At 27.8% G+C, this 111924-nt stretch overlaps 3 protein-coding genes across 4 annotated transcripts; 2 read left to right on the top strand and 1 right to left on the bottom strand.

Annotated features, from left to right (window-relative positions):
• The first annotated feature begins 19760 nt into the window (after positions 1-19760).
• Positions 19761-36672, top strand: LOC100206861 (uncharacterized). 2 transcript variants are annotated; one of them, XM_065792532.1, is made up of 3 exons: positions 19761-19916; positions 35886-36174; positions 36280-36672. In XM_065792532.1, the coding sequence occupies exons 1-3, from the start codon at positions 19896-19898 to the stop codon at positions 36444-36446; spliced, it is 477 nt and encodes a 158-aa protein (XP_065648604.1). In that variant the 5' UTR covers positions 19761-19895; the 3' UTR covers positions 36447-36672. The 2 variants fall into 2 exon arrangements, with proteins under 2 accessions (XP_065648604.1, XP_065648605.1); XM_065792533.1 differs by lacking the exon at positions 19761-19916 and adding an exon at positions 27078-27230.
• On the bottom strand, positions 36527-102126 carry LOC100212477 (unconventional myosin-VI). Its single transcript, XM_065792530.1, has 34 exons — positions 101867-102126; positions 101492-101637; positions 91000-91069; positions 90513-90586; positions 85433-85562; positions 85214-85273; positions 85092-85137; positions 82160-82215; positions 78858-78955; positions 75270-75434; positions 74955-75138; positions 74714-74858; positions 68297-68454; positions 67583-67674; positions 63925-63997; positions 63481-63608; positions 58948-59043; positions 57586-57747; positions 57376-57414; positions 56516-56682; positions 56182-56317; positions 53342-53471; positions 50743-50833; positions 50156-50217; positions 49648-49736; positions 45553-45761; positions 44081-44171; positions 43913-43953; positions 43723-43780; positions 42410-42453; positions 42191-42282; positions 39186-39323; positions 38308-38443; positions 36527-36949 (listed from the first exon to the last, which is right to left on the bottom strand). Exons 2-34 carry the CDS (start codon positions 101624-101626, stop codon positions 36718-36720), a joined length of 3627 nt encoding a protein of 1208 aa, XP_065648602.1. The 5' UTR covers positions 101627-101637; positions 101867-102126; the 3' UTR covers positions 36527-36717.
• LOC105843494 (muscarinic acetylcholine receptor M3) lies at positions 37204-38308 on the top strand. Its single transcript, XM_065792531.1, has one exon. It carries the CDS (start codon positions 37283-37285, stop codon positions 38261-38263), a length of 981 nt encoding a protein of 326 aa, XP_065648603.1. The 5' UTR covers positions 37204-37282; the 3' UTR covers positions 38264-38308.
• Positions 102127-111924: the final 9798 nt, after the last annotated feature.

Genomic DNA, 111924 nt, shown 5'->3' with positions numbered 1-111924 from the left:
GTGTTCACAAGGGTGTTCCTCGCAAGGTTAAAATGGTCTAGTCTTTCTGTTGCTCCTTTTGCTCCAGGATCCAAGAAATGAAACATAGTGTACTCCATCTGTACACTTCCACAATGTGGGAACCTTCTATCGATCTCCAGCATAAAGTAGTTTTTAACTTCTTGAATTAAGGGTTCATTGATCAATTTTTGAGTTGTCTTAAGTCCTAACTTTATTGTAACAAGCATTGGTACAACCTTGTGGATGGTCACTGTCTTGTCGGCAGAAACAGAGTTCGAAAATGCTTAAAACAACTTCAAAATTCTAATGATGGTTTTGACTTTGCTAATCTCAGATTCGTCTGGCATCAATTTTTTCAATTTTGAGCCAGATGTGTCACCATCAAGCCCAAAAGTCTGAATTCTAGCGCGTCGGACAGTTCTGTACCAACTTAGTAGTTATCATTTTAAGGGCCTTTGCTTTGCTGACATGACCAATTGTCCTCTTCCCTGAAGACATTTGGTCATATCAGCATTTTTTTCATCTCTTCTACCACCGGTGGGTGGTAGAAGAGATGAAACCATTTTCAGTAGTGGAAGCTAAAGCATTCATTCGCATGCTTAAAAGTGCTTACCTTAAGTACCTTATGTTTATGAAAAAAATAAATATTGACTTATTAAATGCAGAAAAAGATGGACTTGAAAGAATTGCCTTAACATCAGATATCTGGAGTACCAAAACAAATTATTCCTAGTAATGTCTGTGATCAGCCTTACTTGATGAGTATTATCCTCATCCCAGACCTTTTTAATCTAGGCTTTCTTCTTCTCCGGTTGTTCTTTTGGCTTTTTGGTGGGTGGTTGCTGTGGTTCAGATAGTCCAATTAGTGATTGTGGTTCAGAATCATCAGAAACCTCAAAAGAGTTATTAGCCCTCATTCTATCTGCATCTTTTTTTTTTCCAATTCTGTGAACAGATCTGCATGTTTTCCTTTGAGGTGTTTGCGCAAAACACTTGTACATCCCTGCGTTGCTGTAAATTCTTTATGACACTCTTTGCAGGTGGCTTTGTCGTCATTGGATTTAGTAAAAAATTCCCATATTTTTAATGGTTTGGTTATCTGAAACGAAAAGAAAATGTTTATAAAAAGGAAAGAAAAAAATATATATTCCTGAATTTTTTTAAAAATTATCCGACAAATGGGTAGTTCCGTATTTCGGGTGGTTCCAATGATCGCGTACTAAAATCAGGTGGCGTATTAAAACATGCTACCCGATTTAACTACCCGACAAGTAAAAAAAGAGAAGGCCTAAACATAAAAAAATATATATATGAATAAAATAAGAAGATAGTTATGAGAAGGCCGTGCGCAGTGGTTAGAGCGCTTGCTTTATAAGCAGGAGATCCAGGTTCGAAACAAGCTCTGGACAAATTTTCGCGTCACGGTAAGGAAGGAGGCGTGAACTTCCTGGTTAAACGCACGTCCGCGGTGCTCTGTGACAAGACCGTAAGGACTTCTTGGGGCACCTAAAAAAAAAAAATTAAAAAAAAATAAAATAAAAAAAAAGGCCTGAAAACTTTTATGGGGTTCTCTTTATTTTATAAAATTTGCATAAATAAAAGTATAAAAACATATACATATATATATTTATATATATATATATATATATATATATATATATATATATATATATATATATATATATATATATATATATATATATATATATATATATATATGTATATATATATATATATGTATATATATATATATATGTATATATATATATATATATATATATATATATATATATATATATATATATATATATATACATATATATATATATATTTATATATATATATACATATATATATATCTGTGTGTGTGTTTTAAAAAATATAAAAACATATATATATATATATATATATATATATATATATATATATATATATATATATATATATATATATATATATATATACAAAAATATAAAATCATATATATATTATGGCTGAAAATAGGCATAAAATAAATTGAAATATGAAAATAAAACTTATATACATACATACATAATTTTATAGGTAGGATTTAAAATAGTCATAATTAAATTAATAAAAAGAGCCACTACAGTTGAGGAGGCTACTTTATTGTGGATACAACCCTCTCTCAACTCTTTAACCCCAAAACATAAACCTTGAAAAACAAGGTTGCTGTGCAGAGAAACAAGTTTAGCGTGGTACTACCAGGGGCATGGTAGTATGGAACTTAGAACTTCTCACTTATGAAGCAAGACTACCACCACATCACTATCAGATTTATTGCAACTGCAAGCAAATACAAGCAACCACTGTTAAGTTCACAGCACAAAAATAATGCGGGAAAATGAAAATAATGAATTTAAAAAAAATAAAATCAAAAATGAATATAGTCTTTTTTTTGGATATTTTTATGGATAGTCATAAAATTAAAAAAAAAATTTATGACTTTTTAGCTTTTTTTCAAAATTTTAAAAAGAGGAAATTTGTTTTCATTATCATACTAATTTTCTAAATCATAGTTAAAATAGTCATAGAAAAATTTTAAAATATATAACTATTTTACAAATTTTAAAGAAATGTAAGTAGTTAAGGCAATTTTAAAATACTATAGCGTCTGTATGATATTTTGTTGACTACGCCACGTTTCCGTTAAATGATCAGGTCTGTGAATTATGAAAAGATGAAAAAAATTAAAATGATAAATTTTGCGGTATCATAAAATTTAAACATTTGTAGCAAAAAAATCCAGACCGAAGATCTTTTTTTTAAAAAAAAAAAATCTTCTTAAAATCCCAATCGCTTGTCCAAATTCAAATAAGATTTTAAATAAATACGTTTTTTAGGTAAAATGAACATCATAGTTTAAAAATATGATCTGTTCTGATCGATTATTAGCGCTTTTTCTTAATTATAAGCTCTTTTTTGGTCGGAATTCTAGCATTTTTTGTAAAAATTGATGGAAATATTGTATTTTGACAACTATATAAAACTAATATACGTCGGATACGATTAGAACTAGGATCTTTAGTAAATTAAGTCACTTTTTCAAAAGATTTTAACTAAATTCATGGTAACGCCGATGAGCGAAAGTGATCTAAAGACTCCAAAATGGTGTTCTTTAAATTCACTATTAGGGGTGGTAAAAAGGTTTAGAAAATTATATAAAAAAGAGAAAAGTTTCTTCAAATATTAAAAAAACCTGAAGCGAAAAAAATTATAACATCTAAAGCTTTTGTTTGCAGATAATACGCTTATTAAATGATGCTAATTTCAAATAAAAGAATTCGAATAATTTGTAAATCGCCTTAACTACACCGAGTACCTGATTTTATTACCCGACTAGCGAGTAGTTCCGAAATACGGGTAGCTCCGATGACCGGATAACAAAAACGGGTAGCGTATTAAATAAAACAGTAAATAAGTTTAAAAACGGGTAGCGTATTAAATAAAACAGTAAATAAAATTAAAAAAATAAATTTTTACTTACTTTTATGTTTAAGAGGTGATAGCACAATGTTTTAAAAAAAAATGTTAAGAATTGAGTATTAATTCCACTTATTCCATATAAGTATAATTTTTAGCTAATTAAAAATTATTACTTACATGAAGTAGGTGGAATTAATACTTACATGGAGTATTAGTTCCACCCACTCCATGTAAGTATTAATTTTTACTTAATTAAAAATTGTTTCTTGCATGGACTGGGTGGAACTAATAAATAAAAATAAAAGTGATATTAAAAGAATTGAAATAAACTTAAATTTAAAAAACGTAACAAAAAAAAAAAAAAAAAAATAGAACGAAAATACCCGATTGCGCTATTTCGGTTCGAGGATCGGGTAATTTTATTACCCGATTTTCGGGTACTTCTACAAGTAATTTTATTACCCAATTTTCAAGTACTTCTGCGAGTAATATTCGGGTAATACCCGACCCGAAGGCTTGGATATTGTGTAACTAAAGCTATTAAAATTATCCGTCTACGGGTACCTGTGGGTGTTCGGGTCGGGTTTTCGCTCCCTATATGCGGTCTAAAATAATTTTATTTTATCGCTTGCTGCGCTTTCGTATGGAGTCTTGCTCAAAGTAGTGACTTTTTAATATAAACATAAAGAATAGTTATTGGCTTTAATGCCTACATCGACTATCTTATAGCCTGCTGCTGCAAGGGAGTGTTGCTACATCCATTATCGTATACCCGATGACTACAAAGGAGTGCTTCTACGTCCATTATCTTATAGCCTGCTTCTACAATGGGGTGTTGTTACATTGACTATCTTATAGCCTGCTTCTACAAGGAAGTGCTGCTACATTGACTGAAGATTTGGCATTGAGCAGCAATCTTTTTTCTTTTATTATTTCAATTAAAATTTCTAATGTTTAAAAACTCTCCACTAACGAGAGTGCAACAAACGAAAAAATAAAGTTATTTTAGAGGGCTAAACTGTAGCTTCATCTAAAATTTGTTAAGAATTTTGTATTTTTTACCAAGGTTTACCCATGGTTTTTCATTGCCCTGTTGGACAATGATTTTTTGATTTAATTTACACAGTCTGTGTCACATGTCTTAAATAGGTAAAGTAAAAAATAAATTCCAGCATTCCGGAACCGGAATGACCTAAAAGTCACAAATTCCGATCGGAACGGAATTCCGCTACATCCCTAGTTTTATTTTGACTGCAAGTTATAATTTTGCCAAAATGTTGACTAAAAACATATATAAAAGAATTTGGGAGCATGTTATTTCTTTATATTTGAATAAAAAAGGATCTAATCAGGTTTAGTTTTGCCACACTTTAAACCCTCATAATTTTCATCCACTGGTAGGATTATCCATTCTACTTACGTAACATATTACTCTGCATCCATGGTTGAGCAAGCTTTTTAGTTTAAATAACTTTTTTAGTGTATACTATCCCATGCTATATTAGCATATGAAGGATGACTACGCCCGCTGTAAATATATATATATATATATATATATATATATATATATATATATATATATATATATATATATATATATATTTATGCATATATATGTATATATAGTTATATATATACATATATATGTATAAATATATATCTATATATATCTATATATATATATATATATATATATATATATATATATATATATATATATATATATATATATATATATATATATACATACATATATACATATATATATATATATATATAAATATATAAATATATGTATATATATATATATATATAAATATATATATATATGTATATATATATATATATATATATATATATATATATATATATATATATATATATATATATATATATTTATATTTATATATATATATGTATATATGTATATATATATATATATTTATATATATATGTATATATGTGTATATATATATATATATATATATATATATATATATATATATATATATATATATATATATATATATATATATATATAATATATATATATATATATATATGCAAACATATAGTTTAATTTTGTTGTGAGCATATATTCAGCAAGAGTGCTCGATGAATGATATCAGAGCTATATAATTGATTTTTTGGCGAGATTAAAAAGTGTAAAATGTGATTAAAGAATGTATTTTTTACCTGATGATTGCTAAACGCATGAAACTTTTAGTAGTAAAAATCATGTAGTTATTTTTTTAATCTCGTCAAAAAATCAATTATATATGCTACGAGCATTGACTTTAAAGGCGGGCGCAGACAACCATAATATGTTTATACAACGCCTAATAGACGTCACAAGTTCATATGATATTCTTAAAGACGTCCAACGAACGATCTGTACCCGCTTCAAGTTAAACCTCGCAGGAAAAAATTTGTATAAACTAGCAGGAAAGTAAATTTCTTTCTTAATGCTTGCTTTACTAATATGTATAGTGAAAAAATATTTTTAATAACCAAGCAATAATACCAAATGTCGCTTTTTTTAAAAACGATAATTGTCAGCCAAAGTAAACAAGTGCAACTTTCAAAAAAAAAAAAGGTTTCTAGAGTTTAATGTGCCTAATGACGCTTAACTTCAATCCTCCGCTGAAAAGATGCTGCACGATATGGACTCATTGCTAAGAGACATTTCATAATGCAATATCTTTCTTTTTATCTTTTTTTTGAACATATATTTCGCTGTTCATAATTAAAAAATAAAAATACAAAGAAACGTTTTCATAAAATTAAAAAAAACGATTTATGTAAACAGACATGGACTCAGAGAAGATATGAATGGCCAAGGTCATCACCATCTTTTCATAGAACCCCTCTTTGTGCTTTTAACATGTTTAAAGTAAAATAAGTTTGTTAAAAAAAAATATATAAAACTCCGTTAAAATATGAAAAATAAGCATCTCCATTATAAACATCTCCATTATATATTTAGAGTAAAAGACTAATATAACAAACTCCTATAAATATAAATTAAATTAAATAAAAAATAAAACATAATATAAGAAACTAAGTTTAACAAAAAGATTTATCAAAAAGGTTTGTATATCAAATTTTAAAGCTTTCATTTGATTTCAAAATTTCTCTATTTATAAGAAACTTAAATGAATTTACTGATTTCACCATGAAATGGTTATTTTTAAAGCTGTTCCATATCTTAAACCCTTGGTATGTTATGCTGTACTCTTTATATTTAGTTAAGTTACAAGGCAGTGTATATGTCAGCCTCTCATTAGATCTTAAACAGTAGTAATTGTTTTGAGTTATTTTAAATTTTGTTTCAAAGCTGTTTGGTTTGAGATTTTTAAAATAATTATACATGAAGATCATGAGTTAAAATCTGTTTATCTCATATACATTCGACATTTTCATTTCCCTCATTAAGGCTTTGCATACTTAAATCTTTTTTGCATGCTCAATTTTTTTGGTAATTCTGCTACCATGTTTTTGCACACTAAATATCTTTTAGCAGGTTGTGTGCTATTTTACCGTAATTGAAGTAGCTATGAATTAGGCTAAAGTATATTAATTATGATTTTGAGTATTTATGAAATGCTAATTCTGTACATTGTGCCAATTTTTTTGTTTACTTTTTATTCGATATATTTTATGTGATTAAGCCAAGAAAAGTTTTTTTATTTTACAAAAAAACTCCTTGGTATTTTAAAAATTCCTGCTTTTTAATTTGTTTATCATTTATTAAGAAAGCTGGTAATTTAAGTGGTAGATTTTCTTCTTGTGTTTTTTATAAAACAATGTATATTGAGTTTAATCTGTGTTTATTGAGAGCTTGTTTGCTCTAAACCATTTCCTTACTTTCATCAATTCAAAATTCAAATCTCCATATAGCTAATTAATATTATAATTGGACATAAATAAATTAGTATCATCAGCATTATAGTTTCCGCGTTTTCAATACCGGTATTGAAAACCGGTACTTAACTAAATTTTTTCAATACCGAAACCGTTTCCCAATACCGATTTTTTACGGTTTTGAAAATTTTTATAATTTGAACTTAATAAAGATAGCAAAATGCACTAATGTACTTTTTGTTTTTGAATTTTGTAAATGAATGACAAAAAATAGAATTTATTTTGTTATGCTGTTTGCAAACCCCAAGTTTGTAAAAAAATTTTAATAATTAGTTACTTTTTGGTATAGTAACTTTATTTTATGGCAACACTATTCCCCTTCAACAATTTGTATAAATATTTTTGGAAAAGTATTAACGGTTGCAACATTACAAGTCCCTGGGACATTATTTACGCATGAAGAAGCTTATGAATAAAGTATATAACAGCTCTAGCGTTAAGTATTTAAGTTAACACTACAACTATTATAGCGTTAGTTTTAAGTTTTTATAATAATAGTATATATATAAGAAACAATAAATTATTTAGCATTATGAAGATTATACATTTAATTATAATATTTAATATATCTACTTATATTGATAAATAATATACAAGTAAGTAATGTAACTTTATTTGCGTTATATTTATTTTACTTTACTTTATATACTTAACCAATAAAAGGCAAGTACAAAAAAATATCATGTTAAAACAAAGCTTATCTGTCTAGAAGTATTTCACAAAATCATACGATTCAGCTAGTGAAGTAAAGTGTACCCTGAGTAATTCTTTCATAAAATGCAAAGGTTCGAACACATCTGGTCTGATTACCCACATATAAACTATCCATAGTATAATATTAAAAAATAAGAAGTTAGATGAAACATCTGTTGCAGAAGTTCCAAAAAAACAAATAAAAATTGACGGATTCTTTAAACATGAAACCTTGGCTGAATTGCCAGCGAAATGTGCCTCAAAGGATGGGATATCTTTAAGAACAATTACGAAATCTGATGCAATACATGAGTTTAGTCGGAAACGTGGTTTCCAAATGCTAAAAAGTCAAACCACAGCCGCAAAATAATAATGTGTTACAAGATAACAAAACTAGAGCTGTGTGATGAAATTTCTGTTTTGAAAAAATGTGGTGAAATGTTTAGCATAAAAGTTGATGAATAGACTGTCACCTCCATTAAATGGTATATAAATGTAACTCTTCATAATAAAATTGCTTATAATTGGGTCTTGTTAAAATTGATGGTTCCTGTGATGCTTTCACAACCAAAAAATTAGTGAAACAAAAATTGACAGAATTTGGGTAAGACTTTTCATACATAATTGCGTCTACTTACGATGGTGCTGCAGTAATGCAAAAATATGGACGGATAATTCCATTAGAGAGTCAACTGTGCAAAATCACGGTATTCATCTGGCCGTAACAGATATTTTCTACAAAAATTTACGTAAGAGCGAACCAAACATGTTTGAGCAACGAATCAAATAAGAAAGATGCCGATGAATATGATAATGCAAAAGATTCCAAAAAACTTCTTTTTATTCTTACTTTGGAGGAAGATAACGATTCAGATTCTGATTATAATTACAATGATTATCTTAAGAGATTGAATTGCAGCGACATTTTTAATGATTTCATTGAGAAAACTGCTCATGGAAGCAGCAACAGAACATTTCGAGATGATATCAAGTCTGTATTGAATAATTCACGTAAACTGATTAAATTTTTAAAATTGTTAAGCGTTCGTAGCTCCATGTTGCAAAAGCATGTTTTCGAACAAGCAAATAAAAAAACTGATACTAAAACTTGACATTAAAACTCGGTGGAACTCTTTGGTTCCCATGGTTAGTAAGAATAAAACCATGCATTCAAAAAGCAGTTTTAGACATTGGAAAAAATATTTTTAATGAGGAAGTCAATTTTAAAGTTGTAGAAGATATTTTAAAAGTGTTAAAACCATTTGAGTTGGCTGTTACGGAGCTAAGTAAGGATAACTCAACTATTCTGAACAGTGAAGGTGTTCACATGTTGTTGTTATAAAAATCCTTCTGAACAAACGTCTAACTTAAGTGCGGTGATGCTAGATTCCCTCAAAAGCAACACGATGATGCAACACAACAAAGATTTAGTTTCACTAATGAGATATTTGCAAAACCCCAACTCAAATACGTCACAAAATAACAATGGCTTCAAATATTCATCAAAGTCAGCAATTATGCAAAAAAATTTTAAACAAAATTTTACCAAAGTATTGGATATAGTGTCAATTCACTTATTGGATGAAGAAGTTGCTGAAGAAGCCAATAACCCGAAGACACAGTTACAACAATTCCCAAGCAAAAATGGTTTCTTTCCAACTCAAGATTAGTTATTCTGATCCATTTTCAGAGATATTAAGGAAGTTTAGGCTGTTTGAAGTTTAGGCTGTTTGAGCATCGAATTTAAATAAGATTGATGCTGCTCTCAAAAAAGTTCAGCCCACGTCAACATCCAGCGAAAGAACATTTTCGGTTGCTGTTAAATTTTCAAATAAGCTTCGAAGCCGAATGATAAAATATTTTTATTATTTTAAATAATACATTTAGTTTTTAGATATTAAAAATTAAAATAAAATAAAATAGAAAAAGAAAAATGTGTAAATTTTCTTTTTCTATTTTATTTTTTCTTTTCATAAAGTTTTCTAAGGATTACGCTAAATTTGTTTAATGTTTTTTATAAATACCGCGCAATACCGATTTATACTGGTATTGAACTATTTTGAATACCGAAAACCGGTATTATAATTTTCCAGTATTTTGGAAACTCTAATCAGCATTGCTAATTTATTTATACTGCATACATAATTGAATTTAGTTTTGCAAATACACTACAGAAGTCGTTCATATAAATTAGAAATAGGAGAGGGCTAAAGATTGAACCTTGTGGAAATCAACACAAAATGTTTAATGTACCAGAATCCGGATTGACTACATAGTGTTTTCGGTTAGGTAGGTAGCTTTTAACCCAACTAAATGTTTTGTTTGTTACGCAATAGTAATTTAACTTTTCTAAAAATATGGAGTGATCTACTGTGTCAAATACTTTTGACAGATCACTAAATATTCTAAGTGTAAACTGATTTAGTTTACACTTCAAAAATACTTCAACTGAGCATGCAATTATTGAGTTAGTTGACAAAATAACCGTTGATTATTTTGTCAACTAACTCAATAATTGCATGCTCAGTTGAAGTATTTTTCTGGAAACCAAACTGCTTGAGGTAAAAGAGTTTGTTTTTTGAAAAATGGATATAAATTCTAATATAGATAACACGTTCAAATATTTTTGCGAAAACGGATAGTACGGATATAGGTCTATAACTCGAGATATCGGAACAATCATTGCCTTTATAAATTGGGTAAACTTTAGCTACTTTTAATATATCAAGAAATATGCCTTCATTTATTGAAAGTTTAACAATATAAAAAAAAAGATTTGCACATGCTTTTTTTTGTTCGAAACTACATAAGCTGATGTTCCATGAAAACTCGGAGATCAATCTATTTTTAAAGTTGAGAAAGCATTCTCAATATCTTTTTTCACTGTCAAATAATAAATTATTATTAGATAAACTTAAATAGGGTTTAAATAAATCAATGGCAGGTACGATTTTACTAGATAAATTTAGACCAACGTAAAGCATTTTTTTAATAAATATTAGCACATATTGAGTAGGATTTTTTTAACAAATGATACTGAGAGAATGGGTTAACTATATTCTTTTGTTTATTTTCAGTTTAACTAATTACAACTGTTATATGAAGTGGTGATTATGTCTAGTAGATCCTGCAAGTTTTGTCCTGACTCATTCTGTTATGTTTGTGGTTACTATATTAGTCCAACACAAACTAAATATAAGGTTGTCAGTGGTACAAAGTTCTTTACGCATGTCATGCTAATTTTGGCATGGCTATTGGAGATCAGGAAAAATCTTGGGCACCACACTACACTTGTGGCAGCTGAAGATCAACTCTGGAAGAATGGCTGCGTGGAATCCAAAATTCAATGCCCTTTGCGATTCCGAGAATATAGAGAAAGCCGACGTATCATCATGACGACTGTTATTTCTGCATGATTGACATTTCAAAGTATAAAAAGCCAAAGGATATGCTGACTCTAGTTTATCCAAGTATACCCTCTTCTATTGGACCAGTTTCACACAGTGATGAATTGCCTGTTCCTAACCCACCTCAATCCGAAGAAGTAGCTGCATGTCATTCTGATGTAGACATACCGGATGAACTCCATGATGCCTGTGATTTCAGGGAACCGAATGATTCACCTCATTTCTATAACCAAGAAGAGCTTGATAACTTAGTACTCATAACATTTGTGGTCTTTTCGATGACATTGGAATTATTCACAATCCTGAATTCATTGACAGCTCTATAACGGAAACCGATTTCCTTCAATTCTAGTAGCTCATTCTGTTTATCTAAAGGAAGACAAAAAGAACGTGAAGTTGTTGCTTGAGAAAATTAACTACGACAGTTACGAGTGGGATGTATGTGGAGACTTTAAGATGATAGCGTTTCTTCTCGGTCTACAAGGAGGATACACAAAGTACTCATATTTTCTTTATTTATGGGATAGCAGGGCCACAGACCAGCACCTCACGAGACGTGAGTGGCCAGTGAGAGAGCATTTACAGCCTGGTTCGCACAATGTTATTAATCAATCCCTGATACCAGTTAAGAAGATCTTACTACCACCCCTTCACATTAAACTAGGTAATGTCAAATAATTTGTCAAAGCATCAAACCCAACTAGTGCAGCGTTCCAAAATATTCGGCAGATATTTCCAAAGGTGTCAGATGCAAAAATTTCAGCAGGTGTATTCGTTGGTCTGCAGATTAAAGTTATGTTGACATGTAAGGAACTGGAGGACAAAATGTCTGCTGTTGAAAAAGAAGCATGGATTACGTTTAGATATGCTGTTTATAGTTTTTTAGTCAGCAATAAGTGCGATGACTAAAAAATGGAAAACTTAGTTGTACAGTACGCAGATATGAAATGCAGAATGTCAATAAAGCTGCATTACCTGCATTCACACTTGGAATTTTTCAGACCAAATTTGGATGATGTGAGTGAAGAGTATGGAGAACGTTTTCATCAGGATATCCATGCAATGGTGAAAAGATACCAGGGCAGATGGGATGCAGCTATAATGGGTGACTACATCTGGTGTTTGATACGCGATGACGACAAACGTCATAAAAAAAAACTACGTTCAACTGTTCACTTCTAGTGTTTTTGAAATTTTGAGAGAGTATTACATTAGAACATAAAGTAAAATTATGTAATATATGTATTTAACATGTTGTAACCAGGGCCACCGAGAGGGAGGGCAAAAGGGCCATGCGTGCCTGGGGCGCCAAGATATTAGGGCGCCAGAAGACGAAAGACTATAAAAAATTATAATGAGATTTTATACGAAATTTTACAAAAGACAAAAAATCATAACATGATTTTAATAAAAAAAATAAAAAGATTTTTTTATATGTGAGATTATGAAATTTACTTGGTAATGCGCATATTAACTTAATTTGTTTATATTACTAAAGAGTTAAAGTTTTAAATAATTAATTTCATTATCAAATTATTAAAGAAAAAAGTTATTTAAACTATAATATAACCATCAGAATTTGTCACAGAGAACCGCTGTTGAAGAAATTAGAAGGTCGTTAAAAACCAATTTAAAAAAAGGCGCCTTTACAATTTCTCACTAAACTCAGCATACAATTTTAAAAAATGGCCAACAAATCAAAGGTTACCCAGAAAGTTAGCACTTTTTAAAAAAGTTCGTTGCAAACCGTCAAAATAGTATCAGCGCATGATGTAATTGATTTACCTACAGTAAACTCTTTTAAAAAATATCTTTTTGAGACAACTTTAGCTGCAGAAATGTCAATCGTCAGCATATAAAAGCCTGGTGTTGCTTTCTTTCATCAATATTAAACTTTTTATGTATAAGTTTCATTGATTATTGTAATAAATAAATAAAAATCAAGATCTTTATGTTTTCGCACTAGACTGAAGATCTTGCTTTACAGACACCAGACAATCAGCTCAGATTGGCGCTATGAAACTAATTATAAAACGACCACAGGAAATTGCTGCATCCTAAAGCCATTGCTTTAGCTTCAACCAAAATATTGCCCTATGATGAGCAGATGGCTGGTCTTGGCAATAAAATAGAATTTGTATCTCATGCAATATGATTAATAAAGTTGTATCTCATGCAATATGATTAATATTCAATATATGTTTAATTGAATTTTTGGTTTTATGATCAAACGGTTGATGCAATAAAAAAACCAATGTCATATTCAGACTCAGCGTACTCAAATTAAATAAAAAACATCAAAAAATTTCGATAAAAAGATAAAAAAATTTTTTGGTTACATTGTGTAATTTGTTTTCAAATTTTCTAAAACTGTTTTATCCTGTTATTTGCTAAACATATTGATGTTTATTCCGTAGCAAGCTTTGTTTAAGACTCAACATAATTTTTACCTATCACTAAAGGGGATGGGGAATTTGTGAATATCTATTAAATTGGCCTGCAATTTACTGAAAACTAGGGTTTCCAATCGGTTTTAACCGATAACCGAAAACCGCGGTTTTTGGTCAAAACCCAAATAAACGAAAACCATCGGTTTTCAAAAACGGTTTTGGCGTTTTTTTTGTATAGTATCTTTTGAATGTTTATTTATTATAGAAAAGTATTGAAAAATCAAGTTTGTAAGTAATTAAATTTTTATTTTATTATTTAGATTGTATTTTAACGTGTCTTTTCATTTTCAAAATTATTCAAGAACTCCAAAAAAAAGTTCAAATATTGAATAAAACGTGCAAATAAATTCGAATATAAATTATGCGAGTACTCAAATAGAATGTCTTTTCTTTATATTAAATATTTTTATTCCTTAAAAAAACATATGGATATTTTTAGTGATTTTGGTTTAACAAAATATTAACGTATAGGTTGTAATAGAAATAATTTACGAAAATGTTTCTATCAATTATTTGACTTTTTGATAATATATTTGATGAAAAAATATTTAAAAAAATAAATCTTCCAGATTAACCATGTCATCAGTATGGAAATTTGCTGCCTGGCATAAAATTCCAAATTCAAGAGATGTTGAAGGTATCTGTAATAGATGGGTTTCTGTTGTAGCACGCTCCGGTGGATCCATAACTACTTTGCGGAATCATATTTTGCGTCATGGAATTACTGTCAATAGCCATTCGACTGGAAAACCAAGCAGCAGCTCAAATCCACCACCCCCAAAAAAAATTAAAACCATGACAGTTATTTACAAAAAAAGAACTTTAAAGAAATTGTAGCTGATCCAGCTACAAACAAGGTGTTTCGATTAACACGATAACAAGCAACAAATTTATTCGCTCATCGATTCAACAAAGAGAAAATCATCTTCCTAAAAGTCCAACAACTGCGATGAACTTAACCCATTAAAATTTTTCTGATAAAAAGGAAGCGATGAAACAAGAAATTATTGAAAAAATTGATATGGGACATAAATTCAGTCTAATGCATTTATGAATACACATCTTTGAGGTACAGAAGGTACATTGGTGTCAACCTGCACGAAAGTGAATGTTAGAAAACCTGTAAAACTGGCCTCATTAGGATTCATGGTTCCTGTCCAGCTGAAAATTTGTTACAAAACATTAAGGATCATTTGAATTCATTTAGTGTCTGTATGGAAAGAGATGTCGTAGTTTCTACTCAAGATTGTGCAGCAATCAACAAGAAGCTCATACAGTTAACGAACATTGTTGATCAGTTTTGCTTTAATCATGCAATTCATCTTGGTTTATGCGATAAGTTATACAAGAAAAATAAAGACATAAACGTACCAGTTCCTAAGGAAACGGACAGTGATTCAGAAGAGGATGAGCATGGAATTTACGATGATAATTTTAGTTTTGAATCAGTAAACAATCAGATTAATGTTGACTACTCTGAAATTTTGATGAGTGCACAAAAAGTAGTGAAATTCATAAAAATATCATCAGTTCGTAATTAAATTTTTCCAAAGAAAGTTACTGGGAAATTTAGTAAAGAAATCGAACTGCATCTCGATGTTCGTCATCGTTGGAATTCACTTTTTTCAATGACTGCGTCTTTGTTAAAAGCTAAGAAATGCTTATTCCAGACATTTACTGAATTAAATATTCTTGATGATTTGGAGTTATTAGCTTCATTACATGCCGCTTTAGAGCCAGCAAAACTTGCAGAGGAATTCCTTAGCAGGGAAGATGCAACGTTATTGACAGCAGATACTGTTCTTGAATTCATGCTTGCTATGAATACAGAAATTGACTACATTCATGCTATTTGCTATGACTTGAATTCATGCTATTTGCTATGAATACAGAAATTGCATCTTTATTGCATTCAAATTTAAAAAAAGGCATCGATGAAAGAATTAACGGAATTGTTATGCTGTTGTTAAAGTGCCTAAAAGATCCTTCAGCTGTTCCATTAAAAAATGCTTTAAATTTTGCTTGAAAACTTGCGTTTAGGCTTTTTGAATTTACTTCTAATGATGAGAAACCACTACTAGCTGAAGCACCATGTACAACATCGGAAAGTTCACCTGTTTCTCTTAAGGATGAATTAAATACACTTCTCAATAAAGAAAGCATTACGCACTTGCCAAAATCTACCGATCAATTCAAATGACTTAAGCAAGAGTTTTTGTTGTACCGAACGGGCAAAAGAACAGAAAATCTTGAAAAATGCAATACTCTCTATAAAGCCCACCTCAACAGATGCTGCACTAGTTTCTGCTTAAAAATCAGATCACGATTATCTGATGAATCGTTAAAATCTTTAGTTTTCTAAAAAAAATTTACAATAAAAATAAGTCGTTGTAAGTTTTATTTCGAAATAAAATATAATGTTAGAATACTTTGTTCAAATAACTTTTTTAATAAACAATGCAAGATAAACTTACATAAGTTTTATTATTTAACAAGAAAAATCGAAAACCGCGGTTGAACCGCGGCTTTTTTTTAAATTAAAACCGAAACCGCGGTTTTTTAAAAATGAGGTTATTTGGAAACCAAATTGAAAGCTGTAATATTATATATATAAAGATTTGATTGAGTATTTACAGTATTTTACAATTTTTTCTTGATTTAAAGTTATTAATTAATGAAAAGCAAAAAGTAAAGAATTTTTTTTTGATAAATTTGAACTATTTAAAAATATAGTTAGCAATAATAATAATGAACTAATGATATCGAGATTATACATTCCTACGATGTAAAATATTTATGAATATTTTACATCGTAGTTGAGAGAAGTAAAGGCTAAGAATATGTTATACATAAGTTAAAAAGACAAGCTAACTCGGAAAAATTCTACTTTTTGTATACAATAACTCTTTCAACCTCAAAATAAATGATAAGGTCATCTCTGATCCAACCACAATTGCTAATATTTTCAACAATTACTTTGCTACTATCCAAGAGAATCTAATAAACAAAATAAATATCCCTAAATATGATTTTAGAGACTTTCCTAAAAATCCAAATGAAAGTTCTTTTTTCTTTGAGCTAGTGACTGAAATTGAGGTGTCGAGTCTCACAATAAAACTTCAAAACAAAAAAAGTCTAGGTCCAAACAGCCTTCCCAAATTTATTCTTAAGTTTATTCCAAACATAATCTCAAAGCCACTTTCCATAATGATGAATAACTCATTTAGAAATAGAACTTTCCCAGATCTCCTTAAGATAGCTAAAGTGACACCAATACATAAAAAAGGTTCTTACTGGATTACTTTAATTATCGCCTAATTTCTCTTCTCTTAAATATAAACAAACTATTTGAGAAAACTATGCACAATAGACTCTCCAACTTTCTGGAGAAATTCATGTGTCTCAGATAAAAAGCAGTATGGGTTTAGAAACAATCGTTTTACAACTCATGCACTAATTGGTATAACTGAAAAAGTTACAACATTAATTAGCTTTGGACAATAAACTATTTGCATGTTTTTGTTGATCCCCAGAAAGCCTTTGATACAGTTGATCTTTCCATTCTAATCAGAACATTGGAGTATTACGATATCAGAGGCACAACACTTCAATGGTTTTCTTCTTTTCTTCAAAATAGAACACAATTTGTTTCTTTTAATGGGGTGGAATCTGAATTAATCAAATCAACAAATGGTGTCCCACAAGGCTCTGTATAAGGACCATTGCTTTTTTTTCTCTTTATTAATGATCTTAATACCTCTCTGAAGTTTTCTTACCACTTCGCTGATGATACCAATCTGCTTATAATAATCAAATCACTTAAAAAGGACTTAGCACTGAAGCTAAGCAGGTCCAACGGTATGTTGGCCAAAATTCGATATTACCTTAATCTTGAAACGCTCCTTAACTATATCATGTTGTTTTTGAGTCTCATCTTAGATTAGGACAAACCCAATCTCTACATTTTTTAGATTATCTCACCTCCAAAATAAAGCCCTAAAAATAATCTATTTTCAGCATTTTAACTCTGACCCTAACATCCTCTACAACTAATCAAAGATAATTAAATTAAAAGACCTTATTTAATACTTCAACTGTTTGTTTGTTCGGAAAAAGCAACATAAAACCTTACCTCCTCCATTTACTGATTTACTATAAAAAAAATACTCGTTACCAACTTCGATCAGCTAAAAGTTTCAAATTATCTTTATCTAAACATAGAACTGTTTATTATGGTCAAGAATCTATTAAATATCAGAGCATATGCACATGAATGTTCTCCCCTCACAGTTAAAATCTCTCCCTACATTTTCCAAATTCAAAAACAGTCTATTTAATTTTTTATTAAACAAGTATTCTTTCTAATTCCCACGCAACTCAATTGCTAACTATCTATTATCCATTTTAACTTTATTCGCTTCAATGGTGGTTTATGAATAATAATACTTAATCTTCTTTTAAATTCTTGTCTTCTACTTTCTTCATTTCAATGCATCAGCATTATTACTAATAATACTTGCTCTTTCTTATCTTTTTCCCAAATTAATACTATTTTTATATCACTATTCTATTTTAAATTCTCATCATTATAAATATTGCTATTTTTATTATTATTTTTATTATTGTTTGTATTGTTATTATTGTTGTTGTTATTATTGTTATTAATACTATTATCGTTAGTATTATTATTATTTTGACTATTATTACCAATAACTGGAGTTTTTATTATTATTGCCTATTATTGTTATTGATACTTACATTACTATATTATTTATAACGTTGTTACTGTATATTACTATAATCTACTTCTCTTTTATTGCTATATTTTAATTAGGTATATAAAAATCCTATATTCTAGATAGATGTATAAAAGTAAATTAAATTTGTCCTAAACATATCAAACTTCTTACTTTACTATTATTCCATAAGGTTTTTGGTTTTTTACTGTTTACGCTTTTATTGTACTATTTACGTTTTTTTTTTTTAGTTATTCATTAAGGTGTTAACTTAAAATTAGTATTTGTACTATATGTAAATATTCCATGAAATGTAAAATCTATATCAGAATACATTTGATTTGATTTGATTTTTTGACTATAAAAGTTTGACTAAACGGTGAGCATTTTTCGTTTGAGGGTCCTTATCATTTTATACTTTTTGTTAAAATATTTCAAAAATTCATAAATACTACGATAACAAAATACATTTTTTTGAAACAAAAAAATTTTTTATAAAACTTTAAAATAACTATAAGTTTATAGCAATAAAAATTTTTTGAAAATTTCCAAAAATTTTGAGCAAAATTTCCCGGTAAATTTCTGGAAAATTTCAACCCTATTTGATAACAAATGAAGTTTAATTACAATTAATGTTCAACAACAACAATTTAAACAACTCTATTTTAATACGATCTGTTACCTTAAATATACTCGATATGGTTGAAATTTTCTAAATATTACATCAGAATCCAAAATAAAACTGCAATAAGTTTTATTTTTTTATTATTTTTAGTAATTTTTTCGTTGTTTTCTCATTAAGATTTGATGCTTTAAATTTTAAACTTTAAAGTCAAAACGTTAACTTGCCAGGACAAAATTTGGTTCCGTTTACGTCTTGTTTGGCAAAGCACTTGCCTCTGGCGTGTGTAATGTCGTTCTACCGGTTGCAATATTAAAATAAAAGTTATGCGTTTCCTTAGAAACACACAAATAAGCAGAAAAGGCTAAAGCTGATTAAATAACGTTAATCAAAATTTACTTTTGTGAAAAGTTTCCATTCTTCATTTTAATAGTATACTCTATATTAAATATACAACAAATTTTTATCCACTATTATATTTGCTTTTACATTAAGCATTCAAAACGCATACGATGGAGAGAAAATATTAAGAGTTTCAATCAGGCAATTCGTGAATGAAGTTTTTTTGAATTTGTGGTTTTGAGTCATTTTTCGTTCATTAAGAACGAGGCGAATCATGATAAGTATTGGAATAAAAGTAAGTTTCTTTATTTAAATAAAAAATTTGATATAAAAAATTTTTAAGTTCTTTTAATAAACTTTATTTTTGTTTGTGATGTAGTCATCGTTTTATATTTATATTTGTAGTTTTTAATAATAACATTATTATTATTATATTATAGCTATTAATTGTTGTTATTATATTAACAATAACAAATAATAATAATAATAATTATTATTATTATTATTTTCTTTTCATTAATATTTATTACTATTTTATTATTATCGCATTTCTAATGTTTTTATAAACAAAGCAATCACCAAATATACGATTCTTCGAAATCATCGTCAAGATATTCTCTAAATAAGCTACCTCAATAAGGTAGCATATATATACAAAAGTGAGTAAAAGAGCATCTTGTAAGCCCATTCCTAAAGCAAGCGTCTGTCTAGATTTTCTTAGGAATATTTGCCCCAAAAAGTTTTTGAGCATGCGCAAACAATGTAAAATAAAAATGGCTTGCGGAAGTTAGGATTTTTCGGCGGAAATAAAAGTTGAACTATATTGAGCTTCTTTGTTTGCAATATTGAATTGTTTGAAAATATTGTCCAATTGAAAATAAGTAAAAGAACACTAAAAAAAAAAAAAAAGACAAAATCAGAAGTATAATTATTGACGTTTATTTTTTAAAACATAATGATTATATAATATAAATTATGATTTAGTAAATTCAATTTACTTAAGTATTTAATACCAAGCACGGCTGTTTCAAAGAGCGGTTTTGTCTCAAGCGCTTAGCTTGAAAATCTAATTGAACAGAAATGTTGCGCATATTTTTGTTTAACCTAAAGTTTTTAATCTTTTATATTTCAAAATATTATTTTTCAATAGTCTTCATTACTTTTTTTATGTGCTGTTAAATAACCAAAAAATATTAATAAAGAAATAAAAAATTTTTAAACTGAAATAAACTTTGTTATTTTAACAGTTAAAATCTAGTAACTAGTAAAATGAAATTTTTTGTAGAAAAGCAAGAAAATGAGCTATACTCGCTTAAATTTGCTTATATTCGCTTAAACTCGCTTATACTCGCTTAAACTCGCTTATACTCGCTTAAACTCGCTTATACTCGCTTAAACTCGCTTATACTCGCTTAAACTCGCTTATACTCGCTTAAACTCGCTTATACTCGCTTAACTCGCTTATACTCGCTTCAACTCGCTTAAAAACTTACTCGAGCTAAACTCGCTTAAATGAGCTATATTCCTTTGCATTTCGCTTGAAAACTTCAAAAGCTTTTGACATAACTTTTTATGCATTGTGTTTATTGGCTTTACAGTATGTTTGTTGCGATCCGCAACTTAAGTCGTGAAGAATACCACTCAACATTTTTCAAAGTCTTATCAAACTTCCTTATAACTTTTTCATAGTGTAACGCGCCGAATCGCGTACTCAAAGACAAATCCATCAACTACTCGTCTTGGATTACATAAAAAAAATTAAATGTTTAGTTGTTCGCGTTTTCAAAACAGATTTCGCGTTACAAAATTAGATTTTGTAAGGTGCGGTTTCAAGAAACATTGAACACTTTTTTTTGTTATTTTAAAAAAAAAAGTAACTTGTTTATTCAAACACTCTATTGTCTAATTGTTTACGCTTAATTGTTTCTAATTAGTTTATATTAAAAGAAAAACAAAATAAATATTAAACAGAAATAACTTTCTTAATTCTAATACCGTAAACTTTGTACTAATTTTGATAAAGAAGATAACTTTTTGAAAAAAATGAACATTTTCCTAAAACTACTTTGATGTTGAAAGTTGTGCATTACTAATGTCATTGAATTAGTAAAATAATGTATTCATTGTATTCACCAAATCCAAGGTTTTATGGAAATAATGAGGTGGTCAATGTTACCCGGTAATGGGGTAACTTTGTCAGTAAATTGTTTTTTTAGCGTTATTAACCGCATTTAATGTAATTTAAACTTACAGTTGGCATTTATTTTAAAAAGGGTACCTATAATATGTCAAGAAATTAAAAAAGGGACAATAAAAATAAATATATACAGTATTAAAGAAACATATTAGCTAAAATAATTTAATTTTTTAAAATTATTTTTTAACCTAATGATTAAAAAAACTTACTAATTTTTTTATTAAATATCAGAAAAAGCAAAAAATAAGAGAGTACTAAAGAATAAACAAACAATTTGTAACATAAACACTGTTTTTTTAAATAAATTTAGGCATCTCTTCAGTATTATTAAATTCAATAGAGACTGATTCACCTTTAGATGCTGTTTCTGTTTCACTATCGTATTCTACAGAAATAGATTTTCCTGGTTCAATTTTAAGTTTTTTTTTTGGATATACTTTTCTTATTCTTATTTTTACTTTGTGTAACATCTTTCTTATCACCACCTTCATTTTTTTTCTTACCTAATATGTCTAAAAGGCTCTGGTCTAAAGCTTTAAAAGGACTCGAGACGTTTTCACTTGGTAATTTGATATACACAGCATTAGGATTAAATGGCACTAACTCTAAATCCACTTGTTAAATTTTTTCTCGAACATTCATTGGATGTCATTAAACCATTCAGCAACTTTGGATGGATGTCATTAAATCATTCAGCAATTTAGAGAAATCTGCTTTTGGTAACGTTGCAAATTTTTTACCACAAGAAATAAGTTTCCAATCCAGAAGTATACTTCTCCATGCTTTTTTTAATGGAGCAAAGAATGCAACTTCATATATATATATATATATATATATATATATATATATATATATATATATATATATATATATATATATATATATTTCACTTTACTCCTGAGAAAGCAACAAATAGTATTAAACATGCAAAGATTATAGCAAATAAAATTGTTGATTAGTTGACTAAGAGAGGTATTGACAAGTCTTTACTGGCTGTTGGTGGAGACTCTACAAATGTAAACACCGGTTGGGAGGGTGGAGTCATCAAACATATAGAAATAAAATTAGGAAAAAAAACTTGTTTGGCTTATATGTCAACTCCATACAAATGAGTTGCTACTAAGGCATCTTATAACCAATCTGGATAGTCAAATAAAATCTAATAATAAATGGTCTGATGTTATTGGGTCCATGCTTGATCTGGTATCAGATCTAGACATGAATCCAGTATTTGAAGCTATTAAAATTGGTAATCCACTTATTTCTCTCAAAGATAAAACAATAAATGACTTGTCTGCAGATCAAGTTTATGGTTATAAAGTTGTTTGTGCCATTAGAGTGGTAATTTACCACCAAAATTTCATTTATTACAAACTCGGTCTGTTTCGGTCTGTTATTACAAACTCGGTCTACATTCAAGATGGTTAACTACTACTAACAGAATATGTAGAATATGGATCTTTAAACATGGAATTCAAGGTAAAGATTTAGAAAATTTAAGGTCTATCACCGAGTACATTGCGAGTGTTTACTTTTATTGCTGGTTTAAGATCAAAGTTGAACATTCTTGGATTGAAGGTCCTAAACATATACTTTACCAGCTGCAACAACTCAAACTTCATAAAGAAGATGTCATTAAAATAGTATCATCCTCTATTCAAAGATCGGCTTGGTTTTGTTTCAGTGAGTGTATACTGCAAACATTGTTGTGTTCTAATTCTGAAGAGGATAGAAGTGTAGCTATTAATAAAATAAAAGATACTTGAGGTACTAGAAATGAAGATCTACAAAAAGTTGATTCTTTTCCTAGACCAAGAAAAACTCCTATTCTGAACATTAATGCTAAAAAATTGGTAGACCTGATATCAGTCTTAACTACCTCTCTAAAAATTTCTGAAAATAACGAATTTCTATCGAATCCTATGCAAGTGCCAATTTAGCCATGTCATGGACAATCTGTTGAACATTGCATAAAGCAAGTTACTGAAGCTTCAAGTAGAGTGTACGCTCATGAAAAAAGAGAAGGATTTGTACGAACTCAAGAGGCGAGTAGAAAGTTAATGCCTAAAAATAATGGTAAACACGACCTCGAAAGTTTGACACTTTATTATAAATTTAATACAATGTTTTTGTATTAAATTTATAATATTTATTGAAGCAATTCGGTTTTAATTTAGTATCTCGCTGTATTTCTAACATCAATACCAATAAAATTATTACGATGTTAAGCCAAAATGTATTTAAAATACGTTGAAAAATATTTTAATATTTATAAATTAATTTCAATCTAATTTCAGTTTTAAATTAATATGCATATTAAATTCAAATTTAAATTCAAAGTCTAATTTTGATTCAAGTTCTTAAAGAAAATATATTCATATCTAAAATTAGTTTTAATCAACATTTATATCCCAACTGATTGTTTAAGTAATCAGTTCCAATGAATGTTTAAGTAAAAACCAGGGTTTTTTTTGAGAAAATCAGGTCAAAATTTTACTGAAATATAAAAAGTCAAATTACCTAAGCAAAAATTATTTTAATTCAAATTTTAAAACTGTATTTGGATTCTCCATCTGCAACTTTTAGTAACTCTCCAACTTTTTTCTTAAAAAAATCGAAAATCGACACACCCTACTAGTCAAGGCAAAATAAATTCTTAGAACTTCATGAATATGGTAAATACATTCGAGAAGAAATCAAAACAGCTAAAAAAAATGAAAATAAACTTTTTTTTTATAAATCATTACAGTTTGAACAAAAAAAAAAAAAAGAAAAAATTAATACATCTCCCAAAAAAAAACTTCAACAGACTATAAGTAGTTTATCAAAATCAAAAAATTCTCTTCTATTGAAAAACAAAATTTTAACGGCGACAATTGAAACTTTTACTACTAATTCTAATGTGGTTACCTGTAATGGATACCTGTAATGGATACCTGTAGTGGATACATGTAGTGGGTACCTGTAATGGATACTTCTAGTGAACCAGCAGCAGCAGGTGGTTTGGATACCTGTTATGAATACCCGGTACGGATACCTGGTGTGGATGCCTAGTACAGATAACAGGGGTATGGATGATGTTATAATACCTGTTACGATACCTAGGATTGATAGCTGTTAGGCATGGATACCTGTACGGGTGCCTGCTATGGATATTGATATGGATTTGTTTAGATTTTAGCGAATTTATTAAAAGTGTTTATGCGCAATTGCTTGGCGCGTTAAAAATTGAAAAAAAATTATTCGCCCAGATGTGACAAGTGTTTATGCGGTTGTTCAATGTCAAACAATGAAAAAAAACTGACGCTTAGCGTGCTAAAAACAAAGCTTAAAGAAATAACAAAAAACGACCGATAAGCTTTTTTTTACAATGCAGGTGTATTTGCGTTAGACTCTAATAAAAGTTTTTCGAAAAATTTTTTTTAGTGTTGTAAAAAAAATTGTCATTAGAAGGACAAGTCGAGCGCTAAAAAGAAAAGAAAAAAATTTGTTTTAGAGTCTTTTATGAGGAGGTTGTCGTTAAAGTAAACGGTATAGAATTTGTGACACTCATGAAGTTTTCTTTAGGAAAAAAGATTCGAGTAATCAAACCGAAGAGAGTTTGTTCAATTCGACAGAGAGTCAAACAGAGGAGAATTTGTTCGTTTCGTCGTCAAGTCAAACAGTCAAGGAAACGTCGGATTTTGGCAGTCAAACGCCGACACTACGCACGACCAAAGCAATAGTACAGAAGAAGTATTGAAATCAACCGCATTGACGCAAACAGATTGTAATTCCGACGGAGTAGATTCATAGACACGTCTCTAGCTAATCAACTCTGAAAAGTTAAAAAAAATTAAGGAGTGCATTGAGACTTTGAATGAAATAACGCATTTTTTCGTTGTCGTCATCATAAGTAGATGCTGATTTTGAAGAGACAGAGATTGACAAATGGTTTGATTGTCGAGTGGTGTTGCCATTACAGATATCCACTATAGGTATCCACTACAGGAATCCATAAAAGGTATCCACTACAAGTAACTGCAACAGGTATCCACTACAGGTATCCCCACTCAAGGTATTCTGTACCAGACGTGCAAGTTGTACATGTTTATAGTGTGAATGAAACAGATCTAGAATGTTAGCACATTATTGGCAAGCAGAAATTTAAATTAAAAAAGAAAAAAATAAATTACACTACCAATGATAAAAAAAATTTTATTAAAGAAAATCTTCTTAAAATGACGATTTCTTGTCCAAATTTGAATAAGATTTTAAATACATACGCTTTTTAGGTGAAATGAACATCATAGTTTAATGATATGATCCGCTCTGATCGTTTATTTGCAATTTTTCTTAATTATATGCTCTTTCTTGGTCGGAATTGTAGTACTTTTTGTAAAAATTGATAGAAATATTGTATTTTGACAACTATATGTAGTTAATATAGGTCGAAACCGATTAGAACTAGGATCTATAGTGGGTAAGGCACTTTTTAAAAGGTTTTAACTAAATTCATATTAACGCCGATGAGCGAAAGTGATCTAAATACTCCAAAATGGTGTTCTTTAGATTCACTATTAGGGGTAGTAAAAAGTTTTTGAAAATTATATAAAAAAAGTTATATAAAAAAAAGAGGAAAGTCTCTTTAAATGTTAAAAAACCTGAAGCAAAAAAAAATATAACATTTAAAGCTCTTGTTTGGATATAATACGCTAATAAAATCATGCTAATTACGAATAAATGAATTCGATAATTTGTAAATCGCCTTTACTACACCAAGTATTGATGAAACTAATTTTTTTATTCTAGTGTAACTGAAATAACAGAAATGGCTGACGTAATGTGTATTCAAAAACCTTGTGACGTCATTTAAACCAAGCTTAAACTTTTAACAATATTTTTAAATTATTTAAAAACGTTCTAAAAATTTTTATTTTAGGCACCAAGTATATGCAGCCAAAGGTAATTTCTAGTGTCGTGGCACTCATATAAAACCTTTTGAACATAAAAGTATTTGTCCTGTAGGTTTTGGAAAGTAAGTTTTTAAAATCTGGACAAAGTTCTAAAGGTCAAAAAAGGACAAAAAACCCTGAAGGCCGAGTTCGGCCTTAAACGTAACATCGTTTTTTAGGCAATTAATTAAGGCTAAATTTTTACAATAACTTTTTTTTTCATTTTTTTTATTATTACAAATTTAGCGATACAATCTGATTATAAATCGAAAACATGAAGCGATTAAGATTATTATAAAACAACTACGATGCTAGAATTAACAAGTAGAAAAGTGAATGCGTAAAGTTACAATGAAGATATTTATAAATTTGTAAAAAGCAACTTAATAAAGTTTAATAAAACAACGGCAACAAAAACAACAATAACAAAAAATAAAAATAAAAACAGAAATAGATAAAGATGTTTTCTTTCATCAAGGTATTTAATTTATTTGATTTTTGTTTTAAATGCAGAAATTAATTTGCAGAATGAGTTAATTTAGTAGAAAAAGTCAAAATTAGGTTAAGCTATTTTTAGGTTCAAAATAAATTATATATAATTAATTTGGCATTTGATTTACGCTTATTGTTTATACATTTTTGATATTTAAGCAATACAGATATTAATATGCTTGCTGTCAAATATTTTCTTTACATTTAGAAAATTGAGTTAATATTTATCCAAAGTTTTCATATATTTACGTAAGGAGTAAGAGTGTGCGAAACACACTCTAAGTCCCTTCATAAGGTTTATTGCAAGAGCTGTGAGGTGTCTAATAAAGAGTTTTAAGTTTTGTAAATAGAGCGCTTTCCGATAAAAAAAATTACGTAATATATAAATAAATCAATAACAAATTCAATGTCAAATAGACTTTAGTATTTTTTAAGCATTATATAAAATACAAATGCATTAAGCAACTCGAAAGATTTTTTAACTTTTTTTCTTTTTATTATTGCATTGTTGATAAAGAGTTCTTTTAAGAAACAATTTTTTGTTTTTTATTAAGTGGATAAAAAAGTTTATATATAGTTATATCCGTTTAAAAATATTCATCGTTCAAGTTGTAGTTTTTTAGTAAAAAGTCAGCTGAAGACGATCGTTTTTAGGTTAATAAAAATTCGTGGATCGTTTTTTCAGAATTGAGTTTAATAGTTCCAGTAAAAATTGATTTTTAGAATTGAGTTTACTAGTTACAGTAAAAATTTATGAAGAAAAGGATTTTCTGTTTAATTGAAAACACGTTATTTCACTCTTATTAATAAAGTTTAATTACGCATTTTGTCCTTATATAATTATGAATCACCCATATTATTAGCTTAAAAAACAAAAAAAAACAATAACTATATCTCTGTCAATCAAAAGATTTTCAAATAATGGCAAACAAAAAAACAAACATTAAGTAACACCGACGAACAATTACCCAAATAAAATCCGGCAACTTATCATTATATAGCTTCATTTATGTTTAGCATTCTTTACACACACACACACTTCATGTTTTAAACTTCGATGGAAACCTGGTTACCTGGTTACTGGTAACCAGGTAGCTTTCATTAAAAAATAGTAAAAAGCAAAGTAAAAGTACAAGTAAAGAACAGTTTTTTGGAATGAAAATGAAATAAATATTTAAATACTAAATAAAATGAAATATTTGTGTTAACTATTTAGTTGCTTTATTTATATTATTCACATAATTCTATGGTTAATTAACACGCTTAACTTAAAAAGCCATTGTCTAAATAAATATTTCAAAATGAAATTTATATTTTCTTGTAGAGAAAAGGATTCTTAATAAATCATAATAAATCTTAATATATATATATATATATATATATATATATATATATATATATATATATATATATATATATATATATATATATATATATGTATATATATAAATATATATATATATATATATATATATATATATATATATATATATATATATATATATATATATAAATATAATTTTTGCTGGATTACGCCACCAGCGTTTTTAAACTTGTAAAGTTAACGAACATTAGGGAAAGCAGAATAGTAGCGAAAAAAAATTGATCGAAAGAGAACGGAATAATATAGAAATTATTTTGATCGAAGCGTGTTTTTGGGATTAACATCAAAATTAATTTTAAGGAATTAATTCGAAAAAAAAATAAAATAAAATCGAAATTCATTTGGAAAGAATAATGTCAAAAATGTCTATACGAAATAATTTGAGTTTAGGGATACTATCGAAAAACTAGCAAAGAAGTAGAACATGCAAGGAGTGTTGCTACATCAACTGCAAAGTAGAACATGGAGTGTTGCTACATCAACTGCAAAGTAGAACATGGAGTGTTGCTACATCAACTGACAAATAGGTAGAATATGCATAGAGTGCTGCTACATCGACTGAGAGTTTGCTTTTGGAGGTAGTCTATCAATTAAAAAAATTTTTTTAAATCTATTCTCTATTTCGATATTAATCCGAAAAGTCTCTTTTTGAACTTGTTACCTTCTGAGCTATTTCGATCTTATTTTGATTTTATTTCGATCTTATTTTGATCTTATTTCAATCTTATTTCGATCTTATTTCGATCTTATTTCGATCTTATTTCGATCTTACTTCGATCTTATTTCGATCTTATTCTGCTTTTCAGATTTTGAATACAATTACTCTTTTTTACAATTTCGGATTTATTCACTGTTTCGATATTATTCCGGAAAGTCCCTTTTCGAGCTTATTCAGTTTAATTTTTTTTCTATACTACCACCCGAACAGTAATCTCAGCAATCGAATGGCTTTCTCTTTTCGCAAAAATTAAAAAAAGAAGAATCGTCCATAAATTATGTCACGCAGTTTTTGACATTTTTAGATGTCAAAAATTGCGTGACATAATATACAAAACAATTTTAAATATAATAATGTCTGTAATTTTCTGAGCTTCTTTGAGTTAATTAATTAGTACTTTATAGTCTGTTTGATCTTTTTTTTTCATCCCAAAAGTTCTGTCTGAAGTTGTATAAATTAACATTGCTATCCTAATCATGATATCAATTTTAAAAACCTATTCTTCCGATATATGATACATGCAAATTGTTATATAAAATATATAATACATAATAATATATCATACATGGAGAAGTATTATTTAATGAATATAATTTCTTTTTATTATGCAACGTAAGCGTGGCCGAGTGCATTGCGCTTCAGGCTAGTGAACTAATGGTTCCATGTTCCAAAATAGGGGGAAGGGGGTCTGAATTTTTTTGGCACTTGTTGACAAGGGGGAGGGAGGTAAAGACAAGTTGACGTCAACAATGCTACTTTTTTAAATAAATTTAGTTACTTAAAAAAAAAATTAGGCAGCGTTTGCAGTCCTGTGTTACATACTCGCCAAACCTTCAGTACTTTAATAAAACTATATATATTCCTACTTTTTAAAAACCGCGTTGTATTTTAAAAAGACCCGACACGTACAGAACTAAATGAGCACAGACGGGATTCTTTCAAAGTCTGCTATGCAAACAAAAAAGCCAAAAGTTGCAATTTACAAAGTTTTAGTCTGATGTGAAAGAACAACAAATTTATGCAAGTACTTGGTCTACACTATATTATTTAAACGTTAATACCAAGTGTGGACAACCTGCGGTTGATGCGGCTCGTTAACTCCATGCACAAATATTAATATAATATTAAAATAAAGATTTGATAGATGATTTGAAAAAAGATTTGAAATGCAGATATTGGTAGCTCTTTAAAAATTCTGTTTTTAAAGTATTATTAACATCTTTATTTCAATATTATATTAAAATTTGTGCACGGAGCTAAAGAGGTGTATCTTGACATCGAAAAAACCACACGAGGTTTGCAGGTTACCGACCAATGGTATAAACGTTTAAATAATGTAATGTAGACCATATGCTTACATAAATCTATTTTGTTTGCACATCAAACTAAAACTTTGTAAATTTAAACTTTTGGCTCTTCTGTCTTAATAGGTTGCTGACCCCTGGTTTATACAATTTGTTAAATGGATTTTTCGTTATACTAAACTTTTATTAGAAATAATTGGCTTTTACTGTGAAACTGAATTAGGTCTAAAGTCAAAGAAAGAAGGATTGGCAAATTGAAGTGTTGAATTAATTTGAAATATGTTAATAATTTAAACGTGTTATGTGTATACATTTTTGTGAACACCCTTTAATATTTATTTTTTTGTTCGGAGTAAGTTTTAGTAGTTATAAACAAGCATTTGTAATTTTTAAATGGTTCTCTAAATAGTTTACTTTTTATCTCTTTTTTTGTTTTACTTGTAAATTAGTCTATTCAAAATATTATTATTTTTTTTCCATTCAGCTTGTTTTTTTTTTTTTTTGGAGGAGGCGGGGGGGGGGGGGAAGGGGAGGAGGGTAATTGAATGTTGACATAACTTTTTAGTGGGTCTCTGGAAGTTTGACAAGTCATTGATAAGGGGGAGGAAGGGGGGTAATTAAAGTTCCAAAAAAATTGCTGACGTAATTAATGGACAGCCCCTTTTATGCAGCGATTTTCATTAAACTTTATGGGCTATTTTGAATTTTAATTTAAATTAAGACTGTGCGAGGGAAAACTTTTGATCTTTTTTGTTTTGTTTATTGTAAAAGTTTGCGTTACGTAATTTATGGACGATCCCTAAGTTAGATTTAGGCGTGATACACCAGTTGGAGGTTTTGGCTTAGTCAGATACTTTTTTAATTAAAAAAAGGTCTTCTCTAGAGTTAAAACTAAAAAAAAAAAGTTGCCTCACAAAATTGAGACCCCCTCCCCCTCGTAACAAATTGTCACAAAATCGTCTATTCCTCCCCTTAAAGCGTGACGTAATTTATGGACGACCACAAATATTAGTTTCAACAATCTGTCAAAACAAAATTATTAAGTAAATGTAGTAACTAGTACGAAATCAAAACGCTTGCAAACAAATAATTTTAAATCAAGACTAAAAGAAAAAATTTTAATTAATCAAAACATAAAGGACTTCTTCTAGAGCTATATTTAATTACTGTTCATTAAAATATTGTAAAGTATATTTTCATTTAATTTGCAAAGATAAAAAAATCGGTTCTTTTTTTCTTAATTTTTTAATCTTTTATATTATATTTCTTAATCCTGTATTCTTAATCGTAGTAATTGAAAACTGTTTTATATAATTTTGAATATTTTTTCTGTTTGTTTGCTTTTTATATTGGCTTTGTCGGCCCTGATACATAAGCTCAGATTTTGTTAATAAAATAAGTATAGATAAGCATATTATTGAACCTTGGTAAACCATTTAAATGGTTAAAAAATATATTGATTAAAATTTTTAATATGTTTTTTTTTTTAAATTTAAACCATTTAAATCAATAAAAGAAAAATTCATACAGGTTTATGTTCCGCAACACAATGGTATAATGAATTCATGATATCATTACATAGCAAAACATAAACTCCTATTTAAAACTTAAAAACGTAAATTAAAAAAAAAAATGTTTAGGGATCGTCCATAAAGTACGTACTCTTGGATGATAACGTAGGAGAGGAGGTCTCCAAATGGCGTATATGAGATGGGGGCAGAGGGTCCTTTATAAAAGTAAAGAGACACTACATAAAAAAAAATATCGTAAAATTAAGGGTAGGTAGGTTAAAAGCATAGGTACTTTTAGGGAGGTGGAGGGTTCTCAAAAGCGTATACCAAAATGCGGGGTATGGGGGTGGGCTAGAGATAAAAGCATATGTACGTTACAGACGACCCCTTATTGAAATACTTCGGAAATAAGCGCTTTGAAATGTATCACCTCTCTCTCAAACTTTTTTATTCAAATACTGTAGAAAATAGTAATAATATTGCCTGAAAAAAAAAAAAAAAAAAAAAGAAGCTTACACTGGCAGCATTTGGTTTCACTAAAAAGGAAATGCATAGAGGAGAAGAGGTTGCAATCCAATTACCGTTGAAAGCTGTTGAAACTGTTGTTAAATGCATACATTGTAAAAATCATTCAAAAGCCAACAAGGACAAGCTTTTCATGTTAAATTTATGCACGTTTGGTGTAACTCAAAGCCAGATGACTTTGTGTTACACCGAACGAGATGACTTAAAAAAATCTATCCTTAAAAATGCTGCACCCTCCTATCGCAAATTTTTTCTAAAAAGAAGACTTTTCACAAAATATCTAGAACTATATGAACTATAAGCTTTAACGAGGAGTTTTTACAAGCAAGATCGAAAGGACACATTATTAACTTTTCCTGGCTTTAAAGTGAAGCTAGAAAAATACAACTAGATACTGATCCGAAAGTGGAAATAAAACATCATTTAATAATGCAATTAAAAAAAAAGAGTTAAAAATGATATCAAAACAAAGGAAAATAAGAAAGAAATGGAACCATTATTACTGAAATGGTATGTGACTTACAGTGAAAAGTTATTAGAACAGGTTCACAAAATCCAAGCTATGACAGCAAATGGGGACACTACCAACCAGAAGAAAGGGTTTACTCCCCTTTGTTGTCCATGGTAAAAAAACGTACAAATATGTTCCTAAAGGTCAAGGTGCAACACATAATATATGGATCTCACAACCGGGCTCAGGATTGGAAAAAAGGCAATGTTCCCTTTAAATTATGTTTCAATCAGAAGAAAAATAACCAAAGCTAGCTATCTTTTTTAGAGGTCAAGGAAAACGTATTTAAAAAGACAAAAAGTTAGCATGGCAAAAAGATATTCATGTTTATTTCCAAGCAAATGCTTGGCAAGACCAAAACGTTTATAAGTGCTGGTGTGATAAAAAATTTCTTCCGTTAATCAAAGAACAAAAACTTGATAAGTTTATTCTTTTGCTGGACATTTAAAGGGACACATGCAGGAAGATTTTAAAGATGCTGTGGCTGATGCTAAAAGACTCCTTTTGGTACAGTCTACCAAGTGTCTTTGATCTTTAGCAACCAGTTGACGCAGGATACGCTGCCACTCTCAAAAGGTTCATTGCCATTGAACATCGAAAATAGTTGGATACAGATAATCAGATAAATAGTTCAGTAATGAAATACCCTACATTGCAAAAGAGAGATAAATTTTGATTTCACAAATTGGGCAGGGGAAACGTGGAAAACTTTAGGCTCTTCTAAGCATATAAAAGGAAATGTTGGACGATGACTGTGTGCTTAATCACTGATAGCTCGGATGATTTACTTATTAAAATGAAGGACCATGATAATTACAATGTGCCCCTGCCATCCATAAATGATCCCGCCAGTGATCAACCCAAAGGAAATGACAATGATTTTCAACCGTTTGAAGTGGATGATGCTATAAATGAAGATATCAATGAACTTCGTCCAGATGACACATTTATTGGTCCCGGCGAGAACGAAAACGAAGTTTATATCTTTGATTTATATATCTATATATTCTAATAAAATATAAAAAATATATATATATTATATATTTTATATCTCATTAGAAATATGTTTAAGCTTAATCATACTTTTGATCCTCTTTTTGAGCTTTTTGCATAAGCATATCCGAGACTGTTTCAATAATTTTATATGGTTATATATATAAAAAAATATATTTCTATATTGTTTACGGATTTTTAGGGAGTTGGTGATAAAACCATTTTGTTTTCTTCTTCCCCTCGCCATTTGTATATTTTAAAAATACGAAAATTGTAAACATTTTTAACGAAAAATTTATAGAAAAGAAAAATGTCATATCTGCAATTTAATGGAGATTACTCATGCTGCATGCTTCTGTAGTTTTTTTTTTTTTTTTTTTGTTATGTATTTTTTGTTCCATAGTATACATTTTCGTGATTACATAATAAAGATTCGTTAAGATTGAATATACATATAAATATTAAAAAAAAAAAAAAAAATCTGTAAGAAGAACGCGGGAAACTTGCAGAAGACCAAAAGGTCTTATCATCAAGAACCGCTTTACATTGTCATACATACATATATATATATATATATATATATATATATATATATATATATATATATATATATATATATATATATATATATATATATATATACGTATAGAAAAATTAAAATATTTACAAAATTTTTACGTTAAATTGTTACATTATAATTGTATTAAAGTGTAAGATAACAATTATACAAACATGTATCGTTACTTTTTCTTAATATTACCACGTTTATTGCTAACGCAATGTTTAAAATATATATTAAAGTATATTAAAAAATAAGAGTTTATATAAGAAGCTAGCAGTGAACAAATTTAGAAAAAAATCAGTAAGTAAATTCTTATACTTTAAAATACTCTTTTTAATAGTTTTTTAAAGCCATTTAAGTTTTCAAGGTTAATAATATTTTGATTAAGTAATAAAAACTTATTCCAGATATGAGGTGCACGATAAGTAATTTTAAATTGCACAAGCTTAGTTTTGCATGAAGGCTCAAAAAGGGTACTATTTGTGCGCAACAGGTATTTATACTCGGGCTTTTGTTTATAAAGAAAAAAGTTAACGTAGATTAAAAAAAGCAAGTTCATAAGCTTCACGGGCTTCTTAATAGAATTAAAATCTAAAAAATTTAAGCAAGGGCAAACATCAGTCTACCATCATATATTGTTTGGAAAAATATAGTATATATTGGTTGGAAAAAACAAACTAGGTAATTAAAAAGGAGAGTTATGACTCTTAAAGCGTAGTTAATACAGTTCCATTAAACAGTAAATAAGTTGTTAAAATTAAACCAAAATATATGAAGTTTACATATATTTTATTCAAATCACAGTACACTATTAATATCAAAGAAAATTTGTAAAATTTTTTTGTTAGATAGTTAGTTTTCTTTTTCTCTCAGCTCAATCCAGCTCTCAGTAAAGTATTTTATGATGCTTGTGGCCATAATAGAGCAATTAATTATTTAAATAAATAATTATTTAAAATTTCCAATAATATAATATAAACTCGTATATTATGTATATATATATATATATATATATATATATATATATATATATATATATATATATATATATATATATATATATATATATATATATATACTTAGAATATTTGGTTTAACTTTTTTTTTAGTTGTATGGTAATTCTTTTTATTAGGTTTTAATTGGATATGTTCTAATTTTACCGCACTGTTTCTTATCAGCTAACCTGACAGCGTCAAATACTCGCTTGACTCCAGAACCAAAATCTCTACAAACACAGTTGAAAACTTTATCCTTCAGTTCAAAATTCATAAAACTCGAAAGAAATAAAACAAGCGAAACTCGGAAAACCACACAATTAAAACCGAAACCTCAATCTGAAAAGCCCAAAAAAACTAAAACAACTTCGCCTCCAATAAAAGAGTTCCGCTTACAAGCGCTGCTTGAAATAGGACTGCAATCTAGTAAGTTTTTTTACAAAAAATATTACACACTATCTCGCGCGCAGAAAGTTTTAATTTTCAAAATTCTTTTCTGTTATTTATGCTAATAAAAACTTTGATATTTAGACGAAGCTAACAAATTCATACGTTCAAGAAGTATTTTGGGAAAGCCTCTTGAAGAGCAATACGAAATAACACGCGAATCGGATATGAACTACATTGAAACAAAATACGCAAAAGATGACGGAGAATCTCGCGAAGTAATGAAAGCATGGAGAATGAACAAAATATAAATTCGCGGACATTCGATACAAAGTAAAATCAAAAGTTCATCAAATTTTATAACTCATCAATTTCGAAAGAAAAAAGTTGATCAATTAAGTTGATGTTTAATCGTTAATAATTATAGACAAACACAAACAATAATATAATCAAATAATTAGAAACAGATTTTAAATTCAAATAAATTATTGAACTAATAAATATTGATAAAATAAATTAATAAATACATAAATAAAATTGAATGTACAAAAAAAAAAAAAAAAAAAAAAGAGTTATAAATAATTATTTTCGTTGTTTGCCTTTGAAATCTTGATCCAATTTCCCGCCATAATGCACCCAAACATCATTAAACTCGTCGCACGTAATTTCGGCGCCTGGTCTTTCCATTAAACGCGTTTCACTTAAGCTCAACTCACAAATATCCATATCATTATACCCAGCAATTAAAAGAAGCGCACCATTTGGATGAATCTCTAGTTGGCGAGCAACCCACTCGCCGTCAAAATGTGCGTACCTAAAACAAAACAAAACAAAACATTAAAGGCAAAAATAAAAATCAGAAATAAGTTGCTAAAATAGAAAAGAGTTAAAAAAAGAAAGATTTTTTATCGATTATTTATGATAGCAATTTATCGATAATTTATGTTAGCGATTGATACTATTCATCATTAAAGTTAATCAAAAAATTTAAATAATTAAATTGTAGCTGGGGGTTCAAAACGAGCTAAAACATAAGTTAAAAAAGAATTTATTTTTGAGCAGGAAAATAGTTTAATGGAAAGTTCAGTAAAATGACAATCTCGTGAAAAATAAAAGCAGAAAAAATAGAAGTCGAGTTGAAGCAAAAATGAAAGAAACTGTAAATAATATTACGCAAGCAAATCGATTGCTTTTCAATGTATCGTGTAGCGGGCCTCAGACCGCAGAAGACATTTTTACTTATTTGTTAACTGACAGCTTCAATAGGTTTTCTACATTTCTTGCAATTCTAAATATTATTGCTATTTTGCCGACAATAATATTAAATGGGATAATTGTAATTGGCTTTATTCAGCAGAAAAAAATTCGAACAAGATCAAATCGACTTCTTTTTAGTATATGTATCGCTGACTTCCTAGTGGGATCAATTGTTGAACCCATTATGAGCGCTCATATTATAAAAGTAACAAAAAGAAACCACGATTGCGGCCTTTCAAATTCACTAGTATACCTCATACCAGTACTGCTAATAATCACAATGATAACGCATACTCTGATAGCGATAGAGAGACTCTGCTCTATACGTAAACCTAGTACTTACCAAAAAATATTTACAAAAAGAAATATTACATGGTCCATGGCGTTTATTTGGTTGATCGGTTTCTTAGGTTTCGTGGTACCTCTCCTTTCAGGAAATGCTATCATAGGAATAAAAATATTATTTGGTCTTATTTTTCTTTCCCTGGCTATATGTTCCTACTGTTACATAACACTTTATCAGGAGCATACATGGAGAAATGGACGTCCTGTAACCAAAATCCAAGGTGCATATGTTGTCCGAACTATGAAAACCAAAGAAAGATCACTAGAAGAAGATAATACGCTGACAATAAACTTAGAGGATGCAGGATTTTTCTCAAAACTATATATATGCATGCTGGTATTTTACGTAATATATCTCATAACCAAAATTTTAAAAGCTTACAACGTGTTTAAAGGAAACGACCACTATAGTGTACAGTATGTATTTGATACTCTATTAAACTTTCATAGTTTAGTTAATCCCTGCTTAATTCTGTTTTTAAATGACACAATACGCAAAGCATCGTTCGACGTGTTTTGGATATAAAAATTTGCATTTAAACATAAAAAACAGTAAACAAAAAGACTCACCAGTATCCAACTTTTTTGTAAGCAGGATCTCTATACTGATCAGATGGTTTAGAAAATGGAACTCTGAAATATCTTTGAGCATTTGAGCTTGTGTTTTTGGAGATTTCAATGCTTGAAATAAATGAAGGCATTTCACCTATATGAATCATGAATATAGAATATATATAGAATCATGAAATGTATATAAGACATTTAAATTTAGAAGTTTAAAGTAATATAAACAAAAAGTACTACATAAAAATAAAATCAATAAAATATAAAAGATATTAATGTCCTCTTTGCACTGGTTTTCCATTACCTTCTTGCCCCATATGCACTGATTTTTCAATTAACTGGTTGTAAAATTTAAATTTATTTGAATTTTAAAATAAAAGCAGAATTGTTATAAATTACAAATCATGCGCTCTTAAAAACGAATCTTAATTTTGACACAAAACAGCAATAACAAAAATAATAACAATAAACAAATAACAACCAAAATAATTTAAATTTATGAAACTTAAATTACTAGTAACGCTACAAAATCATTTTTTAATTAAATTTATATTTAAGTAATTAGTTATCAAATAAATATCATAACTGTATAAACAAAACACAAAATAAGTACTAAAAAAACTAAAGCAAAAAATAAATTTTTATTAACAGAATTGAAATAGCCAAACTATAAACTAAAAAACCTCTAAAATTTATCTTTTAATAATAATAATTTTAAATACCAAAGTGGTATAAATAATTAAAAAGGATAAAACATTTAACTACCAAGATTACAATAACTAAATATAATTATAAAGAAAGCAATTAATTAAGAATTAAGACAATCTTTAAAAAGAACTTTTTATTATTAGTTAAATATTGAATATTTATTAAAATAAAATTACATTGTCTAACTATGTCTGCTGGAGCACGTTGCGCGTTTGGTGCAGATTCTGTTTTATTTATATTTCTCTTGCGCCACGCATGATATACCTTCAATCTTCTATGAAACTCAACACGGCATGCTTCAAGCAACTCCAAATCTATTAAAATTGAAAAACTTTTTTTGTTTATTTTAAAACAAACAAGAACGACACTGCAATGCAGATGTTATAAAATGACAATCTATAAAATGAGGAGTTACCCATTCAATCTAGTTAGGGATTTTAGATGTTATTAAAAAAATTACACAAGAAAAAGCTAACACAAGAAAATTTGGTTTACATATTATCATAGAATAAAGAGGTCATAAAACAAGATATGCATTAGAATCATCATCGTGATAAAAATATTGCACAAAACAAAAAAACATTTCTCTTTTTTTTTTATTCCTGAAACATTTTTAAATACATTTGCATTTAAAAATGTTTCAGGTATAAAAAAATCAATAAAATTGCGTTTTTTTTTGAAATTTTAATATTCTCGTGTAAAAACTTTGAAAAATTATGATATAAAACTTATTACTTTCTTTTTAACACCACAGTATAACACCCTAACCGCCACAGTATAACACCCTAACCACCAGGATTACAAAAGATGAACTCGAAACACTTTATATAAGCAAGTCAATAGTGATACTTAATATATATATATATAGTAGTATTTTTTGTATATAAAATAATACAAAAAAATGTTTTTCAACATAACAAAACAAAAAAAATGTATAAAAATTATAATTATAATTTAGAAATTATAATTAAAATTTTTAGATTATAATTATAATTTTGAAATTATAATTATAGACCAGTATAGTAAAGGAGGGAATTTTTTTGTCCTATTATAAGTATTTTGAATCTTTTGTGTTTATAAAATCTTGTGTCAAAGGGCATGAATTAAATATAGATATATTATCTCATGTCTATCTATAATAAACATATATAATTTTTGTTCTAAATCTAAATTATCTCTTTCCCAATTACTATAGGTATATTATCTCATGTCAAACATAAAATATCTCTAAACCTTATGCTCAGTCAATATATATTGTGTTTAAATCAATTTAAAATGTTTAGTAACAAATCTACTATGATGAAAACTCTTTCTTGCTTTTAATTAAGTTTATGATTAAACTGCATAAAAGACTTTTTTAAAGTTTAAATTTAAATCATTCTATGAAAAAACAAAACAAGTTATGCACATTATTAAAAGGAACATGAAAGAGATTTTAAAATTTCTTACAATGAAAACGAGAGCTCAAACTACTGCTCCAATATCATTGGTGCAATTTATTTGTGCTACCATTGTATAAAAATAAATTGACTAGTGGGAAATAACATGGCAAAAAATCAAAAAAATGACTTACTTCAATTTTGTTTTAGTTTTGATAATGTAAATAGTGGGTTTAAATACATTATTACTAAGATTCAAGTCAGAGAAGACAAAATAAATTTATTGAGAATGAGATTAAAAATAACTCATGCAAAGTATGTTGCACTATGCATCATATTAAAAAAAAAAATTTGATGGTAGAAATCAGGTTTGGCTTAATTCAGTTTTTAAAACAATTGATTTAGATGAATCATGAGGTAATCATGTTTCATAAATAAATTAATCAGCAAAAAGAGGTCGACCAACAAAAGAGCTGGATGAATCGAGTTCTTGCACCAAAAGACGATTGATAGCATATATATCATATGATTTAAAAACGGAATCTGTCAAAAAAATACTGTTAGTAGCATGAAGCTACTAATAGTATTTTTTTAAATGTCTTTAAACAGCATTTAATTAATGTGACTTTAATTTAGTCAAATTACCTAGTGTCGTTACAAAGAGGCAACACTAACTACACTTAGCTAACCACGTTGCAAGAGAAAATGACCTCTGAAGAAGTTTTTGTATATTTCTTGAATAACAAACTTTCAAAAAATGTTCATGAAAATACTGACAAAAAAGCACCATGCAGATTTCCATCTTATCTAATAGTTTATCAAAATAAAAAATCAAGTGCTCACCTTTAAAAACATCCATTGAAGTTACTGAAACAAAGGCCAAAGTTAACTACAGGAACTTATGGATCACATTAACAAGAGGCTTGTGAAACTACAGGAAAAGTAATTAATACCAATTAGTAGTTAATGTATGGACAGAACATCAAGTCACTCAAAATAGCATCAACGCTTTAATATATACTTCAAGATTCAGACTATTAGTCACAGCAACATCACCTCTTCCACTATATGTACAATCAGATTCAAACAATATTTTATGGAATAACATAATGTCTCAGAGTATTAGATTCTGTAGACCAATTATGCCAGAGTATATAAAGGAAAATAAAAAAGTGGTATTGAAAATTAAGGAAGAAAATGAAAAAGAAATTCTTAATTTATATCCTGGTAAAGTTAACCTACCAGGGTATATGTATGTTTTTATCAAATATAGTTTTGTCATTTCAATGATTGATGGGAAAATCTTAGTTTACACCACGGACACTTCTTCAACATAATGTTGTCTGATTTGTCACGCTAGACCTAACATGATTAAAATTTATTTTGCATACTCTGACGTAAATCCTAGTAATAATGTATTTAAACCCACTATCTACATTATCAAAAGTATTTTTTGAAACCTGAAAACATTGCACAATTTAGTTCACAACAAATCTCATTTTTTCTCAATACAACGATTTTATTTTTAGCCACCTGTTTCAATGGAATATTTCCACTGTGCAATGGTAGCACAAACAAATTGAGCAATGATTTAAGTTACTTCATTCAGGAAATATTTCTATTTGTTATAGACTGCTCACTTTGTGTTGTTTTAGCTGTTTTATCAGGAATCAATTTAAATTTTGACAAAAACTAGAATTGAGCTCAATTTCAATATTTTTGAGGTTTTTATTTTTTCATTCTTTGCACACAAAAATAAACTTAAGAAGAAAACAATTTCAAAGATAAAACTTCATGTTTACCACAAGAGTTATTGATTGTGTCTCTTAGTTCTGAATAACTCCATTTTTTCAAGTTATACTTTGCTGACTTTGGATCTGATTCATTGCTTGTTCTAAAATATGATACAGTATATTATTTAAAACAAAGAATATATTTATATCATCTACTTATATATAATACATTTTAAAATTATATTTATTATATAAAAAAAACATATTTATTACAAACTAAAAATTTACCTTTTTATTTGCATTAAATCTTCAGAATCCATTGTGGAAGGGTCCTAAAAAATATTTAAAACAATTATCACCAATATTTAGCAGTTATTTTATAACTGTTACATATATATTTTTGAACGGTTATATATATCTTATATATATATAACAGTTCAAAAATATATGTATATATATATATATATATATATATATATATATATATATATATATATATATTCTATTATATATAATATATTATATATATTGTATATATATATATAACTATACAAAAATAAGACAAAATAGTTTTTTGATTTATTTTACACTAAAATATAAAATCATATTTAAAAATGTTATTGAGCACCACAACAAATAGCAAAATTAAAAAAATCAAAAAAACATAACTATAAATAAGAATTTATAATTATTTATAAAAACAACCATAAATAAGAATTTACAATTATTAAAAAAAATAATTATAAATAACAATTTATAATTATTTAAAAAAATAACTATAAATAGCAATTTATAACTATTTTTGTGATTTAATCTCAAGCACCGAAATTACTCATTTTTAACATTAGGAAATATATATTTCATTTCGTTATTGAAGAAACAAACTTTACTTATGCAAGGTAATTTATTAAAGTTCAATAAAATACCAAATAAAGTTGTTTACCAAATAAAATATTTTGCAAAAAATAGCAACCGCAAAGTAAATCTTTTTGTTTGCCACTTAAACAATTGATATACAAGATACAAGTACAACATACAAGATACAAGTACAACATACAAGATACAAAAACAACATAAAAGATACAAGTACAACATACAAGATACAAGTACAACATACAAGATACAAAAACAACATACAAGATACAAGTACAACATACAAGGGGAACATTGTAAACAACTCCTATGCAATTTACATAGTATATGATATAGATAAAAAGCATAGGAACAGATAAAACTAGAGTTCACACAAAATATTAGACAACAGTTAGAGTGTGCAACAAATAAATATTAGACATAGGCTTACATCTAGCAGTAAACAAAACAGACAGGATTTGCAACAATATAAAACAATAAGATGACAAAACAATAAGATGATAAAACAATAAGATGACAAAATAATAGGCTATTGATTATTATTACTTTTAATTATAAGAATTTTAATGCAATTAAAATGTAACAAAAAAAATAAATAAAAAAAAGCAACAATTATTTTCTACATGTTAAAGTAGTTAACACCCCTTCCTCCCATCCCCTTCCCATCATGTGACAGCACTGCAAGTTTGTAAAACAAAAAAAAATCTTTTTTCATTTTTTCAACTTACCGCTGCTAAACGTAAAGCCAGTTCATAGTCTCTACGCTGTTGTTCCTCACGTTGTTCACTACAAATAGTTAAAAAAAACTTCAAACAAATAATTGAAAGAAACAAAAAAACAACAACAAATAATTGAAAACAACAACAATTTACAAATAAAAAGCCTTCAAATGGGTAAAAAATATTATTTTCAACATACAGAAGTAGTTGTTCATTTAAATCCTCATTCTTCCTGCTTTCCTAAAATATGTACAGAAATGCTTGACTAAATAAAAAATAAAACTACTCAAGTGAAAAAAAAATAACTTCTCTAAAATTTGTCAAAACTTATTACAAAAATTCTCTAAAATTTGTCAAAACTTATTACATTGGCAAGTTTATTTTTCTGCTCTTCTTCGTGTCTTTTTCTTTCAGCTGCTTCAGCTTCTTCCTTCATTTTGGCTTCCTTAGCTAAACGCCTGTTTAAAAAAACATTATAGTATATGACTCATCAACACAAAATAAATTATCCTTTGATTGTAATTAATATATATATATATATATATAAATATATATATATATATATATATATATATATATATATATATATATATATATATAAATATATATATATAAATATTAATGAAAAGCACCTCTACACAATTTTAATTTTAGATATAACTGACTTTTACCCATCGATTAATGTAAAACTACTTAGCGACGCAATAGAGTTTGCTGGTCAGCACCTATAACCTATTATAAATCAAGAAGGTAGGAAATTTATTATACACGCGAGAAAATCTTTAATCTTTAACAATAGCAATTCTTGGATTAAAAAAAACATTTACTTGATGTAACTATGGGTGCTTATGATGGAGCAGAAGTATGTGAATTAGTGGGAACTTTTATGTTGCACAAACTATCTCAGTATTACAACGGGAAGGAACTAGGTTTATTTCAAAACTACGGTCTAGCTATTTTTAAAAATTGTAGTGGCCAATTAATGGAAAAAATAAAGAAACATTTTGTAAATATTTTTAAAAGCAATGGACTCCATTTATCTATCAGCTGTAATGTTAAAATTGTCAATTACCTTGACTTAACACCAAATCTTAGCAACAGTTCCTTCCAACCTTACTCAAAGCCAGATAACAACTTAATTATATACACTCCGACTCTAACCACCCTCCGTGCATATTAAAAAGGTAATTTATTACACAGAAAAAGTTTATATTGGTATTAGTGAGACCCCTTTCAAGTTAAGGTATGCAAACCATTTAAAATCTTTTGATTTAAGTACAGAAATGATACGGAATTATCTAAAGAAATTTGGAAACTTAAAGAAGAAAACTTTTTGTTTTTTACTAAGTGGAAAATTATCAAGCGCTGCCAAACATTTAATCCTTTGTCCAAAATTCGTAACCTTTGTCTTAATGAAAAGTTTTATATTTAAATGCATGCAGGGGAAAATCTGTTGAACAAAAGGAACGAGTTGGTTTCAAATTGTAGACTTTTTTGTTTGTTTTTAATATAGTACATGGCTGTTGATTGCCGTATAGGCATGAAACTTATAGTTCCATGAAAAGTTATTTTTTCTCTATGTAAATATATATATGGTATATATATTCTGCGGCCTTGTTCGACGAGGTTCGTGTTTCGGAGTTATAGAGTTGAGAGAGTGTTATAACCACTATTAAGTAGCCTCCTCATCTGTAGTGGCCTTCTTGGCCTTGAAGAGGTGAATAACAAAAAAAAAAAAAAAAAAAAAAAATATATATATATATATATATAAACACACACACATATATATATATACATATATATATGAAAATAAATATATCCGGACATAAAAAAAATTACTCTTTTCGAAGTTGTTCTTCTTGAATTTTCAAATTCTCTTCCTCAATTCTTTTTTTCTTCTCAAGTTCCATTTGTTCTTGAAGCTTCCTAACTTTTTCCTGCTCTTTTTCTGCTGTCACTTGAGATTGCAAAACAGATAGCTGCTTAGAAATTTGCTGCACAAGTTCATTATAACGAGTGGTCATCTGGCTTTCTGACATAACGTTGTTCTAAAAAATATATTATAAAAATTTGTATCAACATGTTTTTAGGATTTTTTATAAATAATAATGTTTACATTTTTATTATATATAATGAAAAAGAAATATATAAAACAAAAAATATCAAATATTTTATAATTACAATATATTATATTATACATATTTTACTTATAATTATAAATAGACTTAAATAAATTGTTGTAATAAAAACATCATTACAATCATATTAATAACATAAAATTACAAAAATAATGCTAAATTATAGAACAAGAAAACCATGAAAATAATGCATAAGATTAGGAGGAATATAAAATAAGGAGAAAATATAAAAATCATGAAAATAAGGAATAACTTGTGAACATAAAAACCATAAATGCAGCCTATTTTGAAGTAACCAAAATAAATTATCCTCCTCGACTAAAGTGGCCTTCTCCGGTTTCTGGAGGTGAATAAGTTTTTTTGGGTTTGGTGGATTCCTAGTATGATCTGTTTATAATCTTTATTCCTTAAATTTCAAGTTTCAAGAGGTAAATGCCAAAACATCTAGGTCTATCTTTATTTACATTAAAGTCTTTTAAAAACCTCCACATTAACCTTTAATTTAATTGTTATACATAAGTGCTGTTTTGTCAGTTGCTTGTATTATTAAGTTTTTATTTTTTGTTGATTTTTGTAAGTTTAAATTTTCAAAGTAAAACAAAAAAAAACTTTTCAAATCTAAGAATAATAAAATACAAATGCAATTAAAAAAAAAGGAAAAAGTGAAAATTTTATAAGTAATAACTAAATAAATAATAAATTTATAAGTAATAACTTAAACAAATAATAGATAAATTTATATATAGTAGCTGTTACTAATATAAATAATATAAAACTAATGTAGTTTATAAACTTAATTGATTTTTATTTTTCACCTTTTAATAACATATTTTGCTGATTGAGGTCGAAGAAAATGCTGATTAAGGTCAGAGAAAACTAGAGGAAGAAGACCATAATATCCTCTACAATATTAAAGCTTATAAGAGGATATTAGGTTTATATTAAAGATAGTCAAAGAAGCATTGACATTATTATAAACACTAGATATTGCATTTTATACTCTCTTCTACACTTGATTAAAACACTGGATTATATTCTGCATTTTTAGTTCTAAAGTTTATTTTTTATTTTGTTCAAATATTAGTTTGTACCACACAGTTTTATTAATTTGATATGTAATCTTGAATTGAATTAAAGTGGGTGTGATCTTCAAGATCTTGAGCTTTTATTTTCAAATTTGTTTTATTAATTTCTGAGCTACATTAACATTTTAAGATTTTGGCTGTTAGCACATTTTTTTAGTTTTAAGACTACACTATAACTGTAACTAGTTTATCTTTTTTGTGGACATTTGTTGGCCATTAGTTGCTATTTGCTATCTGGCACTTTTTTGTGGACATTTGATGGCCATTAGTTGCTACTTGTTATCTGGCACTTTTTTGTGGACATTTGTTGGCCATTAGTTGCTATTTGCTATATGGCACTTTTTTGTGGACATTTGACGGCCATTAGTTGCTACTTGTTAGCTGGCACTTTTTTGTGGACATTTGATGGCCATTAGTTGCTATTTGCTATCTGGCACTTTTTTGTGGACATTTGATGGTCATTAGTTGCTACTTGTTATCTAGCACTTTTTTGTGGACATTTGATTCCATTAGTTGCTACTTGTTATCTGGCACTTTTTTGTGGACATTTGATGGCCATTAGTTGCTATTTGCTATCTGGCACTTTTTTGTGGACATTTGATGGCCATTAATTGCTACTTGTTAGCTGGCACTTTTTTGTGGACATTTGATGGTCATTAGTTGCTACTTGTTATCTAGCACTTTTTTGTGGACATTTGATGGCCATTAGTTGGTACTTGTTATCTAGCTCTTTTTTGTGGACATTTGATTCCATTAGTTGGTACTTGTTATCTGGCACTTTTTTGTGGACATTTGATGGTCATTAGTTGCTACTTGTTATCTGGCACTTTTTTGTGGAAATTTGATGGTCATTAGTTGCTACTTGCTATCTGGCACTTTTTTGTGGACATTTGATGGTCATTAGTTGCTACTTGTTATCTGGCACTTTTTTGTGGAAATTTGATGGTCATTAGTTGCTACTTGCTATCTGGCACTTTTTTGTGGACATTTGATGGCCATTAGTTGCTACTTGTTATCTGGCACTTTTTTGTGGACATTTGATGGCCATTAGTTGCTACTTGTTATCTGGCACTTTTTTGTGGACATTTGATGGCCATTAGTTGCTACTTGTTATCTGGCACTTTTTTGTGGACATTTGATGGCCATTAGCTGCTACTTGCTATCTGGCACTTTTTTGTGGAAATTTGATGGCCATTAGTTGCTACTTGTTATTTGGCACTTTTTTGTCGAAATTTGATGGTCATTAGTTGCTACTTGTTAGCTGGCACTTTTTTGTGGACATTTGATGGCCATTAGTTGCTACTTGTTATCTGGCACTTTTTTGTGGACATTTGATGGCCATTAGTTGCTACTTGTTATCTGGCACTTTTTGTGGACATTTGATGTTGTTGGAAAAACTGCTTTATGTGGTTTGGGAAAGCAATACATGGTCATGATACATGTCGTTATCAAAAAATGATAACTATACTTATTACAGTACACATTTGTTATAATACTCATTTGTTACAGTCTATGTTTGTTACAGTACACATTTGTTACAGTATACATTAGTTACAGTATACATTTGTTACAGTACATACTTGTTACAGTACAGATCCATTTAAAAAAAAAAGTACTTTAGGATAATTATATATAGTTATATACATATTTTTAGACCAATTTTACAAGATTCATTCAAAATGCTTTCATAATCATACAATAATTCTAAGGAACAAAAAAACACCAGAAAGAATACTACAAAAAAAAACACCTGTAAAAAAGATCCATAGCAAACCACAAGTTAGATTATAAATATAGTAAACTTAGTAAGATTATAAATATAGTAAACTTCTTTACAAAATTCAAAGAGCAATATTGTTTGATTAAAAAAGTATATATTTGATTATATAAACAGATTATCAGGAGGTAGACATCTGGTTTAGAATTTATTTGTGTAAGTAAGTAGAATGTACATGTACAGTGTAACAATGTAAGTAGAATGTACATGAACATGTAAGTAGAATTTTATTGTGTAAACATGTAAGTATAACTCTAGCAGTTGTTTTGAAAAAGAACAATTCAGTTGGTTTGGTAAGTAAGGATTCATTAGTAATAATAATTTCAGTTGCATAATTAAAAATGTTAGATGTCATTAGTCAGATGTCATTAGTCAGATGTCATTAGTCAGATGCCATTAGTCAGATGTCATTAGTCAGATGTCATTATCCACCTGTCATTAGTCAGATGTCATTAGTCAGATACATAAGCTAACAAAAAAAAATCTGAAAGATTGCTTCAAAAGATTTTTGAGAAAAGCTTACCCCTCAAAAAGCTTTGAATTGTAAACAAATTTTTTAGTGAAACATTCATTTATGTACCTTGGATAAAATGTATACTAGTAAGAAACAAAATGTGGAACTTTATTTCTTGAATATTTTACGCTGCTCTACATTTTTACGTTTTGGATATGAAAATTAAAGTGCTTGTTGAATAAAAATATAATATCATTTCATATGAAAAAAATTATAAACATAATTTACATTGTTTTTTCCTAAACTGTAATTTATGTAACTAAAAAAATTGGTAATTAATTACCAATTTTTTTTTTCTTAAATTATTTGCATTTATTTTTACTAATTACATTTTTTTACAAATATAATTGATGAAATATAGCAATCTTTTGATAATAAAGTAAAACATTTTTCTATTATTTACAAAATATATTTAAAAACCTGAATTTGCTTTATGCTGTTATTAACGTCGTTAGTAAGGACTTGAACTTGTTTGTTGAAAATATCTTTATCATTCTTTAACATCGAAACTAAAAATATTTGAATTATTCAAATTAATTAAAAAACAAAAAATTGAACTATTAATAACATATTATCAAGCATAATAAAAATAAACAATTAAACTTTTCATCTTAGTTGCAGATTCTAACAAAATCTTGGTAGTGCAGTCTCAAATTTTATGCAATTATGCATCAAAATATAACACTATTGTATTTTTCAAAAAGAACATCATTGAAAAGATATCTGGTCACAAAAATGCTCATCTTAAAATAATTTATAGTAAAAAGAAAAAAATTAATTTCTTATATAAATAAAGAAATTCTGAAAATGAAAACATTAAACAAAGATTTCCCAAAAAACAAATAAGTACTGAAAACTCCTAGATAATAAGAAATTTTTACAGCAGAAAAATAGTCCAAAAAATTATTTTAATTTTTTAAAATTTTACCCATTTCCGTAAGTTGCTTTAATTGGCCATGTAATGTTTGCATCTTTCCTAATGCTTTATACCTGTAAAATTAAAAGTTTTTATTCAAAGGTAAACTAAAAAAACTAACAAATCAATACCAAATTATTTTCAAGTATATAAATTTGAACAAACTGAAAATTACATTGGTTTAACATAGAGCTAATAACACAGCTAGCTAGTTTTACAACAACTTTTTAATTTTTACTTAATTAGAAAAAAAGTAAATTTCATCAAAATGTTTCAATAAACTGAAATTCTTCATTAATATTTCACAAACTGAAATGCTTCACTAAAACTCTTGTCAAAAAAAAAAAAAATCAATAAGTCTACATACTAAAATATAGAGTGCACCAAGAGTAATCTCTTGGGCATTTATGACATAACATATTTTTTCACTACTTAAGATACTAACAAAAAATTTCTGTTTTTATTCACCAAATTTTAATTAAATTTTTTTTTTTTCAATTCCGCTAATACAACTGAAGTTATTATTTTCTAAACAATAAATGAAATAAACAAAAATAAAACAAATATATAAATAAAACAAAATTTTATAAATTTATAACCTTGGTTTGTGTTTTTTCTTGGCTAAAAACATTCGAATATTTTTTTGTATGCACACAAGCATTTCTTGACGATATTTGATTTTGTTTGCAACTAAAAGAACAAAATTTTGTAAAACAATTATAAACAGATATTATAAATGTATAACCTTATAAATATATAATATTAAAAATATATAGTCTTAAAAATATATAACCTTATAAATATATTGGGTTTGCGCAATAGTAATTATATTCTTTTGAGTTAAAAGTGAAAGAATTATTCTGCATTTTTGTCTACAACAATTTCCCAATGAGTGATGATCTGAAAATAGAAGTCTTCTGGCTTAAAGGCAAAAAAAGTTGCTCAGATAAGCTTTGAAGTCAGTTTTATTTTTTTTCAAAAGTTTTTTCTCTATTTTGTAGATTGTTGTTAAATATATTATTTTATTCAAATCAAGTTCATATTTTAAAGTCACTATTGGCTTTTAAGTAGGGCTGAGCCATTAGCAATTTCTGGTGTGAATAACATAGAGTACCCAGTTCTCATCATTCATGATAACATTTTCAAACAAACTCATAGTAAGTTATTTGGATAATAAGTACATGAAGTTAGTAAAATAAGTATCGGAACAAAAGTGTTTTTTATCGAAAGTGAACTTAATTTCAAAATTCAAGTAACTTCAGATGAAAAATATGTTTATAATAAAATATTTTATGATTATTATGAAAGTAAACTTAATCAAAAATTCAATAAACAAAAAAAAAATTACATTATATACTTTTAAAAACTAAAAACTAAAAACTACACATTAAGTTGTATACATTTCTGAGTAAAAAAAATTTATTGCTTATTAGTATTTAATTTCACAAAAAGTAAATTTTTTTTTTTTGTTAATAAAAATTAGCACTTGTTTTATAAAATTGTTTTAATTTTCATGAATCTTCTAAGTGAAGTTACGAAGACTAGTTACACAACTATTGGCTTTATTTTGAAGATGTCCATTTTAGATGCTCCTTGTATTTAGGAAAAAAATCATTTATTCAAAATGATTTTTTTCCTAAATACAAGGAAATACTACTTAAGTTTATTAATTGAAATACTACTTAAGTTTATTAATACATAAAATACTACTTAAGTTTATTAATTGTAAATATGTATATAAAAAAATAGACCACATTGTTTTGTTTTGTTATTCGACAGGTCTGTTACCTGCAAATGGTTGTTGAAAAGTAAAGCGGGAACATTTCCTCTGAATACATTTTTTATGAGCTACTTTTTGACATTTACTTGCATTTGAGTAAAATTTCACTCACTATAACAGCACTTTTACTTGAGTGCAAAATTTTGTTACTTTTTCCACTTCTGGTTATTTGGATAGCAAAAAGACATACAGTCAGAGAGATAAGTATCAGAACCGAAATGTTTTTTAACAAAAGTTAACTTAATTTCAAAAATCAAGTAATTTCATATGAAAAAGTTTATAATAAAATATTTTATGATTATTATGAAAGTAAACTTAATCAAGAATTCAATAAACAAAAAAACAAAAAAATACATATAATTTTAATAACTAAAAACTCAGCAATACATTCAAAGTAATTACATAACATACCAGACCAACATTCCATTAAATATTATACTTTTCCTTGAATGCAGCAGAGTGTAAATGCTTTACTTTATCTATACTTTTTGAGTTACAGAGAAAAAACAAAACTTTGACTCATCAGCCCACAAAACTTTCTTTCAGAATGATTCTTGCAGTCAACTATTAGTGGTTACTTATTGTTAATTAATAATATACCTAAAACTATAATAATTATTAAAAACCTAAAACTAATTAATAATATACCTTATAAATCTTTTTTTGATAATCACTTTGAAAACTCTGTTTACATAACAATATTTAATATTTAGGCTAAATATCTTTTGTTGAGATTTTAACACTCATTAAGGAGTCATTTAATTTTAGCAAGGAAAAGTTAATTAATGAAGTTTCTTTTCTTTTGCAATTTAAAATTCTGATTAAATTTTGTTTAAAAAAAACCATAAAAGTATTTATCAAAAACTTTTTCAAATATCCTGACAAACTTTATTTTTGACAACTTTTGTTTGTTTAGATAAACATCTCTATAATTGTATGCGCTCAGAAAAAACTTTTATTTAATCAAATCTTAAGGAATCCAAATGCCTAAAAAAAGCTAAAACCAAACTAATTCAGATAAAGTGAAATAGTGGTATAGCAACACTCAAGAGTAATCACCAAAAAATTAGTCTGGATTCAACTCCAGAAAATGTTTAGATTTGGGTTTATCTTCCAACTCATAGTAATTTTTATCAATTAATTTATAAATAAGTGTATAATATGTGATTAATACTTAAACACAACCAATAAAATCTTATAAATATATAATCAAATTAAAGTCTGCAAGAAACACCATTAATAACATAGAGAAAAAATAAAAATAAAAAAAAGTTGAATTTTTTTTGCCATATAAGTGTACAGAGAATAATACCCAAACCCTCAAACATTTATGTACGGAACTCCTCACAGATGGCTACTTCAGGAACATTTTCTTGCAGACTTAAGTAAACAAAATTAAATAATATATATCAGCTTACGCTTTTGAACAGATAAAGCTCCCCAAATGATTCGTTTCCAACGATTTATTACAATCCACTTTTGAACTTTTGAAACTAAAACTTTTAAGGTTTCTGGATCAGAGCGCATGAGTTGGTCAAATTCTGCAAACTACCAACCAATAAAATGTATTTATATATATGTATGTATACATATATATAAATACATTTATATACATATATATAAATACATCGACAAACTTGAGAACATTTATTATAAAAAAACAAACATCAACATTTTCTTAAAAATTAGAAAAAAACTCAGCATTGTATTAAACTTTAATAAATTTTTCTTTGCTCTTTTGACAGTTTTATTTTAATTATTTTAGAATTTTTTAGAATTAATAAAATGTTTGTTTTCTATTTTTATTTTAACTGTTTTGTTTACAATTTGAATAAAAAGTTTCATATTTAGAATTTAATTAAAAAGTTTCATATTTAGAATATAAATAAAAAGTTTTTATTTTAACTACTGTATTCACAATTATTTTGTTTTTCTGTTTTTATACCATTAAATAAAAAGAGCTGGTCAATTAACTTATCCACAGTTCAAATCTAAAGAAATGGGTCGTTACAAATGGGTTGTTGCAAATGTGATGCAAACACATATTACGTGTCTATAAATTTATACAACTTGCACTTATGTTTAGATTTTTTAGAGACAATTTGAAAGTTTTCACCAAAAAATTGCAATGGCAGAAAAAAAATTAGGGTTGACAGAAGCAGCAATGATGGGAAACTATATATGGTCTTTAAAAAGAAAGGATAAAAGTATTTATAGCAGAGCCACAACAAGTTGTAACTTTTCTAAAAAGTTTTAAGACTAAAAAGTTGATTTAATCTATGCTTTTCTTCATCTTAGAGTATTTGAGATAACACAGCAGTTTGTTTGTTTTTTCTTTAATATTAGTAGTGGTTAGATGAAATTGTTTATAAAATACATTTACCAACCAAGAACCAAGATGCCGTATGTCCAGTTTTGACTTTTTTTCTGTTTATTAATAAAAGATGTTCTCTATGATAAAATCTATGTTTTGAGTAATTCTAGTCTCAAAAATTATTAAACTTAGGGTTATATTAAAAGAACCAGAAGGTCATATGTCCAAAAAGGTGATTACTGTTATTATCAACTAGCCGTATGTTCTTTGACCAATCAGAAAAGCCAAGACTGTGTTTACGCTGTTAAACAACCATTGAAACTCTATTTGTTATCAATAAAATGGTGTACCATGAAAGCACTGATGAAGTCTCTCAAAGGTACGAACATAAATGTAGAGTTCTCTAAATTATGAATTTATGAATAGTTTAGACTAGTCAATGCCTACTACTTAGTTTTAAATATATTACAATTCTTAATATTATTATTTCTATTAGTATTATTATTATTATTATAATATAATAATTTAGAAACTCAAAGGAACAAGATGTTGTTTACATTCAATTACAACATAATCTTTAATTCAATTATCTCTGAAATTCAATCGCAACATATCAATAAAAATGACAATTTCCTTAATCAAGCTGCTTTGAACAGACATACCAGAGAAAGTAGCAGAAAACACAGGAGAACTGGAAAAAAAATTACATGCAAACGAAAACGAGACCTTACCTTCTGGAAAAAATAAATAAAAAAAGAACTTAGACAGTGTGGTTAGCATTACATAGCCTCAAATGGTAAAATATAACAGGGGAAATTTCTAAAAGACTGTAAGAGAAATAACACACAATGCCGTTGTAAATGTAAAATAAAAATTAGCGCTGCTGATCAAGAAACTTTGCACAAACAACACTAGATTTTAAATGATCAAGAAAAGCATCTTTTTTACTCCCAAACTACAATTGCAAAGAACAAAAAAAGGTTTCGTTTGGCTGAAAATCCAGAATTGAGAAAAAAAAACAGTTATTCATATTACTTTATTATTTCTCATAAACTAATACATGTTCGCAAAGAATTTTATCTATGTACTCTAGATATTGATGAAAAAAGAATTAGAAATTGCCATTTAACAAAAAACAAAACAACCGGAACACCTTAACATTATAAAAGAGATAAAGTACCTAGTCGAACTGTCCCAAATTACATTAGAATTCTGTAAGTCAGCATATTCAAAGCATTCCCAGAATCAATAGTCACTTTTTTCAAAAGCACAAACAAAAAGTATATTCAAGAAAATCTGAATATGACCATTTTGTATGAGAAATATTCTGATGATTCCTGCAAAAAAAAGTATGTATAGATCAATATTTAACACAGAGTTCAACATTAAAGTTCATAAACTAAAAAAAGATAGATATGATAAAATCTATGTTTTGAGTAATTGAGTAATGTGAAAGTATAAAAATGAATCCCTCCTCTGCCTCTCTCCCCATTTATTAGATCTAGACTAAAATTTCTACCCACCTAATATTCTTACCCCTCCTCTCTCTTTTATTAATCACCCAAGAGTAATCATAAAAACCGCTTTCTGAAAAAACGCAAAAAAAAAAAAAAAAAAAGGTCAACTATCAGTATTTGTGCCCTAAAATTTGAAAATCGAATTACTCCGAATCACAAAAAGTGGAGATACGGCTTCTTGGTACTCGGCTGACAAATTATTTAAATTGATAAAAGAAATATAAAATATATATATATAATATCAAAAAACAATGTTTTATAATTAAAAAGCAAAAAAATATTAAGCAGAGCTAAGGTAAATAAAGCAACAGCAGCAAGACCAAAAGTTTGAAATAATTGAACTTATGTTTATTTTCAATTTATTTATAAAAAAATTATATTATAAGAAATACCTAATATTAAATTAATATTGAATTATAAGAACTACCTTTCCAGGTCTAAAGAAGGCTTTTGACATTCCAAATTTGAAATTACCATTTTCTATTCCAACAGCTCTAAATAATGCTTGACAAAATGTTCGTGGGTTTAGACAACTTAACTTTTCAGGCAAGTAACCCTTATACCTGTATGTATAAATTTAAAAAAATTTTTTTTAGATTAAAATATTAGCATTATGGCATGATTGTATTTTTGTTACAAAAATTTTTTATAACAATTTATCAAAATAGTCACAAAAACTATAATGTAATTAAACTATAATGTCAATTATAATGTCATAACTATGATGCAGTCATAAGAATTTAAATCTGAGCAAAACATACTTGCTATGTAGATCTGTAAACGAAGTTCTTGATGGATAACCTTCTTGCATAAGTTCTAAAACTGAAACCATTCCAGCACATTGCAATTGGCTAAGAATCTGTCCGCCTTCAAAATCAGAACTTTTCATAGCATCATTAGGCTTTATGCATCGAACAAAGTTTGAACTCTAAGAATAATAACAAAATAATTTTTTTTAAATTTTAGTTGTTCAATTGTAGAACAATCTTTTCCTGTGCCATTACTAGCATGAAATTACTTACAACCTCCCCAAGGTGCTAATAATGCTATTATGAGCAATGATTTGAATAATGGAGTATCATTTTCCTATGGGGTATATATTTTCTAACATGTTTAACTTGTTACTCTGCAAAACAGTCCTACTCAATACTGGACAATTTACTACCTTACTCTTATAACTCTATTATAGAGGTCATTTTAATAGAGGGCATTTTAACATAGGGCATTTAACAGAAGAAAGGTTAAAAAAGGACATTTTTAAAGAGACAATTTTTACAGAGAATATATTTAAAGAGTTTATTTTTACAGAGAACATTTTTTAAGAGGGTATTTTTAAGGACAATATTTTTAAAGAGGTTATTTTTACAGAAGGCATTTTTAAAGAAAGATTTTAGATAATAAACAAAATTTTTATTTATATATTTCGAATTTTTAGAATTTTTAAAGATAAAGAATAAAAGATGCCATCTTCAAAAAATTGAAAAATAAGACTCAGCTAAACAATTACATTAGCAACAATATTAACGATAATACTAACAAGCAAAATAGATCTATTTTCAATGACAAAAAATATGGTAAAAAAACATTCAAAAAAACAAACTTTAACTTCAAAACAACTTACAGTTGATCGTAACTTTTCAATTAACAATGTAAGTTGATTCTAAATTAATAAACAACTAAATTTTAAACAAAATCATAAAAACAATCATCTTTTTTAACACTTTCAAATTTAAACCAACCCTACTGTAAACCTACCCTAAATTTCATTCAAACACTTTCAATTGTAAACCTAACCTAAATTTCATTCCAACACTTTTAAATGTAAACCTACCCTAAATTTCATTCCAACACTTTCAAATGTAAGTTTTTTGCTTTTCGTATTGTTTACTTTAGATATTGGAAATAAACTTTTTATGAATGGATCAGAAGACTCCAGCAGTAACTGTTCTAAATTATCATGTAATGCATCGTTGTTTTTTTCTAAAAACCCAGCCTATAATAAAAAATTATTAAACAAATATTTAAAAATAACTTAATAAATAAGACATATGGGTAATAAAATACATAAATGATATATACACACATAAATCCTTTGCGGTGTATAGAAGGGCTGTTTACAACTATTTGCATAACAGTCAATTAAATTTATTTTTACCAAAAAATAATTTTTTTATCATTATTGAAAAGAGGGATAAATGTCCAAATCCAGATATTACAGAAATTCCGAATAAAAAAAACTTGGTCTAAAGTGGGAACAAGATAGAAATAAACAATTATCTTCGTATGTGACAGGCTTTCTATGTAATTGCAAGTATTACATGTGTTTTCAGAAAATGACTGCGGAAGAGAGGGAGTTTTTACTTTTGTACTTTAACAAAATGCAAAATAAAGATCAACAAAACAGCTTTCTTGCTTCAATGATTGAGATTTTAAGTGTTAAACGAAGAAGTCTTTGACAAAAAAAAAATTCTTTATGACCACTTATTCTCTTATTACATCAAAGTGACGTGAAACAATAATGCTGTTAGAGTTCCAGTTTGCATCAATGCTATTTCAAGTCAAGAATAGAAAGAATAAGGAAAACATACAAACCAACCTCTTGTCCTTTCAGATCATACTTTAAATAGGACTATTGGTCATTTCAAGTTATTTTAAAGGACAACAAAGCCATGTTACAGGATATTTCTCTAATGTTACAAGATATTTTACATTTACTAATGATGTTTTTATTTATATTTAATAAGTTCTAATGAAAACTTTAACTTAAAATTGAGAACATGGAAAATCAGAATTGTTAACTGTTTTAAACATAACTTTTTTAAAATCAATATTGATAAAATACGCAAGAAAAAACACTCTCAACAAAAACCATTAGTAGCAAAACTATTTAAATAGATTAACTGTTATATTGTTTATTAATAATAATAATTATTATTACTAAAATGAAATTATTATCATTGATAATAACTGTTTATTGATATTTTGTTTCTGTGGAGAAGTGCCATTGTGAAGATTTTTGTGGAAATGCCATGGACAATATTTTATCCCAAAATAAAATAATTTTTTTTAAAGAAATAGGTGTCTGCTGCATACTAAAGCCCTTTTGTATATTTTAAAAAATGGAGCAAAAGTGAAGGCCTATAATAGATTGAAGAATAAATAAATGAATGCAAATAAAAAAAGCTAAACATACCGTTTGGTAACAGACTGCACCAGCAAAGTGGCGAATCAAGAAGCCAGCATCGTCTTTAACATTTCTGTGAATAGGTAGTGGAGACTTTCTTGGGATCTTTAAAAAAATATATTTTACCATTTTAAAATTCAAATATTGATATTTTTATAATATAAACTGCAAAATTCATACAAATTCACACTGCTATTACGCATCAATAATTTAATTATTTACAAAATATAAAGCTCTAAGTGGCATTTAAGAAGTAAAATTAAAAAATATTTTTTATATATACAAAATACTAAAAATGTTTAAGACTAATTATTATTATTATTATTATTATTATTGTTATAGTTATAAACATAAAATAATTCTAAACTAAATTTGAGAAGTTAGAATTGCCTCAGATTTATAGGCAGACTGCCCAGAGCAGCACTTTTTTATAAACCCTCCTGTTAAAAAATTATAGCAATAACTTATACTGAAATAAAAACCTCAAAAATTAACATTAAAAAGCCATATAAACACATTATATAACATCGATTAATAATTAAAAATATTTAACCATGCAATCATTTTCAAATAGCTTTGAACTTTCTAAAATAGAATTATAGATTTTAAAATAAGAATAAACATTAAACACTGAAACTCACATAAAGCTTGGAAAAGCGGAGGTAAACACAAACTTCAAACATATAAATAAATTAAATAATAAGATGACACGATAATTAAATAATATCAAGAATAATCCAGAATATTGATCCAAAAAAAGTTTGTGATTTCCTATTATCTAAATGTTTGTCTTATAGTTGTGTCAAAACTACCCAAATAACAAATGTGACAGCTGATGCAATCTGCTGTGATTTACTGCTGTGTCGATCAGCATACAGAAAGCGGAAGAAAATGCTAAGAGCTAACAGTACGGATGTTTAAAAAATGAAAAAAGTTCAAGACTTTAAAAATTCTATCACTCCTCTGGTAACCCGCCTGAACCATATATTGGAGTTTACTCTACCTTTACAGAGTCTACCAAAATCATAGTATCCCAAATTCTTAAGCTCGAAAATGTCCATATCACATCTGAAGGAACAAATTTAGTTTTGGAAACTAAATTCGGTTATGAGGATGTAAATACTAATAATATAACCATGGTAATGTTTTGCCGTCTGAAACTTTTAAACTCTAATGCTGATGGAAACAACTTATTATGGGAACTAAAATTCCTAATTCAGATTTTTTACAGAGGCCTCTGATAATCCAAATGGAAAAAGAATCTTATGAGAATGCACAGTCTTTGAATTTTTTTAATGTAGATATCAAAACCATAAAAGAGGATGGTTTCATTATTATCTTCAATGGACAATACTTGAATATCAAAGTAAACATTGTTGCTAACAGTTTGGACAGGAAAGCTTTAAATATATATCAGCACCTTGGAGGTGTAGGAACAATGTGGAAATATAATTGAACATAGATTCATTATAAATAGAGACTTTGAAACCATGGAACAGATATTTTTGGACTAAATTCAAGAAGATGGTTCTTTAACTAAAAAGTCAAAAGATTATGATGTTTATCATAGGCAAACAGCAAGTCCAATAGAAATCAATTGGAATTTTTCAGATTCATCAGGTCAAGGGGGTAGTACTACAACTGGCAATGTAGTTAGAAGTCATCTTTACAATGAGAAAAATAAAACACTGATTACTAACTACATTTCAAATCAACATGACAGAATATTAATTGAGTAGTATGGTCTCTTGTTGTCTATTATTATTTATGCTATATTATCTAGTCAGGAAATTAACATAAAGAAATATAAAGACACATGTAAGGAGAAAGAAATTCTTTTTCTATTATGAGATGCTCCATTTAGTTAGTTTGATACTGACTATTTTTAAGCTATTAGGACATAGTTAGGAGCTAATTGAGTTAAATAACAACACAGGCCTTAAATCATGGAGTAAGGAAAGTATGTAGTAGAGATGGGAAATGAACCGAACCCGAACCGAATGAACCGAACTAGAACCTTATCTTCAACAGAACCGAACTGAACCTGAACTTTAGTTGTTACCAAACCGAACCGAACCCGAACTTTAAAACTGTTGGGAACAAACCGAATCAAACCAACTGTCCTTACCCTAACCAAGCCAAATTAAGGCTTGAAAAAGTGAAAATTTTGCAATTCGCACATCACTACAATACATAACACGATACATAACATAATACATAACCTAATGCATGACATACCACAAGCTTAGAACTATTTTGCTCTATCTCTAATTTTAAGTGTTGGAAGAAAATGAGTTAGTAATTTTAGTAAGTAATAATTACTTTTAAAATATATTTTATTTTAAAATCTTTTTATAAACAATTTGTTTAAATCAAAATTATTTAAAGCATAAGTTATTATTTCTTTAAAAACTAAGCTAAAATTTTAAGTAATTTTTACAATTGTCACATGACAATGTGCCAACGTCCCTTGATGTATGGCCAATGCTATTTTGTCTTCGGTCAGTCTGTAAGATCAATGGTTCAGACAGTGACAGTATGCGTGATTTGAAGGCAGCTTTTCCGTCCATGAAAAGTATATTATTCATCCTTTTTACAAGCTATCAATACTTATTGTTCCTTCTTACAAATACTTGTCTTTTGTCAACACAGAAGATCGCAATTTTGTTTATTGAGAGATGCGTAGTATGGTGGACAAAATTATTTTTTCTTCACTAAATCAGGTGATACGAAAGGACTCAGACAATACAGATATAGACGGCTTTAGTAAATACAGTCATTCAAATCAGCTGCCTCCTTCAAAGAAGAATAAAGCTGACCCTGAATTGTATGATTTGCTGGCAGACTTTAAAACAGCTGCCACTCCATTCTCTAACACCGACAGTAATGACACAAGACATGAACTTGACAAATACTTGGCACTGCCCATGACAGCGTGTGATGCATTGCAATTCTGGAAAGACAATGACCATGAACATAAGTTTCCAACGATGGCATTGATTGGTAGAAAGTTGTTGGCTGTTCCTGCTACAAGTACTGCCAGTGAAAGAGTGTTTTCAGTGTGTGGGGTGATGATGAGTGAGTGCAGGGCTTGCCTAAACCCAGAAACATTGGAAATGCTGATATTTCTCAAATACAACATGCAGCCCTGATTACTAGACTGACAGTAGGCTACATAAACTACCGCTATCTGTGTTCAGAAAGTTACTGCTTTAATTTTTTGTGCACTTTAACTGCAGCTATTAGCAACTGCATTGTTTTTTGAACTTTTGAAGCTACAGTATAAAAGCATTGCAAATTATTTCAAGTTATTTGCAATGCCTTAACTACTTAATATTACTTTAATTTATTTGTGTTTTATCATTGTAAATATGTAAAGCTTTGTAACTAATAAAAAAACAGTTGTTTTGAACCCGAACTGTGCTTAAGACCGAACTGAACCGAACTCGAACATTTGATATAACCGAACCGGACCCAAACTTTAAAAAAAGGGTTCGATTCCTATCTCTAATATGTAGGCAAACAACTTAGAATAATCATAGGAAAAATATTTAAAAAAAATAAATCAATCAATTGCAGAACTTGGAAGATTGCTTTTAAAAACTCTAGATGGGAATTGAACCCTTAGTAATCGAGCAACGAAACAAATGAAATGCAAGTTGTGTGTGAAGATAGGACATAGTAAAATAACATACTTGAAAGTTCATAAAAATGACATTGTTAATACTTTGTTTATATAAAATATGGAAATAAAAATTTAAGCGTTTATGTTTTTAGTCTTCTTAAAAATTTGAATAAAATTTCTTGTGTATTATGCCTAAAGAATGATTAAAACTGTTTTCATAACCACAAATAACTCGAAACTGGGTAATTGGTAAAAATATGTGGCATACCAAATTAATGGCAACAATATGTAGTTACCTAATAAAATATGGTTTAGTACCTAATCTCTAGTTTGATGTTGGATTAAGATCAAAAATCTATGAGACTTTGTTTGTGCATTTAACTGACTTTTTCATTTAATTTTTTGAAAAGAAAGAAGAAAGTTTTGTTCAAAAACATTTTAAAAAATGTTGAAGTAAATAAATTTAACTTTTTTAATTCAATTTTTTAGTATATAAATTTTTTTTTCATTTTGAACTATATAAGTGCATTTATTTCAAATGTATTTGAAAAATCGAACTATGCGTTATAAACATTTTTTTTACAAAATTTTTTAAAACTTTGAAAGGTTGTTTAATCAACCTTTCAAAGTTTTAAAAAATCTTGTAAAAATAATGATAATAACCTTTTGTCTTATGTATTTTTTTTTTACTTTTGAAAAATTGTAAAACACTTTTATTCCCAATAGATTTTTTCATTTTGTCCACCATTTTTGACCACTGTTTAATGTAGTCCTATAAAAGTTGAAACAATAGCACCATGACTTTACCAAATTATGTATTAGCTTCCCATATTCTTAATATCAAAATTTAATACTTTTTGTTTGTCCCTAACTAAAACCAACAAAATAAAATATATTATTTAAATTAAGGTCCTTACCGCAAGCCTAAAATGCTTGCTTTGTTTAGCATGAACTTCGTTTGTAAAGTGTACGTCACTTGGTGAAGGGAACTTCATTTCTTCATCTAACATGTCCATTATTCCAATGGTTTTCATTTCAAAGAGTTCTAGATTTTTAAATAATTATAAATCTTTTTAAAAATTTACAACAAAATTTTTTAATCTTTATAAATGTTTTCAAGTTTAAAAAAAAAGGCAATAAATAACAACATGTACCTCCAACAATATACTGAAGTAACTTCCAATATTAAAAAAATTTTATTTTTAAAATTGTCATTTCTAAAACATTTTGTTAAGTTATAATTATATTTTGGACATAAGATGGCGATAAAAAAAAAAGATGACAGAATGTATTCTATAATACAAAAACTTTCTAAAATGTCTTTTTTATTTCTTTTAACTAAAAAGTTGTGTTTGAAATACCTATACAGTCTTGATTGTCAGCGTAGGACACATTCTTAACACCAAGTCCTTCCTTATCATATAACGCTTGTTCCTTGATTTAAAAAAAAAAGTTATTAGAAAGAGGAAAGTTCATTTTATTTTTAATTATTTCTTAAATTAGTAATATTAAAGTAATATTTCTTTTTAAATTATATATATATATATATATATATATATATATATATATATATATATATATATATATATATATATATATATATATATATAATAACAATTATATATATAAACAATTATTTACATAAACGAGGTTGTACCTAGCCTAACAAAAAAAACACAAAAATTTTGAAAAAATTTATTTTTATTTCTCAAAATGTCTCCCCTTTCAGCTCGATACACTTTTTCCAGTGATTTTCAATTGCTTCGATACCTTGTTGAGCCATCAAACTCTGCAAAATAGCCATCAACTCCAGACTCTAACTCTTCATTTGTAAAAAATCTTGTCCCGCCAGGCTATTTTTTCAAGTTTAGAAACAGAAAATAATCTGAGGGGGCTAAATCTAGTGAATAGGGTGCGTGAGGAAACAATTCAAACTTTAATTCATTAATTTTAGCCATGGCAATAACAGATGTGTGAACCGGTGCATTGTCTTGATGAAACAACACTTTCTTCTTTGCCAAATATGGATGTTTTTCCTTGATTTCTTCACTCAAACGCTGCAATAAACTTGCATAATATGCGCAGTTGATGGTTTTTCCTTCTTGAAGATAATTAATGAAAATTATCCTACACGCATCCCAAAAAACTGACCCCATAACTTTTTCAGCCGATGAAGTTGTTTTTACCTTCTTCGGAGCCGATTCTCCCCATTTGGTCTATTGCTTCGACTGCTCTTTTGTTTCAGGAGTGAAACGATTAACCCATGTTTCATCCATTGACGCAAAAACTTGGCCTTATTTTTGTGAAACGTCACCAAACAATTCATCAAAACATCTTCACAATGTTATTTTTGTGATTGTGAGTAAATGCAGCACCCATTGTACGCACAGCTTTTTCATGTTTCAAATTTTCACTTTTTTGTTTTATCTTGACAGATCATACAACCTCTTTTAAACTCTGAGGGAGCAGACTCCCCTAGAGTAGAATCTAGTTCACTTTTGATATCGGTTGGACTGAAACCTTTTAAATAAAAATATTGAATGACATAACCATAACCATTAAAAATTTACTGAAAACGTTCACTATTAATGGTTGTTAATCTGAAAAAGAAAAAGAAATAAATTTCACAGCTAAGCTTTCAAAGGTTAAGCCTTTCAGCCATGGTTTTTTTTTTCCAAAATTTTTATGTTTTCTTTGTTAGGCTAGGTAATTCTGGGACAACCCTCAAATAATAATATAATTATACATATAAATATAATAATAAAATTAACAACAACCTAAATAAACTAAAAAAAGCTAGGGTCAGAAATAAAACATAAATCAAGGATTGAAGGTTCTTTATTAGGGGTGTCTAGAAAATGAGCGAAAAAGTTAACTCTCTTAGTAAGAGATTGAAAAAGACAAAAAATTTAAGCTTTAGAGTCAGCAGGCTTAGCGTCGGTGATACTCAAACCATTCAGTGTGTCAAGCATTATAGGCATCAATGACAACAATGTTGGTTGAGGGACAATAAGAAATTGCTTTTCCAATATGATCAGAAACAACATTGAAAAGAGTGCAGTCTTAGGAAAATGAAGGAAAATGAAAAGCAAAAAGAAAGGCGAAAAAGAGGTACTAAACAAAAGCACAAAAAAGAATATTCAGAGAATTTTCAATTTATGTTAAATACATAAATTGAAATGTAAGTGTATGACTAAGCCCAGCATGTGACTATTGGAGTCTTTGTAAACCAAAGGATAATAAATATTAACAGTGTTTATGCTTATTATCTGATTTAAAAATGAATTTAATTTAGCCTTACAATTATCAGGTGGATCTAGTAAATTTAACATAAGATGAAAAATTACTTTGATATTATATATTAATTACTATTACCACCATATTACCTTTTTTATTGTTGTTTTATACTGTTTTTAAGGTTAAAAATAAAAAACACATCTTAAATAAAATATTATTGAGCTAATTAGAAACAATTTTGTACAAAATGGTACTTATTTGTCAGTACAAATGGTACTTATTTGTCAGTACAAAATGGTACTTATTTGTCAGTACAAATGGTACTTATTTGTCAGTACAAATGGTACTTATTTGTCAGTACAAATGGTACTTATTTGTCAGTACAAATGGTACTTATTTGTCAGTACAAATGGTACTTATTTGTCAGTACAAAATGGTACTTATTTGTCAGTACAAATGGTACTTATTTGTCAGTACAAAATGGTACTTATTTGTCAGTACAAATGGTACTTATTTGTCAGTACAAATGGTACTTATTTGTCAGTACAAATGGTACTTATTTGTCAGTACAAAATGGTACTTATTTGTCAGTACAAATGGTACTTATTTGTCAGTACAAATGGTACTTATTTGTCAGTACAAAATGGTACTTATTTGTCAGTACAAATGGTACTTATTTGTCAGTACAATAGTACTTTAACAACTTATTTTTTAAGAATTGGTTAATTGAACTTCTTGTAATTTTTAAATGCATTAATAGATAAAGTAATTAAAAGTGTACTTAATAACCACTCAACCTTATCATTTGCAACAATAAGTAAAAATCATAGTAGACATTCAAAAGTAGTTGTATTTGTCTTATTAAGTTTACTTAATAACCACTCAACCTTATCATTTGCAACAATAAGTAAAAATCATAGTAGACATTCAAAAGTAGTTGTGACATAATGGAGTTTCTCTGTGTTTTGTTTGTAAAAAAAATTAAGTCAAAATGGTGTTACTTTCTGACTATTTGTTGTGTGAAGTTAGTTACTTTGGTATGAAGTTAGTACTTTTGTATGAAGTTAGTTACTTTGGCATACTCCTCCCATCATTATGTGATGCAACAAATTTGTGGATGACTCCTTTTCAAATTGTTTCCATGATACTTGAATGTCCATACTACTTTGACAAATTTTTTCAAGTTTTTAACATAATTATTTTATATTCATACTACTAATTACTACTGTGATTTTAAGTTGTTTTCACTTTCTATACTAATGTAGAAGGTGAACAACGAAGTTAGATGCTCAGGGAGGGGGCAGGGGGAGAAACAACTAAGTTGTTTTCACTTTTTATACTACTCTTATTTTTTCAAGATGTTCTATTGTTATTACAACCAAAAGTATCAAAATTTTTTTGTTTATGTGACACAATGATTGTAAAAAGTGACCAATGGAACTGTCCAGTTACATAGACCTGGGAGATATGATAATAAAAAACAGTAGATAGTATCATAGAATAAAAAATAAAAATCATTAGAAAATATAAAATGAGTGGTAAGACTTTTGTGAAGGTGAAGAATGAAGATAGATGTTTGGGTTTTGAGGCAGGGGGAGAAACAACTAACTTAATTGTTTTTACTTTTTATACTTACTTTTTCGAGATATTTTTAATACAGCTAAAAGTATTAAAATTTTTTTAATACAACTAAAAGTATTAAAAATAATAGAGAGAAAATGTTATTGTTGTTTGGCTTCAAAATGCATACAAAATATGAAAAAAATAAAATTGTAAACATACTTCTTTTAGAATTCGTTGATTAAAAAATTGTTGAAGTTTTTCATTGCAGTAATTGATACACAACTGTTCAAAACTGTTAACTTCAAAAAATTCTAAAATTACAAATTTAAAAATATTGTTTTTAAATGAATAAATAATTTCATGGTATACATCTGCTTAAGCTTTAGGTTTTAAGCTTTAGAGAATGTAAGATCAACAAAATTAATTGAATAAAAAAAAAATTAGAAAAAATGCAATAAATAATATAATATTGATGTATTCTGTATTATTCTGAAAAGAAACTTTTTACTTTTACTTTTTTAAATGACTTTTATCTAAAGTTTCATTATAAATGTGGAATAGAATGAGTATAAAAAAATGGTGCCAAGAAGCATGTTGTTTAACTTTAATAAATCACTTTGTTTCTGAAACAGTAGTAATAACCATGAATATTTCTAATTTGAAACTATGAAACAAAATTTCAAAATTAAGACTTTCTAGTAAAATAATCTTTAACCAAAAGGTATAAGCTAAAAAAGTTCTTAAGCATAATGAATTATTTACTGATAAGTATCATGAATACTTATTAAGAACCATGAACTTATTATTTATTTTACTTAACTTAAAACATATACTTTTACACACACGCAAAAATGCAATCATGTTGCCTCGCTCTCCCTAAAGCAGTACAATTATTAATTACAATTAATTACATTGAAATTCCATAAAACATACCAAAACCAGCAATATCAAGAACACCAATATAGCTCTGTGATGATTGGTAAGGAAAACACTGGTTCACACATCCAACTATGTAGTCAAAAAGCTTAGAATAAATAGATTTAGCAAGAGCATCTCTTCCAGCAGCAGCTTGTTCTGGTTTCAGTGGAATTCTTAAATATAAAACTATGTTATATATATACATATATATATATATACATACATATATATATATATATATATATATATATATATATATACATATATATATATATATATATATATATATATATATATATATATATATATATATATATATATATATATATACATATATATATATATATATATATATATATATATATATATATATATATATATATATATATATATATATATATATATATATAAATTAGGGGTGTTAAAAAATTAAAATTTTCAAAACCCAAATACACAAGGGGCCAAATTTGGGGCAAATATAGAAAAAATATGATTACAAAAATATTGACATTTACCTTGTTCTCAAGTGGCAAAATACCTCAAAAAATGCCCCAAATTGTTCCTAAATTATTTGGCTTTGAGCGCAAGGTAAATCTCAATATTTTGGAATTTTTTAAAAATTTTTATATAATAAATATAATACATATATATATATATATATATATATATATATATATATATATATATATATATATATATATATATATATATATATATATATGTATATATATATATATATATATATATATATATATATATATATGTATGTATGTATATATATATATATATATATATATTTATATATATATATATATATATATATATTAGGAGTAGTCATTTTGAGGAAAATTTCAAACTTAAAATACCATATATTAAAAAAATAACTCACAAAAAATTTGAGCTCAACAGGACCACTCAATTTTTACCTAAATTTCAAAAACCATCAAAAACAGCCAATATTACTCATTTAGGGCTCGGTGTAGTTAAGGCAACTTTAAAATATTATACCGCTTGTATGACATTTTGTTGACTATGACATTTTCTTGTAAAATGATCAGGTCTGTGAATTATGAAAAGACGAAAAAAATTTTGATAAATTTTGCAGTATCATAAAATATAAATGTTTGTAGGAAAAAAACCCAGACCAAAGATTCTTTTTTTTAAAGAAAATCTTCCTAAAATCACAATTGCGTGTCCAAATTTGAGTGAGATTTTAAATAAAGACGTTTTTTAGGTGAAATGAACATCATAATAATATGATCTGTTCTGATCGTTTATTGTAAATTTTCCGTAATTATAAGCTCTTTGTTGGTCGGAGTTCTAGTATTTTTTGTGAAAACTGATAGAAATATTGTATTTTGACAACTATTTATAGTTAATATACATCAGAACCAATTAAAACTAGGATCTATAGTGGGTTAAGGCAATTTTTCAAAAGATTTTAACTAAATTTGTGCCGATGAGCGAAATTGATCTAAAGACTCCAAAATGGTGTTCTTTAGATTATCTATTAGGGGTAGTATAAAGGTTTTGAAAATTATATATAAAAAGTTTCTTTAAATATTAAAAAAACCTGAAGGAAAAAACATTAAAACATCTTAAGCTCTTGTTCAGACATAATACGCTGATAAAATTATGCTAATTTCAAATAAAAGAATTCGAATAATTTGTAAATCGCCTTAACTACACCAAGGGGGGAAGTTTACTGATAAAAATTTGTAATTTTTTTTGCCTAGGATGTTTGTTTTTACCCATATATTTGAGTAAAAGTACATATTATTATAGTTTTAAAAAAAAAAAAATTTTTTTGTCTTTGTAATTGAAAAAATTACAATATTTGATAATTTAATTGTGTAACTGACAAAGGATTGTAACTTATTATCTAGAACATATATTTTTTATTATTAATGTTGATTTCCAATAAAGTTTAACTTCTATTATGGAAAAAATTGTGGTTCACTATTCAACATAGCCGCCCACTCAGGAGACATGAATGTAGTGTATTGAAATCACCACAAATATAAATGTAAAAAACATATAGATATTTTAGTAAAAGATGTCCAAAATACAATCTATTGATCTTTATTAAAAAAACAATAATTATGTGTGTGAAATGAAACAACAAAGTTCTGAGTCTAACAAGAACAGGCTAAAATAGCCCAAAGTACAACTTATTTGTTCCATTTGTTGTAATAGTAAATTCCTTTTAAATAACTATTTTAAAACTTGATTTTTTAAATTAGTAAAAAAACCCAGAGCAGTTTATCATGCTAGGTTTCTGTCCAAAGGATTATACTATCTAAAGTTACAGCCTCTTTCTAACCAACTTGAGTTTGTAAATCAGAACAATACACTCAAAACAGAAATTAAGATAATAAGTTAATTTCAGTTTTCTTTTATGTCAAATGGTTTTTACAGGCTAATGACGCTATAAGAACTCCTATTCTTGATACAAAAGCAATACACCAGATGCACCAGTACTGTAAACTTTGCGCCAAAACAAATGCTGTTGATGCAGTTTTAAACTCTTTATACAAACATAGTTGGTATTTAGATTCAACAATGATTCCTCTTGCCCTATTAGATGATAATGTGTCATTTATGAAGAAAGCAAATATTGCACAAGTTGTTCTAACTTATAAAATGCCAATTTCAACCTGGTATAAAACTGAAAACAAACCAAAAATAGATACTAAAGATAAAATAAAAATGGGAATAGAAATTAGTGAACACCCTTCTTTCCTTGCTCTGATGATTGATGAGTTTTCATATCTTATGTTTGATAGAATTGGATTAGAGGAACAAATAATAAAAGATTGGCTTTCACTTCTTCTTGCGTATTGGTATACTCAATCCGTATCTAAAACTTTCAGTAATATGCCAAGTCTTTAATTGTGGTAAATGATCATTCAGAAAGAGCCATTTACATGATGCAGCAATTTGTTCACTGTTAAAATAATAAGGAAGGTAAACAGAACACATTGCTAACTGTTGAGAAAGTTCGGTGTGCATTCAGACACCTGGAAAACATTCAAACAAACAAATACAAAAAAATTTTTTTTTTAAACCATGTATTTTTACTTAAATATATGGGTAAACACAAACATCCTAGAAAAAAAAAATCATTAAATTTTCCCTGTCGCCCAGTGAAACTGGCTGTTTTTTGATGGTTTTTTAGATTTATTTAAAAAAAAAATGCTTAGTGGGTAAGGATTGAATGGCCCTGTTAAGCTTGTTTTGCAATTTATTTTTTTAATATTTGCCCTAAATCTAGAGGATATGGTATTTTAAATTTTAAAATTTCCTTAAAATGACTTCCACTAATATATATCTATATATATATATATATATATATAAATATATATATATATATATATATATATATATATATATATATATATATATATATATATATATATATATATATATATATATATATATATATATATATATTATATATATATATATATATATATATATATATATATATATATATATATATATATATATATATATACAGTATTGGACAAAACATTTGCAACCAACATCGAACAATGCTAAAAAGTGTTCCTAATTTTACATGTCTTAAAAACGAAACGAACTATACTACCACAGCAAACAGTTCAGGAGTCTGAAGTCATAGCATGCCATGACATGAGCAATCAGCTGACAGGTGACAGTACACAGGCAGAATTTCGTTGACAAGTGCCATTTTGCTGCGGACAAAACAAGTGCAACTTTTTTGGTTTGTTTCATTTTCTTAAGTCTGGTCCGTGTCAACGCCACGGAAGTTTTTTAATAATTAAAGGAAGTATCCAGAAGTTTCCAGAAATTTCCAGAAGCATGCAGAAGCTTCAGAAGTTTCCAGAAGAGTATCTGGAAGCATCCAGTAGCATCCAGAAATATCCAGAAACATTTAGAAGCATCCAGACGCATCCAGAAGCATCGAAAAGAAGCATCTAGAATCTTCCAGAACAGGTTCACACAGGTTCATTTTACTATATAAGAGACATGTAAATCGACATGTAATTCAGTCAGTATATGGAAGTCAATCAGTCAGTATTATCAAGACAGTTTATCGAAGTGAGTTTTATCAAAGTGTTTTATCGAAGAACATCAATACAGGAAGTGAAATACAACAAGTGTTTCATTACATCAATACAGTTCACATCCAACCAAGACGTTGTGTTCCACAGAGCATTATTGTATCATCACAAAGTAAATGTTACACAGTAAGCCTTGAGAAGCGTGATTATTTATTTTTATGGGAAAACGCCTCAATTTACGTTACTGCCATAAGACAGTGAAGCATGGTGGAGGCAATGGTCTGGCGGTGTTTTTCTGCTAACGGTCTAGGTCCAATACATCGAAACGATGGAATAATGGACTGTTTCATGTATAAAAATATCCTGAAAGATGTTATGTTACCTCATGCTAAATGGAATATTCCAATAAAATGGGTTTTTCAGAAAGAAAACAATCCGAAACACACTGCAAAAGTAGTCAAGCAGTGATTTCAAGACAACCACCTATCGGTGATGGATTGGCCGCCTCAATCTCCGGATCTCAACTCTATCGAGAACCTGTGGGAGATCGTCAACCGCAGAATTAATCGTGAAGGTGTTCGTAATAAGGATCAACTGTTTGAACAAATCCAAAAGACCTGGGCAGCGATTCCACAAAGTTTCATTGATCACCTGATCGAATCTATGCCTCGAAGATGCAAGGCTGTGATCGACAACAAAGGATTCGCCACGAAATATTGATAGCGAAATACAGCTTGGTCGTTTTTGTCAAGTTGCACTTGTTTTGTCCAGAAGGAAATCAACTTTTTTTAATACTTTTGATTAATTTATTAATTTTCGTGTATAAATAATGAACTTTGTGATGAATAAAACTTGAAGAACTTTGTCTCTAAACAGTTACATAGTTATTTTTCTAAATTGATAAAATGCAGCACTTTTATATAAAGAAACTAAATTAGCATTATTTGGTTGCACTCGTTTTGTCCGATACTGTATATATATATATATATATATATATATATATATATATATATATATATATATATATATATATATATATATATATATATATATATATATAAATATATATATATATATATATATATATATATATATATATATATATATATATATATCATAGACTATATCATAGTCATCATCAGTTAAAATATATTAAAATGCTTAAATCAAATTAGTAAAATAAAGTTAAATTAATAGAGACCTTATAATAAAAAATACAATAAAAATGCAATTAAATAATATAACAAATGCTTAAAATTAAGTTAAATTAATAGAGATCTTATAATAATGATGAAGTGTGGATATTGGTGTTTTAATATAAGAGCTATGGATTTTCTTAATCAACCAAGACGGGTACACGGGTTGATTAAGAAAATCCATAGCTCTTATATTAACAACACCAATATCGACACTTCATCACGTTCGGAAAAACTACAAAATTATCAATATTTTAAACTTCCTTATATTGGAAAAATATCTGATTTAACTAAACAAAGACTATACGCAATCATTAAAAGATATTGTAAATCACTCACCGTAAGATTGGTTTTTACTTACTTTAAAATTTCAAAAAAATTTTCCGCAAAAGATCCCTTTCCTACAGACTTTAATTCATTCGTTGTCTATAAATTTGAATGTGCAGGCTGTAAATCCTGTTATATTGGCGAAACTACTCGCCATTTAAAGACACAAATAATCGAGCACCAAAAAAGGGATAAAAACTCACACAATTATAAACATATTCATTCAAATGAAAGCTGTTTTAATAGTTTTAATCATGCTAATTTTTCAATTTTGGATTCAGCCTCCAACAAATTTATATTAAAACTCAAAGAAAGCATGTACATAGAGTGGGAAAAACCCACTATTAATAAACAAATGAGTCATGTAAAAATGACAATTTCAATCTAGTACCTTTCAACATTACCGGTTCTTTTATCTTTTTTAAAACATTTGTTACATTATTTAATTGCATTTTTTTTATAAAGTCTCTATTAATTTTACTTTATTTTACTAATTTGATTTAAGCATTTTAATATAATTTAACTAATGATGGCTACTAATGAAACATGTATTTATAAAATAAATGAAACATGTATTTATAAAATAAATGATTTTAACAAAAATTAAAAAAATTGTCTTACTTATAAGAATATATATATATATATATATATATATATATATATATATATATATATATATATATATATATATATATATATATATATATATGTATATATATATATATATATATATATTCTTATAAATAAGACAATTTTTTTGATTTTTGTTCAAAATAATTTAAAAAACCCTTAATAATTCATGATGCATTTCCATTTATAAAACAAAAAATTTTTTAGAAATAAATTTTAAATTATAATAGTACTTGTAGGTTGTTCCCATTCCACCTCCTTTTGCAGTCATCATAATTCTTGTTGATAATGCCATTACAAGTTCATCTACTTGAATCCCAAGAAGTTTTGCAGCATTTGATACAAACTTTTCTGAAGTCGAAGTAACTTGACATCCTCCTTTTAAATTTTTAAACAAAAATTTGTTAAAGGAAAAAAATAGAATTTTTAGAAAATTAAAAATTAAAAACAAATAAAAGACTAAGAGTGAGAAACCTTTCTTATCACTTATGCTTTCTTGAAATTCTATGTTGCCAAGGTGCAGTACTGCTGCTGTAACCCGGTAGATATCTGATTTCTGTGTCAATGTTATTCCAACAGCATTCATGGCATTGTCCAAAAGAGTAAAATCTTTTGCATCATTTATTTCTTTCTCATTCAGTGAGCCTTTGTTTAAATACTAAAAAAAACTCATACAAATAATAGGAATTATAGACACAAATAATAAAAGAATTACCATACAGTAAAAATATTTTTTATATAAAACATTTTAACTTTTTCAAACAAAATTAAAAGTTTAAAAGTACTCACATTAAACATTGCAGTTTCAGAAAGCCCTAAAGCTTTTTTCATATCACAAGGCGCTCCTGTGCACATTCGATAAAAAATATGATAGTTTCTTTCACCAGGATTTTGTCGACATATACGAGACTTTTCAAGAAGATAATGTGAGATAAAAGCACCAGAAACATTAGCCTACAAAAAATAAATTTTAACTATTGAAGACATTGTTCTGTGTAGCAGTGATAAAACATTTATGTAAAAGAAATCTAATAATGAGTTAGGCCTAATAGAGCATCAAAGTATAAATACGCATATAATAATATAAAACTAAAAATATTATACATATATATATATATATATATATATAAAATGGAAAAAAAGATCCAACCACTTATAACTATTATAGTTAATTACTTATAAATGCAAAGTATGCTGGCAACACTAAACAACATGATTTAGTGCATCAAGTAAACAGATAGGACCAATCCAGCAAAATCCTGTAGAAAACAAAGATTTATCTTCAAAAATAAATAACATGATACACTGTTGGCTTTGAAAGTCATACACATTTTTCAAGCTTACAAGTTTCTACTCAACTGAAGTGTGAATGTTAGAGCACATACAATTCAAAGATGCCTTGCTGAGGACTTAAGTCTTTAATTGTACCATGCTGCATTATAGCCATGCCTTTTTCAAAAAAAAGAATTTGCAAAAGCCTAAAATTTTGCTTAGAAAAATGATTGAACTATTAAAATGTGGATACAAGTCATGTTTTCAGAAAAAGCGTAAGTTAAGCAGTTTGCAGCACATAAACTCAATATTAATTAGCCATCATAGTCATGCTTTAATTCTTGGTATGTTGCACTTTCTATTAGGAAATGTCCAGCAAATATGATTTGGGTTGCAATCACTGCCAACAGTCAGGCTGGTTTACACATTTCATAACAAGGTGACAGTCACTTCTGCAAGTTATTTGGAAATTTTGACTGACAATGTTTCTGATCGGTTTTGACTCCAAAAAATTTAATTAATATTTTTGCCCCATGGTCTTGTTCCATTCACTAAATTTAAATCCTATCAAAAAATGTTGAGTAAAATTGAAAGCAGAATTTCTAAACAAAACTCAACCTCACTAATAGGTTTGAGAAAAGAATTTAATGAAAGTGTGGTGTCATAAAGTAATGTTTAAATGCACTTGGTTGAATGCCTAAATGCCCCAAAAAAAAGAGACAGTTCTAAAAGTTCAAGGAGTCCATACAGAGTACTAAAACATATATGTTTATATTTATAAGTAATGTGATTTGTTTTGCTCAAAAAATTAATTTAAATGCGAGAATTGAATCAGTTACACAAGTGCAAGCATTTGTTTCTCTTAAAGATCACAAACCAAATTTTCAAAATAAACTCCCTTGTAGGCCGCTAATACCTTCAAAAAGTAAACTAGGGCACGTTAGTAAAATAAAACTAGACAAAATTAATAACTCTATTCGGAAAAAATTAGGTTTACATCAGTGGAAAAATACCACTGATGTTATAGATTGGTTTTCTAAAATTAACAATAAAAATGAATACAATTTGATATTATTGATTTTTACCCCTCAATTACAGCAGAAATTTTAGATAAAACAATAGAATTTGGAAAATCCCAGTTAGAAATTACTGAGGAGACTATCCACATAATTAAGCACTGCAGAAAAAATTTACGTTTACTTTTGATAAGGAAACGTGGAAGAAAAAAACCACGCTCGAATGCGTTGATGTAACAATGGGAAGTTATGACGGAGCAGAAATTTGCGAATTTGTAGGTTTATATATTTTAAATACCCTAGCTAAAATAATTCAAATTAATCAATTAGGTCTTTATCGCGACAACGGTTTAATAATAATGCATAAAAAATCAGGGCCACAACTCGATAAAATTAGAAAAGATATTAGTAAAGTTTTTAAAAATATTGGCTTCCAAATTGAAATAAATATAAATTTAAAAATAGTGAATTTTCTTGATGTCACATTTAACCTCTCAGAAAGTTTCTATAAACCCTACAAAAAGCCTAATGACGAATTATTGTATATTAATGTGAATTCGAACCATCCCCCTCAAATTCTAAAACAAATTCCAATTTCAATTAACAATAGGCTAAACCAAAACTCTTCTAATGAAAATATTTTTAACTCCTCTAAACGCGTTTATGAAGATGCCCTTAAAAAAAGTGGCTTTCAAAATTTCGAGCTAAAATTTAAAAAAAAAATTGCAAAAAAGCGTAATAGAAATAGAAACATAATTTGGTTCAACCCCCGTACAGCAAAAATGTTTCAACAAATATAGGTAAAATTTTTCTAAAATTAGTAGACAAACATTTTCCTCCCTAATAAATTACATAAGATTTTTAACAGAAATACCATTAAAGTAAGTTATAGTTGTACAAAAAATTTAGAAAGAATTATAAAAGGCCACAACTACGCGTTAATTAATAAAAATGAACATATAAAAGAAAAAAATTGTAAACAAAAAATAGATTGCCCTCTAAATGGAAAATGCCTTTCGAAAAATGTAATTTACAAGTGCATTGTTTCCTCACAAAATAACCCTGATAAACAATATATTGTCTTAACCGAGGGGGAATGGAAAAAACGTTATGCCAACCACAAACAATCGTTTAAACACAAAAAATATTCAAAAGAGACTATGCTGTCAAAATATATTTGGGATTTAAAAGAAATAAATAAAAATTTTAATTTATAATGGTCTATTCTAAAATCTGCCCCTGCCTATAATAACATTTCCAAAAAATGTTATTATATATAAAAAATTGCAAGAAAAATTTGAAATAATTACTCATTTAAATCAGGAAAATTTATTAAATAAAAAATCTGAATTAATTTCTAAATGTAGGCATGAAAATAAATACCTTTTAAAAAATTATAAAAACAAATGACCAAATTAGATTATCCCCATTCCAAAGAAATTTATTTAATAATAACTTTCTGTAACTTCCCGTTAACCAAAAAAATATAGTAATTAAAAAATTTTTTTTATTTTTATTTTTAGTTATAATAATTTATAACTTCCTGTAAAATATTTTTGTCTATAAATTGAATTTTTTTTGAGATTTAGTAACTCTTCCTGATGATCCAGCAATGGTAAAACTTCAAGTTGAAGAAAAAAGTTAGATAAGTGCTTTTTACTAATTTATTATTGTTCTTTAAGAACATTGAGCACTCTATTTGTAAAATACACTAACATAATTTACATATATATATATATATATATATATATATATATATATATATATATATATATATATATATATATATATATATATATATATATATATATATATATATATATATATATATATATATATATATATATATATATATATATATATATATATATATATATACTTTTTTCATTTTACACTGTTTCATCAATAAAGACTCATCAGGATTTCTGTTGTCTTAGTTGATGAAACACAGTGCGAAATGGAAAAAGTTTAATAAGTAATTTTCCACAAATTTATTACTGCTCTGTTCTTTTAAGAACATTGAGCACTCTATTTTGTAGAATACATTTAAAATTATTCGTATATATATGAGCATATATATATAAATTACCTGAGCATCAAAATGAACCTCTACATATTTTCCAAATCGACTGCTGTTTAAATTACGAAGAGTTTTTGAGTTTCCAAATGCTTCAAGCAAAGGATTTGCTTAGAAAAATAAATAAACTTTTATATCAATGAATTAAATAAAAAGAATATAAAAATAAATATTAAAATAATAAAAATTATAAATTAAAATTTTTAAACTTTAGACATTGATACTGGAAAATTAACAATATATTTTAAATCTGCATTTTATTCAACTTTTGTTTGGTTGCAAAATATTTAATATTTGAAACATTTTTTTAAATATATACAGGGGAAGCTTTTGCCACATGACTAAATCTGAACTAAAATAATCGCCTTTTAATTGCTTTTAATTGCTTTGTTAACAAATTCAAAAATTATTAAAATACCAAAAACAAGAAAGCAGAAAAAATAATTTTCATCAGCAAGTTCACTAAATCTATTATTCACTAACATTCATGGTCTTAGAAGTAACTTTTCTTCAGTTAAGTCTTATCTCTTGAGTTCACCAGACCTAATTGCTCTTTATAAGACTCATTTGAGTTTAGCTGTCTCATCTTGTGATCTTAGTGTTGATGGTTAGTTTTCTTTAATTCATAAAGACTTCAATAGTCACATACTTGGCCTGGGCATTTACATTCATAAGTATTTGCCCATTTGTTGGGAAACTAGGTTTGAATACACAGACTATTCTTTTGTGTGCTTTCATTTAGCACTAATTCAATTTATCACCTTTCTCTTTGTTTTATATTGCTCTGCTTCATCTCAAGACTGCACTCTTTTTGATTCTATTTCTGATCAAATTGACTAAGCCCTATCTCTTTATCCTTCAGTCAATATCATAGTTGTTGACTTCAATGCTCATCACACTAAATAGCTCGGCTTTAGTGTCAGTGACTCTGCAGACATTAAGACCCACAACTTTTACCTTTCATAACCTTTAACACAAATAATTAACTCTCCAACTCGCTTACCAGACAATCCAAATCATTTAACTTCTTAACTCCAATCTTTCTTGGAAATTATATATCAAATCCATTGCAAAATTACCATCTGCTAAGGTTGTATCTCTTTATCGTACTTGATACTTTCTTACTCAGGATTCTATCCTTTATTTCTATAAATCTCAAATTTGTCTTTGTATGGAATACTGTTGCCATATCTGAGGCAGATCTTCCAATTATGCCCTTTCTCTTTTAGAAAAGGTGCAAAAATGAATTGTAAACATAGTTGGACCTACTCTTGCAGCCAACCTCCAACCATTATCACATCATTGTAAGATCGTTGCTTCTCTATCTCTTTTCTACAAATACTTTAATGGGCACTGCTCTAAAGAGCTAGCATCTCTTGTGCCATCAACTAAAATCCATTCTCATGTTACTCCTTATCCAATTGAGTCTTATCCTTTTTTTGTGGCTGTTCCTAAGTGCTCCAAAAACTCTTATTTGTCTAGTTTTTTTCCTCGAACATCAGTTCTTTGGAATTCGCTTCCTTCTTTTTGCTTTCCTGATTCACATTAAGTTGTGTGTTAATCATTCCAGTAACTTCTAACTCTAATAGTGGTTGCTTGCGGCTTTTTTGGAAGCGAAAATGTTAAAAAAAAAACTTGTCTCATGTCTTGTTCCTGATCCTAGTCAGTGCTCAGTTTCTCTGCATTCACCTTTTGGTGCTTCTGACCACAGTTTGATCTCTCTAAAACTATCATCTCATTCTTCATCATCAGAATCCCCTAATGGAATCTTTTATTCCCTCTTGAAAATTCCAAGTCAAGCCTCACTCTTCTCCATGATTTTCCTCTGTTTACTATTGCTAGAAATCATTGTAAAAAGGTTTTGTTTAACACCAAAGCCCGCTATTCTCAGGTCAAAAAATCTTGTATTTCATCTAAAAAATTAGGCTCCGTAGATTTTTTTAAAATCTTTACCAGCGTCTATAAGAAGGGCAAATCAGTTATTCCACCTCTCTTGCATAGTTCAGATTTTGCTACCTCACCTAAAGACAAAGCTGAATTGTATGCTAATAACTTTTTATCAATCTCATTTCTTTATTCCACTAATCACATCCTACTTGATATAGCCAAAAAACAGGTTGATCCATTGCTTGACATTCATATCACTCCAGCTTCTGTATCTAAAGTGATTTAATGCTTGTACTCTTCTACAGCTTGTGGTCCACACAACATACCTGTTATAGTCTTACAGCAATGTTCTCTGGAGCTGTTGTCTATACCTTCAAAACTGTTTAACAAGTGCTTATCAGAGTTTTGTTTTTCAGCCTGCTGGAAAGTGGTTATCAATCATTTTTTAAATTTTGGAGAACAATCTTACTCATCTAACTACAGTCCCATTAGTCTTCTTACTATCATAAGCAAAGTTTTTGAATCTTTAATTAACAAATACTTAATTTCTCATCTTGAATCTAATAACTAACTTTCTGATCATCAAAATAAATTTTGATCTTCTTGTTCTACTGTTGATTTGTCAATGGTAATAACCAATAGGTTTTATCCTGCATTAGATAGATGTGGAGAGATGTAGAGGTTAGGGTCATCGCTCTTGACAATTCTAAAGCCTTAGATCGAGTTTGGCATGCTAGTCTCTTCCATAAGCTTTTTTTGTACAGTATATCAGGTAACTTCTTTAAGACTATTGAACCTTTCCTTACCAATTGTAGCATAAAAGTTGTCCTTAATGAACAGCGCTCTTCATTTCCTGTAATATCAGGGGTTCCTACTCTTGGCCCTATACTTTTTTAAATTTACATTAACAGTCTCCTAAAATTCACTCTCATGTAACTTGTTATTCAATTAAGTCTCTGCCTATATTGTGACTGTTCTTAAGCAGTTAAAAAATTATTTTTCGTCTAGTTTTTTTCCTCAAACATCAGTTCTTTAGAATTCCCTCCCTTCATTTTGTTTTCCTGATTCATATAACTTGCAATCTTTTAAGTCGCCTGTTAATCGTAATATTGCTTTATAAACTTCATCTTTTCCAGTAACTTCCATCTTTCATAGTGGTTGCTCTCTCAAGGTGATAATCTCACTTGTGGTAGTAGCACAATAAAAAAATACTCAGTTCCAATATGCAAAACAGATAAACGCTAGGAGAGACAATCAGTAGTGGAACATTTAAATTGCCATGTCATATTTAATTATAAAAATGACATAACAAAAACCTGCCTAAACCAAACAAGTGTGGAACATAAGCATTACACATAAAAAAATAATAATATCATAAAATATATATTTTTAAGAAACTATACAACATTCAACTACTTTAGTTTTACCTTCAAGAATTCTTTGTTCAATTGTTGTGCTAGCTCCACATGTTTCTGTTAAGTATCTGAAATCAAATTCATTTAAGTATATGAAATCAAATTCATTTAAGTATCTGAAATCAAATTTATATAAGCTAAAAGAATCCTTAACTGCTCAAACAAGTATTAAAAAAAAGTAAAAACTCTTATGATTAAAATTAAATAATAAAAAAATATTTAAAAAAAATAACAATGCTTTTTTCATAGAAGTTTGCAGTGCCATTTTCAGAAATGAGTCTTTTTTAGGCAAAAAAAAAAACAAAAACATTTTTTCTTTTAAACACTAAAATAATTTCAAAATATATTTTTGGGTAATATTTATTAAAAGACTTGTTTTCATTTATCTATTTAGCACACTAATCAGTATTGTCTGAAAAAATCTTTAATTGTTCATAAAATAATTTCACTAATTATTTTTCAATTACTTATTACATATTAACCATGTCCTGCTGCCTTGTAGGATTCCCATTCTGGGCAAAGGCTAGAAAAAAAAGCTCTTGGTTGGTATGAGATTGTGGCAAGAGATTGTGTCTCTATAAAAATATTTATCTTGAGCAGGTGATAAAAAAAGGAAGCACAAAAGAATTTATCTTGAGGCCTTCTACAAGACACTGGATGCAGTTAACTACATTCAGTGTCTTGTAAAAGGCCTTCTAAGCAAAGACTTTAGTGGTGAGCAGAATAATTTGGTTAACTAGTCTCACACCCCTTTATCTATTAAGCTGGCAAAGATGTAAACCTGTGTTACATTTTTTTCCTGCCTATGATTACAAAATGTAGATCTTCTTGACTCTACTCATAAATTTTTGGTTGTGACTTTTTTGATAGTTTCCTGAACTCTGTGGTAGCACTCAAAGCGGCTGATTCCATCAACAGCTTCATAATCTTAGAGTATTAACATTGCCATGTTGCACATGGATGGTGTCTCCTAGTGCTTTTGGCGTGAACTATGGAGGCCTCAAAAGGAGCCCTAAATTACAATTTTGGGTTAATTTATTTAACTGAGGCAACTGCATAGCTCATTGCTCTAACTTGTTTCTAACATTTTTTGCTGTTTGTATTTCTTGTAAAAAAATACTTTTAATCTTTTACAAATATTTGTGGTTTTTAAAGTCATTTTTTATCAGTTAAATCTTATCTCTTTACCAGTCCCACTTGTCCTTTGTGAGACTAATTTGAATTCAGCAAAGTTTCCAATAGTCACATGCTTAGCTTGGGCATATACTTACGCATCAGTTAATCTTATTGTCAACAAATTAGGTTTGAATCCTCTGACAATTCTTTAACGTGCTTCCGCTTAGCAAATCTTCACTCAAAACTATTCCCTATTCATACATTAACATTATTTTGTCAACAATATCTTCCATTTCTAATATTTTAATCACTACGATACAATTCAACAATGTAAAGTAAAAAAAATTTGTCAAAAGTTTCGTAAAAGGCTCCGTTGAACCTTGATCTGAAAGACAGGAAAGAAGCATGGGTGCCATATTCATTGGAAGAAATCCTAAATAAGTCTTTAAAGTAAAATAATAACTTAACTTTTGTTTTTTGCAACTTCCATGCACACTATTAACTAACTCATTGATTTTATTATAAAACAATCAAAATTTTAAACATTTATAAAGAAGATATTTTTATGACAAAACTTGAGCAATAAAGTGCAACACCAGGTGCTCAACTGCAGTGCTGGATGATATAATTCATAAAAAGTAAAAATTATACAAATGCATACATGTGTAATTTCAATGTAAAGTTAAATTTAAATTTAATTATCTATTAATTTTTTTTTTTTTTAATTTTTTTTTAATTTTAAAACTCTTCCACCAAAACAAAGAAAATATTCTTTAAACATTTATTTTGCATTTCAAACAGAGATTGATCTAAGCATTTCTGTGCTAAAGATAACTTCTATGCATACGGTTAACTTTAAAATTGTATAAATAAATTCGTTAAGATCTTAATTTGACATTATATAAATGTACAATATATTTACATATTTTATTTTAACATTAGTATTATTATCACCAGCCAAGACATTATAGAAAATACTTTAAAGAAATTGTCCTGATTTGACAAGTTAAAAATATGTTATTAATGTTTAAAATTTTATAAAAAACTTTATATATTTAATCATTGTTGAATCAGGTGTTTAATCATTGTAGCATAACACTCTGAATAAACTGAAAAAAAAAATACAAATGATACAGATACATTTTAAAATACCACAACATTTTAAAATTTTTTGTTTAAATCATTTTACTTTTAAAAATTTTAATGTTTTACAAAGAACAATAAGTAGCACTTCATTTCAAAAATGTTTTTAGTTGAACACAAAAACTTAAAAGGATTTTTAGTTTCAATGTCTTATCTTTTTTTTATATTCTAATTTTTCATAGTTTTTATTTCAATTTTTTATTTTCCTTCAGCTTAAAATTTTATTGTCTTCAAAACAATTTCGAAAATAAATTTAAAAAAAATTAATAATAAATTTTTATTTATTATTATTTCATTATTCATTTATTTGAATGGTCTGTGTGTCATAAAATTAATTATTATATTAAACAATTATTTTATCATTAACAGGATCACATTTATGGATAAATTAATAAAGGATCACATTTATGGATAAATTAATAAAGGATCACATTTATGGATAAATTAATAAAGGATCACATTTATGGATAAATTAATAAAGGATCACATTTATGGATAAATTAATAAAGGATCACATTTATGGATAAATTAATAAAGGATCACATTTATGGATAAATTAATGAAGGATCACATTTATGGATAAATTAATTATAAGGAAAAGTAATATGTAAAAAAAAAATCTTAACTAAAATTATTAACAAATATTTAACAAATTTGTTTTATAATATTTATAAACATATGTTACCTCAAAATATATTTAGTCGACTCCGTTTTTCCAGCACCACTTTCTCCTAAAGTAAATATAATTTAGTATAACCTAAGTTATTAAACAAAACAAAGTTTATGCAAACAACATAAAAAACATACCACTGACAATTATAGATTGACTTTGTTTTAAAACTTTCATATCTCTGTATGATTTGTCCGCTAAAAAAAATATACATACGCATACATTTTTTTATATGTAAAATTAATTATTTCTTTTATAAAATAATTATATATTTTATATTTATGAAAAACACTTTAAAAAATTCATTTTTAGTCAACGTAAAATTTTTATTATAAACATATAAAAAATTTTCAAACCTATTGCAAAGACATGTGGAGGAAGAACTCCTAATGACTTTCCTTTGTACTTTGCAATGGTTTCTTTTGTGTACAAATCAGGGATTTCTTGATAAGGATTCAAAGCAATAAGGATATTTGCAACATATGTCTGAAAAAATATATTGTATCAACGTATCAAAGTATAAAAATAAATGTTAACTTTTATAAAACACAAAATATAAAAAGTGAAAAAAACCTAAACAATGTGATTTTTTATCCAATCAGAAAAAAAAGAACAAACAACTATTTTTCAAGAAATAAATAAATAAAAAATTAAACAATTTAATTTCCCTTAAAAAGTATAAAATAAAATTAATTTTATAAGAAAACAATTGTAATGTTATAAATCCTTTTTTGTTTAGTTTGAAATTTTTTTTTAGTTAAAAATATTTAAAAAACAATTAAGCCATGACAAGTTTTATTACTCGGATATCTTATTAGCACATATACTTATAAGTATACCTATAAGTTTATATATATATGTATATATATATATATATATATTTATAAGTACTCGTAGTAGCCACCCGTAGCTCAATTAGTAAGGGTAACATAATTTATAAAGAGTATTAACACATTATTATTTTGATGAAAACCTTGAAAGTCTTAAGAGTCAAACTGGAAAGAAACTGTTTTTAAGGTTCATATTTAATACTTATATCTAATACAGTATTTTTAAAATATGTTATGAACAACTTGAAAAATTTACATGCAAAATAAAAGATATAATGTTACGTGTTACATAACATGATTTCTACTATTTGAAACGTTGACAAGTTTTTTTACACAAATCTGTAAAAACATAAAAATCAACATTTTTTGAGTTACGAGGTTTTCATTTTAGGCTATTGATTTGTTGTTTCCAGATTCATATCCTACCATTGTATAAGATGTCATCCATAAATTATTTCATGCAATTTGTGACACTTTTTGACCTCCTCCCCATCATAACACATTAGCAACAAGTTCCATATGAGTTGTCACAAAACCACTAACCTCTTTTTCCCCTTCCTCCCTAGAGCATGACACAATTTATGGCCGACCCCTAAGTAGTATTAGGAGGACCTGAAAGTAATACTGTTTCTGTGCATGTTGATAGTCATTTGTCATTTTTCAGCACACTGTGAATGTCAATGTTGTGCCAAAAATATTTTAAAGTAGGAATGAAAACTTAAAGCAAGAGTGACATATTAAAGTAATTTAAAGCAAGAGTAGCATTTTATAGTAATAGTAGAATTTAAAGCAAGAATGACAATTTATCATATCTAAATAATAAGAGTGACATGTTTTTAAATCTAGATAAATTGCACCAAATCAGGGTCACAAAAAAACCTTTTTTTTAAAAAAAAAAAAAAATCCATGACTTTTTTTAAATTAACCAAAAAAACCGTGATTTTTTTGGTTTAAACTCCTTTTTAAAATAAGCCGTGTTTAGTTAATTTTTTCAATAAAAAAAAAAGCATTTGTCATTTTACTTGAGTAAATTATATTTTCAATTAACATTACTGCTGTAATTCATCAACCAATTAATTATTAAATAAACAAGCCCAAAAGTTGAAAAAATTCATTCAATTCCAGCACAAGAAGCTGGTGCATTTAACAAGCCTTCAATATTCGTTAAAACCTTGCAGTCCAAAGATTTAAGAGATTTTTTAAAAATTTTTGTACATTTTTTAAAACCAATTCACTATGCAAATAGCTTTTATCAAATGGAGCAGATTTTGCTTTCTACTTCAATATTATTGGAAACAAGTTCTTAACTTCTTTAACTGTGAATGTAATTGCAGCTTCATTTTGCTCATTTTCTTGCATTTGCAAGAAAATGAGCATCACTGACAGTCAGAAGATATCTTGTTTTCAATATATTTTTTAGTTAATAAAAATCATATCAGCTCTTTAAAAATTTCAACAGCGTCATATTTTTTGTTTGGTCTCTTTGCAACTTATACAATTGGTTTAAATATTTTCAATAATTATTCTGCATTTTGCTTTATCCGTATGTAACTTACTTTTCTACTGATCGTGGGATCCAAGTCTCTATTTTTTTCAAACATTGTAAAAATGATGCTCCAGTTATTGACATATTTTTCAAGTGAATCACACATAGAATTCCAGCATGTTTTGGCATGTTTTAATTTAATTTAATTATGTGTAATAAGCGTAATTATGATTTTAATTAAGCTATTTGTAATTAGTTTTTTAAAATTGTTTAAAGAATTTACACATTTAATAACTGTTAAAATTACTAAAATATAGTTACTAAATATTTAAAATACTTTAAAGAATTTTAAATAAATATTTGCAAATAATAAAAAATTGAAAAAAAAAAAAAATTTAACTAGGAGGAAGGGGGAGGCTACCACAAGAACATACTCTCCTCCTTCCTTTATGCCAATAATTTTTGCACCCAGCCCCCAAGACCCTTAATATGGCTTTACATATATATTATATATATATATATATATATATATATATATATATATATATATATATATATATATATATATATATATATATATATATATATATATATATATATATATATATATATATATATATATATGTATATATATATATATGTATATATACATATATATATTTATATATATATATATATATATATTTATATATATATATATATATATATATATATATATATATACATATATATATTTATATATATATATATATATATATATATATATATATATATATATATATATTTATATATATATATATATGTATATATATATAAATATACATATGTATATATAGTCTATATACATATATATATATTTATATATATATATATATTTATATATATATATATATATATATATATATATATATATATATATATATATATATATATATATATATATATATATATATATATATATATAGTAGTAGAAAATCACTTAACAAAAATTTTTTCCATTTAACAACAATTTTTTCCATTTAATAAATAATAAATATTTAATAAATAACAAAAATTTTTTCCATTTAATTTTTGTTTAGTGATTTTCTACTACTAATATAATTGCTCTGTTCTTTTAAGAACATTGAGCACTCTATTGTGTAGAATACTTTTTAAAGTTGTTTAAATATATATATATATATATATATATATATATATATATATATATATATATATATATATATATATATATATATATATATATATATATATATATATATATATATATATGGGCATCCTATGATTCAACCGAATCGTAAATTTCAATTTAGAACCGAATATGAAAAATTTATTATACAACTGAAAATATTCACGAAAAAAATTATAACCAAATTAATTTCAATCGAATTTTCGATCGAAAGTCATAATTGTATTTAGAACCGAAAAAATATCGATTGAATTATCAATTGAAATGTCATAAATAATTTTAGAACCGAAAAATCTCGATCAAATTTTCGATCGAAAGTTGTGAAATAAAGTTTTTAAATTAAATTAAAATCAAAAAAGATAGGATTTTGTAATTCGATCCAAATTTTTTCGGTTGTAAAATTCAGTTCTAAAACTTTCGACGCAAGAAAGGATTTTGTAATTCGATCTTGCAATGAAAGTATACTTTTCGGATCTAAATTTTTCGGTTGTGAAAAATTTTGGCGATATTTTCGAGGATAAATATTTTCAGCTCTATCATGTGACAGGTATATGTGTATGTATATATATATATATAAATGTATATACATATATATATATATATATATATATATATATATATATATATATATATATATATATATATATATATATATATATATATATATTGTATATACATTAATGCAAAAGTTGGAGAACAAATTTCAATTGAATTTATTGTCCAGCATAATGTCCAACTCAACTCAACAAATAATATATAGGAGATTAATTTCAAAAATTAAATCTGAAATGAAATTCTTTGAAGAGAACAGTGTTCATGGCAAAATATTAGATTTCGTCTACTCATTTGATTTTGATTCCCCCATGAAGCGTGGAGTCTGAGCGAGCCTTCTCAATTGTTGGTAACTTTTGTACAAAAGTTCGAACGAGACGTGGAGACGCAGCTTTAAGTGATCTCTGCTTCCTCCAGGCATATTTTAGGCAAATAAAACAATAATTTTATATTTTTTATTATTAAATGATATACCGTATTAGAATGTTTCTGTACTAATTGAATTTGATATAATTTTATGTTCCATTTCTATTTTTAAATAAAGTATTTTTTATGCAATAAATAACAATGAACTATCTCAAACAAGTTATTTTTATTATTTTTAAAGACAAAAAAATTTAAAATATTTTCCGAATTTGACCAAATTCTGAAAATATTTAATTTCAAATTCCGAATTCCGATTTTTTTATTTTCGTCAAAGTTTGCATTCCCTATGTATATATATACATATATATATATATATATATATATTATATATATATATATATATATATATATATATATATATATATATATATATATATATATAAATATATATTCATATATATATATATATATATATATATATATATATATATATATATATATATACACATATAATATAACATTGACCTGTTGCCGCATTTAAAAAATAAATAGGCATTGCCAAATAAATAACAATCTGTAAATTTAATACATATAAAAAATTAATTTTCAGAAGCATCTTTATGATAAGTAATTTAAATAAGTGCATTTACATTAGGTATTTACATGAAAGGTATAATTCTATTTGTAAACATAACCCTGGTTTACTTTCCTGCTGAAAATTTAAAGTTGTTTAAAAAATATTAATTTTATTTATATTGATATTTTTTCTATTGGTTTAAACAATGGTTTAAACCATTGGTTTAAACCATTGGTTTAAACCATTGGTTTAAACCATTGGTTTAAACCATTTGGTTTAAACCTATCAACTCTGCACCAAATAAATGTTTGAAACAAATATATAAAATACAAACAAATAAACTCTTTAATAATTAAAACAAATTATTTAATAAGCAGAATATAAAAGTTTAAAAAAAATTTTAAATTTAAAAATCCAAAAAAATCTGCCAAAAACATACATAAATTTTCTTCCTTTTGTAACGAAGTCTTAAATTATGCAATAGTGTTGCTTCATTTAAATGCATCAATGAACCTATAAGTTAATTATAAAACTATATTCAAATTAAATTCAAATTATAATTTAATAACACAAAAACCAATCGAAAAAAAAGAGACTCAATAAACATAACTAGTTTAAAAATATAGCACATCATTATTAGAAAAATAAAATATCATTGATAAAAATGATGAAAACACATAATTAGAAATATAAAATATCATCAATACAAATAATAATGAAAACACATGATTGTTAGAAATAGAAATTTTTTTTTCTGATTTCCAAGATGATAGTGAAATTTCAATGAGTGAAAAAAATAAATAATCAAAAATGGAGCTGGAAAAAGTAGTAAACATTTTAATTTATACTTTAAAGTGTTTTAAGTCTGATTTTCCTTATTTTTTTCCTTTATTGCTGCTTAGACTGAATATATAAAAATTTCTTACAATTGTCCTCATAATCTTTTTCTCTGTCATCTTCACAAGCATAAACTCTGTTGTAGGGAGCTACTACACGCTAAATTGAAATATTTACTTTTGAAAAATTTCAATGCATTTTTATACTGTTAAATAAATCAAAATTATAAATTAAATAAATCACAGCGAACCCCGTGAAAAATTTCTGAAATAAAAAATTAGAAAATAAGAAAACCATTAGTGTATACATGTATACATATATATATACAACCCTTGGAATTAGGGTCGGCATTTGGCAATGCTGACCTAACTGCCAACCTTAAAGTATTTGAAGTCGGCAAAAAATTGCCGACCTTGTTTATATGTTTTATGGTAACCTCTTTGAATAAAATTTTTTTGCCGACCTAATTCTGAGGGTTGATATATATATATATATATATATATATATATATATATATATATATATATATATATATATATATATATATATATATATATAAATATATATATATATATATATATATATATATACATATATATATATATATATACACACATATATATGTATATATACATATATGTATATACATATATATACACATATATGTATATATATATATATATATATATATATATATATATATATATATTTAGGTGGTTCAAAAAACAATATTGAAGTGAATTGAAACATTAAAATAAATGGAAATTAAATAAAAATCCTGATCTACTATAAGTAATATATATTCTAATCTTGATCTACTATAGTGCATATAGATTACAAATTGTGACTTGTTTTTCCTACCTTTATAGCATATGGGATTTTCAGAAAAGTCTCCCTTCAGTACATATATCAACTATCTTATAGCCTTCCTGTCGCAACTCCTTTTCGACAGCAGGCTATAAGATGCCCCCAGCAGCAGGCTATTTCAGTGTGACATCAGAGATGTTATTTAAACAGGTATTCAGAGATATTATTTAAACAGGTATGTGTATATATATATATATTTATATATCTATAACTACCTGTTTAATATATCTAATATTATATATCTATGAATACCTGTTTAAATAACATCTCTGATGCCTCTCTGAACCATTTAGGGTGGTTCAAAAAACAACTTGAAGTGATATACAGTAATGTTCTATATATGCATATATAGAACATTACTGTATATCACTTCAAGTTGTTTTTTGAACCACCCTAAATGGTTCAGAGAGGCATCAGAGATGTTATTTAAACAGGTATTCATATTTGACCCACTTTTTATGAAATTTTCCGGATAATCACTGTCAACAATACATTGAGTATGTAGTTTGTTGTGGAAAAAGTGCCGAACCCCAAAACCCATCCACACAGTACTGCTACCTATAATATTTACTTGAACAAAAAAATAAAATTTGATTTGTAGAAAATGTGACTATTCCACAATCAACATGGCAAAAATAAATATTTCAATGAAAAATGATTTGGTTGATTCAGATGCAGATAACAACTCTTCTTTAGAGGATGATGTTAGTGAAGGTATGTATATAATTAATGCAGCATAAGATATAATTTTCATTGAGTTTATCATACAATAATATAATTTCTAGCGTTAATGTTGTTTAGGCAGATTTTCTAGTTTTTTCAAAACTGACATGCACTTTTTTATTGCTGATTTAAGTTTTGGGGATCAATATGTTGAAGAAAACGCTAGACCTATATCTATATTAACAAGAGTTGATGGAATGTCTAAAAATAAGTAGGCTTATACAAGTAAATTTTTAGTTCCTATTGTTATGGCCTAGGACTGATTGTTTACATTGGTGTTAGGCCTAGCATTAGACTAGCTAGGGTCATTTAGTTTGTTGTGTTAGAAATTCTTTTCTTATTAAAAAACAATTTTTACCTAACATTTTCATTGCAGATTCAAATGCTAACCTTGATGGAGAAGTAGGAGGGGACTAGAGCTTCTACAAGGAAGTACGAGAGTTAACTCAGTCTCTTTCGAAAAGAAAAAAAGAGACAGACAGATATAGTCGTAAGTGAGATATGTTACAACAAAGGACACAGTAGTTGAACCAAAGATTTTTATTAACAGAGATTGTGGTTGCAATCTAGAGTGCAGCAATAAAACAGTTGCTCACCATAATCAAATTTTTTCTAACTTTTACACCATGAAATGGGATTTAAAAAACGCCTTTGTAATGGGTTCTTTTAATGTGAATGAAAAACACAGGAGGTATACTGCATCGAATAATTCCCGTAGGGCAAATAGTCGTACCTATAAACTAACTGATACTTGTGGAAATATTAAAAAGATTTGCAAAACTTACTTCAAAGACATATTGCAGATCCCTGATGGGAAAATAACAAATACTTTAGCAAGGAAAAAAACAGATGGTATGCCTATCGAATACCGCATGGGTAAATCGGCTCCATAAAATAAAAGTAGTGATTAAGACACTGAATATCTTCAAAAATTTACCAATCCCACTATAGCTAAAAGGACAACCAGTACAGAAATTATTTGCCTCCAACTTTACAAATGTTGACAACATACAAAAAATATGTTTGCAATTGCGATGAAAAATGATCACACTCCACTTTCAATTTTTGTATTTTGACACATATTCAATACAAAATTCAATTTATATTTTCATCATCCGCTATCAGATACATGTCAAAAATGTGATCTATTTAATAATAAAATAAAGTGTCTTTCAGAAGGTGAAGAAAAGAACACTGTTAGGAGGGACCTTATTATTCATCAAGAGAAGGCAAAAGAAAAAAATGAAAGAAGATACGCTAAATGCACAGACAAGTCCAAACAAGAGGGTACTAGTTTTCAATTTACGAAAAACTCTACAGACACCAGTGCTTAGTACAGGAATAGCCTATTATAAAAAGCAAATGTGGACTTACAATCTTGGAATCCATGATGAAAACTTAAAGACAGGATTTATGTATGTATGCAGTGAGGAACAAGCATCCAGAGGTACTCAAGAGATAAGTTCGAGTACCCTCTAGCATGTTTTTTGACACATACCATAAACTGTGAGCAATTTAATATTGTATACCAATATTTGTGGTGGACAAAGTCGTAATATAAAATTGTCTCTTATGTTACAATATATTTGGCACAAATCTCCATCTCTAAAAACCATTGAACATAAATTTTTTGTTCCAGGGCATAGTTTTTCTTCCTGCAACCGGGACTTAGCTATGATTAAAAAAGCCAAAAAAACGAAAGACCAAATATTTGTTCCAGATCATTGGATAGACCTTATTAAAAATGCTAAGAAGAGGGCCTCAAAATTTATTGTAAGAAAAATGGAGAACCATGAAGTTCTCGGTACAAAATCATTGGAGAGTGGGATAACCAATAGAAAAAAATTAACAAATGGCGAAAAAGTTTTTTGGCTAAAACATTCTGGATAAAATTGGAAAAATCACCACGCTTATTTCAAATGAAGCAAACACATTTAGAAAGTGACACATTGATATAGCTGGACTTAACAATGTGAAATCTTGGATGGCCATCTGGCACTATCGATGTTGAACTTGAGCTCTTGTACCCCAATGGTAAAAAACTCACAAAAGAAAAATTAAGTTATCTTTTTGAACTAATACAATTCATACCGCCTGTCCATCATCCCTATTATCTTCTTTTTAAAATTGACAAGAAAGCAACTGATTTGGATTTAACTGATGATTTTGGTGATGAAGACATAAATTAGTGCATCTTACATATATAAAAGAACATTAACAAGTCATAGACAAAACATCCATTTAGCCTAACTAACTCTATTAACAAGATTTTCAAAAGTTTGTTATTGCAGAACGCAGTAATGTAGTGTCCTAATTTTTTAGTAGATATACCAGTGTATTTGTTCACCTGTCTTTATAATAAATACTATCCTTCTCATAATCATACTTTTTACTGTTATTTTTAAAAAGATCATTAAAGTCTTTTCCAGTTTACTAAAAACGAAGTAATTGTGGCTTAGACCACTTTTTCGCTAAACCCCTCATAAATATTTGATTCGAAAAACAATATTGAAGTGAAATGAAACATTGAAATAAAGCAAAACTATATAAAAATTTCAAAAATTCAAAAATCATTTTATGAAAAAAAAAAATATTGTTTTAGATTTTACTGCATAGCAATTGAAACTTGCAGATTATATTTTAAAGATTTTTGAGATTAAACAAAAAACATGTTAAAACTATAACATGCAACATGAATGTTTATTAAACAAAAAATTGGAATTAATTTCTAAATGCAGGCACGAAAATAAGTTACTCCGAAAAAACGATAAAAATAAATGAGCTCAAACAATAGTTACATGAAATCCCCCTTTTAAAAAATATCTAAAAAAAAAGCATAAGTAATAATTTCTAAAGAAGTCTTTTTATAATAGTGTCAGCAAATTTATAATTACAAATGTGTGAAAATTTACAGTAGTTAAGACATTTGCGACTTCCTGTAATTTAATTTTTGGTATAAATTGAAGTTTTATTAATTTGATCATTCATTTCTGATGAGTCTTTATTGATCAAACACAGTGTTAAAAGAAAAAAAAATTTGTTAAGTGATTTTCTACTAATTTATAATTGTGATATATTATATATATATATATATATATATATATATATATATATATATCTCTTCCTGATGATCCAGCAATGGTGAAACTCCGAGTAGAAGATAAAAGTTAGATAAGTGTTTTTTACTAATTAATTATATATATATATATATATATATATATATATATATATATATATATATATATATACATATATATATATATATATATATATATATATGCATAGTGAATTATCAGTAAATATTTAGTTTAATATGAAATCTTTTGGGGGTCTCTAAATTATTCCAAAAATAGAGATTTACTAGAAGCCAGTTTGCCTTTAGAACAGGATATTATAAGAAAGTTTGTATTTTATCACTTAACCATGAAAAAGATAATAAAGGATGGTGTACTATTAGTTTATGATCAGCTAATTTCATTTTACAAAACTTGTTAACTTCTTTTAGCAACCACATTTTGAGTTACTTGAAAGAAAACAGAATGTTAAAGAGCATAAAACAGGTAGAAGACTTCAAACATTTGTAAATGGTAACTAGTCAAGAGAAGATTTCTAACACTTGTAAATGTTAACTAGTTAACAGAAGACTTCTAGCACTTGTAAATTGTATAAGTATTAAAAACGTGAAAACTATGAGATAATTCCAAAGCAACAATGTTTGAGGAAAAAAACTTGATAAATATTTTTGGATAAAAAGGAATAGTTACAGTAGAAGAATGCAAATAGGTTGAATAACAATTTATGCAAGTTTATATTTTAGTCAATGGAATAAGAGCTGAGGGCTCACTAGAGTAGGAACTATGGTAGCACTTGCAAAAAAAAAAAGTATAAAAAATCCAACCATATGATGGATGCTCAAGCTTTGCAACTAAGCAGATCTAACTACATTTACAATCCATTTTTAGATCTTTTCTAAAAGAAAAAAAGCATCATAAAAAAATCAGTTATAGAGTTAAGAGAGGGTTGTAACCACAAAAGTAGCCTCCTCGACTATAGTGGCCTTCTTGGCCTTGAGGAGGTGAATAAATAAAAAAAAAAAACTTGATTGGATATTAGTTAGAAAGGTCAGAGCAATCTCCAGATTTTTTAAATAGAAACCAAGCTGGCACAAAAAGAACCATAATACTGTTTTTCAGCTGACACACAAAAAAAAAAAATTTTTTAAGCAGTTACAAAAATAACTCAGTTATGCATTTGCTAAATTAAAAAGTTGAAAAACCCTTTTATAAGACCATGATATGAATGTTGTTTGGACCACAAAACAAAGCAGAGTTTATGTAAAAAATGAATTAAGAAATAATAGATTAACCTTCTCCTTTGGTCATGGCAAGTATCCATTAATAATACATTATTGATAAAATATTAATAATAAAATACTACAAATTATAATAAAATACTTAATAATAATACAATACCACATATAATAACAAAATACCATATAGCCATTAATAATAAAATAATATAAAAATCGCCAGATGTGTACAGATTATTTGAATTTGATAAAAAATGAAGGCAAAGTTAAATTTAAAAATTTTGAGAAGCAAACTTAAAAAAATATTTTAAAAAGGCATAGGTAATTTTTTATGTACCTTTTTCAATATAAGTCACAATACATCTGATTATTGATATTCATAGAGAAAAATAAAGAAACTTTTGATCATTGAAGAACTTGAATATTTGTATCAATGAGTATCAATATTGTATCAATGAAAAAAGCTAACAAAAATATAAGCACTATGGAAAGAAACTTAAAAACTTGTTATTAGATAAAGAAATAAATTTAGATAAAGTTATTGGTGACAAACAGTTTGCCGCATCACCATCAAATTTATTATTAATAAAAAAAACAGGGGTCTCACTAAAACTAGCTGCCACAATAGATCCTACTAATATGAGAGTATGTAGTGCTACTACAATATTGACTTTTTTAACCATTAGGAATGGCAAGGTAAAAACTTTTTACAACATTTGAAAAAATTTTATTTGAATTTATTTATTTTTTCTGTTCATCACAATTGGAAAACAGAAATTTCCTTATCAATGTTTAATTATGCAATCAGCCAATCCCTGTAATAAAAATTATGTGAAGCCAGAACAAACATTTGTACCTATCATTGTCATTACAAATAAATAGTGATTACAGATCTTTATAAATGTGAAACACTTATAGTCATCAATATGCTATCACTCAAAGGTCAGGTTCAGAATCATCACAACCACCCTGATACTGGTATCAAGTAATCCAGTACTAACTGCTAAATGCTCTGCTGCCTTGTAGGATTTGCGTTTTTTAGGTAAACCTAGGAGAAACAAACTCCCACTTAAAAATCCCCTGCTTTGGGGATCTTGATTTAGTAAAAGCTAGAGATAGTGTCTTAATAAAAATAGTCATCTTGCGCAGATGTTAACTGCATCCAGCTATTGTCTTGTAGAAGGCCTCCTAGGCAAAGAATTAAGGGGTAAACAGATTTTGTCTGTTAACCAGCTTTGCACCCCTTCTTCATCTATTAGGCTAACATAGATGTATTTATAGTACATTGTTTCCAGTTTAAGATGTTGAATGGTGGATCTTTATAACTCATTGCATTGTGTTTTGCTTGTGTCTCTGTTTTTATGACTAAGCAACTCGTTCTACTATCTACTAATAAAGGTAAAGCTCTACGACTCAGTTTTATGGTTCTTAGACTGGGTGAAAGTCAGGTTTCCAAACTCTGAGGTAGCAATCATAGAGGCTGATTCCCTCAACAGCTGTAAAATAGAGTACTAAGAGTGCCCAGTGAATGGTGCCCTTGTTTATACTTTTTGTGTGCATTGTCGAGGCCACATTTAGAGCCCTTTGCTTCAGCTTAGGGTTTATTAATAGTAATGAGGCAACTGCTTGCACTATTAGATAGTATACTGAGTACTACCTGTAATGTACATGATCTCATCCAATGATGTCATTTGATGATGTAATGTCATGATCTCATCCAGTGTGTGATGATCATGTAATAATCTAATGCGGGCAGAGGGGTCTAAAAATACATGTGAGGGGGCACTTTTGGTTTCTGCAAACATAAAAAATCATTTCTTCTCCTTAAGCAAAAAAAAAAAACAACCTTAACACCACTCAACATTAAGTCAAGTTCTTTAATCGATTTAGAAAATGACTCAAGTATCAAAAACTATAAATCACAAAAAACCATTGTCATCAATTAGATCTCTAAATCTATTATTCACTAATATTTGTGGTCTTTGAAGTAACATTTCTTCTGTTGAGTTTTATCTATTGCAAAGTTCACCAGACCTAATTGTTCCTTGCAAGACTAAGTTGAGTTCAGCTGTTTTATCTTGTGATTTTAATGTTAATGATTGTCTTCCTTTAATTCTTTAACATGCTTGGCCTAGGCATTTGTATAAGTAAAAATTCATCCTTTTGTCAAGAAACTAGGTTTGAATTCACAGACTATTCTTTTATATGTTTTTCATTTAGCACCACTTCTTTCTATCACCTTTCTCTTTGTTCTATATTGCTCTCCTTTATTTCAAAACTGCACTCTTTTTGATGTTATTTCTGATCAAATTGACCAAGCCCTTTCTCTTTATCCTTTAGCCAATATCGTTGTTGTTAATGCCCTTCACACTAAATGGTTTGGCTTTAGTGTCAGTAACTCTGTAGACATTAAGTAGTGCAGGCGTTAAGGCCCACAACTTTTACCTCAATCTCTAAAACAAATAATTAACATTACAACTCGCTTTCCAGACAACTCAAATCATTTATCTTCTTAACTTGCCTTATGTCTTGTTTCTGATCCTAGTCAGTACTGTTTCTCCACATTTACCCTTAGGTGCTTCTGACGATGGTTTGAACTCTTTAAAACTATTATTTCACTCTTCTTCATTATTAGAATCCCCCCAACATCATAGTTTTTACAACTACCTAAAAGCTGACTGGGACACTTTCAGTGATTTTCTTTATGATGCCCCTTGCATAGAAATCTTTCATCTTCTTGCTGACAAATATGCTTCTTATGTAACTTATTGGATTCAGGCTGGCATGGAACCTTTAATTCCTTCTCAATAACTTCAAGTCAAATCTCATTCTTCTCCATGATTTTCCTCTCATTGTGCTGCAATTTCCAATTATAACCATTTCTTCCATATTTATCGCAAGAACAATTTTCCAGACAATAGATGTCTGTTTACTATTGCTAGAAATCATTGTAAAAAGGTTTTGTCTAACACCAAAGCCCACTATTCTCAGGTCACAAAATTTCGTACTTCATTTCAAAAACTAGGCTCCAAAGAATTTTGAAAAATCTTTAACAGTGTCTATAATAAGGAGAAATCTTGCACTCCACCTCCCTAAAGAAAAAGCTAAATTGTTTGCTAAGAACTATTCATCAATTTTATTTCTTGATTCCACTAACCACATCCTACCTAATGTAGCTAACAAACAGGTTGATCCACTGCTTGACATTTGTATCACTCCAGCTTTTGTATCTAAAGTAATTTCCTGCTTAGACTCTTCTACAGCTTGTAGTTCGAACTACATACCTGTTATAGTCTTGCAGAGGTGTTCTTGGGAGCTGTTGTCTATACTTTAAAAACTATTGAACATGTGCTTATCTGAGTCTTGTTTTCCATCCTGCTAGAAAACAGCATCTGTTATCCCTTTTTTCAAAAATTCTGGAGAGTGATCTGACTCGTCTAACTACTATCCCATTAGTCTTCTTCCTATCATAAGCAAGGTTTTTGAGTCTTTGTCTAACAAACACTTAATCTCTCATGTTGAATCTAATAACTTACTTGCTGATCATCAATATGTATTTCCATCTTTTCGTTCTAATGCTGATTTGTTAATGGTAATAACTGATAGGTTTTATCGTGCATTAGATACATGTGGAAAGGCTAAGGTTATTTTTCTCCATATTTCTTTGATAAAGTTTGCTGGTCTTCTTTATAAGCTCTTTTCTATGGTATGTCAGGTAGCATCTTTAAGATCATTGAATCCTTTCTTACCAATCATAGTATTAAAGTTGTTCTCGATGGACAGCACTTTTCTTCATATACTGTAACTTCAGGGGTTACTCAAGGTTCTATTCTTGGCCCTATATTTTTTTAAATTTACATTAACAATCTTCCAGAAATTCTCACATCTAAGATTGCATTGTTCACTGATGATACTACCATTGATTCTTGTCTTGATAAGAAGCCAACATTATGTGATTGCTTGGAGGTGGCATTATATCTCTATAAATCTCTAATCTGTTCTTGTAAGGAATACTATTTCCATACCTGGAGCGGAACTTCGTATAATGCCCTTTTTTTTTTTAGACAAGGTGCAAAAACACATCTTAAACATAGTTGGACCTGCTCTTGCAGCCAACCTTTATCCATTGTCACATTAATGTAATGTTGCTTTATTTTCTCTTTTCTATAAATAATATAATTGGCACCGCTCTAAAGAGCTAGTGTCATTTGTGGCACCTACTAAAATTCATTCTTGTGTTACTCATCATTTAATCAAGTCTCATCCTTTTACTGTGACTGTTCTAAAGTGCTCCAAAAGTTCTTATTCATCTAGTTTTTTCCCTTGATCATCAGTTCTTTGGAATTCGCTTCCTTTTTCTTATTTTCCTGATTCATATAATTTGCAATCTTTAAAGTCGTCTATTAATTGTTATCTTGCTTTATAAACTTGCAGCCTTGTTGGAAATGAAGATGTTTAGAAAAAATGTACTTTTTAAAAAAGGGTTTTAAAAAAAGATAAAGATAATTAAGTATCTAATGTAGGCTTTTCTATGAAAAAGAATAGGAGTATAATTAATTATTTTAATGTGTAGTTTTATTTATTTTATCCAAATGTTTCATGTGAAATAAATAAACAGTTTAACTGTAAACTATTTAAAGTTTCAAGAGTATACACTAAAATAAATACTTAAAAAAACAAACTTTTTGAGGGTTTTCAATCAACTCTAATGTTACAGCATCACTTCCTATATCTACAATTCTTCCAAGGCAAAAACCATTACGACCATCAGGAGTCCAAACCGATTTGTTTTCATTAAAATTCATTGACGGTGGCATTTTAATTTAATCTAGATGAAAATTATACATAAAAATTGATGCTGCAAATCGGGTTGTTGAGAACAAACTATTATCATTTGCTTGCTATTTTGAAAACAAAGATATATTTAAAAAAATGAAATAAAACGTAGCTAATTTTATTTAAGTGGAGTTTAAAAAATAAAATAAAGAAGTTATAATGCCAAATTTTATTAAAATTAAAGATCATTTAAAATAAATCTTGAGTTTCTGTGCAAATACCTGTATTTGTGGAGACTGGGTGTGTATTTGTACAGACTGGAGAATGGTAACTTTATCGATTTCTATGTATTAATTCCTATATAGTCTAGGATTTATTGACTGTTCCATAAAAAAATTGGAAGAATAAATATTTAACAATTAAATGTATAGAAATCTCAAGCACTAATTTAAAACTAATCTGCAAAATATAAAATAAAAAACAGTAAGAATTTTTGTTTAGAATTTAGAAATTTACTGTTTACAATTCATAATATTGAATCACGTGACCAAACGAACACTTTTTAAAATAGATGTCCGACTATTCCGTTGGCGAATGTCTGGCGACTATTTTACTAACTGGTTTATTAGATAGTATCATTTGAGGTCTAAGTAAATATAAAAAATAAAAATAACATATTAAAAGAAAAATAAGTGCTTTTGATGCTACCAATTTTGGAGAAGTTTGACTGTTAAGTCATAGTTTTAATGCGCATAAAAACTTAACACTACATGAAACTTTATTTGATGTAAAAAAAGCCTATTTATAGTTTCGTACTTAAGTTTTTCCTTTCGAACATAAAACTAAACTAATTTAAAAAGCGTATTTTTTTTTTAATTTATTTAATGAAAATATATTTCATAAAAAAAAAAACACACCTATAAACAATAATAATTGCGTTTTATTCTATAATGCCAACAAAAAAGATTAATTGTAGCGGAATAAAAGCAATAGATTTTATAGAAAATTATAAACACAATGTGTTTAAAACATTATATATTATAGATTGTGATAAAAAAAGCCTTTTTACTTTTTTTATTGAAATTTTAAATCCTTTTGAAAGACAACAACGTTTATTAAAAATAAAAACATATATTGAAGACAATGAAATGAAATAATAGCTTGATGACACTAATTATCAATTTTTACAGATGATAAATATAAGAGACTTAATTGTTCTTTGTTTACTTATTTATCCTTTTTTTTTAATCTTTGTAAAGACGGAAAGTTACAAAGATAGAAAGTAGTTGGCAGAACTTTTATAAAAATGAAATGATAAAAAGTTTAAAAAAAATATAAAACATAAAAAGTTTGTTTTGAATTTTTCAAATTAATAATAAGAAGTAACTCATAAAATAAATGAAAAATGATTTTTTTTCCTTCTTTTTTCAGAATTAAAACTTGTTACTCCCTTAAGACTGACTTGGATTCGTTTCTTGACAGTCCCTAGGTTAATGTCTTTCGACTCTCTTCTGATTATTGCGCCTCCTACGTTCTCTCCTGGGTCAAGGTTGGTATGAAAGTTTATAATCCTTCTCGTCAGTTTCAAGTCAAGCCTCATTCCATCTCATAGTTTTCACTTTCTTGTGCAGCTGCTAATTTTAATCATAATCATTTTTTTAAAATATTATCACGAGAACAACTCTAACGAGAATAAAAGATTTGTTTTTATTGCAAGAAATCAATGTAAAATGGTGCACTTTGATGTTTAGCTCCAATACTTTCAAAAAAATCTCGTACTTTATCTCAGAAGGTTCTATAGACTTTTAAAGAGTCTTCCACAGTGTCATGAACAATAGTAAGTTGAATATTCCGTTTCTAATACATTGATCTGATCTTATTAACTCTCCCTAGGATAAAGCAGAACTATTTGAAAAAAACCTTTTCCTCAAATTAGTTTCTTGAATCCAATTTCCTCTGCAGAAAATCCAAATCACTTAGGCTACCGACACTCGTTTTATTTATTTCTCTAATCAAGCCAAAGAAATAACTTTATCAATTTACTCATTGATAAGTTATTTCTCTCTTAAACTCTTTTACTACCTGAAATTTCTGTCTTAAAAAAGTGTTCTCTAGAACTCTCCTCAATGCTTACTAAATTTTTATAAAGTACTTAACTGAATCTTGTTTTCCTGCATTTTGGAAAATGGTATCTGATGTTCCATTTTGAAAACTCTGGAGAACACTCTGATCCCTCAAGCTATTGTCCATTTTACTCTAATTTTATCAAGGTTTTTGAGTCTCTAATTAACAAACTTCTAAAACATCATTTTAAGTCTAACAACTCTCTGACAATAAATATGGATTTCATCTTCTTGTTCTACAGTTATCTTGTTAAAAGTTATAACAGAATGATTCTACCATGCATTAAATGGTGGCGGCAAAGCATAAGCTATTGGTCCTGACATACTAAAGGATTTCAATAATTTTACTTCGTATGGTGTACCTGGGAAGGTTCTTAAGTTTATTAATTAATTTTTGCAGTATTAAATTTATCCTTAAAGACAACACGATTTTTTTCCTGTAACTTCTGAGATACCACAATATACTATCCTTGGTCCTGTATTGTTTCTTATCTGCAATAATTACTATCTTAACAATCGTGATAGTCAGCAACATTTTACAGCGGAATTTTAGTGGAACTATAGAGGCATTTGGAGCAATCCACGACAGTTGCGCTCATCGGTTACTTAGTGGACCATTAGAGGCTGCCATCATAAGTGGCTAACCGATAAATAGTCACTATTAACATGTCGGACAGTTATCGGCTGGTAATTTATAGCGGTTGCCAATAGTGGTCCTATAAGTATCCGATGAGCAAAATTCCATTAAACCGTTTAAAATACATACATAGGTCCACTGGAATTTCACTAAAACAATGTTTCCTTGGCATCAACAACAACTAACCTTGAAAAAAAAGCTTTATGATTGCTTAGAATACACAACCAATCTTAAATCTGATCTCTCTTCTGTGATATCTTGGTATTGAAAACCGACTCAGATTATTCTCTTAAAACCTTTGTTATATATTGTTATAAAAAATGATATAATTAGTAAACATCCTTTAATGTCCTACAAAGAAAACTACCATTTTACAATACTTTGTTGCCGGTAAACTAAATTAATCCAGAAAAAAAAGCTTTTTTAAATATTTTAATTTATTTAAATAATGTATAAAACTAAAAATATGATTTCCTGTGAAAAATATCAAAATATTTAATGATTTTGTATAACTAACCTATTTCCTTTTTTAGTAGGTTCTGATGTAACAGAGGTTAATCGAAATAAAGAACAGGAATAACTAATATATTTTAATGTATAGACCCCGTTTCTCTCCTGCTAAATTTATCCATATTTATTCATTCTAGAATAATTCATAGGCGTTTGGATAACTTTTTTTTAATTTTGTTTACTATTAATTTGTCATTTGGTACTCAAATCATAAGCTTTGGAACAAGTTCAACTCACAAAATTTATAAGCTTTATTTTTTTTAGAGTAATAGCAGCCGTTGCGCAGTGGTAGCGCACTTGCCTCAGGAACAAAGGATCCCCGGTTCAAACCCCACCTCTGGGGAAGTCTTCCGACATCGTTTAGCAAGGTGGCGAGAACTTTTAATTAAATGCTCATCCGCGGTGCTCTGGGATAAGACCGTAAGGTCTTCTTGGTGCACCTAAATAAAGTTAAAAAAAAAAGCTTTTGTTTGGGTATATTATTTATGAACATTACATTAAAGAACAAAATTGCTATGTCTGCTTTTTGAAATTGTCAGTAAAGATGTTTTGTTGTCTCTTAAAACTATTATTACTAATAAACTAATGTTTATTTTTTATTTCATTGCACAGCAAACATTCTGTAGTGGAATTTCAGTGGACCTTTATATGCATTTTGAGCGATCCACTGAAGTTTTGCTCATCGGTGACTAAACGAAGCATAAGTGGCAGCCGGTGTCGCGTGACAAATGTTTCCCCCATATTTTTGTCCCCCGGGAAGTATGTACCGGGACAAACTTTCCCCCCGGAAAGTATATTCTAGTATAAACATTCCGGAGGGATACATTATTTCTTCCCCGCCCGTAATAAGCATTCCCCCGATAAAATTTTTACTAAAACTTTTGCTTTTTTGATAAAACGTTAGTAATTATAGTTACACTATTTTATTTATTAAACAACATGCCTGGACGTTAATTATGACCGATATCAAGGAACGTTAATATGCATGGCGGATCTTGATGCAGAATTTTCACATAACCCCCAGTATTTTATTATTAAAATAAAACGATCAAAATAAAATAAAAACGCAATTTAGCAGTTAAAATACAGTTTAAAAACACTAAATAACATGTTCTAAATGTTGATAATTTGCATCGTCTTCTTGCGTTCATGTTTACGTGAGTCAGTTTTTGGAAAAGGTATGATGATTGATGTTTCCAAACAGCAAATGAGATCAGAGCGCATCATTTTGTTTTCAAATGTTTGCGTCATACCATCTTTTCCATAAATTGTCAACTGAAATGCAAAGGCAGCTGCATAAACACTGAAGCCCTATGTATTCGGTTGTAGTGCGCATGGTACTACTGTTACTGGAAGAAAACCTTCGGGATTAACAAGTCTAGCATAGAGTTGTCTCATTTGAGCTTTAACATAGTTTGAAACGGAGCTATTAAGGTTATCTAAATACAAAACTTCTCCTTCAATGATTGCAGTTGTCACCCAATTGTTGACGTTGTGAAGAATGATGATCGACTCACAGGTGACTGCTTCGAACTCAGATCGTGTTTGAACTAGAAGAGTTGATTGATTGTTTTTGTCACGAAGATGTGTTGAAACCATTTTCTTGACCGCATCTATAATTTTGTCGTTCAACCATGCGTCTGAAGTCAGGATCTGTTTATCTCCAATTGTTAGATTGTACTTTGAAATCCAGGGTTCTGATTTTGAAACCTTTTTTTGATAATCGATTTTTTCGACTGAATTTTTCAATGCTTCTTTTGCTATAACTTCATCAATATTTTGACCGGAGGTTGCAGGTTTAATTGACATGGCGTATTCCTGCGGTTCATTCCATTTTTTTAGGTTGATAGCGTTAACAACTTGTTTCAATATCCTTTTTTTATTTTGCAACCGATAAACTCCTTTGTCTAAAACAGCGCTGGTCAAAATTTTAGACACGAGAGCCGCATATAAATAATGACGTATACCGAAGAGACGCAATAAATATGTTGCTATGACAACTTCATTTAAAAAAAAAAAAATGGCGAATGTAAATTTAGATTTATTATAAATCAATAGTTTGATTTTTTAAATGGAAACTGTACTTTTATAAATAAACTTAGTATGTACACAATTTATATTTTGTATTTAGTTTTTCTTTACAATAAAGAAAGTAAAAGCTATTCTTTAAATGTAAACTTAGCTACATAAAATCTGATTCCTTTTTATTCACACTAGAAAAATTTGTAAAAAAAATTCGTAAAAAAAATTTTGTAAAAAAAATTGAGAAAGCATCTCTAAATCATTTTCTTAATTCAAATTTTCTTTTGAATTATTACAATTACAACAACCATAAATTTCCTTATAAAAATAATTGTAAACAAGATATAAAAATCTAAAGATAAAAAGGTTTCTTTGAGAAAAAAAATTATTTTAATGTATTTGAATTAAACTTGCTTTTATTCAAATTGAACTTGCTTATAACCACTTAATAGCATAAGTTATTTAAAACTGCAAAAAATTAAATACATAAACGACTACTCAATAAAAAATTTCAATGAACTTTAATTAAGTTCAAATTACTTTTATTTTTACAATTGAAAAATATCTTTTCATCATTTAGCAAAAAATTAGACATAACAGAGAGAAATCTTTTTATAATATCAATTATTTTTTGTAAAAGACCTTTAGAAAATTCTTCTTGTATAATAACTTTCATAATTTACAATAAATTTATTAGGCACTAAGATTTTCAATACTACTGGTAAGTTTTTTAAAATCTGGTTTCAAGCTTGTAGCTGATATTTTGAGCAACTGTAACAAATGTTCACTAGATAGATTGGCACGATACTTTGATTTAACAAATTTAATAGTCAAAAATAAAGATTCACATGTATATGTTGAACCAAAATTGAAATTAGTTTTATACTAATCTTTTTTAGTTAAGGATACTTAACTTCAGAAATCATTTTCCAAAAATCTAATAAAGCTAGTGTTTTATGCAGCATTTGAAGATTTTGATCTTCTTGGAGATCTAGTAATTCTATTTCAAATTGAGATGTTTCTTCAAGTATATTTTCTGGTATTGGACAACCATTACTAATAATATCAATTAAAAAAGGGTTTACTAAAAATGCTAATAATGATTTAAGAACATACAAATCTTTAAACCTGTTTTGAAAGTCTTTGAATAAATTCTGTAGACTTTCCCGGTATGATTCAATCTTATGATCATCATACTGAATTGTAGGATTAGGATTATGAATCATCTTCTTCATTTGAGGAAAATGATTTTAAGGTAGAAAAAAGTTTTTAAGGTAAGATCATTCTGAAAAAGAGCAATTTTCTTTTGAAAACTGAGCAAGATCAGATATATTTTTTTCTTTTCCCTGAAGCGACAAATTCAGATTTTGCAAATGTTGCATTACATCAGTTGAAAATAAAAGATCTTGCAAAAAATTCACATCGTCAAAGATTTCACATGTTTTCTGCTTTTCAAGCAAAAAATATTTAATTGGCTCCAATAGTTCTACAAACCTATAAAGAACGTCACTACTTAAGAGCCACCTTACAGCATAGTAAAACAACAAGTCACTTGGCTTGTCAGCAAGATCTAATTCACTAATGAAATTTTTAAACTGTCTGTGATTTTTTCCATCATATCGAATATAATTTACAATCTCCAGCACTGATTTAAAAACAATTGGAAAATTAAAATGTTTTGCTGCTAACAGGCCCGGTTCTAACAGTTTTCTATGTGTAGGCGAGATGCAAATTTGCCGCCGCAAAAATTAAAAATGCAATAATTTCCAATTTGAAGGAAAATAGAAAAACACTGAAAATCAAACTTTAATATATTTTTATTTTATTACGAAAAATTACACAAAAACAAAGTAAATAAAAAAACTGAATTTATACAAAAATAAAAAACAAAACAAATTCCATTCATGAAAAAATAAAAAACAAATCATAATTAAAAGTGAATTTTCCTAGCTTTTAATTCTGCGAAATCTTTAACCAAATCTTCTATGTCCAAATGATCAGCAATTTCTTTCTCGATGGAAATCGTAGCTAGACCAACTAAACGATCTTGACAAATTTTTTATCTGAAATAGGATTTTATTATTTTCAGCTTTGAAAAGCTTCTTTCAGCACTAGCAACTGTGACTGGTAACGTTAGTAGTATGCGCAGTACTATCGAAAGGTTTGGGAATACTTCGACAACGTTAGATGTGTAAATACATTTTAATACACTTTTTGGATCGCTATTGGAAGTATCAAGTCGTCTCCCAATAGCTTTAATTTCATACCAAAGTTCGACCCCGTTGATATCAGATTGGCCATCAGACATAAGCGCTAACTGCAAGTCCTTACAGTGTTTCAATAACTCATCATCCGTAAAGTGTTTGCTGCCGATATTGTAAAGAAACCCAAATAACTCGTTATATTCCGATAATTGCGTAAATCTTTCATTTATTGCTTGAATTGCGATGTCCAATATTCGATTGAAAAAAGATACTCTGAAGTTTTGTTCTGGTGATACTATCGGTTCATCACGACCTTCGTATAGGAATTGTCTACTCTTTCTGCGTACGCGTACGGGATCATCCACATCAAATCCTTCAAAAATTTCTAGTTCAACTGCCAATTTTTTTGCATTTTCAACCATTGCGGCAAATGCTTCATCACAGCGATAATCGCATAGGAAAGATTTGGTAGCGTCTAAATGCTCTAGAGCAAGCGACAAGTCTAAAGCCTGTGATTGGAGCATTTTGCTGACAATATTAATTTGGAATAAAATGTCATACCACAATACCAAGGAGCAAACAAATTTGAAATTTGAAATATTTCTGGCTATTCCCTTAGCCTCTGCGCGACTCTTGACTTGTGGTGCAGTAGTTAATGTATTGTCTTCTGCGATTTCAATTAGTGCATCGTAAACTCCACTAATCTGAAATCGAAGTGCCCGTACGGCATCGACCCTGCTTTCCCAACAAGTGGCACTTAACGGTTTTATAGTCAGATCGCTTAGGTGGTTTAATAATATACTCCAACGGTGAGTTGATGCTGAGAAAAAGTTATAAATGCCTTGAATTAAATCAAAGAATGCGACAGCCTCCATACAACAATTAGTTGCATTGTTCAATACCAAGTTGAGCGAGTGGGCACTACAAGGCACGAAAAAAGCTCGAGGATTTAGTTGACGAATTCTGGCTTGCACACCATTATATTTTCCGCGCATGTTGACTCCATTATCGTACCCTTGTCCCCTCATGTCATCAAGATTTACGCCTAATTCCTGCAACTTATCGATAACAACTTTTGTCATATTTGCTCCCGTTGTGTCTTGTAATTCAAGAAAAGTTACGAAGTGTTCAGAAACTACGACTTCAGCTGGTTTTTCCGAAGATGATTCAGTTGCACTGACAAACCTAAAAACAACTGTCATCTGCTCCATGTGGCTTATATCGGGGGTACAGTCTTAAATAAGTGAGTAATACTTTGCTCGCTCTAGTTTTGCTAAGATGTGATTTTTGATTTTATTAGCAAGCAATTCAACGATTTCATTTTGAATAGTTTTTCCGAGATAGGTGGTGTGAATTTCACTTGTTGTTATTCGTTGAATATGTTTACTCATAATAGGATCATAATTTCTTACATATAGGATTTTAATTTAAAAAATTTTTTTTTTTTTGGGACATTACAAAATAAATTAAGAAAATGCCGCTCTAGAAAAGTGCCGCCGTCGGCTGTCGCCGACGTCGCCTACGCTTAAAACCGGGCCTGGCTGCTAATTGTTCTCGATGAATCACACAATGAACTGGGATAAACTCTAGATACGTAGGATCACTATTTAGTAAACCCATAAGCCCAATGTGTTTTCCAACCATTGCTGTTGCACCATCTGTAGCAACACTAACAAACTTGTTCTTAGGAGTATTGGGTTTCACCAGAACAGTGTCAAGTGTCTTCCTTTAAATCAATTCCACGAGTTGTGTCTTTTATCTCTACTAAATCGAGCAACTCTTCTTTCACAAGTACGTCTGATTTACATATCTAACAAATACTGTCATTTGAGGTTTATCTTGAATATCTATTAAATCATCCAATGCTAAACTGAATGCTTCACAATTTTTTAAGTCATTTAACAAATGCTGTTCAACTTCGACACTAATCCCAGATATTCGTCTTTCAGTTGTAGGTCGAGAAACAGAAATATTTGAAAGTAACCTTTGAATTTTGCTATAATTGGGATCTAAAACTGAGATCACATCAAAAAGATTTTGTTTTACAAACTCTCCATCGGAATCAACTTCAGTACATCTAATCAGGTATTCTGTTGCTACTACAATATACTTCTTTCCGTTCTTAGTTTCTTTCAACGGACCAATTAGATCTACTCCCCAACGGTAAAAAATGTCATAAACTGGGATTGGATGGAGCGTCGAAGGTGATGGTTTGTTGTTAGGATTCGCATTGTTGATAGGATTGTTGACATTCAGGGCAGGATCAGACAAATTCGCGTATGTCTTTTGAAATCAACTTCCACCAATACCTCTCAGTTGCTTTTTTGATCGTAGCGTTGCCCAAAGTGACATCCTCCAACTATGTTGTTATGGAGAGTTCGTATTAAACGGTTTCACTCTTCTTCTCCAATTACAACTCGTTGTAGTCGTTTTTCATTTCCAATATGAAATAATTCTCCATGTACCAACAAGAAGGATTCTGCTTTCTTTCGAAGTTTCCTCTTATCGTCTTTCATATACTTCCATGGATATTCCTTTTTCCCGAGATATATAACGAGAACCTCGCTTTCTTCTTTTTCCATATTCTTGTTTCAAATAGTTAAAACAAAAACAACTTATATTTGTAAGTTTTGTATTTTTATATAACTAGTTGAATAATAAACATTCACAAATATTCTTGTTCTTTACTGATAGCAAATAAACTATAATAAATAAAAATTGTAAGTTATTTCATAAAAATGATCCGCAATTTTATGAAGTTTTTTCACTAAGCATAACAAAATGCTCATAGAGATTTGAATTACTAGTTCATAAATAGTTCGAAAAATCGAAAACTTACGAGC

The sequence above is a fragment of the Hydra vulgaris genome, chromosome 03, assembly GCF_038396675.1.
Source record: "Hydra vulgaris chromosome 03, alternate assembly HydraT2T_AEP".
Taxonomy (NCBI): Eukaryota; Metazoa; Cnidaria; class Hydrozoa; order Anthoathecata; family Hydridae; genus Hydra; species Hydra vulgaris.
Note: the sequence above shows the minus strand (reverse complement) of the source record. Positions and strands in the feature narration are given on the sequence as shown.

Bases quoted from the DNA above. Each gene is read 5' to 3' on its own strand.
- LOC100206861 (XM_065792532.1), top strand. From the start codon at position 19,896: ATGATAAGTATTGGAATAAAA. The intron at 19,917-35,885 runs GTAAGTTTCTTT...TCTTTTTATTAG, and splicing joins TGATAAGTATTGGAATAAAA to GTTTTAATTGGATATGTTCT. The intron at 36,175-36,279 runs GTAAGTTTTTTT...TTTGATATTTAG, and splicing joins TGAAATAGGACTGCAATCTA to ACGAAGCTAACAAATTCATA.
- LOC100212477 (XM_065792530.1), bottom strand. From the start codon at position 101,626: ATGCCACCGTCAATGAATTTTAATGAAAACAAATCGGTTTGGACTCCT. The intron at 82,216-85,091 runs GTAACATATGTT...ATTTGATTTCAG, and splicing joins TCGACTAAATATATTTTGAG to ATACTTAACAGAAACATGTG. The intron at 38,444-39,185 runs GTAATTTTATTT...TGATTCATATAG, and splicing joins AGCAGACATAGTTAGACAAT to GTGAAATGCCTTCATTTATT.
- LOC105843494 (XM_065792531.1), top strand. From the start codon at position 37,283: ATGAAAGAAACTGTAAATAATATTACGCAAGCAAATCGATTGCTTTTC.